The following is a 144179-nucleotide window of genomic DNA, read 5'->3' as shown; positions in this document are numbered from 1 at the left end:
TAATATTTTGGCTCACTCTGAAGATACTAATTATATTCATCTAAGAGTCTTCTGTTTATTTTCTAAAATACTGGGATTAACTTCTTGTCAAATTGATGACTTCTGTTAATAAACCATATTTTCCTCACATTTTGGTGATTTTATTTTGCTAGATTCTCATATTTTTTATTATTTCTGCTTGCCTGGATGCGGATGTATGTTCTGACATCAGAGCTGGCCTCAGGAGATAGTGCGGAAAAAAAACTGCTGGTAGATTGTGCCAGAAATTTCTGTCTGATTATGTCTGGCTTCAGTGATCTAGGCACTCTCCCTCGCAATGTTACTCTGAGAGCAAATGAAGCGGATGCACAGGGAAGGAAAGAACTCTGTCCACCTATTCCACAGGCACTCATCCAAAAAATCCTTTCTGTGGGGCTCTCCCCAACTGTTTGTCTGTGTTGACTCTGGGCTTGAAGCATCCTTTGGTACCATTCCACATCTGTCTCAGAATCCTCTTCAGTATATCTTTTTGGCTGTGGTTTAGATGAAACTTTTTTCTCTGTTTTCTGTATTTAGTGAATTTCTCAAATTACAAGGTTAATAGATAAAATAGATATTCTAGGTTTTCAGTACCACTTGAGATTTATTATTTTGTAAAATATATATGGCCATTTCAAAGAGAATTTGCACTGGAGAGGATGACAATGTTTTCAGCCAGACAACTTTATCCAGTATCCACGTTTGGCACATTCTATGATAATTTGATTTGTAGCCTGTATTTTACTCTGACCTGTATTATCTGAGTAGATTTCTCTTTTCTAGAAATTTGAGCATTTATTTGTTTAAGAGGCATTTTTTGCAAGGGACACTTTCCCTTGCAGAATGTTTTCTCCATATGTGCTTAAGGAAGGAAACAGATTCTAAAAGTTGTAATAGTAGAAAAAAAATGGTTTAGTTATAGCTGACACATTAAAATACAATAATCCGCGGTACAAAGATCAGAATAATATCATTACATATTTTGTTATCTAATGATACTAATTGAAATTAGTTAAAAAAACTTGTGGATTAGTTTATGTGGAGGTTAAATGCTTATATTTTTAAAACCTGTGTTTTTCATCTTTGTGGCAGTCATCATCATAAAATGGAAATAATGGGGTGCAGACAGAGCACAAATTAATCTATGCAAAAATGTAAGTATTTGCACTCAGCTAAATTACTCTAACATTCTGTGTTTTATGTCTGTTTTTCTTGAAATATTAGGGGGATCTATCAACAACATGAAAACTCATATTAAAACTTGGAGCTATATGAATGTAAGTAAACATGCAATTATAATCAAAAAATGCCAAAACCATCATTTTACAAAAATGACTCTAGCTCGAGTATGTATTTTGTTATTTGAGTCTGGAGAAAGCTAGAAAATTGTAAATTTTATATAGGCATATAGAAATTGCCACATATAAAATTTCTGGGAAGAGTCTTATGATTTTAATATTTCATCTTCATATTAATTTTTTATGACTTTTCTCAGGCTTTCTGGGATTTACAAAAGTGTTAAACTAGGATAATGGATAGCTGTATTTACCAAAGGGCCTCTGAAAAACAGGATTTAGATTAACAATTTATCACAGATTGTTTGTCCTGAAAAGTGTCTTTGTCACTGTTTTCTCCACGATTTCTTTTTATCTTCAAAAATAAACATTTTGAACGAGATTAGCATGGCCTTGAGGCACTCACTGTGTGTACTTTCCTTTTAATTCAGTAATTTCTAAGAGATAAGTGCTTTACCTCCTAATTCAGTGTCCTGAAAAATAGTTATAAACTAGTCTTCAAAAAGTGAAATAAAATTCCTGTAAGGTTATGCCATATATCCTTTCCTTGGCCCTCTGTGCCTTCTCAACAGTCTCCTTTGACCTACTTTCTACCAGAAGAGGCTGATATGTATAGATCTCCTCACTGCTACCCCATACCCTCTGGCTTTTTTTTTTTTTAATTTTAAGTTCCGGGGTACATGTGCAGATTTGTTATGTAGGTAAACTCATGTCACAGGAGTTTGTTGTACAGATTATTTTGTTACACAAGTACCAAGCCTATAATCCATTAGTTGTTTTTTTCTGATCCTCTTTCTCCTCCCACCCTCCATCCGCAGGTAGGCCTCAGTGTCTATTTCCTTCTATGTGTCCATGTATTCTGATCATTTAGCTTCCATTTATGAGTGGGAACATGCAGTATTTGATTTTCTGTTCCTGTGTTAAATTGCTAAGGATAGTGGCCGCCAGCTCCATCCATATTGCTGCAAAGGACATGATCACATTTTTTATGGCTGCATAGTATTCCGCTGTGTATATGTATCGTATTTTCTTTATCCAGTCTACCACTGATGGGCATTTAGGCTGATTCCATGACTTTGCTATTGCAAATAGTGCAGCAATGAACATACACCTGCATGTGTCTTTATGATAGAATGATTTATATTCCTTTGGGTATACACCCAGTAATGGGATTGCTGGGTCAAATGGTAGTTCTGCTTTTAAGTCTTTGAGAAATAGCCACAGTACTTTACACAATGATTGAACTACTTTACACTCCCACCAACAGTGTATAAGCATCCCTTTTTCTCCACAACATAGCCAGCATCCATTATTTTTTGACTTTTTAATAATAGCCATTCTGACTAGTGTGAGATGGTATCTCATTGTGGTTTTGATTTGCATTTCTCTAATGATCAGTGACATTGAGCTTTCTTTCATATGCTTATTGGATGCATATATATCTTCTTTTGAAAAGTATCTGTTTATGTTCTTCACCCACATTTTAATTGGGTTGTTTTATTCTTGTAAATCTGTTTAAGTTCCTTATAGATGCTGGATATTAGACCTTTATCAGATGCACAGTTAGCAAAAATCTCCCATTCTGTAGGTTGTCTGTTTACTCTGTTGATAGTTTCTTTTGCTGTGCAGAACCTTTTTAGTTTAGATTCCATTTGTCAATTTTTGCTTTTGTTGCAATTGCTTTTGGTGTCTTCATCATGAATTCTTTGCCTGTTCCTATGTCCAGAATGGTTTGCCTAGGTTGTCTCCCAGGATTTTTATAGTTTTGAGTTTTACATTTAAGTCTTTGATTCATCTTCAGTTGATTTTTGTATATGGTGTAAGCAAGGTGTCCGGTTCCAATCTTCTGCATATGACCAGCCAGTTATCCCAGCACCATTTATTGAATAGAGAGTCCTTTCTTCATTACTTGTTTTTGTTAGCCTTGTCAAAGATCAGACAGTTGTAGGTGTGCAGTTTTATTTCTGGGCTTTCTATTCTGTTCCTTTGTTTTATGTGTCTGCTTTTGTACCCCTACTATGCTGATTTGGATATTGTAGTCCCATAGTATAATTTGAAGTCTGGTAGTTTGATGCCTCCAGCTTTATTCTTTTTGCTTAGGATTGCCTTAGATATTCAGGCGCTTTTTGGTTCCGTAAGAATTTTAAAATAGTTTTTTCTAGTTCTGTAAAGAATGTCATTGGTAGTTTGATAGGCATAGCATTGAATCTGTAAATTGTTTTGGGCAGTATGGCCATTTTAACGGTATTGATTCTTCTTATGTATAAGCATGGAATATTTTTCCATTAATTTGTGGCATCTCTGATTTCTTTGAACAGTGTTTTCTAGTTCTCATTGTAAAGATCTTTCACCTCCCTGGTTAGCTGTATTCCTAGGTGTTTTATTCTTTTTGTGGCCATTGTGAATGGGATTGCATTCCTGATTTGGCTCTTAGCTTGGCTGTTGTTGGTGTACAGGAATTCTAGTGATTTTTGTACGTTGGTTTTGTATCCTGAGATGTTGCTGAAGTTATTAATCAGTTTAAGGAGGTTTTGGGCCAAGACTCTTAGGTTTTCTACATATAGAATCACGTTGTCTGCAAACAAAGATAGTTTGATTTCCTCTCTTTCTATTTCAATGCCTTTTATTTCTTTCTCTTGCCTGATTGCTCTGGCCAGGACTTCCATTACCATGGTGAACAGGAGTGGTGAGAGAGGGAATCCTTGTCTTGTGCCAGTTTTCAAGGGGAATGCTTCCAGCTTTTGCCATTCAGTATGATGTTATCTGTGGGTTTGTATAGAATAGATGATTATTCTTATTTTGAGGTTTGCTCCTTCAATATCTAGTTTATTGAGAGTTTTTAACATAAAGGGTGTTAAAATTTGTCAAAAGCAGTTTTTTTGCATCTCTTAAGATAATTATGTGATTTTTGTCTCTAGTTCTGTTTATGTGATGAATCACATTTTTTGATGTGCATATGTCAAACCAACCTTATATCCCAGGGGTAAAGCTTACTTGACCATGGTGAATAAGCTTTTTGATGCACTGCTGGATACAGTTTGCCAGTATTTTTGTGAAGATTTTTGCATTGATATTCACCCAGGATATTGGCCTGAAGTTTTCTTTTTTTCTTGTATCTCTGCCAGGTTTCGGTATCAGGATGATGCTGGCCTCAGATAATGAGTTAGGGAGGAGTTCCTCCTCCACAATGTTTTGGAATAGTTTCTGTAGGAATGGTACCAGCTCTCCCTCATACATCTGATAGAATTCAGCTGTCAATCTGTCTGGTCCTGGGCTCTTTTTGGTTTGCAGGCTATTTATTACTGATTCAATTTCAGAACTTGTTATTGGTCTATACAAAGATTCGATTTCTTCCTTGTTCAGTCTTGGAAGAGTGTGTGTCTCCAGGAATTTACTCCTTTCTTCTAGATTTTCTAGTTTGTGTGCATAAAGCTCCTCATAATATTTTCTGATAGGTATTTGTACTTGTGTGGCATCAGTTGTAATATACCCTTTGTCATTTCTAATTGTGTTTATTTGGATTTTCTCTTTTTCTCTTTATTATTCTAGCTAGCAGTCTATCTATCTTATTAACTATTTCAAATAACCAACTCCTGAATTCACTGATCTTTTGAATGGTTTTTCATGTTTCAATCTCCTTCAGTTCAGCTCTGATTTTGGTTATTTCTTGTCTTCTGCTAGTTTTGTGGTTGGTTTGCTCTTTGTTCTCTAGTTTTCTTAGTTGTTTTGTTAGGTTGCTAAATTAAAATTTTTCTAACTTGTTGATGTGGGTGTTTAGTGCTATAAATTTTCCTCTTAATATTGCCTTAGTTGTGTCCCAGAGATTCTGGTATGTCGTATCCTTGTTCTCATTAGTTTTAAATAACTTCTTGATTTCTGCCTTTATTTCATTATTTACACAAAAGTCATTCAGGAGCAGATTATTTAATTTCCATGTAATTTTGTGGTTTTGAATGATTTTCTTAGTCTAGATTTCTAATTTTATTGTGCCATGGTCTGAGAGAGTGGTTGTCATGATTTCAATCCTTTTGCATTTGGTAAGCATTGTTTCATGTCTTAATGTGGTTGATGTTAGAGTATGTGCCATGTGGCAATGAGAAGAATGTATATCCTGTTGTGTTTGGATGAAGAGTTCTGTAGATGTCTATCAGATCCATTTGATCCAGTGTTGAGTTCATGTCTTGACTTTCTTTGTTAATTTTCTGCCTCAATGATCCGTCTAATACTGTCAGTGGGGTGTTGAAGTCTCCCACTATTATTGTGTGGGAGTCTAAGTCTCTTTGTAGGTTTCCAAGAACTTGATCTATAAATCTAGATGCTCCTGTGTTGGGTGCATATATATTAGAGATAGTTTGGTCTTCTTGTTGAATTGAATGTTTTACCATTGTGTAATCTCCTTCTATGTCTCTTTTGGTCTTTGATGATTTAAGGTTTTTTTATTTGTTTGCTTTGCTTTGTTTTGGAAATTAGGATTGCATCTCCTGCTTTTTTCTGTTTTCCATTTGCTTGGTAGATTCTTCTGCATTCCTTATGAGTCTATGGGTTTCACTGCATGTGAGATGGGTCTCTTGAAGACAGAAAACCATTGGTTCTTGGTTCTCTGTCTGGTTTGCTACTCTGCTTTTTAACTGGGGGCATTTAGCCCATGTACATTCAAGGTTAGTATTGATATGTGTGAATTTGATCCTGTCATCATGATGTTAGCTTACTGTTGTGCAGACTTGTTTGTGTGGTTGCTTTATAGTGTCACTGGTCTGCGTACTTAAGTGTGTTTTTGTAGTGGCTGGTAATGGTCTTTTCTTTCCATATTTAGTGGTTTATTCAGGAACTCTTGTAAGGCCAGTCTAGTGGTAACAAATTCCCTCGGCATTTGCTTGTCTGGAAAAAATCTTATTTCTCATTTGCCTAAGAAGCTTATTTTGGCTGGATATGAAATTCTTTGTTGAAATTTCCTTTCCTTTAAGAATGTTGAATATTGGCCCTCAATCTCTTCTGGCTTGTAGGGTTTCTGCTGAGAAGTCTACTGCTAGTCTGATGGGCTTCCCGTTGTAGGTGGCTTGACCTTTCTCTCTAGCTACCTGTAACATTTTTTCTTTCATTTCAGCCTTGGAGAATCTGATGGCTATGTGGCTGAGAGATGATTTTCTTGTGAAGTATTTTACTGATGTTCTCTGCATATCCTGAATTTGCATGCTGGTCTCTCTAGCTAGGTTGGGAAAGGTCTCAGGGATAATTTCCTGAAATGTGTTTTCCATGTTGCTTCCATTCTCCCCATCTCTTTCAAGGACACCAATGAGTCATAGATTTGGTCTGTTTGCATAATCCCATATTTTTCAGAGGTTTTATTCATTCCTTTTCATTTTGTTTGTCCATTGTCGTATGACTGTCTTATTTTAGAAAACCAGTCCTAAAGCTCTGAGAGTCTTTCCTCCACTTGGTCTATTCTGCCATTATTACTGTGATTGCATTATGAAATTCTTGTAGTATGTTTTTCAGCTCTGATTAGTTACATTCCTTTTTTATACTGGCAATTTTGTCCGTCAGTTTCCGTATCATTTTATTGTGATTCTTAGCTTCTTTGGATTGGGTTTCAATATACTCCTGCATTGCCATGATCCATGTTCCTATCCATTTTCTGAATTCTATTTCTGTCATTTTAGCCATTTCAGCCCAATTCAAAACCCTTGCTAGAGAGCTAGTGCCATTGTTTGAAGGAAAGAAGGCACTCTAGGTTTTTAAATTGTCAGCATTTTTGCACTGGTTGATTCTCATCTGTGTGCGCTGATGTTCCTGCAGTCTTTAAAGTTGCTGTCGTTTGGATTTTTTTTTTCTTTTATCCTATTTGATGACCTTGAGGGTTTGATTGTGGTATAAGGTAGGTTCAGTCAACTGGCTTTATTTCTGGAAGATTTTATGGGGCCAATGCTCAACTCACAATTCCTGGATTGTGTGCCCTAACTCTGGGGGACTGGTATCGGGCCCTGATTTTGTTCTCTGGCTCCTTGGGGTTAGGAACCCACTGCACTATGGAGGTTGAGTTGCTCTCAAACCACTGTTCATAGCACTCCAATAGGTGGTGCCAGCCAAAGTGTTTCACAGGGTGATGGCAGCAGGATCCATCCTCATTCACATGTGCCCACAGCAGCAACAGTGGCAGTGTGGCAGGATGCACAATCATCCACTGCAGTAGAGTGCCAGCAAGTGCCAGGGTGCCAGCCCTCCTGCAGGTGTTTGCAGCAGCAGCGGAGGCAGCACAGCTTGAGGAAGGTGGGTGCCCTGCTGGTGACTGTGAGCAGTCACACTGGTGATAGTTTTAGCATGTGGGGTGGGGTGCTGGTGGGCAGAGGACTGTGTGCACCCTCTGTGCATTCACACAGGTGGAGGTGGCCACTGAAGGTAGGGAGGGTTTGCTGTCCTCCATGCGTAATTTCACTGCAGTGGCAGTGTTGGCACAGTGGCAGGGCACTGGTGGCAGCAGAGCTGGTGGGCATACGGCCCACCAAGGCTCCAACTACAATGACAGTAAGATGTTGGGGCTGGTAGAGTACACTTTGCTGGCAGCAGTGGGAGGCCAGCTTTCATGCACACATGCACTGGTGGGGCAGGGAAGGAAAGATGCCCTCTGGCTTTTGATTGGCCTTGGCCAGGGAGGAACGTTGACAGTGTTACTGAGGGAGTATAGATGTGTAGGGTTTCCTGAGGCTGGCTATATCAGTATATTGAAGGCCACACACCTGCTCAAAGCCGTGCTCTCTATATGACTTTCTCCTTCTGAGATCTATAATCTGCTAGCTCTCCTTGCTATTAAGTGGTCCTACAGCTGACATATTGACATAGATGTTGACATAGACGGCATCAAGTCTCAAAATGGAAAGATTAATTTCACTAGTAAAGAAAAAGAGATGGCAATAGTTTCAATAGCAGGGTTCACATAATGTAGATAAGATCTATTTTTGGCTCATGGACAATAAGAACTTGCATTAATTATTTCAAGTGAAAGAAACTCATCAAATTTTCATAAGTAAAAATGGATTGACTCTTATAACTGGAAAGTCTAAAAGTAGATAACCGGATTCCAACAGATGGGGGGGTGCGGTTGTAACACTGCCTTTGGACACTTGTGCATATCCCTTCATTCTTATATTCCTCAGCCTCTTTTCTCCAACTTTTCCCTTTACTACTTCTTAGCTCTACTTTTGTTTTAAGGGATTTTATTCTCAGCAAGCTCTATGTTTATCATAGTTGAACTTACTTACAATCTTACAATATCTTAGTGTTTGGAAAGCCCAATGTAAGGAGAGCTTCTGTTTTTCCAGTTATTACAGCAAAATTCCCTATAGTTACCAAAGTAATTGGCTATGTGATTGTTTCTAAACATTAATTAGTGTGGCTGGGGTAATGGAATTTGTTAACTGACCAGGCTTGCAGCAAATGAATGCCTATGATCATGAGGATGGGGAGTGGTGTTACCCATCAAAATATTTATTCACTCAATCAATTAATATTACAGACTATATCCCTATCACTTAAGAGAGTGTCTATACCCTGTGACACTTTCCTAAGTGATAGGGATATAGTCTGTAATAAAATCTCTGTCAAAATGAAACTTACCTTCTAGTCACAATTATAAATGGTAAAAATAAATAAACTGGAAATATACAGTGTATTAGTCTGTTCTCATGGTGCAATGAAGAAATACCTGAGACTGAGTAAATTATAAGGAAAAGAGGTTTTATTGACTGGGTTCTGCATGGCTAAGGAGGCCTCAGGAAACTTACAATCATGGTGGAAGACACCTCTTCACGGGGCAGCAGAAGAGAGAATGAACGCCAGTGGGGAAAATGTCAGATGCTTATAAAACCATCAGCTCTTGTGAGAAATGACTATCATGAGAACACCATGGGGGAACTGCCCTCCTGATTCAGTAACCTCCCACTGGGTTCCTCCCATTACAATTCCAGATGAGATTTGGGTGGGAACACAGCCAAACCATAACATTCCACTCTGGCCCCTCCCAAATCTCATGTCCTCACACTTCGAAACATAATCATGCCTTCCCAACAGTCCCCCAAAGTCTTAATTCATTCCAGCATTAACCCAAAAGTCAACAGTTTAAAGTCTCATCTGAGATAAGACAAGTTTTCAAAACCAATCATGCCTTCCCAACCATCCCCCAAAGTCTTAACTTATTCCAGCATTAACTCAAAAGCCACATTCCAAAGTCTCATCCGAGACAAGGCAAGTCCCTTCCACCTATAAGCCTGTAAAATCAAAAGTGAATTAGTTACTTCTTAAATATAATGGTGGTATAGACATCGGGTAAATACACCCATTCCAAATGGGAAAAATTGGCCAAAGCAAAGGGGATACAGGCCCCATGCAAGTGCAAAATCCAGTGGGGCAGTCAAATCTTAAAGTTCTAAAATTATCTCCTTTGACTCCATGTCTCACATCCAGGTCACGCTGATCCAAGAGGTGGGCTCCCATGCCCTTGGGCAGCTCTGTCCCTGTGGCTTTGCAGAGTACAGCCCCCCTGAAGGCTGCTTTCACAGTTTGGCATTTAGTGCACATGGCTGTGCAAGTACCTATGGCATTGAGTGCCTGTAGCACAGTGCAAGCTGTTGGTGGATCTACCATTCTGGGGTCTGGAGGATGGTGGCCCTTTTCTCACACCTCTACTAGGCAGTACCCCGGTGGAGACTCTATGTGGGGGCTCTGACCCCACATTTCCCTTCCATACTGCCCCGGTGGAAGTTATCCATGAGGATTCTGCCCCTGTAGCAAACTTCTTCCTGGACCTCTAGGCATTTCCATACATCCTCGAAATCTAGGTAGAGGTTCCCAAACCTCAATTCTTGACTTCTGTGAACCTGTAGGTTCAAAACCACATTGGAGATACCAAGGTTTGGGGCTTGCACCCTCTGAAGCAATGGCCTGAGCTGTACGTTGGCTCCTTTTAGCCATGACTGGAGTGGATGAGAAGCAGGATGCCAAGTCCCCAGGCTGCATACAGCAGGGGGGCCCTGGGCACAGCCCAGGAAACTATTTTTTCCTACTAGACCTCTGGGTCTGTGATGGGAGGGGCTGCCAGGAAAGTCTCTGACATGCCTTGGAGACATTTTCCCTATTGTCTTGGTGATTAGCTTTTGGCTCCTTATTACTTATGAAAATTTCCGCAGCCCACTTGAATTTCTTCCCAAAAAATAGGATTTTCTTTTCTACTGCATAGTCAGGCTGCAAATTTTCCAAACTTTTATGCTCTGTCACCTCTTGAGTGTTTGATGCTTAGGAATTTTTACACCGCCTTCGTAAAATTATGACTGAAACAGTGAAAGAGATCTAACTTAACCGATTCCATCTTGTTCTAACCTCCAAGCTGTCTTTGTTTATTCCTGGGCATAGGCTAAACTAACTTTGGGAGAAACTTAGTTTGTTGTTTTTAGTTTAAACAAAGATGGTAATAGCCCTTTCCCAAAGCAGACCTCCTTCTTGCCTGGTGACTAGACTAACTTTAGCCACAGGATTAGAAATTATGGTTTAGGAGTTGAACAAGCGAAGCCGCTCACGCCTGTAATCCCAGCACTTCGGGAGGCTGAGGTGGGTGGATCACAAGGTCAGGAATTCGAGACCAACTTGGCCAATATTGTGAAACCCCATCTCTACTAAAAATACAAACAAATTATTAGCTGGGCATGATGGTACACACCTGTAGTCCCAGCTGTGTGGGAGGCTAAGGCAGGATAATCGTTTGAACCCAGGAGGTGGAGGTTGCAGTGAGCTGAGATCGCACCACTGCACTCCAGCCTGGGTGACAGAGCGAGACTCCATCTCAAAAAAAAAAAAAAAAAGGAGTCATGCAACTGGAGGTTATAACATTCTGACCCTCCCTAAACTGCTCCTAAGATCAGTGCTTGAGATATTTTGCAGACCCTGCACTTGATGGATCTGCTGGCACCACCCAGATAGATAAACTGGCTCCTTTGATCTTGTGGCCCCCACTCAGGAACTGACTCAGTGCAAGAAGACAGCTTCTACTCCCTGTGATTTCATCTCTGACCAATGAGCACTCCTGGCTCACTGGCTTCCCCGCCACCCGCCAAGTTATCCTTAAAAACTGTGCCCCCTGAATGCTCAGGGAGACTGATTTGAGTAATAGTAAAACTCCAGTCTCCCACACAGCCGGCTCTGCGTGAATTACTCTTTCTCTATTGCGATTCCTGTCTTGATGAATCCGCTCTGTCTAGGCCGTGGGCAAGGTGAACTCCTTGGGCGGTTACAATTTCTTTTGCCAGATACCCTAAATCATCTCTCTCAAGTTCAAAGTTCCACAGATCTCTAGGGCAGGGACAAAATGCTACCAGTCTCTTTGCATAGCGAGTGACCTTTACTCCAGTTCATCATCTCCATCTGTGACCACCTCAGCCTGGACTTTATTGTCCATATCACTATCAGCATTTTGGTCAAAGCCACTCAACAAGTCTGTAGGAAGATTGAGAGTTGGACATATCTTCTAGACATCAAGTGGAAATAGTTAATACACAGTTGAAAACACAAGTCTGGAATTTATGAAGAATACAAATTTGGGGTGTATACATCTAGAACTGAAGATATAAAATTGGGAAGTCATAAGCATATAAACTGCACTAAGAGTGGAAAGGGAGTGATTTACCAAAGGAATGTCAAGCTGTTGTTGGATAGTGGAAGGATGAGAAGTTAAGTACAGAACACTTAGGTGCTATACATTTATTTACTGTATTCTCCCACCTGGTACCAGTTTTTACTAAGTGCAAAGATTATTAGTGATTTTAGATGTCATATGCCTGTGAATTTCCTGATATTTGACTGAAAGGAGACTGTTATTTTACTGCCAGTAACAGAAAACCAAAAACTCAAACTGACTTAAAATAATAAGGAAATTTTCTAGTTCCTGTAAGTAGAAATTAAGAGACACATGAGATTTCAGGGTTAGTTCATATAAGGGCTTAACACTACCATGAAAGTTGCAGATTTTATTTTATTTTATTTTTAATTTACGTGACATTCTGTTCAGTCAACCACAGGATTGGTTTCATTTTAAGTTGGGCTCCCTTTTGGTTGTGGAATGGCTGCCAGGAATAATCGGATTACACATTTCCTCACACAGCATCAGGAAGAGGAGAGGCTGATTTCCCATATTTCTCCAGAGAGAAAGAAAAAAAAAAGTCTTAGAAATTCCAGAAAAAGTATTTCCTTACCTCTCTTTGGCCTGAATTTGTTACATGCTCATTTCTGAATCTGTAGCTATAGCAATGAAGACAGGATTTTTCTGCTCCAGGATAGACGGTTTGATATAAAGGGTATCTGGCCGAAATGGAAAGAAAAGAAGCATTTTTACTATGAGGGAAATTAAGGAGGAGACTGATCAAGATTAATATCATTAGTATTTGGATGTATAATATGGATAGAATTAGCAGATTATCTAGAAGTGGCAGAAAATTATTGATGGTCAGATATAAATAACAAGAAAAAAGGAATACATTTCTTTTTTAATATTTCCTTTCAGTCTAATAGACTTACAAGAGTCTATTAAGCAAACATGCCTCTATACTTAGGACTGGTTTACACCATCCTCATGTGAAAATAAGTAAGGTACCAAAGTACTTCTTTTTCTCCATCTGTTCTGTTCCTTTGGCTGTGCCAGACTCTGACGCCAAGTTCTGGGTTGAATATATCCTAATTAAACTGAAGTTTTTCAAATGTGATTGTATAGTAATCACTTCTATTCTGCTCTAATCATAGAAAAGATATCTTGGAGTAATTTTTTACTATTGAGAATTAGGTAAGAGGGACAACACAAATGAGATTTTATTATCTTATTAATACAGTAGCTGTAAACTTATCCTTGTAACAATATATAGTCTTTGATGGGCAAATTGTGGGGAGGAAAGGTAAACTCACATTTAGCTATAGAAAGTCTCAATATTATTGCACATAAGTGAAAAATAAATAAGCTATCCACAATTTTCATCAAGGAGACTATATATTGACTTTCCCATTTCCCATAGAAGTGTATGAATGTAATGAATAGAGGCAAATTTAATTTAAATTAATAAGAAGGTTCGGACAAAGTTACAAAATGTCTTTCTGTGTTAAAAGTGCATTTTCACCCTAAAACAAACGGTTCTCAATTACTTCAAATAAGCATAATGAATCTAAAAAACATGCAAACTCTTAATTAGCTTTCTATTATTTAAAACTATTCATTATAAAGTTTCTAAAATTGTGCCAATTTTTGATCATTCAAAAAACAAGAGGAAGACAAAGAAAAATATCAGGCTAACAAATTGCTGTCTGCTTCTGTGCTCTCCAGCTTACAGCTGGTCCATTATTTTCAAAACAAATTAACTATCAACGCTTTTTTAAAAATCTAAGATTATATAGAAAAGAGGCTGTAGATGTGGGCATTATTACAGATTTTCCCAGGACATATCTTCGTGATATAAAATGTAAGATATGTAAATGAAGGGGACATTAAATTCAAGACATAAACCCCTACTTCCACAGTGTAAAGGAGTTGAAAGATCCTCTTTGACTAGTCTACTTTCTGTCTATTAATTTCCAGCAATTTTTTTCTTTTTCTTTTCCTTCATGTGCCTTTTGTGTGTGCTGCCTCAATTAGAAACGCAGCAATCTGACATAAACCAAGCTCCTCACTGGTTTTCTCAAAAATTTCACTCATTCTTAAGCATTCTGTGAGCTCGATAACTTTTCTAAAGATTTTTTCTTTGGATTGAATGTGCGTACAGCATAGGCATCAAAGAGTGGCATCTCTTCTGGGAAACATACATACTTTCTTGGTTTTTCTGGTTCAGTTTATTTTCTTTTTCTCTTGCTTCCCCATCTTTACAGAGAAACCTGAAGAACCAATCATTTGTTAGGCAACATAGTTCTTCTCACACATAGGAACCTGGAGGGTCTTGGCTGTTACTATAAGCAGATTTGTCAAAGAATATGTTTCTGAATAAACACTCAGAATTATCACTCAAAATAATTTTCCTAAATGCAGTTTTTTTAAAAAAATTCAATAAATATCTTTCATGTAATTTAACCAAAACTTATCTCTGTTGAGATAGTCTATTTTAACCTTGTGCCTTTTACACACTGAGTCACCTAGGTGCCACATGGCATGGCTCAAAATTAGAAAATGACCCATTTCTCTCCCCTATGAAAATTTTGCCTCTCCTTGCTTAGTCTGTGCCTTGCTGCATATACTTCAATCCTCTGTTATGCTAATTTGACTTTGAGGCTTTTATTTTCTTTCCAGTCATTCATTTTTCCCTTAGTGCATGGCTTGTCTCAGCATTTCTCAGACAGTACTTTTCATCGTATTTGTTTTCATTCACTCTAAGTCATTACCCTATCAGATGTAGTGAGAAGGGAGCTTAAAAGTAACCCAACCTGATTAAAAAATATCCTCTGTTGCTGAGAGAAAAGATGGCATGAGGGATCTTAATCTCCAAAGAGTGCTGGAGATAGACCTCTTGTTTAAACATTCTAATTAAAAACTATCTAATTTAAAAATCACTTGCCTTTATTAGCCTATGTAAACTTACAAAATTTGAATCTTGACTAATGTATGACATTACATTACACTCAAAGTTTTTTCATTTTACTTGTAATTTATGAAATATGGTCTTTGAACCACTGGTAGGCCATACAGATTCTCCGTGTTATTCATGGAATAAAGATATACAATGCTCATGTTTATAATGTAGCTTCTCTACTTTTCTGGCATAAATAAGAAATTTGCCTGCTTTTCATCATCATAGACAACCTCACTGGTGTCGATCCAAAATCAGTCTTTCTTCATAGCAATCCTACCGATGATTTCCAAGCGTTGCTATATTGAAGTTAATGAAATGTGTTCTCCATTGGCCTGTGGACCACTGGAGAGAGAACTGGTTAGTGAATCATTAGGCATGGTGTCTTAACCATTCATAACTCAAGTATTTACTGCCTGCAAAACGAACAAAACAGGCTGAAATCCCTACTACTGTGGAGCTTACCTTTTAGTGTGGAACACAATTAAAAGGGTCAGTTTTACAGTATGTTAGAAGATGACTAGTGCTCTGGGGAAAAAGAAAAGAGTAGCAAAACTCTGGAGGGATGTGTGTGCAAATTTAAATACAGTAGTCAGTTTGGCTGCTTTGACAAGGTTATATTTGAGGAAAATTCCTGACGTAACGGGGGGAATTAGTAAGGGAAGAGTATTCTAGCATTCCACTCTAAGACTCCAGAAAAAGAGGAAGGAAGCCAGTCTGTCTCAAGTGAGTGAACATAAGGGGTAAATTCAGAAGGATAGCAGAGGGATTAGATCACTTAAAGGACTTTGACTTTGACCCTGACAGTCCTGCAGAACCCTTGTAGTTTTCTGAGCAGAGGAGCAAATGATCTGACCTGCTGTTCTTGATGAGAATGGAGCAATAATTGTGTGTGGGCAGGAAGTGAAGAGTAAGGAATCAGGGGGACCCTCTAAGATGCTATTGCAGAAATCCAGTCCAGAGGGTAGGGTGACTTGGATCACAGTGGTAGTGGTGGAGGTGATATGCATCGGTCTGATTCTGTACACATTTTAAGAAGAAAGCCAATAGAAATTCCTGAGTGTTATCTGTTAAAATGCTATTGGTTGCAAGTAACAGAAATTTAACAAAAACCAATAAATACTGGTGGAGTTCATAAGTATCACATGGCAGCTAGAGTTTTAACTCCTTTTGAGGAACATTGAACTCCTTTTGAAGAACTATGTCAAATATACTAAAGATACTAAGAACCCAGCAAACTACTCCGTCTTTTTCTCTGGGGTTGCATGGTGTCTGGTTTTGCTTCTCTGTATATATCTGATTCATCCTTCTTTGCAGTTTGTTTTTTTCTGCCTCTTCATGCTGTTATGGACAATGGTCACCCTAAACTCCTATTTGCCCTTGCAAATCAAGTGTCAAGGCCAACTCACTTGTACACAAATGACCAAAGTCATTTACTGGATTCTTTTTTATTTTATTTTTTTGAGACGGAGTCTCACTCTGCCGCCAGGCTGATTGCAGTGGTGCCATCTCGGCTCACTGCAACCTCTGCCTCCCAGCTTCAAGCGATTCTTCTGCCTCAGCCTCTTGAGTAACTGGGACTACAGGCATGCACCACCACGCCCAGCTAATTTTTGTATTTTTAGTAGAGACAGGGGTTTCACCGTGTTGGCCAGGATGGTCTTGATCTCTTGACCTCGTGATCCACCCACCTCGGCCTCCCAAAGTTCTGGGATTACAGGTGTGAGCCATTGCGCCTGGCCCAATTTACTGGGTTCTTAAGAGACAGATTCTAACTGGCTCCATCCAGGTAATAGATTGGCTGCCTCAGGAGTCAAGTGATCAGGTGATTATCTCGGTGCAGCCTATAGTCAGGATGGAACAGGATCAAGTGCATAATATCAACATGGCTACATATACAGACTTCTGTGTTTGGAAGGCAGCTGTTAGTGAAGTGTGAACTGCATAAACATGCAAAATGTTGTATATATGGTTATCAGATAATTTTACCACTAGAGGATGCTTAAATACGAGTCTTTCAAAAAACTTTTGGTTTAGTTATTTTTAGTCATGTGGCTAAGTGATAAAAGTAGTGAAAAAAACCTTTAATTAAAAAAAAAAGCAGCTAGTCATTTAAATTATTCATTCAACAATAACCAGTGTGAACATTTTATGAATATCATTTCAGATATCTCTGTATAATACATAGAATCAGAATTAAGCTACTGGCCAGAAAGACAGAATTAATTTAAAATAAAAGAATCATAGATGATAATTTAAATTAAAAGTATTAATTTAAATTTTATTTGAATTAATCAAAAGAGAAAACAGTTTAAGTAAAACTGAAGGGATGATTAAACTTTAGATAAATGATTTTTTTCCCCAACAAAACACATAAATTCTTATAAGAATCCTCTGATCTGGAAGAAAGCGAGCTGGAAGAAGAAAGTGCCCATTCGTGTTATAGCACTGAGATGAGCCATGGCCTTTTATTTATTCTCAGGAAACAGCCAACTCTGAGTCTTGAGGGTGCTCAGGCTGACTTTTAGCAGCAGAACATCTAATTCACTGACAAGCCTTGAAGGCTTACTCTGTACTTAGAAAGAGGTGAATATATATCTATAAAAATAAAATTATATGCCATAGATGAGAAAATTTAAAGAAAAAGATCCCTGTCTTTTCAGAATCACTAGAGAGATTACAGTGATTATACAGAGTCTTGAATTTTACAAATTGTTAGACAACTAAGGGAAAGAACATGGCATAGCCAAACACTTGTAAATATTACCGGAGCCATAGCTGTAATTTATTTCTAATCCAAATCAAGGCACAGAAAGAAAATAAAAAAGAAAACAGGACACATCTGAAGAAGGTTAATTACATGCCTAGAAAAGAGACCATCTGAGAGGCAAACATTCAGGGGAGATGGTGCCCTGACCACAAATGTGAACATCCACATATATTTCTCCAGTAGACTATGACATGAAACTCACATGACTTGATTATGTTAGGTTGTAGGATCATCCAAAAAATTTTCTATGTTGAAATTCCACGCTTTCCCAACAACCAAGTGTTTATAATTTGGTTCCTCATAAGTACTGATATTAAGATAATGCCACATTCCAGATATATAGCTAATAATTTAAAACATTTGGTTGGAATTTAATACATTTGTATTACCAGCTTTTTAAAAAAATATCAATGTGAGTTTGTTTAATGTGAGCCAGTTTCACCAGTCACACTCTATTTTTTTGTGTCTAATATCTGAGCACGATCACATAAAATCATTGCCTGTATGAGGGTTATATCTGTGGCAGTCTAGGGATAGCAAAAGAAGTGATGAGTTTCACCTGAAGAGCAAAATTAAGGCTGAATACAGGGTTTAGAGAGTATTTAAGAAAAAAATATATGTTTTGATTAGCCCATAGTTTTTTATGCTTGAAGCCATATATTTTTATAGGACTGAAATGTACTACAGGTAACTAAAATTTACCTTGATTATATTGCTGTATTTTCATCTCTGCTTAATTCTTACTTCTCAGGAAGACCTAATGTGACCTTTCTATCTAGGTCAGTTTCTTCCATTACATACTTTCCTAGTACCATGACTATTCTTTGTATCTCACATCATAATTGAAATTTTGCATTGGTTTATCTGAATTTTAAAAAGATATTCTGTCTCCCCTGCAAGATCCAAATCAGCCAGGGCCATGCCTGGTTGTGTTTAACTTATTGTTAGATGGCCCTGCTCAATTTCAGGTACTTGGTAAATGTTCCCTGAATATTCATTAAGTTTACATAATGCCTTTTTTTTAAACATATTAAAAACATGTTATCAGAAATGGTGGCTCACGTCTGTAATCCCAGCATTTCGGGAGGCCAAGGTGGGAGGGTCACTTGAACCCGAAGTTTGTGACCAGCCTGGGAAGCATAGTGAGACTTCACGTCTGCTAAAAATAATTAGTGGAGCACAGTGTTGCCTGCCTATAGTCCCAGCTACTCAAGAGGCTGAAGTGGGAGGATCGCTTGAGTCTGGGAGACTGAGGATACAGTGAGAGCTAGGATCTTCCCACTGTATGCCAGCCAGGGCAACAGAGTAAGACCCTGTCTCAAAAAAAAAAAAAAAAAAAAGAAAGAAAGAGAAAATGTTATACATGAGGTATATGAGGAAACATTTATATTTTTTGGGAAGTCATACATTTCTTATAGTCTTTCAACAAGAGAAAGTTCGTATTTGTAATTCATTCATATGGATCAATACAGTATAATATATTGACCTACTTATAGTTTATAATTAAAATTTGAATATAGGTTATTTTTTTCCTTGGACAATTCTTTTTTTTTTTTTTTTTTTTGAGACAGAATCTTGCTCTGTTGGCCAGGCTGGAGTGCAGTGGCACGATCTCGACTCACAGCAACCTCTGCCTCCCGGGCTCAACCAATTCTCCTGCCTCAGCCTCCAGAGTAGCTGGGATTACAGGGGTGTGCCACCAGGCCCGGCTAATTTTTTTCGTATTTTTAGTAGAGACGGGGATTCACCATGTTGGCCAGGCTGGTCTTGAACTCCTGACCTCAGGTAATCCACCCGCCTCGGTCTCCCAAAGTGCTGGGATTATAGGCAAGAGCCACCATACCTGGCCCAACAATTCTTAAAATGAGTAGCAATTGAAGGAAAGACAATTTTTTAACTGATGAGGATTTTTTTTTTTTTTTTGAGACGGAGTCTTGCACTGTTTCCCGGGCTGGAGTGCAATGGTGTGATCTCAGCTCACTGCAACCTCCACCCCCTGGTTCAAGTGATTGTCCTGTCTCAGCCTCTCGAGTAGCTGGGATTACAGGTGCCTGCCACCACACCTGGCTAATTTTTTGTATTTTCTGTAGAGACAGGTTTTCACTATGTTGGCCAGGTTGGTCTCGAACTCCTGATCTCATGATCTGCCTGGTTCAGCGTCCCAAAGTGCTGAGATTACAGGTGTGAGCCACTGTGCCTGGCCTAGGATATTTTAAATAATAAATTAAAAAGATTTATTATTAAAGTACAAAAGCTTTTGAGAGACCTCTTCAATGGATAATAATGTTTTCTCAATTTGTGGTACCTAATATTATGTTTTAAAAATATCTTTATTTTGCTTCCTAGTATGCACTGAATGATTACATGCTTCACCATTTAAATTTGTAACTTAAACATACATTTGAGAAAAAATTATGTTTGATTTATCTCCTGGCTCAGCTACATAACAATATAAAAATTTGATGCTTTATTGAAATAGGATTTTACAAATCCATTTAGATGTTCATTAGGATTGGGCAGAAAGAATATTAGACACAAGGAAATGAACTCCAACTAATGTAGCCTAGCTATTATTCCTAGAAAATCTCAGGAGTAAGAAGATGATATTGTCAGGCTCTAGAGATGCAACCTGATGATAACAGCTTGCAGGACAGATGGACTGCAAACAGGAATGGGTTAATCACCCCACAATTAATGCAAAGGAAATGAATTTGAAGTGCTGGACATGTTAGGCAATTCAATTTTACATGTAGACATTAAAAAGTAAATAGTAAAGGATAATATGAAAATGCTATGAGAGGGAAGATGTGTCAGAAATTTGCAGACTAATTTCTTTCACGTTTGATTTATTTATGATAACTATACTGAATCCTTATATTTATACATCACTTAAAAATTACCCATTCTGCTTTTGGTCTTCATTATTTATTAATGAAAATTTAATTTTAACTTTTCTTAAAATGAACATTTTTACATTGCAGATTTTATATAAAAACTTTTTTCATTGCACCTTTAAAAGTCATAACTTCTAATAACAATTACATTAATTGTTAGCCTTAGAGTAGCTTTTTTATGCTGCTTCAACAGGCATAGAACAATAGTAATGGGTTGTTTTGGCATTAATATGTCTTCATTGCCTTATTCAGTTTATTCAATCTCTTTTTTCCTCTCTTATTATCTTAAATTGTACTGTATATTCATGAGCAATTTTCTTCATTTGTGGAAATTAATTGCTAATGTGAGGGAAAGCATTACAGGCTCTGGAGCCTCTGCCACTAATTGGGAGATTATGCAGAAGAAATAAGATTGGAAGTTACTTGAACGTGTAGGAAGTGTTGTGTCCCACAGGAACTGAGAACAACCACTTTAACAAAATAAAAGGACTTACGTATACGACATCTTCATCACATTCTATAGAACATGGATACTTACAGGCTAAACAGATTATGAGAAATTTTAAAAGATTCAGTTGGTAGAAGGTAAGAGGAAAACTAGGACCATGTTGTAGCACAAAGAATGTTTTCAAAAATATGAGACTAAAAATGTCCTTTTGGGTTAGCAATAAAGAGTTCTTCAGTGGTTTTTCTAAGGGCAGTTTAAGTGTAATGGGGTGGTGGGGGGTAGGGGTGGGATGGAGGGGTGGAAGTCAGAAGTAAGATAAACAGTTTTCCTCAGCATTTGTTCATTCAACAAATATTTAGTACCCACAGAGGAGTGTGAGACTGATTGGGCAACATAGTGAGAACTCGTCTCCACAAATTTTTTTTAAAAAATTAGCCGGGTGTGGTGGCCTGTGCCTGTAGTCCCAGCTACTTAGAAGGCTGAGGCCAGAGGATAGCTTGAGCCCAGGAGTTCCAGGCTGCAGTGAGCTATGATCTCGCCACTGCACTTCAGCCTGGGCGACAGAGCAAGAGCCTGGGAGAATGTGTTTAAATGGTGAGGGGGAAGAATGAATAAAAGAAGGAAAGCTTAAAATACATTAAGAGAAAATATATTGATGATGATGGAAGGGAGATGAAATTGGTCAGGGTCCAAAGCCCATGTGGAGGGCTTCACATAAAAAGGAGGAATAGTATTTCTCAGCTGGATGCAGCCAGAGATGGAAGGAGGATAGCATCTAAACCTTCCCTATAGTTTTCCTCAAATGGACAGCTCCTGAGTTCATGCATTTGTCACCCCGGCTTCTGCGTGGGATATAACTACAGGGATGGGGAGGGGAAACAGGAGATGGGCTAATACTGAATGCTTCCTGTTGATTAAAAAGGCACTTCAAACATAGCTAGCTGGGCGCGGTGGCTCATGTCTGTAATCCCAGCACTTTGGGTGGCCAAGGTGGGCGGATCACAAGGTCAGGAGTTCGAGACCAGCCTGGCCAAAATGGGAAACCCCGTCTCTACTAAACAAATACAAAAATTAGCCAGGCATGGTGGCCTGCGCCTGTAATCCCAGCTACTAGGGAGGCTGAGGCAGGAGAACTGCTTGAACCCGGGAGGTGGGGGTTGCAGTTAGCCGAGATCGCGCCATTGCACTCCAGCCTGGCGACAGAGTGAGATTCCGTCTCAAAAAAAAAAAAAAAAAAGTTAGCTATATCCTCCTGCAAATATGTATATAAAGAAGATATTTTAGTTCAAATTAGCCTTGGAAATATTCATGTAATTCTTTATTACATTTAGTTTCACACTAGGATGATTTCCTTAAATGACTGAAGGCATATATCTGAAATTAGCAGAGAATTCATGTTTAACAATTTATCATTATAAATGATAAATTATAATATTTATCAATTATAAGTTATAATAAATATTAAATAAACTATAATAAACCTATAAAATAATTTATAATAAATATTAATTATACCACAAAATCATGGCCCTATAAAACAATTACAAGGTTAATCAAATCTGTCTGTAAATAGCAAGACTCAATGGTGGCATTATGCCAATGCCCGAAATTACTATAAAAACTCCCAAATAACATTGTTATCCTTGTAAATGCTTCCTTGTAAAGACTGCAGTAGGTGCCTATTTCTTGGAGGAAGAGAACTGGACATTAAAAGAAAGGCTCTGCCTACAGGAGCTTCCAATCTACCAAAGGGAAGCTCAAATCCCGCCCAGCGGACCCGCCCGCTTCCCCTAAGCTTGCCTCCCGCCACGAAAGCTGGAAAGTCACTGGGGGCGGAGCTAAGGGGAGCTGCGAGAATTCCGGGGGATGTGACCGGACTGGGCGGGGCCTGTACCTTGGCCCTGCGCTCCCGTTGACGTCGCATCCTGTCAGTATTTCGCCAAACCTCCAGGCGCCATCAGTGTGTGAACCGTTACGCAGCTGGTCCACCGCGGGCGGAGAACAAGCGTCTATGCCCAGGGATCCTGCACGCATGCGTGGAGCTGAACCGTCAGCGTGCGTGTGACGTCACCTGCGCGCCCGCCTAAACTCTTCCTAGGGTTCTTTCTAGAGTACGGGTGAGTGAAATTTGTAAGGTTTGGTGTGTTCATTTGAGTGGGTGCCGGACGTAATGGGCCCGGGATTGAATTAGTTTAGATCAAAATTTGATGTAATTATCGCAGAGAAACGCTTTCTTACGAGTGTTTATCTCGAGCCTGCTGTGTTCAGCATCTTTCTTGGTGTTTTGGGAGAAGCAGACAGGAGTTAAGTCCAAGTCCCCGCCCTCACAGAGCTCAGGTGGCTTGGGGGAAGGTTGGTGCGCAAACATTAAAATTAGATATCGACACTAGTGAGTGTCCCCGTCAAGAGGTCTGTGAAATAAGGTTGAGCCTACGATGCAGAAGTTAATCTCCGTTCAGTAATTTTTGTTTCTTCGTTTATTTAGCGGGTGAAGGGAGGGGGCCACAGAAACATGTTGGAGTACGATGCTTTTGGTGCACAATTTGCCTATACAATATTACAGCTCCCGTGGGGGTTAAAAAAAAAACACGATTTTTCAGCCTCCCTCTTCCCCAATAAATTTTACATTTTAAAGCACAATGTTAAAGGCGTTTGTTAGTGACGTTACAGATCTTAAAACTGGCTTTTTGGAGGTACTTTACGCAGCTAAGTAGAAAATGGTTAAGTTTCAGTTCCTTGGAAGAATGTTTTGTATTGATCTTTGCAATAAAAATGTAAAATAATCCATCCTCCTGTCACCCCCCAACCGCGAACCGTGTTAACTATAATAAGGAAAAGCATAACTAAGTCAAAGAGACTTAAAGCAAATTATTGACTTCATTTTGGGTAAAACACTGGTTTTGTATCTTCAGCAGCAAGTTGTCAAATTCCCTAGTTGAATTTGCTTTGGACATCAGTGTGAAGCAGAACTGATATGCCACTTGAATTAATAAAGGAAGTCAATGGGGTGCCTGAAGTTCAGCCGCTGAGTAAATTACATAAAGTAGATTTCGGATCCCTACAGCCAGGTTACAATTATAGCAAGAAATATATTCAGGTAAGAATTTCTATAACTCAGAATGCTTTTTCCTACTAAAAGGAATGCAGTTTTTAAATGTTGAGTTTATTTATGAGAACTGGTTTAGGTATGGTTTTTATCTTTGTCATAACATTTGAGATTGAATATTTCAATAAGTTATTCAGTACTTATTTAGCAAACAATTATCAAATTCGTGTGTGAAACATTGCAGTAAGTTTCTGAGGTACAAAGATGAATAAATATAGTCCCGGAACTAAAGATAATCACATTTCTGTGGGGTCTGACAGATCAATCACCTGATCTCCAATTAAAATTAATAGCATTGTGATGTGTGAACATGAGAGAGCTTTTGGTTCTGACAGATCATGAAAGTTGAGCTGGAACTTACAGGATAACAGACTGTGCTGTACCTTCCTTTGAGGTAAAAAGCAGTCCTTATGTGCATGTTGAGGAATTTGGATATTACTCTAAAAGCTATGGGAAGTCTTTAGTAGGTTTTAGCAGGAGAAAGACATAATTTACTTTGAGTTCAAAAAACTTTGCTTCTAGGTAGACAATATATTGGCGAATGCAAGATTAGAGGAAAGATGTTTAGTTAAGAGGCAATTACAGTAATTTAGGTGAGAGTTGATGATGATCTGGGCCAGTGGCAGAGGGGATGATGGGAAGGATATTGAAAAAAGATAGTAATAATAATAACTAAAGTAAACATTCATTGCATTTTTTTCCATGCGTTAGGTAGTTTTTACGTATATTATTTAATCATCACAAAGACCTATGACATAGGTACTGTTATTAAAGACACTGTGTTTCAGAAAGGTTAATCAATTTGCCTGAGATCATATTGATGATATGTAGTAGAGCAGGAATTTGAATATAGATGATTTCCTTTAGACTTGACAGGATAAAGAAGCAGAATCAGTAGGTCTTAGAGAACAATTAGACTAGAGTGGCAAAGAGAAATTCAGGAAACTTCTGTTTCTAATTCCTAGCCAACAAGGAGAAGAAAATAGGGGGTACATACTTAGGGAGAAACATGATGAGTTCAATTTTGGTCATATTTGAAAGGTCTTTAGAGGTATATAAACAGTAGTGTGCAGTAGGCAAGTGGATTGGGGAGTTTGAAGCCCAAAGGGACTCTCATTTAGATGGGTTTGAGCCAAAGCATAGAAGAGAAGAGAACCACGTTGAAGGAGTCAGTGAAAGAAAGTAGTATGAATAAGTAGCAGAGATGGTCTAGAGAAGGAGGAAGAAACTCAGGAGTCTTTGATACGTAAGAATGCAAATTTCAGTAACACTTGTATAGATTGTTGTCTAGTAGGCACTCTCCTAAATGCTTTGTATATGTAATCTCTTTGTATATGTTCTCTCCTAAGAACTCTAAGTATTATTCTCATTTTATACCTGGAAAACAAACACAGGTTAAGTGATTTATTCAAGGTCTAATAGCCAGTAAGTAGCTGAGCAGTGATTTGCATTCCCATTGTCTTTGCTACTAAACAGAGCATTATGTTGCTATTAGATGCTCAAAGGTCTGAAAAGTACCTGTTCATTCTAATAACCAAGAAATTATTGATCACTTGGAAAGATTAGTTTTGCTTAAACACTAAGAGCAAATTCATTTTTCAGTAGTTTGAAGATTGAATGTCAGGTGAAAAAATGAAAGCAGAAAATGTCTTTCAAGAAATGAGTTGTGATACTTTTGATAATTTAAACAAAATTTTTAAAATTTATTTTGTAAATAGGTGTGGGAAACAAGTGCAGTTTTGCTATGTTGATATATAGCACTGTGGTAAAGTAAGGGCCTTCAGTGCATCTGTCACTGGAGCAATGCAGCTTGTACCCACCAAGCAACCTCCCATCATCCACCCCACTCCTAATCCCCTACCCCTCCAAGTTTCCATTGTCCATCTCTGTACACTCTGCTTCTGTGTGTACACATTATTTAGCTCACATTTTTGAGTGAGAACATGCAGTATTTCTCTTTCTGTGTCTCAGTTGTTTCATTTAAGATAATGGTCTCCATTTCTATCCATGTTGCTGCAAAAGACATAATTTCATTCTTTTTAATGTCTAAATAGTATTGTGTACATATATGACTTTTTAAATCCAGTCCTCCATCGATGTACACTTTGGTTGATTGCATATCTTTGTGATTTTGAATACTGCTGTGGTATACATATGAGTGCAGGTCTCTTTTTTATTTAATGATTTCTTTTCCTTTGGGTACATACCCAGTAGTGGGATTGCTGGATCAAATGGTAGTTCTATTTTTAGTTATTCGAAAACTCATTATACTGTTTTCCATAGAGGTTGTACTAATGTACATTCTCACCGACAGTGTATAACAATTCCTTTTCCTTGCACCCCAATGTCTGTTTTTTCTTTGTCTTTTTAATACCCATTCTGATTGGTGTAAGGTGATATTTCATTGTGGTTTTAATCTGCATTTTACTGATGATTAGTTATATTGAACATTTTATCATGTGCTTGTTGGCTATTTGTTTATCTTCTTCTGACAAATGTTCATGTCCTTAGCCCACTTTTTAATGGGCTTATTTGGGGGTTTTTTGGTTGAGTCCCTTGTAAATTCTGGATATTAGTCCTCTGTTGAATGTATAGTTTGCAAATATTTTCTCTCATTCCTGAGATTGTTCATTCTGTTATTTCTTTTATAGCACAGAAGCTTTTTAGCTTAATTAAGTTTCATTTGTCTATTTGTGTTTTTATTGCCTGTGCTTTTGAGGTCTTAGTCATGAATTGTTTGCCTAAACCAATATCTAGAAGAGTTTTTCCTAGGTTTTCTTCTAGTATTTTTATAGTTTTGGGCTTACATTCAAATCTTTAATCCGTCTTAAGTTTGTTTTCGTGTATGGTGACATATACGTTCCAGTTTCACTCTTCTGCATGTGGCAATCCCGTTTTCCCAGCACCATTAATTGAAAAGTGTGTCTTCTCCCCAGTGTAGTGTTATTGCCATCTTTGTCATAGATCAGTTGGCTGTAAGTATTTGACTTTATTTCTGGTTTCTCTATTTTGTTCCATTTATCTGTGTGTCTATTTTTATACTAGTACCATGCTATTTTGGTTGCTGTAGCCTTGTAATACATTTTGAAGTGAGGCAACGTGTACCTCCAGCATTGTTCTTTTTGATTAGGATTGCTTTGGCAATTTGGGTTCTTTTTTGGTTCCATATGAACTTTAGAATTGTTTTTTTCTAATTCTGTGAAGAATGACATCAGTAATTTGATAAGGATTGCATTGAATCTGTAGCTTTGGGAAGTATGTTCATTTTAATAATATTAATTCTTCTGATCCACGAGCATGGGATGTTTTTCCATTTTTTTATGTTGTTTACAATTCCTTTCATCCGTCCTTTGTAGTTTTCCTTGCAGAGATCTTTCACCTTGTTAGTTAAATATATTCCTAGGCATTTTATTTTATTTTTGTAGCTGTTGTAAATGGGATTGCATTCTTGATTTGGTACTCAGCTAGATTTTTATTGATGTATAGAAACATTACTGATTTTTGTACATTGATTTTGTATCCTGAAGCTTTACTTAATTTACCAACCTAAGAGATTTTTGGTGGAGTCTTGAGGGCTTTCTGTATACAAGATCATATCATTAGCCAACTATGATAATTTGCTACTTCTTTCCCAATTTGGATGCCTTTTGTTTTTTTCTCTTGCCTCATTGTTCTGGCTAGGACTTGCAGTACTATATTGAGTAAGAGTGGTGAAAGTGGGTATCCTTATCTTGTTCCAATTCTTAGAGGGAATCTTTTCAACTTTTCCCCAATTCAGTATTATGTTGGCTGTGGATTTGTCATACATGACCTTTATTATGTTGAGGGATGTTCCTTCTCTGTCTAGTTTGTTGAGGATTTTTGTCATGAATGGAAGATGAATTTTATCAAATGCTTTTTCTTCATCTGTTGGGATGATCATCTGGTTTTTGTCCTTAGTTCTGTTTATGTGATGTATAACACTTACTGATTTGCGTATGTTGAACTATTCTTGCGTCCCTGAGATAAATCTCACTTGATCATGGTGTATAATCTTTTTGACATGCTGTTGGATTCAATTTGCTAGTATTTTGTTAATAATTTTGCATCGATGTCATCAGAGATACTAGTCTGTAGTTTTTGTTTTTGTGTTCTTTGTCTGGTTTTGATATCAGGGTGATACCTTGTAGAATGAGTTAGGGAGAATTCCCTCCTCAGTAGTTTTGGAATAGTTTCAGGTGGATTGGTGTTAGTTCTTTTTGTGTTTTGTACATCTAGGCTGTGAATCCATCTGGTCCTGGACTTTCTTTTATTGGGATTTTTTTATTACTGATACAGTCTTGCTGTCATCATTGATCTGTTCAGGAATTCTCTTTTCTTCCTGGGTCAGTCTTGGGAGGCTGTATGTTTCCAGCAATTTATCCATTTTCTCTTGGTTTTCTAGTTTATGGGCATATAGTTATACATAGTAGTCTCTGATTACCTTTAGAATTTCTGTGGTATCAGTTGTAATGTCTCCTTTTTCCTCTCTGATTTTATTTGGATCTTTTCTCTCCTTTTCTTGGTTAGTCTAGCTGGTAGTTCATCAATTTTGTTTCTCTCTTTAAATAACCAACTTTTTTTTTTCATTGATCCTTTGGGCTTTTTTTTTTTTTTTTGGATTCTTGTTCATTTAGTTCTGCTCTGATCTTTTTTATTTCTTTGCTTCTGCTAACTCTGACTTTCGTTTGTTCTTGTTTTTCTGGTTTCATTGAGGTGTGATGCTAGTGTGTTAATTTGTGATCTTTCTACTTTTTTTCACTACTGAGTCCCGCATTGTTTGCTTATCTGGGAAATTTTTTATAGCTCTTTTATTTATTAAGCTTATTCTGGCAGGATATAAAATTTTGGCTTACAGTTTTGTTTGTTTGTTTGTTTGTTTGAGCACTTGGAAAATGTTATTCTTTCTCTTCTGGCCTGTAAGATTTCTGCTGAAAAGTCCAGTTAGTTTTATAATGTTTTCTTTATAGGTGACTAGATAGATGCTTTTCTCTTGGTAATTTTAAGATTTTTTTTTTTAACTTTGACTTTACACATTCTGAATATAATGTGTATGATGAAGTCCTTTTTGCAGTGTATTTTCCTGGGGATAGCTGGGCCTCCTGTATCTGGATGTCTGACGCTCTTGCTAGACTTAGAAAGTTTTCATTGATTATTTCCTTAAATAGGTTTTTTTAACTTTCTAATCTCTCTTCCCCCTTAGGAATACTGATAATTCATATGTTTGTTTGCTTTATGTAGTCCTGGACATCTCAAATGGCTTTGCTCATTCCTTTTTATACTTTTTCCTATTTTTGCCTGACCGCATTATTTCAAAATTTCGTTCTGTCTTCAGGTTCTGAGATTCTTTCTTTTGCTTGATCTAATCTGTTATTGAATCTTTTGAATATATTTTGTATTTTCTTCAATTTTTTAATTCATGGTTTCCGTTTTCTTTTCTTTTTTTAAAGATGTCTGTCTCATTGGTAAATCTCTCATTCATAACCAGAATTCATTTTCTGATTTCTTTGTATTGGTTTTCAGATTTCTCTTGAATCTCATTAAACTTCTTTAAAATCACTATTTTGAATTCTTTGTCTGGCATTTCGAGGATTTTTTTTTAATTGATATATATTGCTAGATAATTGTTGTGGTCTTTTGGTGATATCATATTTCCCTGCTTTTTCATGTTTCCTGTGCCCTTCCTTTGATATCTGTGCATCTAGTGTAGCAATTGCTTGTTCCATTTTTTTTGAAATTGCATTTGTAGCAAAGAAATGTTTTCTGAAGATGTATGTATGTTGTTGGTTAAGATACTTTGGCTTTGATTTTGGGTGCCTGTGGTAGTGTGGCCCTTATATTAAGAGTGTATGAACATTTCCTTTCTTTTTCAACTTACTTATGGTTTAGTATTTTAAGTATCTCTTAGCATATAATGGGATCATGCTTTTTTGATCCAGTCTGACAGTCTCACTATTTAATCAGCATAGTCAATTTATGTAAAATAATTATTGATATGGTTTTGTTTGTCTGTCAAACAATTTGAGTTCCCTTTGTTTTGCCTGTTTTTTGTTCTCCTTCCTGAGTTCTTTTGGGTTAAATATTTTTTATTCTATTTTATTTTCACCATTGGCTTTGAGCAACACCCGTTTTGTTCCTTTAGTGGTTATGCTAGTACTAACAATATACATCCTTACTAAGGTATACTTACAGCTACTATTGTACCACTCCACATGTTACAGTTGTTATTTCTTATGTCCTGCTTTTTCTTCCCCCTTGACAAATGTAAGAATCTTATAATAGTGAAATTCCATTTACTCACTCCCCTGTTCATTGAACTGTTATAATCTTTTACATGTACATGTATTATAAACTCTATGTTATATTACTGCTTTTGTTTAAACAATGAGTCGTCTTTTAAGGAAATTAAAAGAAGGAAAAAGTATAGTCTTTATATTTACTGACATATTTACCATTTCTGGTGTTCTTCATTTTTACCTGTAGATCCATTTTTATCTGGGCATTGTTTCCCTTCATTGTGAAAAACATCTACCATTTCATATATTTCAGCTGGGGATAACTTCTCTTAGCTTTCATTCATTTGAAAATGCCTTTATTTCATGTTTGTTTTCAAGGATATATTTATTGGATATAGAATTCTGTGTTGACTTTTTTTTTCTTTTAGGACTATAGAGATGCCGGTCCACTGCTTTCTGGATTCTGTTGTTTCGTATGTGATTTGCATTTTTTTTCCCGCCACCTTTCTGTTTTATCTTTTAGTTTCAGCAGTTGGACTGGCATGTGCTTAAGTAAGCTTTTTCTTTGAATTTCTCCTCTGTGGGTAACTGAGCTTCTTGGATTCATTCAGTGTTTTTCATCAAATTTGGGAAATTATTGTATAATATTTCTTGAAATATTTTTTTTTCCTGCCACATTATTACCCTTTTCTCTTTTTTGGGATGCCAATTACGTGTGTATGTTCATGTGTTAGGCTATTTGATACTGTAACACGGATCTCTGAGATTCTGTTCCTTTCTCCTTTATTTTATTGTGTTTTATTTGTGTGGCAGAGAGGATTTTCAGTTGAGTAATTTCTGTTGCTCTCTCTTTGAGTTCACTGAACCTTTTGTCTGCCATATCCAATATTCTGGATGCATTTTTAGTGAGTTTTTAAATTTTAGTTGAGGGGGTGAGGGACAAAATGCATCTGATAATAGAGAGAAATCTACATTTCAGTTTTGCTTGTCTATATTCTTCATATAGACATTTGTTTGTTACACATTTTACTCACCTATTTATTTCTTTTTAAGTTTTATTTCTATTTATTTTCCTGGAATTTTCTTTCTTATTAAATAAGGTTTTATGAATTACAGTTGGTCTTTTCTACTTAATTGCATTTAAATGATTATCAGATGCTTGTTAGCATTCTCAACTTATTTTACATTTGGTCAGTTAGTGTGATATTTCTTGTATACTTGTATTTATTAATAAAGTGCTATGATTTGATTTTTTTGACATATCATTAATACTGATTATTTCCGAGCTGCATCTAGTTTTGACGTACTTTTATTGTTTTGTGTGCTTGATATAGAAATGTTAAATACTATGACAGTTTGCTAAGTTCTTATTTTATTTTTGTTCCTACTTATATTAGTGAAATATTTTTTCAGTTTCAACATTTTCTTATTTGTTTGCTTAAGAGATGGATCTTGCTCTGTCACCCAGGCTAGAGTGCTGGGGTATGATTGTAGCTCATTGTAACCTCAAACTCCTGGGCTCAAAGAATCCTCCTGCCTCAGCCTCCCAAGTAGCTGGGATTATAGGCACATGCCACCACGCCCAGCTAATTAAAAAAAAATTTTTTTTATAGTGGCAGGATCTTTCTGTGTTGCCCAGGCTGGTCTCAAACTCCCAGCCTCAAGCAATCCTCCCACCTTGACCTCTCAAAGTGCTGGGATTACAGGCATGAGCATTGCCCCTGTCCAATTTTAACATTTTTATTAATGAATTCTTTTAGCTATAAGTGAACACATTAGTATCTAGTAGGGTTAAAACTAGGAAATAGCTTTTATGTATTTTTCATGGTTAACAGATTGTTATGTAGAATGCTCACTTTTTTTAAAAAAAGATTGAAGTATTTGTGTTCTTTTACATATCTGAATAATTTTTCAGCTCTCTATTGTGTACTTACATACCCTTTTCTAACCTGCAGATATCTATGTTTTTTGAATTTTATTAAATGGATTTTAGTGCTACATTCTGTTTTTTGCATACACTTCTGTGAGTTTTGACGAATACATGCAAATGTGTATGTAACCACAATCACAATCAATTCGTTCATCACCTTCCAAAATTTTATAGTTAGCTGTTTTGCCAACTCTAACCACTCATGACCGCTTACCAATTTCCTGACACTGTTTTTTTGTTTTTCAAGAATGTCATATAAATGGCATTATACAGCATGTAGCCTTTTGCATCTGGCTTCTTTCACTTACTATGATACGTATAACATTCTTTCAGGTTGTTTTTTTCTTTAGTATTTCTTTCTTTTGGTGATTAGAATTTTGTTGCAGCCTATTTATCCATTGCCCAGTGTAGGAATATTTGGATTCTTTCCAGTTTTTGTGATGGTGAATAATGCAACTGTAAATATATATGTACAGATTTTTATCTGAACATAGGTTTTTATTTCATTTGAGTAAAGGTCAAATGTTCAAATAGTTCCTAAGCAATAGTATGTGATATAGCTCATAGGTTGGCATGCTACACTTCTCTAGATTCAGCTGTTAAGGAGGCAAGGCACCCAAATAGATTTAGGTAGTATATTACTTATTGGCACAGCAGGGAACATGAACTTTATGTTTGCACTGGTTCTTCTTTCCTCCCCAAGTCCCATGGGGGCAGGGCCAGGTACATAACGTGCACACGGAGTTTGTAGCACATCTGAGGGGCACTGAGCTTAGAAAATCCCCAGTTTTTAAAGAGGGTATATTAGTTTGTCAGGTCAGCCATAACAAAGTACCACAGATTGGGTGGCTTAAACATTTATTTTCTCATAGTTCTGAAGGCTAGAAGATCAGTATCAAAGTGACTGCGGGGTTGGTTTCTTCTGAGGTCTCTCTCCTTCGCTTGCAGATGCTCACCTTCTCGCTGTGTCTTCACCTGGCGTTTTCTCTGTGCGTGCCTGAGACTCTGTTGTGTTTCTGTGTGTCCCATTGTCTTTTGGGGATACCAGTCAGACTGGTGGCACAAAAGAGGCACATTCTAATGGCCTCTTTTTAACCAAGCTACCTATTTAATGGCCCTGTCTCCAAATACAGTCAAATTCAGAGTTGTTGAGGGTTAGAGCTTCAACCTGTAATTTGGGAGAACACAATTAAGTCCATAACAGGATGTGTTACATTTTTTATATCTATACTAATTCATTTTTGTCCTAAAAGCAAACAGGATTTCTAGAATACAGGCAGACTCTTATTACAGTTATGCACCATATACAACATCTCAGTCAACACTGCACTGCGTATATATGATGGTGGTCCATCCCATAACATCATAGTATTGTGTTTTTACTCTACCTTTTCTAGGTTTTTATATGTTTAGATACATACATACTTACCATTGTCTTATAATTGCCTACAGTATTCAATACCGTATATGTTGTACAGGTTTATAGCTTAAAAGCAATAAGCTATATTGTATAGCCTCGGTGTATAGTAGGCTGTACAATCTAAGTTGGTTTAGGCATATTCTGATGTTCACACAAAGACGAAATTGCCTGACAACACATTTTTCAGAATGTATCCCTGTTGCTAAGCACCACATAATTATATTATTCTCAGCAATAACTCCCTGCCCATCCTCCCCATTCAGAGTGATGCAGTGAGGGCCAGATGTCTTCCTGCTGTGTGAAGGGGATTTCTTGTACTCTCAGAGAGGAAGGCTAAAATGATGCATCTAGGAGTTTATATATGGCAGCTATTCAGCTTTACCCCTCCCGAGAGAGGGAGAGAAACCTCATTTCCTTAATGTAAATACGTCATTTGGAATTTAAGGGAATAGCTATAGATTTCATCTGTTGAATTGTAAACATGTAATTCTGGGACATCAGTCTCTCTGGAAGTCTCTCAGTGTCCTTTAATTTTCAAAGCTTGTCTTTTAACTCAGGTTCCAGTTTTCTTTGCTCACTTCAACAAGGGCAGGGACAAATTTCCTACCACCTTTCTAATGGAATAACTTCCATTGTAGGTAAAACTGTTGACATAATGTATAACATGATCACCCAAAAAGGTCGTTTACTGAAGACTTGAATGTTTCTTATGTTTCTTATTACTACCCCTAGGTGCAAGTCACACTGTTTATTTGGTTAGTTTCTGCCTTTCACACAAGAAACGCAGTCCCAGTGGCACACATGCTACCCCTGAAAACAAACAGTTTATAATTGTTGGTCCCCCCTCTAGGAAGTGTGTATTAATAGATAGGCAGGCAGCATGGGTTGACAGTGCCTCTTGTATTGTTAGTTAGCTAGTAGTCTCCTAAGGCCCCTAGTTTAGTCCCGGTAATTTAGTTTGGTCTGGTTTTCAGAGAGACTGCCTCAGGGCAGCTGGTTAAATTTGTCTTAATTTACTAATCCATTTGTCCTAGTTATGGATGGCATTTGGAAGTAATCAGCATCCAAGCTGCAGGAGCTGGGCCATGCCCTGCTGGCTCATGGTTAGAGCAGTTGGGTGAGACTTGGTAGGCAGGCTTAGCAGTTGATTTACTTTCAAATTTCCCAGTAGTTTCTGAGAGTAGCACCAGAACATTTTTCCTTGGGAAAGGAGGTTCCTGGAGTTCTGAAAGACAAAGATGATTAATGCCTCCCCTCCCCTACACCTCCTGGGACCTAAGGGATTCCCTTTCCAAGTTCTAGAGTTTTCTTCTCCAGGTGCTAGGGCCCCTTCGCAGGTGCTAGGAGTGTCTTCCTACATGCTTAGGTGCTTTTTGCTCTCTTTTCATTGTTCTAAAACCAGTGTGGCCCATTCCAATAACTATAACTTTATATTTTTTCTGATTATCCCCTCTACTCTGAGACTTTTCTTCTAGTTGGATCACATACAAGTGGAGCAAAAGCACCTGCTTTGAGTTTAATTTGATTAATGTCATTTAATCTAATTGATTGTGGTTCTCTTGATTGCTTTGCGTTTTTTCTTGCCTCTTTTGTATGCCTCATATGTTGTTATTGTTCAAAGCTATACGTCTTGTGTAGGACAGTGGAAACTGGGGTAGTTTTTATTTCTGGGCGTGTGTAGGTCTTTCTTTGTGCTAGGCCTTTAGTTTGGTGCATTGAGTTAATCTAGTCGGGTTAGAGTTAGGTTTGGGATTTGTTGTTGTTTTTGGTGCTTCAATGCACTAGAGGCTTCATATTCCTCCAGAGTTACTTTGTATGTAGGATCGGAGATGGTTGACGACAGGATTTTTCTCTTGTCTTCCCCATCCTTAGTTTTAGGTCTTTCCTTTGTGCTTTGCCTCAAATAAGATCTCCTCCCTGCTCAAGGGCTTCTCTTCCGGTAGTAGACCATGTTACTTTTTACTAGGTACTGGTTAGCCTTTAATAGGTAGATGTTCTCTGTTCTGATGAAGCCTGTCTTGGTAGCAGTAGGTCCTGGGTCTTGTGAGTGGGGCCTTCTCAATGATCCTGCTTTGCCTCTAGCTGTATAGGTCTGGGCCTTACACCTATGTACCCGTTCCTGCCCATCCCTAACAGGGATAGAAGGTGTTTTTTTCTGTTCTTGCCTTCCAGCTGCAGTGGGTTTTCACCAATGGTCTTGGATTGACATGTTTTTTTGCCCTTCTCCCAGCATTTTAAGTCCTTTGTTCTGAAAGAAAGATAGAGGAGAAAGAGCCAAGCAGAGTTTCCAGCCTTTCGTGCAGTAACTGCTGCTGCCATTGCCCTACTTCTGTCCTGAACCTTGTCAGGTCTGTAGAGAAGCGCATGTAAATGAATGAATTCCCCTGTGTTTGCAGCTTGGGGGCTCCATGTGTTTTCATTGCACCATACTTGGCCTCTAGCAATTCATTAAAGTGTTAGATGAATTTTTCTTACAGATGTCTGGGAACATTTGTCATTTACCTTAGGTAAGCAAGTTGCTATAAAAATTTTATTTGTATCTTGGTGTGATTATAAACTTTGGCTCTTCTTTGTAACTATTTTTTTCTCATTTCAGGGAAATCTTTCACTTATCTCTTCTTTAACTTATCATAGAAATAAAACAATTGTTTTATTCTCATTAGAAGTAATGAGAATTACTTGCTTTCCTCAGATTTCTGCTTAGTTGGTTGCCCTGTGACCTCAACTCTCTGATGGGTCAAGAAAGGTTCTGAGATTTACAGATTAACTTTTTATTGTTGACACTTTTTTCAGCTTTCTATCTTCTAAGTGTAACTACTTTTACTTTTGACTATGAATCATGCATTGTTGATAACCATATTTTTATTTATGTTCCTATAAGTAAAATTGATGTATAAGTAAAATTGAGTCCTATTTTATAAGTAAAATTGATCTATTTTTTATTAGCTATATCAAAGTCTGGAATATTAGCCTGGGAGGCTAATAGGATCTATTTTTAAATTTTATTTACAAAAACCATCCAGATTAAAAACTTTATTTTATCTGAGACTCTAAGTAACTTTCTTTAAACTGACAGAGCTGGTTAGTTACAGAAACGGAACAAAGACTAAACTGTACTTGTGTCTTAATCTGTTGATTTGTCCACACTATATGAGATTTCTGTTTTGCATTTCTAAATCTTTATTAAGTTTTCATTTCTTTCTAGGAGCAAACATCATTTTATTGTTTTGTAGAGAACAATATTATAGATTAAAACAAAGCTAGGGAAAGTTGATCTAGTTATCTGCAAAATAAGGAACTGATAGTACTTAACTAATAGGATTACTTAGGAAATTATATTATAAACCTTGAAGTATTTGTAGATCTGATTTTTCTCTAGAAAAACAAATTCAGCAGTTTCTTGTCTTAAAATAGTTACTTGAACACAGTACTTTGACTTCTTGAAAGAAAACTGTTGCTATAGAAAATTCTAATTTTTATTTCTATCTTGGTTTTATTATAAACTCCTTTGACTCCTCTTTGTAACTATTTTTTTTTTCTCATTTCAGGGAAAACTTTCACTTATCTCTTCTTTAACTTATCGTGGAAATAAAACAGCTGTTTTGCAGATTGGACTACAAGGTATATAGTATAAGCAAACTATTTCTACTTATCTTTTTCCCTGTAATATATAAATATGTGACTTCATATATATATATGTGTGTATGTACATACATACACACACATACATATAAATGATTTCTGACAGGTAGTACATTAATAGTAGTACGAAAATCTATAGAATGAAAAATCAGTCTTTCCTCTAGCAAAGTTTTTCCCAAATATCCCTTCCCTTTCCCTCCCATTTCTTCTATTCTACTTCATAGCCCTTTACTCTCATATCTAGACCATTGCAGTAGCTAACTGCTTCTAGTTTCACTTATGTGACTTAAACATCTTAGCAGCTTAACTGTCTTAAAACTTGGCTTTTAACATGTTACATAGATGTACTTGTTACATAGCTGTATTTGTTACCTAGGTGTTGTTCTTACATAGGGAGAATTCTTTCTCCATATAGCCCTCAAGTAATCATGGTAAGCTAGGAAGGGCTACTTTGTAACACTTAGGGACAAAAGTAGATCTCATCTGAAGCCTGTGGTTGGTTAGAACAGTCTGGAGCAGTAAATGGGAAACAAACTACAAAATTCTACAACTACTGACTACTAAGTATATATCAGACACTGTTCTAGGTACTGGGGTTATAAGCTGTGAACAAAACTTAGTTCTTGCCTTATTGAATTTACATTTTAGGGGAATGAGGAAATGCAGTGAATAATTACATAAAGTAATATGAGGTAGAAATGTGGTCTGGAGAAAAAGCAAGTTAAGGTGGTAGAGCATAAGGGGAGTTATGAGAAATAAATTAATTTTCTGAATAAATTAAATATAAATACATTTATTAAGTAACAGATACTTGTAGAAAATTGAGTTACAATTGTTTCTCTGTATATGCATGAGATTAGTTCCAGGAGCCCCCTATGGATATAAAAATTTGTGGATGCTCAAGTCTTATATAAAATGAAAAATATTTGCATATAACCCATGTGTATTCTCCCTACCATTGACATTAAGTCATCTCTAGATTATTTATAATGCCTAATGCAATGTCCATGCTATCTAAATAGCTAGACTGTGTATTTTTAAATTTGTATTATTATTTATTGTTGTAGTATAATTTTTTTAAAAACTTTTTTTCTGAATATTTTGCAGTCTGAATTGGTTGAATTTGCAGATGCAAAACTTGCAGATACAGGGCTAACTATATGTCAGAAGAAGGGCTTTTATTCTTTTTTCTTTTTTTGGTACTTTCTGTGGTTAGTGCCTTGTACATAGTAGAAACTTGTGTAGAAAGACTTGATATGTTAAGCCGTCAATACTACCTAAAATGAGCTACAGATTCAAGACAGTCCCCATCAGAATTATAAAACTTTGCTGCAGAAATGTAAAGACCAATCCCCAAATTTGTATGGAATTTCAAGGGGCTTCAAATTGCGAAAACAACCTTAAAAAAGAACAACAAAGTCAGTACTCAGGCTTCCCAGTTTCAAAACTTATCACAGAGCTACAGTAATCAAAACAGTGGTACTGGCATAAGGATAGACAGAGATCAATGGAGTACAATTGAGTCCAGAAATAAACCCATACTCTTTTTTTTTTTTTTTTTTTTTCTGAGACAGAGTCTCGTTCTGTCACCCAGGCTGGAATGCAGTGGCAGGATCTTGGCTCACTGCAACCTCTACCTCCTGGGTTCAAGCAGTTCTCCTGCCTCAGCCTCCCGAGTAGCTGGGACTACAGACGCGTGCCACCATGTCTTGCTAATTTTTTGTATTTTTAGTAGAGACGGGGTTTCACCGTGTTAGCCAGGATGGTCTTGATCTCCTGACCTCGTGATCCACCCACCTCGGCCTCCCAAAGTGCTGGGATTACAGAAAACCCATACTTCTATGGCTAAGTAATTTTTTGACAAGGATCACATGTTCAGTCAATTGCAAAAACAGTTAAATAAGGAGAAGAAATAAAAGACATTCAAATTAGAAGGGAAGGAGTAAAACTATCTCCATTTAAGAATGACCATTTGTCTTTTCAACAAATAATAATGAGACAACTGGATTTCCACATACAAAAGAATGAAATTAGATTCTTACCTTACATTATATACAAAATTTAACTAAAATGGATTAAGCGGCTATATATAAGAGCTAAATCCATAAAATCCTTCAGAGATACAGAGGCAAATCTTCATGAGCTTGGACTTGGCAATGGATTGTTAGATATGTTACGAAAGGGATGAGCAATGAAGGAAAAATTGATAAATTAAGCTTCATAAAAATGTAAAAATTTTATGCATCAAAGGACATTATCATGAACATGAAAAGACAGTGTATAGAGTGGGAGAAAATATTTGCAAATCATATATCTAATGAGGATTTGCTATCCAGGATTATGTAAAGGACTTCTTAAATTCAACAACAAAAAGATAAGCAATTCAATTAAAAAAATAGGTGATTTGATTTAGTGTATCCTCAAAGAAGAAATACAATACTGATGGTTGTTGATATGGTTTGGCTGTGTCCCCACCCACATCTCATCTTGAATTGTAACTCCCACAATTCCCATGTGTCATGGGAGGAACCTGGTGGGAGGTGATTGAATTATGGAGGCGGGTCTTTCCTTGGCTGTTCTCATGATAGTGAAGGAGTTTCACGGGATCAGATGATTTTAAAAACGAGAGTTTTTCTGCACAAGCTCTCACTTTGCCTACTGCCATCCACATGAGATGTGACTTGCTCTTCCTTGCCTTCCGCCTTGATTATGAGGCCTCCCCAGCTATGTGGAACTGTGAGGCCAATAAACCTCTTTCTTTTGTAAATTGCCCAGTGTCAGGTATGTCTTAGCAGCTTGAAAATGGACTAATACAGTGGTCCTGGCATTCTGGGGAGTATCTTATCTTTTGAGGCTGTGGCCATCTGTTGGCTTTCTGGAACTGGAGCCTCTGCAGTATACCTTGCTAGTCTTTTGTATTTGAAATATTACTCTGAATACATCTGTGCTTCCTAAAGGAAATAAGAGAATTTGCATGTATTCATTAAGCCATTCACACATTTATTAAACAATATATTGAATACCTATGAGGAGCCAGGCCCTATTCCTAGACACCGATGAGCCAAACAAAGTTGTCCTTATGCAGCATACGTTCTAAGGAAGAAAGACAATAAACCAAAAAAAGTAAATATATACCTTTTCTAGTTGGAAACAGTGCTATGGAGAATGTAAGGCAGAACTGTAAACGTGAGAAGGGGAGGGAAGGTATATATTTATCTGGTGGTGAAGAAAAGACTGTCAAGTAACATTTGATAAGAGACTTCAAAGAAGTGATGTGAAGTGATCCTTCAGATATTTAAAGTAAGAGTGTTCTAGAACAGTCTTAGCAAGTACAAAGGTTCTGCAGTGTGAGTATATGTTTCATTTATGGCAAGGGGAGGCTCAGGGTATCTAAAACCCAGCAGGTGTGACTTGGAGTAAAACCCTTAATTCCACTGAGTTTTTTTTTTCCCCCAATTTTAAAGATGGAGGTAATGATATCTGCTTTTCTGGATTGTTGAAAGAACTCAAGACAGAATATAGCCACTACTAGCACATAGTGGGAACTCAGTACATAGCAACTATTATTATTGTCATTACTATTATTGTAATTAGATACAGCCTCAGTGAGGAAGAAGAGAGTAGAGGGAGGACATCTGAACCCTGAGCCCAGTAGTTTAGCTTCTAATCTCTGCTTTTCTTCAGTTAATTATTGGCCCTTGAGTAACATTGAATGTTGCCAGATTCAAATTTAATCAAATATAAAGTAAGGGTTTTGGATTAGCTGAGAATTCTGAATAGCTATGACATACAGTAGTTGCAGAAATTGTGGTGGTTTAAATAATTCAGTGCCCTTGAGAAATGGTACCATTTTTGTAAAACCTGTGGGGTCTGGAATAAAGATCCATTTCAAGCAAGCTGTTAGAACATCTGCTTTTATTTCCTTGTTACAAGAATTTTGTGATACGTTGTCAAACTCAGATTTTATCTTTTTTGCTCAAGTTGCTGTGAAGAACTGTTAAATCAGTTAATTTTTTTCTCACTTCTACTTTGAACAAAGAAAAGGAAAATCAGTGTCGTGTTAGTTTTCCATGCGCAATGCTGTTACTAATCAGCGGTATATCTTAAAATCTTGCTTTAGAATTTAGGGAAGTAATGCATTTGCCATACAGTTCATGTCCTAAAGCTCATAGAACAAATCATCGGACCATTTCTCTGAGATTGATTGCTGATAAAATTTTTAAAATATTGATTGAAATATAGTTCTAATCTAGTCGATGTGGCACAAAAATTCTAGAGACAAATATACTACAAAGAAGACTCTTGACAGTCATCAGGGAAGGATACTAGGAAATAAAATAGAAAAAAGCGTGAGTGCATATACACACAATCATGCCTGCTTGAGGCGATGTCAGATAGGAATTAATTGCTCCAAATGAATCCCTTTGTAAATATCTATTTTGATAAGGTGCTTTTATTAGTTGGTGGCCCCAGTAAAGGTCTGCTGTCATTACTGTTATTTGTATTATTCTTCCTCTTGAAGGCAAGACTTTATTTCAGCTTAGTTAAAATTATTAATATTTGAGATGACATTTCTAAATTATTAAGAATTCAGTGTTGGTATCTTATAAAAATTTTGCATTTATGAATGTTAAATAAATGTCGGGTGCTAATATGAATACAAAATCTCATTCACTAAAGAATTTTTGAAACATTTGTTTTAACATAATACAGAAAATAGTGTTGGGGTAAATGTAGGTAGAGTTGCTCTGAGAGAGGTGTGTGTACATTATATTTGTATGAATACATTTAAAAATGTATTTGAGTGTATCAATGTGTTATGCTTTTTCTCATTACTCTTAGGGTGTGTCTGATTGTGTACCTGTCTGTGTTACACACCTATGTGTGTTTATGTTTGTTGGGAATTCATAACTTAAAGGGTTTTTCTAGTTAACATTTTAGGTGTTTTGAGGTATGATGTAAAGAGATGCAAATTCTAATTTCTTGTGAGGTAAGGAGATTAAAGAACTTATTTTTCTGTTTCTTTTCCTATCCTTTGTTTATTTTACATAGTTCAGTAGCAAATAAGGTCTATATTTAAAGAGCCATTAGATAGTAAAAACCACTGTTTCTTTTTCAAACGTTTATTATAGCCAATTTTTAACATTTAACCAGTTTTTTTCAGAATTAAAATTTTACTAATAATATTATATTTGTATGAAATGTTACAGATTGCAAAGTGTCTTCGTATATGTTTTTCATTTAAGTATTAACTGTTAGCCCTCTGTGATGATGGTGATAAGCACTTTTATTATGAAGATAACCCTCTAAGGCTAACATTTGTTAAAGGACTTAGAATAAGTAGAGAAACCACTCTATCTCCACACCTTTTTTTTCTTACCTCATGGTAGTATTATGGACTTGACAATCTTGCAAATATTTGTCTGAGAAGATTTTGTTGTTTTTGTGTAGCCATGATTTAAAAACATTCAGACAGTATGGCAGGCTATAAACTGAAAAGCAAAAGTTCCCTCATTCCCACTGAATCCCCTGCCATTTCCTAGTCCCATTCTTCAGGTAAAAAACACTGCTATGCTTTTTTTAGTACCCTTCCAGGTTTTTTATATGTGTGTATATATATGTGCACATGCTTTTGTGTGTGTCTGTGGGCGTGGATAAGCCTGTATGTGCATATTTTTCACCAAGTAACTATCTGTTTTTTGCAAGTTTGCTTTATTTTTACCTAATATATCTTGGATATTTTAGAGATGTGTTTTAAAAATAAATACATGCTATCAAATATCAGAGATCAATTTGTTTATATTTTAAATATATTTCACCTTTATCCTTTAAGATTTTTATATTAAATGTTTATTTGAGAAACAGTATAAAAGGGTTATGATATGAATTAACAAAACATGTATAGTACATCTACAAAACATGTACATTACATTAAGTATTAGTGTTTTACCTGTCATGTGAAGTGTTTTCTGCTATTGAAATACATTTTAAATAGGTATTCATTAAAATAGAATAGAACTACACTAGTTAATTAGTACCTGTCAGATAACAGAGGTTGTTAATAATGGTGAGTCAAGGTTTCTTGCTTTTAAAATATAATGATGTGAAGACCGAGGTCACATTTACTTTAAATTATTTCTGGATTTAAAACCCAGAAATGCTGATTATTTGAGGGTCTAATATACCCATTTATTAAAGTATCAAGGTTGAAGATTGTTCCAACCCAAAGGTAAAACTTTTTGCTTAAAGGAATGAGTTTTCTCCAATTTGATTCTTAAACCCTTCTTTGCCATTTGCTTGTTTGCTTAAGGGTAGCGTTGTATTTGAATACAATAATCCTAAAACACTAAAATGAATTTTAACAAGATTTTAATCCTTGCTTTGGTAGACTAATGTGATATATTTTGCAGAAATACACATGCTGTAATTAAGCCTTCCTCTGTATGAGACATTTTTTGTTTTAGTTTTCATATTTTAAAGTCAGTTTTAACATTTAATATGTGGACATGAAATATGAGGAAAGACTTTTCCAGAGTATTCTGAAAGTTAAAAAAAATTACCCCAAAACTGTCAAAAATAAAGACACTTATTAATACCTTTTTTCTCCCCGTATCCCTGTTAAGAGTTAGTTCTGAAAGAGGAATTAGAGTGGTGCCTGTCTTGAAAGTCAGGAGATTTGGCTTCTTGTCTTGGTTCATAGCTAATTAACTGTATGTGACCTTAGATCATTTATTTATTCTCCCTGGCCCTTATTTTCTTATCTGAAAAATGAAGATGTTTGATTACATGGTCTCTAAGGTCCTTTTAAGTTCTAAAATGCTAACAGTCTATGAAGTAAGTTTTGTAGTAGTTGTACAGTTTATTTTAAGATTCGTGAAGGTATACTATCTACATATGTATGAATATTAATATCTTTGATTATTTATTTAGTTGTCCAAACATGTGTTAAATGTTTTTGTATTCTATGATAGATGTTGGAGATATAGCAGTGAATAAGACCGTCATGGACCTTGCCCTCATAGAGCATAGTGTCCCCTGGAGAATAATTAAACAATTATTACATAATTATTTTATCCAGATATGATATGTAACTATCAATATTGAATAGTAGAATGAGAAGAGTAATGGAAAAATGATCACAGGGATACTTGGGTTATAGATTACAAAGAGAGAATAGCATATACAGAGGCCTTGAGCAAGCATCTTGGAATATTTAATGAATTTTGAGAAGACAGAATACCAGAGTGAGTCACACAATATGTGGCTGATGTGGCTGATGAGATGGGTAGGGGTCAAATCATACAGTGATTTGTAGGCAATTTAAGAATTTTGGTTTTTAATGCTAACATTATTCACATACATTACTTCCAATTATGACCTTGGTATTACTCAACCCAGTACATGCAAATGCTCATGAAATACATTTTTATAGAGAAACATTTTCTGTCAATCACTACACTATCAATGCCGTCAGGTCCCTGGTTTCTGCCTGTACCCTTACTCTTGAAAAATGTTTTAAAATATGGTAACCTAACAAGATTTGTAAGGTCAATATAGGAAAATTATTTAATGCTTGTTAAAGTCAAATAAGTGTTTTTCATTTTGGATTATTGTTATTTTATATTTTCAATGCCCTTTTCTTGCCCACTAAGTGTAATAACTTGAGAATTTCTGAGGTATTATTTGTTAAAAATTAGCAAACTAATACACGAGTCTTGTAGTTTATGCTATTATTTGCCTGTTGATTTGCTTATTTCACCACTGACTGTTTCCTTTATTAGGAGGTACTAACATATAAAAACCATATTTGTTAATATGCAAATAAATAATCTGATATACTTTTTAAAATACATGTTTAAAGCTTTGGTTTTTTAAAAAATACTTTTTAAAAGAAGTTTTAAGTTCACAGCAAAATTGAGAGAAAGTTAGAGAGATTTCCCTCACAGTCTCTACCTGCAGTTATGCATAGCCTCTTCTGCTATCAGTGTTCCCTCACCAGAGTGGTATTACAGTTGGTGAACCTGCAATGACATCATTATCACTCAGAGTCCATGGTTTACATTAGGGTTTACTCTTGGTGTTGTACATTCTATGAGTTTTGAAAAATGTATTTTGACATATATCTATCATTATAGTACCTTATAGAGTATTTTCCACTGCCCTAAAAATCCTCTGTGCTCTGCCTATTCATCCTTCCCTTTCCCTAACTTCTGGCAACCTCCAGTCTTTTAGGTAGAATCATACAGTATGTGGCCTTAATTTTGTGGGGGGTGAAGCAGTTAAGTTAATTGTTGATTTTTTGAAGAACACTTCTTGTTGTTAAGAAGACCTTTACTGACTTCATTTTTCTTCTCTGAGACTGGTTTGCAGTAAATATTCTATTTGGCTATACTAAACAGGGAATTGTTTAATGACAAGGGAGCTCACTCTTTGTAAGGCAATGTGACAGGGATGACAGGTAGTACAGACACAAAAGGGAAATGACCCATTTGCTAATATTGAAGTATCTTAAATTAGTTTAAAGATTTCAGTGATTCCAAATGTGTTTTTAGTTTTATAACTCGTATATGCATTGATAAAGCCTTCTCACTTTTTGTAGCATAGTATTTTTTCTCCAGGCTGGTCTCCTAACTTTCTTCACCCAATTGAGTTAAACATCTGCGGTATGTCAGAATATACTCTTGGCACAGATCTAGGTAATTCCAATTCTTGTTTGAATGGCTTCAGTATGCTCTTCTCAGAAGCTTAGAACACCCCATATAAAATCTCATTTTCAATTCGATCTAATGAGTGTTTATACAAACTACTATTACCTGTTATATATTTTTCTTATCCTCTGTGTACTTGAATGTTTTAAAAGCCATTATGATTCGTAAATTCATGGAAACTGGATCCTAAGAGCCATTTATTTTTTCCCTCTTTGTTTAGTTCTGTACTTCAGTTTTTGCCAGTGTTAATTCATTAATTCACCAGATATTTGTTGAACACTATGAACAGAAGCCTCTGGCAGCCATTTATATGAAATATACACATGAATAAGACATTATTTTATTTTATTTTTTATTTTTTATTATACTTTTAAGTTCTAGGGTACATGTGCACACCGTGCAGTTTTGTTACATATGTATACATGTGCCACGTTGGTGTGCTGCACCCATTAACTTGTCATTTACATTAGGTATTTCTCCTAATGCTATCCCTCCCCCCTCCCCCCACCCTACGACAGGCCCCGGTGTGTGATGTTCCCCACCCTGTGTCCAAGTGTTCTCATTGTTCAGTTCCCACCTATGGGTGAGAACATGTGGTGATTGGTTTTCTGTCCTTGCAATAGTTTCCTCAGAATGATGGTTTCCAGCTTCATCCATGTCCTTAGAAAGGATATGAACTTACCATTTTTTATGGTTGCATAGTATTCCATGGTGTATATGTGCCACATTTTCTTAATCCAGTCTATCATTGTTGGACATTTGGGTTGCTTCCAAGTCTTTGCTATGGTGAATAGTGGCGCACTAAACATATGTGTGCATGTGTCTTTATAGTAGCATGATTTATAATCCTTTGGCTATATACCCAGTAATGGGATGGCTGGGTCAAATGGTGTTTTCTAGTTCTAGATCTTTGAGGAATCACGACAGTGTCTTCCACAATGGTTGAACTAGTTTACAGTCCCACCAACAGTGTAAAAGTGTTCCTATTTCTCCACATCCTCTCCAGCACCTGTTGTTTCCTGGCTTTTTAATGATTGCCATTCTAACTGGTGTGAGATGGTATCTCATTGTAGTTTTGATTTGCATTTCTCTGATGGCCAGTGATAATGAGCATTTCTTCATGTGTCTGTTGGCTGCATAAATGTCTTCTTTTGACAAATGTCAGTTCATATCCTTCACCCACTTTATGATGGGGTTGTTTGATTTTTTTCTTGTAAATTTGTTTAAGTTCCATGTAGATTCTGGATATTAGCCCTTTGTCAGATGAGTAGATTGCAAAAATATTCTCCCATTCTGTAGGTTGCCTGTTGACTCTGATGGTAGTTTCTTTTGCTGTGCAGAAGCTCTTTAGTTTAATTAGATCCCATTTGTCAATTTTGTCTTTTGTTGCCATTGCTTTTGGTGTTTTAGTCATGAAGTTCTTGCCCATGCCTGTGTCCTGAATCATATTGCCTAGGTTTTCTTCTAGGGTTTTTTTTTTTATGGTTTTAGGTCTAACGTTTAAGTCTTTAATCCATCTTGAATTAATTTTTGTATAAGGTGTAAGGAAGGGATCCAGTTTCTGCTTTCTACACATGGCTAGCCAGTTTTCCCAGCACCATTTATTGAATAGGGAATCCTTTCTCCATTTCTTGTTATTGTCAGGTTTGTCAAAGATCAGATGGTTGTAGATGTGTGGTATTATTTCTGAGGGCTCTGTTCTGTTCCATTGGTCTATATCTCTGTTTTGGTACCAGTACCATGCTGTTTTGGTTACTGTAGCCTTGTAGTATAGTTTGGAGTCAGGTAGTGTGATGCGTTCAGCTTTGTTCTTTTGGCTTAGGATTGTCTTGGCAATGAGGGCTCTTTTTTGGTTCCATATGAACTTCCAATTCTGTGAAGAAAGTCATTGGTAGCTTGATGGGGATGGCATTGAATCTATAAATTACCTTGGGCAGTATGGCCATTTTCATGATACTGATTCTTTCTATCCATGAGCGTGGAGTGTTCTTCCAGTTGTTTGTGCCCTCTTTTATTTCATTGAGCAGTGGTTTGTAGTTCTCCTTGAAGAGGTCCTTCACATCCCTTGTAAGTTGGATTCCTACGTATTTTATTCTCTTTGAAGCAATTGTGAATGGGAGTTCACTCATGATTTGGCTGTTTGTCTGTTATTGGTATATAGGAATGCTTGTGATTTTTGCACATTGATTTTGTATCCGGAGACTTTGCTGAAGTTGCTTATTAGCTTAAGGAGATTTTGAGCTGAGACGATGGGGTTTTCTAAACATACAATCATGTCATCTGCAAACAGGGACAATTTGACTTCCTGTTTTTCTACTTGAATACCCTTTATTTCTTTCTCCTGCCTGATTGCCCTGGCCAGAACTTCCAACACTATGTTGACTGGGAGTGGTGAGAGAGGGCATCCCTGTCTTATGCCAGTTTTCAAAGAGAATGCTTCCAGTTTTTGCCCATTCAGTATGATATTGGCTGTGGGTTTGTCATAAATAGCTCTTATTATTTTGAGATACATCCCATCAATACCTAGTTTATTGAGAGTTTTTAGCATGAAGGGCTGTCGAATTTTGTTGAAGGCCTTTTCTGCATCTATTGAGATAATCATGTGGTTTTTGTCTTTGTTTCTGTTTATATGATGGATTACGTTTATTGATTTGTGTATGTTGAACCAGCCTTGGATCCCAGGGATGAAGCCAACTTGATTCTGCTGCTGGATTTGGTTTGCCAGTATTTTATTGAGGATTTTAGCACTGATGTTCATCAGGGATATTGGTCTAAAATTCTCTTTTTTTGTTGTGTCTCTGCCAGGCTTTGTTACAACGATAATGCTGACCTCATAAAATAAGTTAGGGAGGATTCCCTCTTTTTCTGTTGATTGGAATAGTTTCAGAAGGAATGGTACCAGCTCCTCTTTGTACCTCTGGTAGAATTCGGCTGTGGATCCATCTGGTCCTGGACTTTTTTTGGTTGTTAGGCTATTAATTATTGCCTTAATTTCAGTACCTGTTATTGGTCTATTCAGGGATTCAACTTCTTCCTGGTTTAGTCTTGGGAGGGTGTGTGTCTAGTAATTTATCCATTTCTTCTAGAGTTTCTAGTTTATTTGCGTAGAAGTGTTCATAGTATTCTCTGATGGCAGTTTGTATTTCTGTGGAATCAGTGGTGATATCCCCTTTATCATTTTTTATTGCATTTGTTTGATTCTTTTCTTCTTTGTTAGTCTTGCTAGCAGTCTATCAATTTTGTTGATCTTTTCAAAAAACTAGCTCCTGGATTCATTGATTTTTTGAAGGGTTTTTTGTGTCTCTATCTCCTTCAGTTCTGCTCTGATCTTAGTTTTTTCTTGCCTTCTGCTAGCTTTTGAATTTGTTTGCTCTTGCTTCTCCAGTTCTTTTAATTGTGATGTTAGGGTGTCCATTTTAGATCTTTCTTGCTTTCTCTTGTGGGTATTTAGTGCTATAAATTTCCCTCTACACACTGCTTTAAATGTGTCCCAGAGATTCTGGTATGTTGTGTGTTTGTTCTCATTGGTTTCAAAGAACATCTTTATTTCTGCCTTCATTTTGTTATGTACCCAGTAGTCCATTCAGGAGCAGGTTGTTCAGTTTCCATGTAGTTGTGCAGTTTTGAGCAAGTTTCTTAATCCTGAGTTCTAATTTGATTACACTGTGGTCTGAAAGACAGTTTGTTATAATTTCTGTTCTTTTATATTTGCTGAGGAGTGCTTTACTTCCAACTATGGTCAATTTTGGAATAAGTGCGATGTGGTGCTGAGAAGAATGTATATTCTGTTGATTTGGAGTGGAGAGTTCTGTAGATGTCTATTAGGCCCGCTTGGTGCAGAGCTGAGTTCAAGTCCTGGATATCCTTGTTAACTTTCTATCTCTTTGATCTGTCTAATGTTGACAGTGGGGTGTTAAAGTCTCCCATTATTATTGTGTGGGAGTCTAAGTCTCTTTGTAGGTCTCTAAGGACTTGCCTTATGAATCTCGGCATTCCTGTATTGGGTGCATATATATTTAGGATAGTTAGCTCTTCTTGTGGAATTGATCCCTTTACCATTACTTAATGGCCTTCTGTGTCTCTTCTGATCTTTGTTGGTTTAAAGTCTGTTGTATCAGAGACTAGGATTGCAACTCCTGCTTTTTTTTTGTTTCCATTTGCTTGGTAGATCTTCCTCCATCCCTTTAATTTGAGCCTATGTGTGTCTCTGCGTGTGAGATGGGTCTCCTGAACACAACACACTGAGGGGTCTTGACAATTTATCCAATTTGCCAGTCTGTGTCTTTTAATTGGAGCATTTAGCCCATTTACATTTAAGGTTAATATTGTTATATGTGAATTTGATCCTGCCATTATGATGTTAGCTGGTTATTTTGCTCATTAGTTGATGCAGTTTCTTCCTAGCCTCAATGGTCTTTACAATTTGGCATGTTTTTGCATTGGCTGGTACCAATTGTTCCTTTCCATGTTTAGTGCTTCCTTCGGGAGCTCTTGTAAGGCAGGTCTGGTGGTGACAAAATCTTTCAGCATTTGCTTGTCTGTAAAGGATTTTATTTCTCCTTCACTTATGAAGCTTAGTTTTGCTGGATATGAAATTCTGGGTTGAAAATTCTTTTTTTAAGAATGTTGAATATTGGCCCCAACTCTCTTCTGGCTTGTAGAGTTTCTCCTGAGAGATCCACTATTAGTCTGATGGGCTTCCCTTTGTGGGTAACCTGACCTTTTTCTCTGGCTGCCCTTAACATTTTTTCCTTCATTTCAGCCTTGGTGAATCTGACAATTATGTGTCTTTAGGTTGCTCTTCTCGAGGAGCATCTTTGTGGCGTTCTCTGTATTTCCTGAATTTCAATGTTGGCCTGCCTTGCTAGATTGGAGAAGTTCTCCTGGATAATATCCTGGAGAGTGTTTTCCAATTTGGATCTATTCTCCCCATCACTTTTAGGTACACCAATCAAATGTAGATTTGGTCTTTTCTCATAGTCCCATATTTCTTGGAGGCTTTGTTCATTTCTTTTTACTCTTTTTTCTGTAAACTTCTCTTCTCAGTTCATTTCATTCATTTGATCTTCAGTCACTGATACCCTTTCTTCCACTTGATCCAATCAACTACTGAAGCTTGTGCATGCATCATGTAATTCTTGTGCCATGGTTTTCCACTTCATCAGGTCATTTAAGGTCTTCTCTATTTATTCTAGTTAGCCATTCGTCTAATCTGTTTTCAAGGTTTTTAGCTTATGTGCGATGGGTTCAAACATCCTCCTTTAACTTAGAGAAGTTTATTATTACTGATCTTCTGAAGCCTACTTCTGCCAACTCATCAAAGTTATTCTCTGTCCAGCTTTGTTCCATTGCTGGCGAGGAGCTGTGATCCTTTGGAGGAGAAGAGGTGCTCTGATTTTTAGAATTTTCAGCTTTTCTGCTCTGGTTTCTCCTGACCTTTGTGGTTTTATCTACCTTTGGTCTTTGATGATGGTGACCTACAGATGGGTTTTTGGTGTGGATGTCCTTTTTGTTGATGTTGATGCTATTCCTTTCTGTTTGTTAGTTTTCCTTCTTACAGTCAGGACCCTCGGCTGCAGGTCTGTTGGAGTTTGCTGCAGGTCAACTCCAGACCCTGTTTGCCTGGGTATCACCAGCAGAGGCTGCAGAACAGCAAATATTGCAGAACAGCAAATGTTGCTGCCTGATCCTTCCTCTGGAAGCTTCGTCTCAGAGGGGCACCCAGCTGTGTGAGGTGTCAGTTGGCCCCTACTGGAAGGTGTCTCCCAGTTAGTCTACTCAGGGGTCAGGGACCCACTTGAGGAGGCAATCTGTCCATTCTCAGATCTCAAACTCCATGCTGGGAGAACCACTGCTCTCTTCAAAGCTGTCAGATGGGGACGTTTAAGTCTGCAGAAGTTTCTGCTGCCTTTTGTTCAGCTATGCCCTGCCCCCAGAGGTGGAATCTACAGAGGCAGGCAGGCATCCTTGAGCTGCAGTGGGCTCCACACAGTTCAAGCTTCCCAGCCGCTTTGTTTACCTAGTCAAGCCTCAGCAATGGTGGAAGCCCCTCCCCCAGCCTCGCTGCAGCCTCACAGTTCAATCTCAGACTGCTGTGCCAGCAATGAGCAAAACTCTGTGGGCATGGGACCTGATGAGCCAGGCATGGGATATAATCTCCTGGTGTGCAGTTTGCTAAGACCATTGGAAAAGCACAGTATTATGGCAGGAGTGTCCCGATATTCCAGGTACCGACCGTCATGGCTTCCCTTGGCTAGGAAAGGGAATTCCCCGACCCCTTGCGCTTCCCCAGTGAGGCGATGCCCTGCCCTGCTTCAGCTCACACTCCGTGGGCTGCACCCACTGTCCAACAAGTCCTAATGAGATGACCCCAGTACCTCAGATGGAAATATAGAAATCACCTGTCTTCTGCGTGGCTCACACTGGGAGCTGTAGAGTGGAGCTGTTCCTATTCGGCCATCTTGGAATGATCTCCATTACTTTCAGTCCAAGGAACTTACAGGACTTTAAGGGCTTTAAAGGCATTAAGAAAAGTTTGTAAATAACATACAAAGTGAAAAATGCTAAAACGCTGTATAGGAGAGTTTAGAGGAAGGTAGAATTACTTGTTTCTGAGAGAGAATCTGTGATAGATTCTACCAGGAAGAAGAAGGCTAGACTTTGAAATATAGATTAGGTCAGATATGTACAGATGGGAAACATGTCATTTATTTGTAGCAGTGGCTCAAAATAAATAAAGAATATATGTGGAAAAGCACTATACTTATAAGAGGATCCAATTTGTCTAATATTGAATGGGAAGTATGTGGAAATAAAACAGGCAGAGTTGCTTGGGATGAGATCACTGAAGGGCCTTCAATGCAGTTTTTATATGTATATTCAAATATAAATCCATGTTTATGAATATAGTAAATGCATTTTAATTAAAAAAGACTGTGATTGTTATTTCCATGCTGTTGAATATATGCCAGAGGAAGGGTTGTAACTTTTTACTGAATTGTGTGTAGCTACTGTTAAATTCAGAAAAATTTTTCTTATGAATGCTGATGTCCAGCTTTTAGTCATTTATTCTTTTCAAAATTTTTCTTCATGATAAAAGAAATACATACATAGTCTTTTTAAAAAGTTTAGAATCTACAGGAAAATAGAAAAAAAAATGGTCATCTGTACTCCAACATTTGCATTTGGTGTATAATATTTACTTTTGAAAACATTTTTAAGTGGAACAGAGGATAACAAGAGGTAGGTTTTTTTTCTACTTGGATAATTTAGAACTGATAAACTGTTGGCTTCCCTACTTCTGTTTATCTTCCGGTGTTAGTTTGATAAACAACTTTAAATCTTTGACTAAAATCTCAAGTTTTCATTTAATCAGAATGTATTGGTTTGAGGTCACTTGAAAACAGAGTGTATACTTCAGTTTGTAAAACTGAAAAAAGGTAACTCAGTTGTTATTTTTATTCCAGAAACATGTTCATTTTATTTTTTTAAACTGCATAAAAGGTTTCAGAGAGATATAAAATCTTCAGTAAGAAGAAAAATTTTCTCCCATTTAACTATGAAGAGTTGTGATAATTTGGCATTATCAGCATACACTCAGTTATGTTTGCAATCTCATGTGAAGGAAAAAACGCAGGAATTGCAGAACTACAACACCTGGTTAGGGCAAGAGATTTTTAGAAAAGGCAACATAAGGTCTTTCGTTTGATTCATAGACAGTTTGTTTTGGGAGGGCCTGCTTTGTGCCAAGTCCTGTAAATACAGAGCAGAATTAGAAATGACAACTATCTTCAATATGCTCTCAGTCCAATTGTTAAATCTGAATAGAGGATTGTGGGAATCGACACCAGGCCCTTGTATGTGCAGAGCACACTGTGGTAATGCAGAAGACTTCCACTTGATAGAGTTTTAAATTATTGAAGGAAGATGACCAAAAGCCCAGACATTTTGGTGTATGTTAAGGTTTCGTTGTTAAAATTAAGGGAGTAAGACAATGAAAAATATATATGCAGCAAGGCAAAACTCTTTTAGTATTTCTGTTTTAGTATTTGGAAAATAAGAAAAGGAAATTTAAAGAATGAGAGAGGAAGGGATAAATGGAGAATGGCTTCTTACTACTGTTACAAACCTAAGTAGAAAGAAAATATCTTTGTTCTTATTAGTATATAAATGGAAATTTCTTATTATGTCCATGCCCTGTATTTGTATGCACATATATTAGTTTTGTAATATGTGGAGTTTTTGCACTGTCATGCCTTTCTCAATGTAGTTTCTCAACTTTGAGATTTAGTTTCATTTAAATTCCATCCTTATTACTATTGGAACGTCTGAGTTTCACTACATAAAACTTTCTTAGTGATTTAGCATTTTCCTGGTCCATGAAGTGGGACGTTATTGTCATCTGTGGCTATATTGTAGCTGTAGATGTTGAAGATGTTTTAGAGGAAGTGGTAGTCTAAATAATGTATTCGGCAAGTGTTAAACAAGTTTAGGTTAACCAGTTTTCTACTTTATAGAGGTAATTTTTATTCTAAACATAATATAAGTAAGGATTTATATGACATTCCAAATTATACGTATTTTGGTGATTGATTCAAAAACTTTTTTTTTTCTATGTAGGACACCATTGCAGTGGCTAGATTTATTGTTTTTTTAGCTTCTTCATCTACAAGCAGAGATGGTAAACCTTGCATATTTTTGAAAGCATTTGAAGACCTCAAATCAACTGTTTATGTAAGTATGTAGCTTTTATTCTCTAATTATATTGCAGATTTAATGAGCTAAAGTGATGGGATTGAAAGTATTTCTGTAAATCTGCAGATAAACTACTTGGTCTGACTAAATTATTTTAATTGAATATTTTAAGTTTAAAAAATAGAAGTTTTTTTTTCTTGGTTTTATTTTTCGAATGACAAGATAGAAAAGGGAATTCCTTTATATTTAATAAATACTTATTAATGAAACTTACAAAACCGCACAGACATTCTAGACTGGATATTCTTTGTGATTATACCATCAGGCACTTTGTTCTACGTGATTTCACTTTAAATTAATCAACTACCCCTCTTTAGGTAAAACTGATTTTTTCCTTCTCCTACTTTATTGGTTGTGAAGATGGCCTTCCTCTCCTTTCCTCTTTTAACACCCTACCTTCCACACACACACTTGAAAACTGCCTTTTTAGTCAAGGCTATTAGGTAGAATTGGGCTAAGCCAAAAGCTTGCAGGCCAACATCTGCCTGTTTTTTTCTAGTATGCACAAAGGTACTATAAGCACTGGTGGTGGCTCTGCTTGATATTAAAATTAATGAATTAGGCTGGAGATGGGTAAAATTTGCAGTTAGAGTGATCACTGAAGCACTTCCTTATTTATTTTTTTCTTTCTGAAATCATCTAAGGTTCTATGCAGGAAAAATTTTATCAGCTCTGATTTTCCACTTCTATTGGACTGATAGGAGTTTGCATTCTTTTACATTCTATCCTGAGAACTGAATATTGCTGTGCTTCAGATTTAATCTGTAAGAACACTAATATTTTAATAAAGTACATTTTCATTTGACCTTATATCTTTGCCTTTTTTTTTTAAGTTTCTGTAGCTTAGACAACTTTGCACATTTCACTTTTAATTTGTAAGCCATAACTTTATGTCATCCTAGTGAATTTGAATATTTTACAAGTAAGTGTGTACTTTTACTACAACTAAAAGCATGTAATCACATTGGAGGTTATCTGTATACAAATAAGTTCTTTCTTTTTTTCCTTCAGGTTTATGTCAAATCTTTAAGAGATTTTTCTACAGAATCAATGTCTTTGGTAAGATGATATTCAGTTTAATTTAGAGTATTACACCTATACCTGTATATGCCACACACATAGATACATGTGTATGTATATTCAGTCCACTTTGTAGTCTGATATTGATATATTATCAATACACTGGAAAAACATAATCTTTACTTTTTTATAGCTGATAATGTTATATTAGAGTTATATATTTTACCTAGTAATCAATATCTGAATATTCTGTTGTCTGGAATATCTGCTGATATTTTGTGTAAGCTATACATACACAAGAAAAATAAAATAAGTTTTTACTGTATGAAGATCCTTAAATTTTTGTTTTAAACCATAGGCAAATTCATTTCTTTTTACATTAGCTTGTATTTAACCAGACAATTATGTGCTGAATTATATAATTGAACAAATTATATAATTTTAAGTAGTTTTCTTATACTTATGATACATTTCTTTTTAACCATTTTTTCCCACTATTTTATAGCATAGATATAGCTATAGGTTCCTTATAGCAATAGGAAGATGCCCATTCCCATTTTTACAGATAGTCTACTTGTAGCCGAGTGAAACTGGAAAGAAGGTGTTAATAATTTATTGGTATAGTTTAATATGATGTTTATGTTCTACTTATGTTTTTGAACCTTTAGTTTCAAATGGACAGAATTCAGGAACTGTTTCTAGTTGACAATGACTGTAGGACACAGTTACTAAATTCTGAGTATTAGTATAATTAATATTTTTGGGGGAACTGTTACCAATAAAAGAACTGATGTACTTTTTGAAAAGTGTGAGTTAGCTCTGGTATTAGTATTTCCCAAAATTGTTATAAATTGTTTAATTTAAAATATTTGATATATCTGCGAACCTGTAAATAAGGCGGGAATAAATGAAAAAGCCACTGAACTTTGCAAAAATATTTTTTCACAAAGCCTAGGTATTGTAAGTTAAATCAGGCATAGATCTATTTGACTTTATTTTCCTGACTCATCAAAAGATGCTCGTTTTTACATTTCTACATTTTTAAACTGAGCATGGATCTTGCAGTTGATATCAAGAAAACGGAGTTACTGTTTTTGAGTTTCTTGTTTTCCTGAAAAAGTGTATTTTTTCGAGAATATAGTATTAAAAGTGTAGTCTGTGAGGACCAGGGTGTTTTTAGAATTTAGAAAATAGAGTATTTGTTTTTCAGTGGTAGAAAGTTTGCTTTTCAAGTGACTCAGGGTAATCATTTGATCTTGTATTGTCTTCAGGATTTAAAAGCTTTACTAGCCCACTTATGTGATCTGAAGGCCCAATATAAACGATCCCCTATATTTTTATTCAACCTAATCTTGTCATTACCTTTGACCAGTACACTCCAGCCATCCAAACCTCCTGGATTTTCAAATATACTGAATGTGTTTTCTCTGCTTGGAACACTGTTGCTTATCTCATTCCCAACTTCTGTACTTCATTTAATTAGTTCTTTCTTTAAATATCTTTTCAAATAGACCTTCTAAGACAATTCTAAGACATCTCTCCGCTTTTATGGTTTGTTCTTCCATTGGTGCAGGGTCTATTTGTGTTTTGTTCACACTTATTTTTAGTGCCCCGTATAGTACATAGCCCATCAATGAATGAATGAAGGAAGGACAGAAATAAATAAAGGAATGAATGAATCGAATTATGCTGCTAGGTGTCTTTCTCTCTTCAGGCTTTTATTGTCTGCTGTGCTTGATTTTTGTCCGCTAGTTAACTTTCTGCATATGCTGTAAATTGCATCTCATTTAACCCAGTGCTCACATTTTCATGACTGATTGATTCCATAATGGGCTGCCCCTTAAGCAGTCAAAAAAAAAAATTGTTCATGTCTGTGTGAAATGTGGATCAAGTGATGTACTTAATGATAATGCTATCAAGTTATCTTTAGTATATCATGAGCCGATGGTTTTCTCATGGACATGTGCCTGTGCTGTGCGATAATGAGCAACTAGCTGTGTGTGGCTATTAAAAATTCAGTTCATGATTTGCACTAGTCATATTTAAATTCCTGAGTAGCCACAATATTGATATAGAATATTTTCATTATCATAGAAGATTTTCTTGGATAGTACTGTTCTAGATTATTTAGTGAGCAATAAAAATCCTCAACAAGTATTTTTGTAAGTGCTAGTTTTATTAACCTAGGAGTTGTTAGGATGTCATAAATATTATATGCCTGTTGCTTTAGATATTAGCCATGTGCCTTTTGCACCAGCAGTGTGAAACTATTTTCAGATCCCTGATTACATAATGCTAGTATGTCCTATCATTTCTCCTTGTTACTTGTCCTTCAAAATTTAGATTTTGTTGCCACCTTCAGAAAGCCTTTGCTTACCATTCTCCTACTAACTACACTATTTCTCCCGCTAACACATTTGTTCACACTGATTTGGATGTCCCTCTACAGTCCTTTTTTGTGGAATACAATACTTTATTGTGTCAGCAAGGGAGGCAAATTGGCTACTAAGATAGGGCTTATTGGGAATCATGTAAATTTAATTACCTTGTTGAAGTGTGAGCTTACTCAATGGTACATTAACCAAACTTGTAAGAATATTAACCCAACTCATTAGAGAATGATTAAGAAGCAAAAAATATCAATTTATGAATTTATAATGAGGTTTATATCTTAGCTGTTGTACACATAAATACTTGCTGATTTGCATGGAAAGCCAAACAAGAAGTTGTTTATTGGTAATGAATTAACAAATGGCGGTTACTTGGTTGATTATAATGGTTAGTGTCATTGAGTTTTGCTGGCCTTTCCCATTCTTCTCTCCATGAGATGTTAAGATAGAATATTGAGTGTAAGCTAAGCACATGTTTTCTCCCTACTGTTCAGTATGCTTCTCTTCCATTATTTCTCTTTCCATTCCATTATTCCATCATTCTTTTTTTAATCATTGATGAGCTAGCTTTCTTTATATTGAAGTTTGATTAGATTAGCAAATTCTACTCTTTTGTTTAAACTGAGAAGCCTCCTTGGAAAAACTAATTTTTTAATTTGAATTTTAAAATTTTAACTCTCAGAAGTGATAGGTATCCTTATTTCCATTTGATGTTGGGGCCACTTATATAAAGCCCTTTAAGGCTTTATTTAGTATCACTGTTAATATGCAAACATGTCCTTGTAAACCACTTTCCCTTTTCTTTCCCAACTTATTCCCAGTTATTTCAAAAAATAATCTTTTGGTTCTCTTATTATTATAGAACAAAAGGAGCTCGCTACCTGATGTGTTATAAGCCAATACTGTGAAATCAAATTTTTGAGAAAAGAAAAGCTGAAAGTCAACACCTAAGGAGACACGAGCTGAGCTCAAATATGTCTCCCTGTGCTGTCTTTAAGGCAGTAATTTTATTAGAAAAGTTTTAGAGAGTAGATACTGGGATTAGTAAGTCATTAGTTGGATGAAAGGGGAAGCTTGGAAAGTCCTTGGGCATGCATAGTTATTTCTTCACATTAATGCATGGGTTGCATGTGCAAATTCAGGTGGAGTTAGTATGATGAATGTGATGGAAATTCATACTGTGATATCAGCAAACTCGTTGTCAAATTCCAGTCAGCCATCTTGGTTTCAACTGATTTCAGATAGTTTTTTCCTGCTCTCAAAATCAGTAGGAGTTTCAGTAGTATCTCAGCAAGTTGTTTCTTTTCTTATCTGATATTCTGCAAGCTCAAGAATTTTTGTTAGTTGCTGATTTCAACTTCTCAATAAGTTTTCATTTCTTATCTACTATACTGTAAGCCCAAGAATTTAGGCATTGTTAGTTTCAATTCTTTGGGGTAGGGTTTCATTATTAGCATTTTAAATCTTTTTATACCATTTATGACTCAAAACCTGGCTTGAGTTATGAGTCAAAATTTAGGCCTACGGAAAATCTCTATAATAGCATGGGGGTAAGGGGAAGAGAGAAATTGTACCACAAGTTTCAAAGAGATATTAGTTAAAAAATAGAACGAAAATCTCTTAAATTGCATTTTTTAGAATTTGTTCTCTGTTAACAGTTTGATTTATTGTCCCCCAGCTACAGTTTCTTGACCAAATAAGCTAGGGATATACTAACTTAAAGATAGCTAGGATGATTTAATTACTAAAAGATTCCTTGAGAGTGTCCTTAAAAAAAAAAAGTTTTCTAAACTTACAAGAGACGTAACTTGTATTGTTAAGACTAGTGTTCTAGTTGCATTTTCAGGGCTTCTAAAAATATCTCTTTATGCCCAGTCATTTACCTTTAATAAAACTCTCTTTTCTTAGACCTTTTACATTGAAGATGTACATATTTTAAAAAAGTATTTTCTTGTTTTGTGTTATTGCTTCAGTTTTGACATGTATTGCTGTTTTTCACTACAGATGCTCCTTGATTTACAATGAAGTTACATCCAGTGTACCCATCATAAGTCAAAAATTTCATTAATACAAAATGTATTAAATTGCCTAATAGACCCATTCTAAAGTCAGAAGATTGTAAGTTGAACCATCATAAGTCAGGGACTATATGTATATACTGTTTGCTATGTTTTTATTGAAGAAGTATAATGTTTTAATTAGATTATAGGTTATGCCTTTATGAGCTAGTGTGCAAATTGTACCATTTATAAACAAAGTTCTAAGGAAAACTAGTTGGATAAGCTAAGCTGTGTGCATTGCCTTATTTCAGGTTATAACTTCTTTTAGACACTTAAAAGGATAAAATAGTTACATGGATTTGCTGCTAATATGATTATAACATGATTCTACAATGTAAATACTTTCTATAAATGTATTCACTGTCTTCTCTTTCTTTAGGTTCCAGCAACAAATTATATATATACACCCCTGAATCAACTTAAGGGTGGTACAATTGTCAATGTCTATGGTGTTGTGAAGTTCTTTAAGCCCCCATATCTAAGCAAAGGAACTGGTAGGTATTAAAACTGGTGGAGTTTTTTGGAGTGGAAATGCATTATTGATTTAGGAACACGGTTCCATCTGTACCCTAAGTCCTAGAATAGAAGCTCAGTTCTGACCTATAATTGCCAAACAACACTGATGCATATTCTTTGGCTAGTTTAATTTGTAAAATAAATGTGATCTTTAGATTCTAGAGTCTAGTTAAAGACAGTAAGGACAAAGAATGAAGCAAAGGATGCCAAACAGCAACGTGAAACCATATGAAAATATAAAATTCACTGGAAAAGGTAAATATATAAACAAATGCAGAATACTGCAATTCTGTAACATTGATGCATAAATCACATTTAATTCTGTTATAGAAGTTGAAAGGCAAATATATAAAAGCTATAACTATAGAAATATGTTAATGGATACATAGTATAAAAAGATGCAAATTATGACTTCAGTAACATGAAGTGTGGTAGGGGGTAGAAGTAAAAGTGTAGAGTTTTTGTATGCAATTGAAGTTAAATTGTCAAGTTAAAGTAGATTGCTATAAATATAAGGTACTTTATGTAAACTCCATGGTAACCACAAAGAAAATACCTATAAAAGATACACAAAAGAAAATGAGAAGGGAATCAAAGCATGTCATTACAAAATAATGAAACACAAAGGAAGATAGCAAGAGAAGAAAATAGGGAATTGAGTGTCACAAGACAGATAGAAAACAGTGAATTAAATGGCAATCGTAAGACCTTCCTAATGAATAACTACTATTATTATAAATGAATTAAATTACCTAATAAAAAATCATAGAGTAGCTGAGTGCATTAAAAAAAACGAGATACAACTATATGCTGTCTACAAAAACTCACTTTAGATTTAAGGACACACATAGGCTAAATGAAAGTGAAGGAATGGAGAAAGATACTTCTTGCAAATGGTAACCAAAAGAGGAGAAGTGGCCATACTTACATCAGACAAAAGAGTCTTTAAGTCAAAAACTGTCACAACAGGCAGTTTTTGGATATCACATAATGATAAAAGGGTTAATTCACCAAGAAAATATAACAATTATGTATGCTGCTAACATCAGAGCGCTTAATCCATGAAGCAGACATTTCAGAAGTGAAGGGAGAAATAGACAGCAACACAATTATAGTAGGAGGTTTCATTTCACCACTTCCAATAATGGGGGAGACCATCCAGACAGAGATCAATAAGGAAACAGAAAACTTGAACAACACCGTAGACCAAATGGACCTAACAGACATATCAGACATATGCAGAATATTCTACCCAGCTAGAGCAGAGTATACATTTTTCTTAAGTGCACATGGAACATTCTCCAGTATACATAACTCGTTAGGTCACAAAACAAGTGAATACATTTAAGATAGCAAGATCTTTTCTGACTTCAATAAAATCCAACTAGAAATCAATAGCAGGAGGAAAATTATAAAATTTAGATGTGTGGATATTAAACAATACACTCTTGAACAATTAAGGAAACTCCATGCTGTTTTTTATAGTGGTTGTACTAGTTTACATTTAAAAATGTATGCACCTTGATGATAAATACAGTATTGCTAAAAAATGCTAAGGATAAGTTGAGCCTTCAGCGAGTTATCATCGTTTTGCTGGTGGAGATGATAGGTTTATTGGTCAGGATGGTGTTTTCTGAAGACTGGTGTGGCTGTGACAGTTTATTAAAATAAGACAATACTGAAGTTTCTCATATCAATTGACTCTTCCTTTTACAAAAGATTTCTTTGTAACATGAGATGCTGTTTGATAGTATTTTATTCACAGTAGAACTTATTTCAAAATTTTAGTCCTTGTCAACCCTGCTGCTGCATTATCAACTAAGTTTATGGAATATTCTAAGTCTTTTGTTGTCATATCAAAAATATTCATAACACCTTTACCAGAAGTAGATTACTTCTTAAGAAACTATCTTTCCTCATCCATAAGAAGCAACTCTTCATCTGTTGAAGTTTTATTATGAGATTGCACCAATTCAGTCACAACTTCAGGCTCCATTTATAATTCTAGTTTTCTTACTGTTTCCACCACATCTGCAGTGACTTAATTCCACCAAAGTCTTGAACCCCTCAAAGTCATCTGTGAGGGTTGGAATTAACTTTTTCCAAACCCCTGTTGATGTTGGATTTTGACCTCACATGAATCATGCATGTTCTTGATGTCATCTAGAATAAATACTTTCTAGGTTTTTAATTTACTTTGCCCCAGTCCATCAGAAGGATTGCTATCTATGGTGGGTATAGCCTTATAAAAGGTATTTTTTTTAAATAATGACACTTAAAAGTAAAAATTATTACTTGATTTGTGGGCTGCAGAATGGATATTGTATTAGCAGGCATGAAAATAACATTGATCTTGAACATCTCCATCAGAGCTCTTGTGTGACTAGGTGCACTGTCAATGAGCAGTAATATTTTGAAAAGAATCTTTTTTGCTGAGCAGTATGTCTCAACGTTGGGCTTAAAGTATTCAGAAAGCCATGCTGTGAGCAATGTCATCCAGACTTTGTTGTTTCATTAAAGAGCACAGGCAGAGTTGGTTTTGCCTAATTTTGAAAGGCCCTAGGATTTTGAGACTAAGTGAGTATTGGCTTCAGCTGAAAGTCATCAACTGCATTGGACTCTCACAAGAGAGTGAACCTGTTTTTTGAAGCTTTGAAGGCAGGCATTGATTTCTCCATAGTTGTGAAGGTCCTAGATGGCACCTTGTTCCAAGAGAAGACTGTTTTGTTTACATTGAAAATGTGTTGGTTTGTGTAGCCACCTTCGTTGATGATCTTAGGTCTTCTGGATAACTTGCTCCATCTTCTTCATCAGCACTTGCTACTTGCTGTTTCACCTTGTACTTTATCTTATGAAGATGGCTTCTTTTCTGAAATGCCATGAACCAATGTGATAGCTTCAGATTTGTCTTCTCTAGCCTTCCCACCTCTCTTGGCCTTTAAAGAATTGAAGAGAGTTAGTGCCTCATTCTACTTTAGGCTTTGGCTTAAGGGAATGTTGTACTGGTTTGATCATCTATGCAGACGACTAAAATTTTCTGTGTATCAGCCATAAGGCTCTTTGACTTTCTTCTCATTCATGTGTTCACTAAAGTAGCACCTTTAATTTCCTTCAGGAGCTTTTTCTTTGTATTCACAACTTGGCTAACTGGGCACAAGAGTCCTAGCTTTCAGTGTTTCTCAGCTTTGGATATATGCCTTCCTAAGCTTCATCATTTGTAACTTTTGATTTAAAGTGAGAGACATGTGACTCTCTCACTTGAACACTTGTAGGCCATTATAGGGTTATCAAGTCATCTAATTTCAATATTGTTGTGTTTCAGAGAATAAGGAGCCTCAGGAGAGGGAGAGAGGGGAATGACAGGTTGATGGGGGAGTTAGAATACACATATTTATTGGTTAAGTACACTGTCTTATATGGGTGTGATTTGTGCTACCCCAAAACAATTATAATAGTAATGCCAAAGATCACTGATCACAGATCACCATAACAGATACAATGAAAATGGGAAAGTCTGAAGTATTGTGAGGATTACCAAAATGTAACATAGACGCACATACTGTTGCAAAAATGGTGACAGTAGACTTGCTCAATGCAGAGTTGCCACAACCTTTAATTTATAAAATTGCAGTATTACAAAGTACAACAAAGTAAAGTACAATTACATGAGTTATGCCTTTATTAACATGGTCGTAGTACTCAGTCATCTCAGATTCAATGTATTCCCTATCAAAATCCAAGTAGCATTTTTTATAGAAAAATAAAAATCAATCTTCAAATTCATATGGAAACACAAAGGACCCTGAATAGCCAAAAGAATCCTGAGAAAGATCAAACCTGGAGGCTTCTCTCTTTCTAATTTCAAAATACTTAAAAAGTAACAGTATTGCGACAGTATGGTACTGCCATGAAGCCAGACATACTGATTAATGGAATTGAATAGAGCGCCTAGAAATAAGCCCACACGTTTATTATGGTCAACTGATTTTCGACAAGGGTGCAAGAATATATAATGGGGAAAGTGTAGTCTCTTCACCAAATGGGGCTGGGAAAACCGTATATCCACATGCAAAGAATGAAATTGGATCCTTAGATCATACACAAAAAATCAATTCAATGTGTATTAAAGACTTAAGAGTATGACCTGAAACTGAATGTTCTGGAATAAAACATAGGGGAAAGGTTTCCTGGCATTGGCCCTGGCCATGATTTTATATAAATATATACATATATATGAACTGATACAGAGATGTATATATATTTGGATAGTTTTAAAAGTAAAGTAAAAATGTATAACCTATTAATTGCTATATGATAATGTAAGGTTTTAACAAACATGTAAATGAAAACATCAAAAGCCATGAATTTCAGTTTATTGTGAGGTAATAAAGTGAACAGAAACACACACTTCACCTGTGTTTAGTTTAATTTTACTAAATTTAACATTGTTTATTGTATTTCATCTATTCTAAAACACTACTATCTGTAAAAGGCTTTATCATTTTATGTATCATTCAGAAGGGAAAAATGCTAATTAAACTATGGTTAAGTGTCAATTTTAAGATAGAGCCATATTTCAGAGATGTTAAATAGTGAAACATGGATGTTGTTGATGAAATGTAGACTTTATCTCCTGCATGCCAGGAGTTGTGATCATGTTGCAAACACAAAGATGTTCTCATTGACTTCATATTACAAAACCATTTTTAAAATAAAGATATACAAATTTTATTGTTGAGGAATGAACTAGAAATCTACTCTTTGGTCAGGTGGATGTGGGAAAATCTTTTTCTTGTGGTCAGCATATTTTATTAACGTATAATATAAAAAAAACTAGTCTGTGTGTAAATGAACATTGCGAAGACTATTAAATACGGAGATAAGTTTTAAATAGACCTCATACTAAGCCTGAAGACTGCAAAGAATGTTTTGTGGAAAATCCTTTTAATATCTGTTGTTTTAGAGGAAAGGGGAACATTAAAGTTGAAGTAGAGAAATTTGTGCTTGAAGACCTGTTTTTCAAATATTCTCATTTCAGCTTATTCCCAGAGTCTTCATTTCCCCACCCCATCATACTGTTCAACATAAACTCACATACTTTTCCCTTAGTAGTTTCCTCTCCCCATCAATTTTCTTCAAATGTTACATGTGCTGCCCCTTCTGGGAGTTAGCCATAAAGATGTAATCACTATGATCCCCTTCAAATTTGAAGTTTTACTTGGTTGAATTTAATTGGCCCACCAAACTTAGGAATAAGCTACATTGTTGCTAATAATGTCTATCTATAGAAGATATAATTCAAAAAGTTTTTTTAACAAATTGATCTGCAAATATATCATTTTAAAAAACAACTTAAAATATGATAATATAGACTAAAATGATAGCTCTGTTAAAACATTGATGACAACATTAATTTTCAGTTGTTATTAGAAAAATCATGTTTTCTCATGATAATGTTATTAAATCTTGCATATAAAATGAAAGCCATGGGGAACAAGAATATGTATTATATTTGCATATGTATCTTATATCTCTATCAGATATGTTTACTTCAATCACTGCAGTCCCGTAGTAAAAAATTCATGGCTAGTAATGAGCCATCTGTTATTACCAAGATAATATGTTTGTTTCTTCTAAGATACTAAATTAAAATGAATGTCATCAATTTTATCTGAACCTGGTCATTGAAGCTTTTAAATAAATCTTAAGACATAGCAAGATGTCTTGACTACTAGCCAGACAATAAAGTTTTAAAACTCTCTCTAATAACTTCAGTTACAGTTATATTAGAGAAATAGCACTGATATTTGTGTTCAGGAAAAGATCACCTTCATTAGTATTACCACAGAGAAGTACAAGAATAGATGTACAGGAACAGTCCACAGCTGTGCCTTTTAAAATATTACCTAAAGCAGTACTTTTTCACAAATACAGGGCTACAATCTAAATAACATCCAGATGTGTATAGCTAGTTATGTGGTGGAAAATTCCCTTTATGCAATTCACATTTAGGTAGATGGAAAAAGTGTATTCTGTTACATATCATTAGCTAGAATTTTTCGTGAAAATTCATCTTATAAATGTTAAATTCAGTGTGATAGAAGCAATTAGCAATTTGGCATCTTTACTCCTTGACAGAAATTTTTCTTTGCTCTTATCCTGAATAAAGATTACATATGACCTGTAGCATGCTATCTTATTTCTGGTAGAAATCCTATTCTGGTAGAAATGCTTCTATTCCTAAGTTCATATTCACCTTTGGAGTAAAGTTTTAATTTTTACATAGAGTCTATCAGAACTATCAGAGTTAAAACAACATATAATGCTATAGATACTAACATTCCTATTCAGTTTTGATAAGATTAATGATGAAAACTGAGAAAGAATTCCTCACATATTTTAGAAGCAACATATATTGAAATGTCCTTTTATCATCAAATTTTATTTTATATGATTTTATTTATTTTTATTTTTATTTATTTATTTATTTTTGAGACGGAGTCTTGCTCTGTCACCCAGGCTGGAGTGCAGTGGCATGACCTTGGCTCACTGCAAGCTCCGCCTCCTGGGTTCACGCCATTCTCCTGCCTCAGCCTCCTGAGTAGCTGGGACTACAGGCACCAGCCACCACGCCTGGCTAATTTTTTGTATTTTCAGTAGAGACAGGGTTTCACTGTGTTAGCCAGGATGGTCTCAATCTCCTGACCTCGTGATCCGCGCACCTTGGCCTCCCAAAGTGCTGGGATTACAGGCTTGAGCCACCACGCCCGGCCTATTTTTTTAAGAGAGACAGGGTCTTGCTCTGTTGACTAGGCTGCAGTGCACTGCCGAGATCATAGCTCACCTCAGCCTCGACTCCTGGGCTCAAGCAATCCTCCCACCTCAGCCTCCCTAGTAGCTGGAATTAGCAGCATGTGCCACCATGTCCAACTAATTAAAAAACTTTTTTTTTTTTTTTTTTTGGAGAGATGGAGGTCTCGCATTGTTGCCCAGCCTGGCCTAAAACTCCTGGTCTCAAGCAGTCCTTCTGCCTCAGCCTCCCAAAGTGCTGGGATTAGCGGTGTGAGCCACCATACCAAGCCCAAAATTGATTTTGATAATGACTCATCAATGATACATACTGTGCCTCTTTCATATAGGAAAACAAAGTCATTGCCTTCTTTAAGACTAGAGATTTTATAGCAATAATTTTCTCTGAAAACCTTATATATACTTTTGCTTTGGAAGCTGGCTAGATAGTATTAGGTATGCAGTTTTTGCCGTGGACACATACCATTCATCATATTTTCTTAGATAACACATATAAGGGAATTTAATTTTAGCTGTGTTTCAGTTTTTTAGAAATAGCTATTTTTTAAACTTGAGACACATTTACTCTGTTTTTATTATCTGCTCTTACAAAATAAAACAAATGTATTCATACCATAAAACATTTCCAGACTTGTTAATAGTGTATGGCTCATCCTTGCTTGATCAATATCATAATTCCTACTCACAATGTGAGCAAATAGGAAAAATAGAGGGAACCTTGTTTGTGCTTAATCTCCTAATATTTGAATTTAGAGGAAGGGAGAGGCAAAATATTTATTGTTCAACTCTCCTTCTTTTTGTTCTTTCCTCAAATTTTGAGTCCCTTCTTTCTTTTATTTGCTAGAGATCTCTCATCCTTTTTGTGCCACATAATGTGGTACATCACCTGTGGGCTCACTACCTTACCTCAGGAATGGTCTGTTTCAAAATTACTTGTTTCTCTTACCCTACCTCCCATTAAAACTCATTTTAGAAAAGTAGTTTGTTTAGCAGTCTTGGATGTTACAGTGTTTCTAGAAGCAGATCTTTCTCTCTTCCTGTTCACTGTCTTACAAGGACACCTTCTGTTTTAGCTACTTACTGAGCAGTATAATCAAATTTCTCAGAGTAGCATCCAAAACATTGGATTCTGAGAGCCTCTGTCAGTTTTGTTTGCTTTTAGATTTTGGGATAGGATGCTAGGATATGGGGCCCTAACATTTTTTTCTTTTCCTGTTCTATAAAAACATCCCAGCTAACTCTAGAATGCTGTTTTTTGTTATGTAATATTGATTATTTTCACATCTGAGAAGGACATGTCATGTACATGTAGTGTCATGTAGCATAATTGTTTTAATATTTTGGTTTTGTGTTAGCAATACTGGTTGCATATTAAATGAATATATATTTTGTGTTTTAACTTTTAAAAGTATAACAATGTACTTCCACATATCCGGAATTGACATAGTTGAAAATGTCAACTATGTATTATTGATACACATATTGATATTAATGTATTAATTACTGAGTAATTAATCACTCATTGTTACTTCATAAGACCTAGGAGCCTTCTGATTTATCAAAGAGAGATGAAAGAATCTAGTATGATGTAAAATTATATGTAATAATTATTTAATCTATTTTTCAATTTTTTTAATTGAAAATGCACCTTTGGCATTTTAAAACAAAAAAGCCTTTTGCAGTCATACACATGTGATGACAAGTTATAGAACCTATCCTAGAAAAATATACAACACATACAAGTATACCGACTTATGCATATATCTATGGTTCATGCTTCTCCCACTTTGAACTCCATGTTGTTAACTCATGACCTGTGATATGTTCATATTCACTTACCTGAATATTTAGATAATATTAAAACTGTAAGGTTGTCCTCTTTGTTTAATGTATGGCGCATAAAATAAATAAATATATAGTTTTGTATTTTGGGTCACTCATTTGTTTGTTCAGCAAACTGCTTATTTATTTTCTATATGCCAGATAATATGACATGGGAAATTCAAAGGTATATATGTCATTGTTTCTGACAAGGGATTAAATTTTGTGAAGACAGATAAATTAATGAATAATTACAATACAATTACTATAACTATTAGTTATATAAACTTTTTTTTAGTCTTTCCCCAATTGGTAAAACTCTACTTTTCTGTTTTTTGGCTATGTAAGATAGAATCTTCATTTGTGAAAGATACCATGCTTTTTGAATATATATTTTCAAATTGAATGATGAGTTACCTGTTACAATGAATGGAGTTGGTGGATCAGACAGACACTGAGTTTTCCATTTCTCAGGAGCCAAAAAATAAATATGTCTAGGTGAGTGAGGGGAGACTCTTCCCAGGTGCTTAACTGCCTTTCAGAAATGGACTCATTCAGGTCATGGCAGGTTATCACTTACCTCTTTAAAGATTTGGGTAGTTGAGACAAGCCTCCCCTCTTCAGCTTACTTATACTGTTTTCCAGCTATTCTATCAATTTTCATCTAAAGAATGGAGATGGAGAAAAGACACTTTCCTCTCCCTATCACTTCACTTTGTATTTATTTTTTGCTATTTCTCATTTTCAGGAATGACTTTTTGATGAGACTTCAGGCTTCCATCTGACTTCTATGAGACGAGCACTAGCTTGTCTTTCATGACTTTTTCCCAAATTATTAGCATACTAATTTAGAGAATTATCCCTGTCTTCATTAGAGTTTGAATTGTTTTAATGAATCATAAAATTTAGTACTTTTTTTTAATTCTTAAAACTTGTGGTACAGTCTTTTACTCATTCAGTTAAAAGACTTTTTCTCTAGTCTTATGTATAGTGTAAAACATGGAAGTAAAACTCCACCAGAATAACGTTTATGAACGCATGCAATGTCTAACATCTATCTAATCTGTGTCACTGTATATATCATAATATTTATTATGTCATAACATATATTCTTTCTTCTTTCATCTTCCATGCTGTCATGCTCTTGCAATAGAATGAAAGCACAAGTGGAAATTATGTAAGCTCACACCAGAAAAATAAAGAGTGCTCTTATTTTTGTATTGTACAGTAAGTTTCCTTGTAAAAGAAGTAAGATGACAGCACATAATGTAGCTTGATTCAGTGATTTGCCTTCATAGGTATTACTTGAATGTTTTAATGATATACTTTTCTACCATGGAATAGTGTTGCTCAAATACTGATTGGTTTAAAAACAGCATTGTTTTAGTAGATAAAAAGGAGATGAAGCAACTTTCATGGAAGAACTTTTTCTGGATTGTGTAATTTATGCATGCATGCTTCTTTGATTAAAAACCTTGCTAAGATGAACTACCAGCTCTCCCTTATAATAAAACTCCAAGGCAATTTACACTTAATCATACTGAGTAAATTCGGTGAATTGCTCAAGATTGCAAAATAGAAAACTTAATTTATCATTTGTTATCTTTTCCAGATTTATATCAAGCTATGTGAATTATTACCAAAGTGTTAAACTAGTTAAGTACTTTGTCAGCAGTTTAAATATGAAGTATTACTAAAGCATTAAAGACAACACTTTATCAATGGTTTAAAGATATACATTATAAGTACTGTGTACTATTTATTTAAAGTACGAATGCTGATTTATTAAAGGATTTTCTACTCTTTCCACTTTCCCTGTTAATGTTAGCTAACAAGAAGATAGACTTTTAAATTACCTTTAGCTTTGTACCTTCGTTTGGGAAAGAGCAAAAAATAAGGCATGGGGAAAATATTTTTCTTTGTGAAGTCATTATTGAAGGATATTTTTGCGTGTGTATTTGGTAAAACACTTCACTTCCTTGGAGCAGTTAAATAAGACATACTTTAGCAGTTTGCATTGTTACTATTTGTTAAAACAAGTAGTGTGGTTCCCTTCATGCCATAAATCTAATGCTAATTGAGGGAACCTGAAAGGTGTTTAACATTTCTTTTAGCTTGCTATTTTTTTCTTATTGTTCTTGAGAGATTATTGAATAGATTTTTTTAAATGCCACTTGTTCTCTTAACCTGAATTTTGTTTCTTTTAATAAATATGTACTTATTTAAATTAAAAATAAAGTACAGTCATGTGCCACATAACATTTTGATCAACAGTGGACTGCATGTATGACAGTGGTCTCTTAAGATTATAATGGAGCATGTGTAGAAACCTGATACATAGCACTTAATATTGGCATAACAGATCAGTTAGGGGAAATGACTGATGTGTAGTAATGATGCTGGGACATTGTGTTTTTTCATATGAAAATATATATATAAATTTAAAAATAAACATCATCTGGGCTTGTGTAAGTACACTCGGTGATCGCACAACAATGAAATCGCCTAACTACACATCTCTTAGAACATATCCCCATCATTAAGCAATACATGACTGTATATTGAAAGAGTATTTTATTTTGAAACTGCTCATTATTTTATAGATAACCTTAGGAGATTCTAAGAACATGCTAACGTGTAGTTAAGTCATTTTAGAGAGCTTGCATTGTAGCAAGTACATGATATTTTGGAAGTATTGCTACTGTAAGTATATCTGAGCCTACAATTCAGTGATTTAATAGAATTGTGTGTGTGTGTGTAGCCAAGGCTGCTGCTCTCTTGGACTGAGTCACGTTCCTCTGTAAAATTGTTTAGGTTTTTGCAGTACTTTTATTTGAGAAAGGAGAGTCTTTTTCTAACTTGCACAAAGATTCTGCAAAAGCAAGAGGTGGCCTTGTAAAGATCTCGATAGTGGGTCTACAATAATGTTTCTCAAAGTGTTACCTAGAGTCTTTTGCAGTCTGTTAGGTCATCTTTTGGAAAATTGACATTTTCATAGAAAAAATGTGAAACAATTTTCAGTATTTTAAAATTTAGATTAAATCTAAATTTTTACAAAAATCTCAATAGTTTTCTGTAGTCATTACATTCTTCAATATTATGTAAGTGCTACAGGGACTGAGCTTTGTCAGTTCATCTTGGCTAACATTAGACTATTTAAATTAAACATTAAGTTAAACTAACATTAACATGAAATTAAACTATTTAGTATTATTTATGCCTAGTTAAATTCACAGTTTTTTTCTTGTATTGGTCTTATATTCACAGTTTACGAAAGTAGATCAATTTGGAGCATTTAAAGTGAGAGGCGTAATACAGAATTACTGCAGCTTAAAATCTGAATTGGATTTTGTCAGACTAGTGATCTCTTTGCCCTTGTGTTTATCACGAAATTTTAAGAAACTTCAAACCTTCAAAATAGTTGTGTTTTATGCAAAGTACATTGTGTGTTTTTTTAATTGGCAAACCAATCATTTGTTTCACTGTGAAATTGCTTAATTATGTCACATTTGTGGGGAAAAGGGGGATCAAAACTATACAGGCATTATTCACAGTTCTACTTACAGCATAAACAGGTTCAAGTGACACTATTGGGAATATGCTTATGAATCCAGCTGCAAAGTTAATAGCCAGTATAGTGTTTGGGGAAACACTATAAGCTATTACCAAAAAATCCTCTGTGAGAGGGTGTTAGTTGGATGTCACATAACATAAATGATGTACTGTGTGGAAGAACAGTTGTTGTATTGTGTATTGTGGGATTTGTTTTTAGATGAAACCGTTAATGTACGTAGTAGGAATTAACTTTTACATAGGTGAAGTACAAATAGAGAAGTGATAGTGATTTTTTTCTCTTTATCACTAAAATCTTATATTGCTAAAGAATGAATTGTCCCTCCCAGAAAACACTACATTATCCTAATTTCTTTACTTTTTAATCTTGCTATTCAACAGAAAAATATCCTATTTCATTCTTCTTTTCCAAGTATGTCTTAAATAACGGTAGCCCCCTGCTCTTCCATTTTAACTTTAGAGTCAGCATGTCATTTGCCATTAACAAAAACCAAAACAAAACAAAAACTAAAGAAAACCAAACTAAGAGGATATCTACAGAAATTTCATTGACTGTATTAATGCCAGTTACTCCACAAACTGGCCTATTATTATTTTTCCCTCATTTCCAAACCATGGCACAGACAGGCAGATTTTCTTCATGATTCCCTATGCTAGCAGGTGGATTTTTTTTCCCTAGCTTCCGTTTTTTAAGGTCACTGATTTCTGCTGATAGCTCACTTTCAGCTTCTACCTTGCAATAGACCAAGATGTAGTTTCTTTTCTCAGACTTGGTATATAATTTCCAAAACTCTAGATTTCTAGTGAGAGCCCTTTCAGATGTGTTTTAGCTTTTGAATTTGCCTCCCACCTTTGTTCACCTCCTGGATTATTTGTTTTTATCCTGGGATTAACTTATGATTGGAGAAATGATTTTTTAGAAGTGTTACCATGTGGTTGTAATTTATCAAACAATTAGTATTTTCGGAGGAAGAGTTTAGATTATATAAGTGTTTTATACTATGGAAAATATAATTCCTTTTAAATTTTTATTTTTTTCTTATTGATTCTCTTTAACTTTAAATAATATATTTGTCTTTCATTTCTTATTCGTCAACTTTATTCAGTGTTGTTGTTTACTTTCTTCTCTAGTCTTCTGTCAGGTATACCTTTACTTATCTTTTGTCATAATTATGAGCATTTATATTCTCTTCTGTAACCATACATATTTCTTCCATTCTTTGGCTATCTCTATGCTACATTTTAGTTTTCTTCATATTTGGATCAGATATTCCTGTATAGCCTTTTATATTTTGTGGGATTTTTAATGCCTTTTCTTTTTTGTTGCTATTGTTATTAATAATAAAACTGCGCCTTCACTATGCCCTTAAGTTTATATAAATATGTAGTTGTGTATGGGATTATTTATTGTTTTAATTTAAATTTTTATTTTAAATTGGCAAACATACATATTGTGGGGGACAATGTGATGTTTAGATATGTGTATACATTGTGGAATGATTATATAAAGCTAATTAACATATCCATTACATCACATACTTATTTTTTATAGTGAGAACATTTAAAATCTATTAGCAATTTTGAAATATGCAATACGTCATTATTAAGTATGGTCACCATACTGTGCAAATCTTGAAAATTTATTCCTCCTGTTGAACTGAAAGTTTGTATATCCTTTGGTGAGCTTCTTCCCCCCACCCCCTGCTTTTTTTGAGACAGAGTTGCTCTGTCACCCAGGCTAGAGTGCAGTGGCGTGATCTCAGCTTACTGCAACCTCTGCCTCCTGGGTTCAAGTGATTCTTGTGCCTCAGCCTCCTGAATAGCTGGGATTACAGGCACGCACCACCACACCTGGTTAATTTTTTATATTTTTAGTAGAGATGAGATTTCGCCATGTTGGCCAGGCTAGTCTCAAACTCCTGGCCTCTAGTGATCCACCCACCTTGGCCTCCTAAAGTGCTGGGATTACAGGCATGAGCCACCGTGCCTGGCCAGCATCTCCCCATTTCTCACCACTGCCACCCTCTAGGCATTGATAATCACTTTCTACTTCTGTAAGTTTGACTTTTTTAGATTCCATGTATAAATGAAATTATGTGGAAAAAAGAAGGAAGCTCCGTCACTTGAAACAACATGAAGGAATCTGGAGAACATTATGCTAAGTGATCACTCTTTTTTTTTTTTGAGATGGAATCTCTCTGTCGCCCAGGCTGGAGTGCTGGAATGCAGTGGCTCCATCTCAGCTCACTGCAAGCTCTGCCTCCCGGGTTCACGCCACTCTCCTGCCTCAGCCTCCCAAGTAGCTGGGACTACAGGCGCCCACCACCATGCCTGGCTAAATTTTTGTATTTTTTAGTAGAGATAGGGTTTCACTGTGTTAGCCAGGATGGTCTCGATCTCCTGACCTCGTGATCTGCCCACCTCGACCTAAGTGGTGGGATTACAGGCATGAGCCCCCGCGACCGGTCGATTACTCTTTTTCTTTAATGGACCTCTCCTTTCTTATCAGCTCCCTTTCTTCTGCTCCAATCTAGAGTAGTTGTTTGCTAGGCCTGCTCTCTATCTATCTATCTGGGAGATCCATTACTATTGTCCGTACTCTGCTTTTTTCTGTTTTATGGTTTTTCCCATTGTATTGCTGGAGAATTACCTAAGAAAGATGCTGTGGAGGTAAAATACCTGATTGGCCAAAATCTGGAAATGTTCTTCATCTGTCTTTATGCTTGATTGATAGCTTTGTCAGGTTTTATAAAGTTGAAGTATCAAAATTATTCCTTAGACTTTTGAAGCCATTGATTTGTTGTCTTTTTAGTAACCCCAGTCATGTTGATAGAAAAGTCTGATGTTAATCTGCTTCTCAGTCTCGCATTGGTAACTTGTTTTATTCTCTACAGAAGTTTTCAGAATTTTAAAAAATATTTGGTGTTCCCTAATTTCACAATTATGTGACTTGGTGTGATCATTTATCCTGTTTGCCTTCAATGGGCCCTTTTAATTGGAAGACTGCATCTTCATTTCTAGTAAATGTTCTTCCTCTATTCTTGAACAATTTACTTTTGGGGCTTCTCTTGGTCAGATATTGTACTAAGGTTGATTTTATGGAATAAGATTGTTAGCTGTTCTTTGGTTCTGACTTTTTTGCCTGGGGTACAGAATTTAACAGAAACAAAGTCTATGTAGAGTAGAACAGTCAGTAGAATATTTTTGTATGGCTTTTCTTTTGCTCCTGTATTTTTTACAGAATATGTATTTGCTGTGGAATGTTCCACAAAAGTGCACAAGTGCTGCAGTTGAGAACAAGGGTCCATTCTTGCCATATGAATTTCCTTTAATATGTATGTTCCAGAAAAATTTACAGAAACAGTCTGTATACTTCAGTAATGGTACATATGTTCAGTGCCCCTGAGTTTTGAACCAAATTGCGTAAGTGAGGATATAACCTCATTGTGGGGAAGCAGGTGCACCATATCCAGATATCCATAAAGAGGATCTCTTTCTCAGAAGGCAGAGTTCAGAAGGCCCAATTCTTTGAGTTTGCTGTCTCACTCATTTTTTTCCCTCTATTTTCTGTCCTTTTGTCATTCTTTTTCCTTTTGCTTTAAGGTCTAGGAGATATCAGTTTTTTGACACCTAAGCATAATAGGAAAAACAATCATTATCTTTTACTATATGAGTCCAAACCTTTTAAAGTTTTTGAATGTTTAAGTCATTTTTCAAATATTATACAGCAGTGCGAATAAAGAGGTAATAAAGTCATTAAAGATTATAAAAAGGACATAAACATAGCAAAGTCATTTTTATTTCATAATCCCATATTTTCCTAGTTTTAAAGATATACAAACAAATGGTTCTAGCTTATTACTGCTTTTGGTTTTTCTTCTTGCACTTGCATCATCAAAATACTTTTGAAAACTTTGTCGACTCAAAAATTTTTTTGGAGAGAGCAGCTGTTTTTGCTCCATAATTACAAAACAGTTTCTATTTTAGATTTCTGAACATCAATTCAAATGATTAAAGATTGATCTTTCATTTTGATATCACCTATTCTTTCCACTACCTTTATTTATACATTTGCCTACTGCATATCCACTTCCATGCCATTTTATGTAAATTTTGGTATGTAAATATCATGTAAGATGAAAGAATGCCATCACAAGTCATTTTAGCAAAATGGAATGGTCCTCAGTCATGTCCCAGAATAACGTATGGTGAAATCATTTTTGTTGAATGACTTACTGGATAAGAATACCATATTTCCTCTCTGTTTTTAGAAATATTTTGTATTTTCTCCCTATTTTTAGAAACATATTTTCATGCATCAATTTTTGAGCTTGAGAAACTTTATATAGGATATCATCTGGAGATAAATAGCCTGAGATTTCACTTATGTGATCAATTTTATCATCATTAGCTAAAGTGCTGCTGTTTTGCATTTAGCTTCTGATTCATGTAATAATGGTGAAATGACTTCCTCCATCAATGTTCTCACTGACCATGGGCACAAATTTTAAAATTCTGAATTTTTAACCATGTTTAAATAAAGCTAAAGAAGAAACTCAAAAGATGGTGTCTCCAGACTTCTCTTATGTCTTGCAGTACAAAAACTGAAGAATGATATAATAGTGATTATTTATTTCATTCTTGTATCATCCTTTAGACAATTGCCTCATTTCACATTTTAAAAATTAGTCTTTTTAAGTGTACATAGAAATAATTAATGCATAGTGATGAAATAATTACTCAGATAATGAATATCTATATTTCAAGATATAGGAAAAAAGATCCCATAATGTATCTCAGATATATAAAAGGGTACAATAGAGCCATATGGTAATTGCAAGTAAGAATGTGTTCTCTATTTTGAAAAATAAATAAAATTTATCTTTGGTCTTTGGAAGACCACTAGCAAAGAAAAAATGTCATGAAGTATCAGTCCTTACTAATAGTAAGAAATATTGACAAAGGAAACTTAAAACCTAAAACTGGAGCCAATGGGTCCTCAAGGGATGAGAATATAATATATTTTTACTCTTTCTGGAAGTGCTTATTAAAGGTTTTTCATTTTTAGGGTTTTTTTTTTTTTGTTCCAAGTTATTTCACCCTTCTCACAAATTCAGATTTCTCTTTTTCTACCCTCCTTTCTTTCTCATCTCCCTTTCCCTTCCCATTCCTCTCTCCCTTTCCTCCCTTCTTTCTCCCCTTTACTCTCTCTCTCCTTTTTTTCCTCCCCCTCACTCCCTTCTCTCCTTTGTCTTCCTAACCTCATTTTCTTTCTGTCTTCCTTTTTTTTTTTTTTTGAGGCAGATCTCACGCTATCATCCAGACTGGAGTGCAGTGGCATGATCTCGGCTCACTGCAACCTCCACTTCCCAGGCTCAAGCGATTCTCCTGACTCGGCCTCCCAAGTAGCTGGGATTACAGGAGAGCACCACTACCACCCAGCTAATTTTTGTCATTTTTAGTAGAGGTGGGGTTTCACCACGTTGGCCAGGCTGGTCTTGAACTGCTGACCTCAAATGATCCACCCACTCGGCCTCCCAAAGTGCTAGGATTACAGTGTCTTCCATTTTTATTCTAATGTCTGGTAATTTTCTGCTGTCTTTTTATATTTAAGAATGTAGGTATAGTTTATTTTAGGTTTTATATACCTTTCTCCTTTGCTTTGTATGTAAGTAGTTTGTTTCTCTAATACACCCTCCCCTTGAGTGGGAAACTTGATAGTGACTAATAGTACTTGTTAGGGCATATTGATTGAAATTTTCAGCCTAGGGTGGGTGGGATGAGAACTTCCAACTAGGCTGTAGGTTCCCTAATGTGATGGTGAGGAGGAATTTATTCTAGTTGTTAACACCAACATGAGAAGTCTTACCACTTCCCAGTTAATGAGTGCAGCCCCCTTGGAAAAGAGCCTTTGTTCCTAGAATTTTTCAAAATGGAAAGGTTGTTAAATACAAAGATGCTGCCTGAAGTCATTTTCAGGGAAGCGGAGAATAAGGATGGGTAGTCATTGAAACACTTGTTCTGTGTGTAAACTTCTAATTGATCCCCTGATTTCAGCCCTACTTTTTACTCTCACCCTTAATCCCAGTGGCTCCCATCTTCACTGTAGCCACCTTGTAGTATCTTCTGGATTTTGGCCTCCTCTGTTTATTTTATCCCTTAACCACTTACTTTCCATTTTCCTGAAATATGTTGATATTTTCTTCCACTCTCCTTTCCTTCACTGTTTCGGGGTTTGTTCCTTTCAATCTCTATACCTTCATTACTAGGGGACTAGGAAGGACAGAAAGTCAATGCATTTTCTGAATCATGTATATAGGCAGCATCAAATTGTATCAAACATTCGATGGAGAACTAACACCAATTCTTCTCAGCCTCTTCCAAAAATGGAAGAGAAGGGAATGTTTCCAAACTCATTTCACAAGGCCAGCATCACTCTGATACTGAAGACAGACAAAGACACAATAAAAACTAACAAGCAAAAAAACTACAGGCCAATACAGATGCAAAAATCCTCAACAGAATACTAGCAAACCAAATTCAACAGCACATTAAAGAGACTATTCACCATGATCAAGTAGGATTTATTCCAGGTATTCAAGGGTGGTTCCACATATGCAAATCAAAATGTTTATTAGCAGAATGGAGCACAAAAATTATATGATCATTTTAATAAATGCAGAAAAAGTTGAAAGCTTTTTCTCTAAGATCTGTATCAAGACAGATGCCCACTCTATTCAATGTAGTACTATGAACCTACTAGAAGAAAACATAGGGGAAGAGCTCCATGACATTGATCTCACCAAAGATTCTTTGGAAAGGACCTCAAAAGCTCAGGCAGTGAAAGCAAGAATAGACAAATGGGATTGTATCAAACTTAAAAACCTTCTGCACAGCCAACATTAACAGAGTAAAGAATGAGAGAAAATATTTGCAAACTGTGTATCTGATAATGGGTTAATATCTAAAGTATATGAGGAACTCAACTAGATGGTTAGAAAACAACCCAATTTAAACATGGGCAAAGGACCTGAATAGACATTTCTTTAAAAATGACATACAAATGGCAGACAGGTATGCGAAAAGATGTTCAACATCACTAATCATTAAAACCACAACAAGATATCACTTCACACCTATTAGGATAGCTGTTATCAAAAAGAAGACTAGTATCGAGAGGGTGTGAAGAAAAGATAACATTTGCACGTTGTAGGTGGCAATGTAAATTAGCACAGGTATTGTGGAAAACATATAAATGTTCTTCCAAAAATTAGAACTACCATGGGATCCCATAATCTCACTACTGGGTACAGTACTTTTCCTTTGTCCAAAGGGGATATGCTCCAAGACCCCCAGCAGCTGCCCAAAACCATGGATGGTACTGAACCCTGTGTATACTGTTTTTTCCTAAATATACATATCTGTGATAAAGTTTAAGCACTTATCACTTTGCCTTAGCACTTTGGGGCAATTATTAAGTAAAATAAGGGTCACATGATCACAAGCACTGCGATACCTCGACAGTTGATATGATAGCCGAAACAGCTACTAAGTGACAAACAGGCAGGGAGCGTGGACAGTGTGGATACCCTGCATGAAGAGACGATTCACATTGTTTATTTCTGTAATTTTCCATTAAATATTTATAGATCACAGTTGACTGCAGGAAACTGAAACTGTGGAAAGAGACACTTCAGATAGGGAGTACTACTATGTATATCAAAAGTAAATAATCAGTATGTTGAAGAGATATCTGCACTCCCATGTTCATTGCAGGCTTATTCACAATAGGCATAGAATAAACCTAAGCGTCCATTAATGGATGAATAAAGAAAATGTGGTCTGTATACACAGTGGAATACTATTTAGACATACAAAGGAAATTCTGTCATTTACAACAACATGGATGAACCTGGAGGACATTCTTAAGTAAAATAAGCCAGGCACGGAATCTTAAAAAATTGATCTCATAGAAGTAGAGAGTAGAATGGTTGTTGCCAGGGGTCTGTGTGGCTATGGGAAGGTTTTGGGGAGATGTTGGTCAAAGGATACAATATTTCAGTTAGGAAGAATAAGTTCAGGGGTTCTATTGTATAACATAGTGACTATAGTGAAAAATATGTTGCATTCTTGAAAAATGCTAAGAAAATGGATGTTAAGTGTTCTCGCTGCAAAAATAACTGTGAGGTAATGTGTGTATTTTCATTAGCTAGATTTGGTGATTTCACAATGTATGTGTACTTCAAAACCATGTATAGCACACCATAAATACATACAATCTTTTATATGTTAATTACAAAAAAAAATTTAAAGGCAGGATCTATTACAGTTTTTACTACCACCAGTGTTTGAAGTTACCGTTTTATAGCAACCCAAATATTAAATTTTTCTACCAGTTTAAATTTTATAAAATACCTCTCTTTTGTTATAATGTATAATTTTTTATACGTGACTAGCAAGAATTACCATTTTCTCTTTTGAGTTTTTGTTATGACATAGTTTTCTATGTATTGTTTATTCATTTGTACGACATATTTACTGTATCATCCTGATTTTTGTAACAGTTTTCATAAATTCTTTATGCATTATGGATGCAACTCTTCATATCTGCTGTAAATATCTTAGCCTTTGTTTTCATTCTAAATTTAGTTATGTTTATTTTATAAATTGCATTTTTCTTATTTGACTACATTTATGTTTCATGATTTGTAAACCTTGAAGCAATAGAAAAGGTTATTTTCTCTCCAGACAATTTACACTGAATGAGATTTTTATTTTTGTTTTACTAAACTTTCTAAAATTAGTATTTATAGAACACTTGTGCAAAATAATTTTGCAGTGTGTATTGAAAGCCAAGAAAATGTCTCTGTTTTAATCCTCTTAGAAGACTTAATTAAAAGGAAGAATAAGGTTTGGTGTTTTGAAGTAAGCATATTCTTATTTTATCAAATGCTTTAAAATATTGAAAGTCAGGTAAAATATTTTTGTGTTTTCCAGATTATTGCTCAGTTGTAACAATTGTGGACCAGACAAATGTAAAACTAACTTGCCTGCTCTTTAGTGGAAACTATGAAGCCCTTCCAATAATTTATAAAAATGGAGATATTGTTCGCTTTCACAGGCTGAAGGTATAATTCATATTGTCTAGAACTTATATTTATTTGAAGAGAACTCTGTATTGTTCACTGAAACTAGTTAGCACTAATTATATAGTTGCTTTGTTAGAACATGACAGCAAGCTTTTCAGGAGATAAGAAGTAATGTAAATATTATCAGACTTCAAATAATTTACAATAAGAAACATCTTCATTTGAACAAACCACTGCTTTCATTCCCCAGAAATGTATTACATGCCATGATTAAAACTGGTTCCATTCTGTCTTCTGTTTCTAAATACAGACTAATGCTATAGAATTTTTATCTGTAGATTTTGATAAAGAACATTTATTTTTTAATGTTTTAAAAAACAGCTTTAGGTCAACAAGAAAAAATGTATACAAAGATTAGGTGATTATATTATTCTTTCCCATTTCTTGTGTTAATTCAAGTTCAATGAAAACATTGAGATACTAAGTATAAAATCAAATTAAGTTGGTTTTCATTTATAAGAAATAAGATATGAACAGGAACTTTAAAAATTATGCCTGTAGTTAAATAACTAAATGTAAGAAAGCCTTTAATATAAGGGTAGAGTTATTAAATAGCACAATTAAAAAAATTTAGAACTTACAAATACAAAGGAGTATTATTTTCTCAAAATTATTATCTTTATTGCTATAATATTTATTTAATTGAGCTTTTTTGTTCAATGCACTTTTGGAATTTTTCTTTGGAAATTACTACATGATGCTTTGGACAGCTTTTAAATATTTTGTATGTATTCAGTCCCTTAGATTTTAAATATTTCTGTTTCTTCATCTTTTCCTCTGTTACATGGGTTTCCATGTAACCTCTTCATCATCTTGGTTGTCTTTTTCTTCTAATGCTTGAGTTTAATTCTGTCCTTCATGGTCAGTCTGCTGCTCATAAACGAGGACAGTGTTCAGCTGTGTTCTACTCTTAGGCACTTTTTATGACCTATTAATGCTGTTTCCTTGAGAATAGGAGGATAATAGATAATGTTTGTGTAAAGATAAAAAGAAATAGAAATATTATCATAGCCAGGCGTGGTGGCTCACACCTGTAATCCCAGCACTTTGGGAGGTTGATGCTGGCGGATCACCTGAGGTCAGGAGTTCAAGACCAGCCTGACCAACATGGAGAAACCCTGTCCCTACTAAAAATACAAAATCAGCCGGGCGTGGTGGTAATGCTTGTAATCCCAGCTATTCAGGAGGCTGCTGCAGGAGAATCACTTGAACCTGGAGGGCGGAGGTTGTGGTGAGCCAAGATTGTGCTACTGCACTCCTGTCTGGGCAACAAGAGAAAACTCTGACTCAAAAAAATATATATAAATAGAAATATTATCATCATAGAAATGTCAAACATATTTAAACGTCAAAAAATTGCTTACTTTTCACAGTATTGTTTCCTGTATACTGTATTCAAACAATACACTCTTCATAAAAATATTTAGTTGTTGTTATTGTTTATGGAAGTTACTATTTAATAGCAAATAGATAAACATCTCATCATTCACAATATAAGCATACTCATATAGCTAACACTCTAGAAACTTCCTTCATAACCCCCTCCAGTAAGGTCATTATTCTGTCTCCTGCTACAGGAGTAAAGAGTCTCATGACCTCTAACAGCATATACTTACCCCTTCAACAACACAGGTTTGAACTACACGGGTACACTTATATGCAGACTTTTTTAAATAAGTATTTTGGAAAATTTTTTGGAGATTTTCAACAATTTGTATACATAAACACTAACAGACCATACATGGCTCCATTCACAGTCTAGAGAAATGTGAATGAATGTAAAGATGCGGTATTATCTCTGTATAAAATTAACTGTAACACAGCAGACCTGCAGCTGAGGGTCCTGTCTGTTAGAAGGAAAACTAACAAACAGAAAGGACATCCACACCAAAAACCCATCTGTACATCACCATCATCAAAGACCAAAAGTAGATAAAACCACAAAGATGGGGAAAAAACAGAACAGAAAAACTGGAAACTCTAAAACGCAGAGCGCCTCTCCTCCTCCAAAGGAACGCAGTTCCTCACCAGCAACAGAACAAAGCTGGATGGAGAATGACTTTGACGAGCTGAGAGAAGAAGGCTTCAGATGATCAAATTACTCTGAGCTACGGGAGGACATTCAAACCAAAGGCAAAGAAGTTGAAAACTTTGAAAAAATTTAGAAGAATGTATAAGTAGAATAACCAATACAGAGAAGTGCTTAAAGGAACTGATGGAGCTGAAAACCAAGGCTCAAGAACTACGTGAAGAATGCAGAAGCCTCAGGAGCCGATGCAATCAACTGGAAGAAAGGGTATCAGCGATGGAAGATGAAATGAATGAAATGAAGCGAGAAGGGAAGTTTAGAGAAAAAAGAATAAAAAGAAATGAGCAAAGCCTCCAAGAAATATGGGACTATGTGAAAAGACCAAATCTACGTCTGATCGGTGTACCTGAAAGTGATGGGGAGAATGGAACCAAGTTGGAAAACACTCTGAAGGATATTATCCAGGAGAACTTCCCCAATCTAGCAAGGCAGGCCAACGTTCAGATTCAGGAAATACAGAGAACGCCACAAAGATACTCCTTGAGAAGAGCAACTCCAAGACACATAATTGTCAGATTCACCAAAGTTGAAATGAAGGAAAAAATGTTAAGGGCAGCCAGAGAGAAAGGTTGGGTTACCCTCAAAGGGAAGCCCATCAGACTAACAGCGGATCTCTCGGCAGAAACCCTACAAGCCAGAAGAGAGTGGGGGCCAATATTCAACATTCTTAAAGAAAAGAATTTGCCACCCAGAATTTCACATCCAGCCAAACTAAGCTTCATCAGTGAAGGAGAAATAAAATACTTTACAGACAAGCAAATGCTGAGAGATTTTGTCACCACCAGGCCTGCCCTAAAAGAGCTCCTGAAGGAAGCGCTAAACATGGAAAGGAACAACCGGTGCCTGCTGCTCCAAAATCATGCCAAAATGTAAAGACCTTCGAGACTAGGAAAAAACTGCATCAACTAACGAGCAAAATCACCAGCTAACATCATAATGACAGGATCAAATTCACACATAACAATATTAACTTTAAATGTAAATGGACTAAATGCTCCAATTAAAAGACACAGACTGGCAAATTGGATAAAGAGTCAAGACCCATCAGTGTGCTGTATTCAGGAAACCCATCTCACGGGCAGAGACACACATAGGCTCAAAATAAAAGGATGGAGGAAGATCTACCAAGCAAATGGAAAACAATAAAAGGCAGGGGTTGCAATCCTAGTCTCTGATGAAACAGACTTTAAACCAACAAAGATCAAAAGAGACAAAGAAGGCCATTACATAATGGTAAAGGGATCAATTCAACAAGAAGAGCTAACTATCCTAAATATATATGCACCCAATACAGGAGCACCCAGATTCATAAAGCAAGTCCTGAGTGACCTACAAAGAGACTTAGACTCACACACATTAATAATGGGAGACTTTAACACCCCACTGTCAACATTAGACAGATCAACGAGACAGAAAGTCAACAAGGATACCCAGGAATTGAACTCAGCTCTGCACCAAGCGGACCTAATAGACATCTACAGAACTCTCCACCCCAAATCAACAGAATATACATTTTTTTCAGCATCACACCACACCTATCCCAAAATTGACCACATACTTGGAAGTGAAGCTCTCCTCAGCAAATGTGAAAGAACAGAGATTATAACAAACTATCTCTCAGACCACAGTGCAATCAAACTAGAACACAGGATTAAGAATCCCACTCAAAACCGCTCAACTACATGGAAACTGAACAACCTGCTCCTGAATGACTACTGGATACATAACGAAATGAAGGCAGAAATCAAGATGTTCTTTGAAACCAACAAGAACAAAGACACAACATACCAGAATCTCTGGGACGCACTCAAAGCAGTGTGTAGAGGGAAATTTATAGCACTAAATGCCCACAAGAGAAAGCAGGAAAGATCCAAAATTGACACCCTAACATCACAATTAAAAGAACTAGAAAAGCAAGAGCAAACACATTCAAAAGCTAGCAGAAGGCAAGAAATAACTAAAATCAGAGCAGAACTGAAGGAAATAGAGACACAAAAAACCCTTCAAAAAATTAATGAATCCAGGAGCTGGTTTTTTGAAAGGATCAACAAAATTGATAGACCGCTAGCAAGACTAATAAGGAAAAAGAGAGAAGAATCAAATAGACACAATAAAAAATGATAAAGGGGATATCACCACCGATGCCACAGAAATACAAACTACCATCAGAGAATGCTACAAACACCTCTACGCAAATAAACTAGAAAATCTAGTAGAAATGGATAAATTCCTCGACACATACACTCTCCCAAGACTAAACCAGGAAGAAGTTGAATCTCTGAATAGACCAATAACAGGAGCTGAAATTGTGGCAATAATCAATAGTTTACCAACCAAAAAGAGTCCAGGACCAGATGGATTCACAGCCGAATTCTACCAGAGGTACAAGGAGGAACTGGTGCCATTCCTTCTGAAACTATTCCAATCAATAGAAAAAGAGGGAAACCTCCCTCACTCATTTTATGAGGCCAGCATCATTCTGATACCAAAGCCGGGCAGAGACACAACCAAAAAAGAGAATTTTAGACCAATATCCTTGATGAACATTGATGCAAAAATCCTCAATAAAATACTGGCAAAACAAATCCAGCAGCACATCAAAAAGCTTATCCACCATGATCAAGTGGGCTTCATCCCCAGGATGCAAGGCTGGTTCAATATATGCAAATCAATAAATGTAATCCAGCATATAAACAGAGCCAAAGACAAAAACCACATGATTATCTCAATAGATGCAGAAAAAGCCTTTGACAAAATTCAACAACCCTTCATGCTAAAAACTCTCAATAAATTGGGTATTGATGGGACGTATTTCAAAATAATAAGAGCTATCTATGACAAACCCACAGCCAATATCATACTGAATGGGCAAAAACTGGAAGCATTCCCTTTGAAAACTGGCACAAGACAGGGATGCCCGCTCTCACCACTCCTATTCAACATAGTGTTGGAAGTTCTGGCCAGGGCAATTAGGCAGGAGAAGGAAATAAAGGGTATTCAATTAGGAAAAGAGGAAGTCAGATTGTCCCTGTTTGCAGACGACATGATTGTATATCTAGAAAACCCCATTGTCTCAGCCCAAAATCTCCTTAAGCTGATAAGCAACTTCAGCAAAGTCTCAGGATACAAAATCAATGTACAAAAATCACAAGCATTCATATACACCAACAACAGACAAACAGAGAGCCAAATCATGAGTGAACTCCCATTCACAACTGCTTCAAAGAGAATAAAATACCTAGGAATCCAACTTACAAGGGATGTGAAGGACCTCTTCAAGGAGAACTACAAACCACTGCTCAAGGAAATAAAAGAGGATACAAACAAATGGAAGAACATTCCGTGCTCATGGGTAGGAAGAATCAATATCGTGAAAACGGCCATACTGCCCAAGGTAATTTACAGATTCAATGCTATCCCCATCAAGCTACCAATGACTTTCTTCACAGAATTGGAAAAAACTACTTTAAAGTTCATATGGAACCAAAAAAGAGCCCGCATCACCAAGTCAATCCTAAACCAAAAGAACAAAGCTGGAGGCATCACACTACCTGACTTCAAACTATACTACAAGGCTACAGTAACCAAAACAGCATGGTACTGGTACTAAAACAGAGATATAGATCAATGGAACAGAACAGAGCCCTCAGAAATAACACCTCTTATCTACAACTATCTGATCTTTGACAAACCTGAGAAAAATAAGCAATGGAGAAAGGATTCCCTATTTAATAAATGGTGCTGGGAAAACTGGCTAGCCATGTGTAGAAAGCAGAAACTGGATCCCTTCCTTACACCTTATACAAAAATCAATTCAAGATGGATTAAAGACTTAAACGTTAGACCTAAAACCATAAAAACCCTAGAAGAAAACCTGGGCATTACCATTCAGGACATAGGCATGGGCAAGGACTTCATGTCCAAAACACCAAAAGCAATGGCAACAAAAGACAAAATTGACAAATGGGATCTAATTAAACTAAAGAGCTTCTGCACAGCAAAAGAAACTACCATCAGAGTGAACAGGCAGCCTACAAAATGAGGGAAAATTTTCGCAATCTACTCATCTGACAAAGGGCTAATATCCAGAATCTACAATGAACTCCAACAAATTTACAAGAAAAAAACAAACAACCCCATCAAAAAGTGGGCGAAGGGCATGAACAGACACTTCTCAAAAGAAGACATTTATGCAGCCAAAAAACACATGAAAAAATGCTCATCATCACTGGCCATCAGAGAAATGCAAATCAAAACCACAATGAGATACCATGTCACACCAGTTAGAATGGCAATCATTAAAAAGTCAGGAAACAACAGGTGCTGGAGAGGATGTGGAGAAACAGGAAGACTTTTACACTGTTGGTGGGACTGTAAACTAGTTCAACCATTGTGGAAGTCAGTGTGGCGATTCCTCAGGGATCTAGAGCTAGAAATACCATTTGACCCAGCCATCCCATTCCTGGGTATATACCCAAAGGACTATAAATCTTGCTTCTATAAAGACACATGCACACGTATGTTTATTGTGGCATTATTCACAATAGCAAAGACTTGGAATCAACCCAAATGTCCAACAATGATAGACTGGATTAAGAAAATGTGGCATATATACACCATGGAATACTATGCAGCCATAAAAAATGATGAGTTCATGTCCTTTGTAGGGACATGGATGAAATTGGAAATCATCATTCTCAGTAAACTATCGCAAGAACAAAAAACCAAACACTGCATATTCTCACTCATAGGTGGGAATTGAACAATGAGATCACGTGGACACAGGAAGGGGAATATCACACTCTGGGGACTGTGGTGGGGTGGGGGGAGGGGGGAGGGATAGCATTGGGAGATATACCTAATGCTAGATGACGAATTAGTGGGTGCAGCGCACCAGCATGGCACATGTATATATATGTAACTAACCTGCACAATATGCACACATACCCTAAAACTTAAAGTATGATTAAATAAATAAATAAATAAATAAATAAATAAAATAAATAAATAAAATAAAATTAACTGTACTACTATAATAATTCAGCCTCCTCTTTTGTAATATATTCATTTATGACTATAAATTTTTTAAGTACTGCCCTAGTTGTATCCAGCAGTTTTTAATTTGTCATAACTTCATTACCATTCAGTTCAATATATAATTGAATTTTTACATTGATCATAGATTTCATCTCTGATCTGTAAGTTTATAAATAATTCTTAAATAATCCATAAGTCAGAGAGGAAATCAATATGAAAATTCAAAAAAAATTGAATTATCATTGAATATATATTGAATTATTATTGAATTATATTGAACATATATTTATATATTGAATTATATTTGAATTATATTCAAATAATCCAAATAATATATATATTGAATTATATTCAATCCAATTCCTTAGGATTATTACTTTTTTATATTTATTTAAATCATTTAATAGTTACCTTTTTTTCCTATTGTTTATTGTGGTGGTCAGAAAACATACTCTGAAATGTTTAGTATTTTGAAATTTGTGGATGCTTACTTTATATTCTAACATATGGTCAATATAATTTTTTATTTCTTATCTATTTTATCAACTATTGAAAACTGTTTTAAAGGCTACTATGATAGAGGATTTGCCTGTTTCCTTTAGCTCTATCGATTTTGCTTAATAATTTTAAGGCAATGTTAATGGGATTTAAGCCTTCTTATTTAATTTTATGTTTTATATATTGTGAGGCTGCTGTATAGATTTAGCGTTACCATATTTTTCTGTAAAGTTGTTTCTCTGTTTTCATGAAATGTTCATATTTACAGCTAGTAGTGCTTCCTTACACCTTTATGTTGACAGTTCCACTAGCTTTGAATCGCCCTGTTGTCTTTGGTTGAGCAAGGTCATTCTAAGTACAGACATGTTTTAGATACCAGAATTTATTTTTTCTTGTTTTTCTTATTGCAATTTGAAGATCATAGTTCATAGCAAAAATATACATTAAAACAAGAGTCAAGATCTACTCTTCTTTTTTCCAGCAAATATTTATTTATTTATTTATTTATTTATTGTATAGGCATCTGTTTTAATGCAAAGAAGCAGACAGTGTGAAAGTAAGCATATAAATCAAAGTAATTTCAAGTAGTGATAGCTACTATAAAGAAAATAAAGTGACCGGGCGTGGTGGCTCACGCCTGTAATCCCAGCACTTTGGGAGGTCTAGGCGGGAAGATTTCAAGGTTAGGAGTTCGAGACCAGCCTGGCCAGTATGGTGAAACCCCGTCTCTCCTAAAAATACAAATATTAGCCAGGTGTGGTGGTGGGTGCTTGTAGTCACAGCTTACTCAAGAGGCTGAAGCAGGAGAATTGCTTGAACCCGGGAGGCAGAGGTTGCAGTGAGCCGAGATCGCACCACTGCACTCCAGCCTGGGCGACAGAGCGAGACTCCATCTCAAAAAAAAAAAAAAATAATAATAAATAAATAAATAAATAAAAATAATAAAGCAAAATCAGGAAAGGCCTTTCTAATGAGGAGACATAAGAATTGAGACCCAAATGATGATAATGAGAAGTCCTGCTGAGATTTGAGGGAAAATGTTTTCCACCAGATGACACTGTAGGTGCCAAGGCCCTGTGATAGGAATGAGCATGGTATTGGAGAAACAGAAATAAGACCAGCATGAGCAGCCATGGGGGAGGTGTTACAAGATGAAATTGTGGTAGTTAAGTTATTTAGATTTTACTCTAGGTATAATGAGAAGTCATTAGAGGGTTTTAAATGTGAACATGAAATTATTGGTTCAAATTTTGAAAAAATCTCTCTTACTAACATGTGGATAACAGATGGGTTGTTGAAGAACAAGCATGAAGGCAAAGATATTCTTTAGAAGGCTATTTCAGTTTTACAGACATGAAATGAGGATGCCTTAGACTACAGTGGTGGTGGAAATAGAAGTAGACTAATTAAGGTATATTTTGAATCTCAAGCAAAAAGGACCTGCTCATAAATGATATGTGAAAGCTACCAACACACCTGAGCTGGAAGATTGTTCTGGTTTACTATGTTAATCAGCAGAGGCAAGCTTTAGTCAACAGTATACACTAGTGAGCATGGAATTGGTGATAAAAATGATGATCACAGAACCAAGAATCAATCAGACATTGGAGTATAAAAGAGAAGCAGCATATACATCAAGTAGAACCCATTTAAAAGTTAGGTAATCGATCAGTTGTAGGCAAGTATAGTTAGAATCTGCAGAGCGAACTTCTGTGTTACGAAAAATTAACTGGTACTAGACTAGCCCTACTGCCACGAAGACCCATAAAACGTTATGAGGCAACTGTTTTTTAGGCATCGGACAATGGGTAGGTATGATCAGAGAGTGAAGAGAAACTTATAAAGTGAGCCCCATGATGACCACATCCCTGCCTATAGACATTTTCTCAGCCACTGCACAGTAAGCTGAAGTTCAAGCTGTGGTCCTGCCATAGCTAAAGTCAAAGTTCAAGGCAGCTGAAAGCTGGAATTTTCACAACAAGAAACCAGAGAGGAAGGAGTTATACAGAAGGGGATGTCTAAAAGTCCACCAGGGTTGGGGTGGGCTTGAATACTTGGTTGAAAGCCAGGCTGCACAGAGCAGGGTAGAACTACTTAAAGATTACAAAAGCTGCTGTGTGGTTGAACTGTGGTTGAACATTGTGGTTGAACATGAAACGGATACTGGAGGTCTAGTAATGGGGTGCTGGAAGTCCAAGATAGTCAGGGACAAATAACCTTATTAATACCTCCTTAACAGCTTGGATATTCAGCTGAGGCAGCACAAAGGTTTCACCCCCCAAAAGTAGCTCACCTCACAAAGGACCACATCTTATAGTAAGGCCTATTCTACACATGTTTTATCAAAGCCTGAAACAAGTTCTACGGAGAAGACTTCGCAGAGAGTTTGCAGGGTGAGTCCCATCAAGGTAGAAGACTTTGAGAAACATCATGGGCTTTCCACATATCACCCTAACAAAGCATAAAAGCAAGTATTCATGAGTTTAAGATGACCAGACAACAACTCAGTGGCCAACAAGAACAAAAATCAGTGTTTGTCAGAAGCCAACATAATTCAGAGTCTTTACAGTATAGCATCTACGATGTCTAGTAAAGAAAAAAAGATATATTCGACATGAAAACAAGAAAGTGTTACCCTTAGTCAAGAAAAAAGAAAAAAACATACACATTCCAAACCAACTCCATGGTAGCCCAAATGTTGTCTTTATTAAACAAAAACTTTAAAGCACAGATTATATAGACTTTCAAAGAATTAAGTGGAGGTGAGAAGATCCCTTGAGCCCGGGAGGTCAAGGTTGCAGTGAAATATTACACCACTGCATTCCAGCCTGAGTGACAGAACGAGATCCTTCTCAAAATAATAATAATAATAATAATGAATAAAATAACTTAAAGGAATTAAGTAAAAATAGATTCAGTGAATTAGAGGAAGATGTTAAATGAATGAAAAGATAAATTTCATCAGAGAAGTGGAAACTATTAAAAAAATAGAAATTCAGGAACTGAAAAGAACAAATGAAAAATCTAATGGATGGGCTAAATAGATCAGATATAAGTTAAATTGATGACAAATCATTAGAAGCTACCTAATCTGAAGAACAAGGATTAAATAAAAATTAATAGACCCTAAGGACCTATGGAACAATATCAAGTGTTACATGTAATTTAGGATGCAAGAGGAGAGAGGGTGAAGGGAAATAAAATATTTATAGAAATAAGGACCAGAATTTCCCCAAATTTGATGAAAAACAAAGACTTAAATGTACTTTATGCAGGGTATGTTAAAAGAAACACACATCCGGACAAAACTTTCTCAATGTGAAACCATTGAGAAAGAGAAAAATCTTGAAATCAACTGGAGAAAAAAATGATGCATTGTTGGAGAACAATGATACCAGTCATCTTTCACTTCTTACCAGAGACAGTGACACCCAGAGAACAAATAAATAAGTTTTATATGGTGATAGAAAAAAATTTATTCACACAGAATTTTATATCCAGCAAATACATTCTTCAGGAATGAGAGTAAAATAAAAACATTTTATATAAAGGAAAAATGAGATAGTCCATGGCAGCATATCTGCATAGCATTAATGCTAAAGAATGATATTCAGGCCAAAGAGGAATGCTAGCAACTAGAAGCTGGATAGTTAAGAAGTGACAAAAATACAAGAAATGATGGAAAAAAATAGCAAATATGTAAACACAATGTTTTTCTTTCCGTAATTTGATTAAAAGAGAAATGTCTATTTAAAGCAAAACCAATAATATTACATGGTGGAGATTATAAAATATGTAGAAAAAATACTACAACAGTAACACAAAGGATGAGTGGGATGAGTAAATGGAATTCTACCATTGAAAAGATGTTTGTGAAGTAGAACGCGTAAAATATGAAGTGGCAAGTACGAAATGGAAAGTAGAAAGTACATAGTGGAACAATATTGATTCCAAGTGAACATTAAGAAGTTAAAGATTTATTCATAGCTAAGAAGAACAAAATGGAGCACTAATAAGAATTCCAAAAGGAAAACAAGAAAGGAACAATAGGAAAAAAAAAAATGGTTTTAAAAAAGCAAAGAAGCAAAAAAGCAAGAAGTATGAAAAAAAGGAAAACAAATAAGATAGTAGACTCAAATATGGCCATGTTAATAACTGCATTTCTGTGAATGGACTAATTTCCAATTGCAAGGAAAAGATTGACTGAACAAAAATAATCAGGAATCAAATATATGCTACCTATGAGAAATGCACTTTAAATATGAAGACCTAAACAAGTTAGAACTAAAACTGTAGGAAAAAAAATGTGCAAAGTAAACATAAGGGAAATGAAGTAACGATATTACTATGAGAGAGTTTTGGAAGGAGCATTTCATAAGGACAAAGGGGTCACTTCATGAAGATGTAACAATATAAATGTATGTGCCTCTGATAACAGCCCCCAAATTCAGAAAGCAAAAGAGCTTATGGCATATCTCAGTGCTCTCAGTCACTCTGATTAAACTCTAGCCTGAGCTTCATTTTGTTCACTTTATATTCTCATATTTCAAGTGTTCTAGTCTTTTCTATAATATTCATAAGTCACTGTCATTTATGGTCCTTTTTCCTTGTATAAATTACACCTTAATAAAAAAAACTAATAAATGTAAAACTGCAAGCTTGATAGGATTAGGGAGACTACCACCTAGCTCTTTAAAAAATGTAAGTGAATTTTGCATGGAGGTTCACAGTTTCCATGATACTTCTGTATCTTGGTGTAGCACCAGCACTTGAGTGTAGAATTTACATGCTAATTAAATGAAATATAGTTTTTAAAAAATGCCCTCTCTTAATTATGCTGGCAAAATTGATAATCTTTCCAATTTCTTTGGTTCGTAGGTTGTGCATCAGTAAGCTATTTTATTTGTATCTGTTTTCTACTTTGCCCTACTTTCTTAGATTCAAGTATATAAAAAGGAGACTCAGGGTATCACCAGCTCTGGCTTTGCATCTTTGACGTTTGAGGGAACTTTGGGAGCCCCTATCATACCTCGCACTTCAAGCAAGTATTTTAACTTCACTACTGAGGACCACAAAATGGTAGAAGCCTTACGTGTTTGGGCATCTACTCATATGTCACCGTCTTGGACATTACTAAAATTGTGTGATGTTCAGCCAATGCAGTATTTTGACCTGACTTGTCAGCTCTTGGGCAAAGCAGAAGTGGACGGAGCATCATTTCTTCTAAAGGTACATATTTTTTAATACTGGGAATTATAAGTTAGCACCACTTACATGTCTGCAATGAGCTTGTGTTTCAGCATTCTGATGAGATAAAGCATGCTGTGTATTATACTAGGAACTTAAATTTTAACTATTTTTGACGAGCCTCAATATTCATGCAGCTCTACTCTTGTACCTCTCTAAAATTTTACACTTTCCTTCCAGAGAAATACAGTGTTATCAGATCTACATGTTAAATATAGTATGACTGATGCATTTTTTTAATTTTAGTAGTAATAAGATGTAGACTTGTTTTCTATTATTTCATAGTTTGTAGTCCTATACATGAATATTTCTGTTTCCCTGTCAAGGTCACCTTCCCTCTCATTTATTTACTTTTTTGTCCCGTTGATGTTGGGTTCTCTTCTTAGGTCTTTCACTGCCTACTTCATAGTCATACCGTGGACAATTTTGAAGCATTTTGCATTACTGTGTTTTGCTTTTAAATCAGCAAGATAAAAAAATAACTTAAGACCCATCAAATCTCTGTATATACCTATCCCAGTTTAGAGAGTAACTTCTGGAGAAGCTGGATGTCTGATGTTTTTCTTGCCTGGACATCCTATGGAGGATACATTTGAACAAATGCCTCTTCAGGCCTGCTCCTATGGTTATTTCTCTCTATACTGTCTTTGGAATAATAGGGCAAGAAATGGAGTGCAGTGGCACTTGGACAAGTCTTGGAGTTTAGCATTATTATGATTTACACCTTGCCCATATTAAAAAACAGAGAAGTTAGAAATCATTGAATAAAATACAAAGTTCTAGCAGTTGAAAATAGCACATATACACATATGGAATACTCATATACACATATACACATGGAATATTATGAGAAAGTCGTAAATACATGCCCTGCAGAAAGTTAAATAAGTCAAATATGATAAAGCTGAAGCTAAAGCAATATAAAATCAAACAAACTTAGAGCGAATCTTAGGTCAGCCAGTCATACTCTGGCAAAAGTGACATTCTTAACAAATGAGCATTTGCTAACAACTGAACACTTCCTGTGACAAGGACTCTACTACTATGCACTGAGGCATATTCTATCTTTTGACTATGTTTTTAGAAAATTCTTAAATTCTAAGATAAAATGTGCCAACTTTTAGCTGAAATAGTTGAGTCTACATTTTCTCTCTGCAGAAATACAGCATATACCTGCATCCCATTGTAACAGATAACTTTTTTGGACAAGTGAAAGCCACTGTCATGTAACTGTTAGTTTAAAATACAATATTGAAAAGTCAAAAAAGAGCCCATATAGCCAAGACAATCCTAAGCAAAAAGAACAAAGCTAGAGGCATCATGCTACCTGACTTCAACCTATACTACAAGGCTACAGTAACCAAAAAAGCATTGTACTGCTACCAAAGCAGATATATGGACCAGTGGAACAGAACAGAGGCCTCAGAAATAACGCCACACATCTACAATCGTCTGATCTTTGACAAACCTGACAAAAACAAGCAATGGGGAAAGGATTCCCTATTTAATAAGTGGTGTTGGGAAAACTGGCTAGCCATATGCAGTAAACTGAAACTAGACCCCTTCCTTACACCTTATACAAAAATTAATTCAAGATGGATTAAAGACTTAAACATAAGCCCTAAAACCATAAAAACCCTAGAAGAAAACCTAGGCAATACCATTCAGGACATAGGCATGGGCAAAGACTTTATGACTAAAACAACAAAAGCAATGGCAACAAAAGCCAAAATTGACAAATGGGATCTAATTAAGTTAAAGAGCTTCTGCACAGCAAGAGAAACTATCATCAGAGTGAACAGGCAACCTACAGAATGGGAGAGAACTTTTGCAATCTGTCCATCTGACAAAGGGCTAATATCCAGAATCTACAAGGAACTTAAACTAATTTACAAGAAAAAAACAACCCCATTAAAATGTGGGCAAAGGATATGAACAGACACTTCTCAAAAGAAGACATTTATGCGGCTAACAGACATATGAAAAGAAGTTCGTAATCACTGGTCATTACAGAAATGCAAATCAAAACCACAATGAGATACCATGTCACACCAGTTAGAATGGCAATCATTAAAAAGTCAGGAAACAACATGCTGGAGAGGATGTGGAGAAAAAGGAGCGCTTTTACACTGTTGGTGGGAGTGTAAATTAGTTCAGCCATTGTGGAAGACAGTGTGGCGATTCCTGAAGGATCTAGAACCAGAAATACCATTTAACACTGCAATCCCATTACTGGGTATATACCCAAAGGATTATAAATCATTCTCCTATAAAGACACATGCACACGTATGTTTATTGCAGCACTATTCACATTAGCAAAGACTGGGAACCAACCCAAATGCCCACGAATGGTAGACTGAATTAAGAAGATGTGGCACATATACACCATGGAATACTATGCAGCCAAAGAAAGGATGAGTTCATATCCTTTGCAAGGACATGGACGAAGCTAGAAACCATCATTCTCAGCCAACTAACACAAGAACGGAAAACCAAACACCGCATGTTCTCACTCATAAGTGAGAGTTGAACAATGAGAACACATGGAGACAGGGAGGGGAACATCACACACTGGGGCCTGTTGTGGGGTCGGGGGCTAGGGGAGAGATAGCGTTAGGAGATATACCTAACGCAGATGATGGGTTGATGGGTACAGCAAACCACTATGGCACGTGTATACCTATGTAACAAACCTGCACATTCTGCACATGTGTCCCAAAACTTCAAGCAAAATTTAAAGAAAAGAATTAGTAAAAGCCTTTCTTACAACAGTTTAAGAATAAGCCTCAAAAGTCTTTTTGTACCATTCAACTCAGCAATTTTATTTTCATTATCTTAAGGAAATAATTTAAAATATCTACAAAGATGCATTTAAAAGAATATATTTATCTTTCTTACAGTATAAAAATGAGAATACAGTAGAAAAATTAGAAAAAAAACAAATACTAACAATAGAGAATTGTGTACACTATTTATGTAGGATGACCATAAAATAACATTGTAAATGTCACCATAAAATACTTTGTATCCATAAAATGACATTATAGACATACACTTGTTGAGATAGAATTTCATGATAGTCTATTTAGTGATTACTGTAGTTTCATTTACACAGTAAAAATGTATATGTACATAGCAAAAATATATTTGGAGGCCTATAAAGCAACATTTTACTGTTTTCAACTCTGGGAAATATGAGTGATTTTTTTTTTCCGGACAGTGATTTTCTTATGTATCAGAAATAATTTTTAAATTGTATTTTTTAATAACAGAGGAGCTAGACATTACTCGATATAACGTCTGGTTACATACAAAATAGTATAATCATTTTCCATCTCAACCTGGGCACAATATTAATATTGGTACCTTTTTTACTAACCACAGTGCATTTATTTTAATTTTTCAGTAGCCGTGGTATACCAATCATTTGCATTAAATATCATTTAATAAATTTGTTGATCTGACATCATTCCATATTTTTCTCTATTCTGTTAATATTATATGTTTTTTTTTTCTGAGCAATACTCTCAAATTGAGTTTTCTCTAAGTGTATATATTCTATTTGTTTTAATATCTACAGTATTGGTGCAGCCTTATCTTTTGTGTGTTTTGTTTTATGGTTTTTTTTTTTATATATATAAATAACCAGGCGTCATTTATAGCCAGAGCTGGTGGGTAATTTGTATGTCTCATCTGTAATACGGTTTGGAGAACAAAAAGCATAATGTGAACCAGAAAATCATCATATAAAGGAAATTATTCAAATTTGCAACATTTACTTCTTTGTATGGAAACATCAGAATAATGCTTTACAACTAATTTAAGAATGAGACTGAATCTCATAAAAATAATTTGATTAATGTCAAAGAAATGTATTACTATTATAATTTTTAGAGCATTCGTAATTTTACTAGTTGTATTTATGTGCAAAAATATTTTAATACATATGAGTGTTTTTCAAGATCATTTTGGTTTGTTTTTATTGTATAAAGCACTTGACTCAGGAATATTTAGTCTGAGCTTATGGCAGTGTGACTCTTTCTCCTTTACATTCTTCTACATTTTCCACATTACCCATATTTCATATATAGTTCTTTAACAATCAGAAAATAATGTCAAATTTAAAATAGTGCCAATATTCAGAGGCCTAAGTTTAATTACTTTTAAATACTGTTTCCAGGAAAAAACTTTTTAGCACAAGCATTTTTTCAAAAGGATCATAAAACTACTCTACTCTCTTATGGCAGGTATGGGATGGCACCAGAACACCATTTCCATCTTGGAGAGTCTTAATACAAGACCTTGTTCTTGAAGGTGATTTAAGTCACATCCATCGGCTACAAAATCTGACAATAGACATTTTAGTCTACGATAACCATGTTCATGTGGCAAGATCTCTGAAGGTGATGTTGAGTAGGAAAAAATGTTATTTTATGTTTTTATAAATTATAGTGATTTTTGCTCATGTAAATTTTTTATATATGGTTACATGTATAGGTGATACAGTCTAGAAATTATATTTATTTCTTTGATTTTTAAGTTGTAAAATGTATGTTACAATAAATTATTAAAAGATAAACTTAATGGGTTAGAGCAATTTTTAAAATAATCTTTCTTAAATGTCTTAAAGGTATACATAATTTTACTGTGAAAATAGTATAGAAAAATTTTGTTGTATGAGAATACTGCTTTAGAATGAAAAAGGCTATATAAAATATTGCTAACTTAAATGCTAAGCTTGGTAAACTGGTTTGATAGAATGTAGCTGATAACTTTGTGTTCATTAGTTTAACAAATTGTTAAATTACAATTTGTTATAATTGTAATATTTATATTACAAGTTTATATTATAAGTTTATAATATTATAAATTGGGTGTGTGTATACTGCGTAATTTATAGAATTTGCATACTGTCTTCTGAAATACATTAAGGTGCACAGTTTAGATATGGCAGTACTTAACTATTAACAAAAATTGTAGGGAATTTCTTTTCTCTATTATATCTTTTATTTGAAAGTACTTTTTGTAGTAAAGAATGGTATGATAAATAATAATGCAATAAATAATAAGAGTAACCTTTGCTAGGCACTTCATATGCATTTGGTACTCTCCTATAAGATAGGTGATGGTAGTCATCTCATTCTACAAATGTGAAATGAGGCACTCAGAGGTTAAATCAGTGGTTCAAGATTCCACAGCTAGTTGGATTGAAGCAGGGTATTTCCCTTACCCCTTCACGGGCAGGAACTGGAGTGCACGGGTGCTGGAACTAGCCAGCCGCTTCAGTGCTGGCAGGGGAGAGCTCCACTCACTCAGACCACAGGAGTGGGAGCATGCAGGTGAGCAGGTGCAGGAGCCAGGGCAAAGGCTTTTGGGCACGGGCAGAAGCAAACTCTGTACTGGCCCCACAGCAGCATCTGAGAGGGTGCCGGTGACCCCTGAAGCCCCAGAGGAAGTGTTACAGTAGTGTTTTAGCTCTGTCATCCATGGACAGCTTAAGTGTTAACAGCTCAGTGGAGGGTAGCCGTGACTGACTCACACCACACTTGTGGCACCCGAGCTCTTGTGTAGCATCCAGGAGGAATGAGGTCTCAAGAATAAATTGAAGATGGTAAATGCAGGGGATTTCATTACTGATGAAAGTGGCTCAGTGGGAAGGGGAAGTGAAAAGAGGGTGGAGCAGGAAGGTAGTCTTACCTTGAAGTCTGGCCCTCTCTGGCCAGATTCTTCTCCCAGGTTACACCATCAAGCTGTCCCTCTGAAGTCAAGCTGCTTCTCTCTGACATCCAGCCATAGTGTCTGATGGCCAGCTGCCTCTCTTCCCTCTGCCGGCTGAGCCTGGGGTTTTTATGGGCACAGGATGGCAGGTGGGGTGGGCCATGGGTGGTTTTAGAAAAGACAGCATTTGAGCAGGAAAACAGGGATGTAAGTTCTCACTTTGGGCCGTGGTATCAGGCTTTTCAGCTTGAGAGCAGGGTCCTTGCTGGGGACCTGCCCTCTTCTGCATAGAATTTCCCTGCCTCCTGTCCCTATCTGGATGAAGCCAGTGTTTGAATCCACAATGTCTCTTTGCAGAGCTAATCTTTTAAAGCATTAAATGGAAGTGATCTCCATCACAAATATCTTCTAGCCTACTTATAGGAAGTTAAAAGAAAACAGTAAGAGTGAAGATCTGAATTTCAATGCCCAATTTCCCTTTATAAATCAGTGGCCATGGAGTAGCAAATATATCCATTCTACATTCTACTTATTACAAATAAGTTCACCATCAATACTGTTCTGGGTTACAGAAAAAATAGTAATTAGAAAACAAAACAACAACAAACCAAGTAAGTTTACCCAACTCAAATCAATAAATTAGATTAAATCCAGGGTCCAGGAAGATAGTGACTGTACTTTTTTGTCCTCTGTGTGTATATATGCATGCACATACATCTGTGACATATCAGAAAACACTGACTGTTGAAGATATATTTTTGACATTATTTCCCTGAAAGATATTATCTACATTGATTAGTTTATTTCAAAATTAAATATAATGATAAGTTCAGTTCTGGAGGTTTTTTCATAGAGTTCTTTCATAAATAAAATGAATTTACATTTTAGATTCACCTCAGTTCCACACTCTGCATACCTTCCTTTGCCATTTTATTCTCTTCTCTTTCCCTATACTGCTTCCAAACAGGTCTTCCAACATAGGTCTTTCTGTTTCCGCTTGTCCTGCTTTTCTTGTCTTAGTCCTGAACAGCACCTATCACAGTGCTTTCCCTGTAGTGAGGATGAAGTAAGTAATAGCTGCTGCTGAATGAATGAATCAGTGAATGCTGTGGATTTTTTTTCCAGATTCTTTTCTCCTTTTTTATGTTCTGCTTTATTTTGCCCACTAGAGGGTGATATGAGCACACATAATTAAGAAAATGTATGGCACTGTGTTTTCTGTGAAGATATCATAGCATTATATTATTTGTCTGCAATGCATATGAAAATGATTTTTCTCTGTGTAAGTAATATAACTTTAGATTTTTATTTAATACACACTGACATCACATTTATTTGTTTTCTGACAACCTCTGTAACATTTCTTCTTAATTTAGGAACTCTTCACTCACGTGACATTGATATAAATGAATTCTTCTTGGTACTTTCAAGACAACTGTTTAAAATTACGTTTTTGTGTCAAAATACCTGGAACCAGTATGAAAGACTTTTGTTGTATAGGAACAGGAAAAAATGTGTTTTTATTTTAATAAAGAGGACAGTATAATGCAATTATAGAATATAATATAATCAACATCTACAAGCAATGTATTTTAGAGCCCGAATTGCCCTTAACTATTTTCTGAATCTCACTTTTTGTTATATCATTCCCTTAAACATTTTACACAGACCCAGTCACATAAACTGAGATTTCAAATCTTTTGTCTGGAAACTAAAGCTTTACTTTCTAAATCCCTACTCTTATCCAGACACAATTGTTAATTATAAAATATACATGGTCATAATTATGTTTTGGCCTTCAATAGTTCAACAACTGTGATTTGGTTGGCTATTTTGAGACATATTCAGGGAATTAAAAATGATAAACCTACAGAGAAATTCTTGACCGTTTATGACGAATCGTTTGATTATTTCTAAAGGGATAGTCATTTCTCACTAGCCATATTTACTTTGCTTTTTTTTTTTTAGTGTTTCCAGTTTTTTTTTAGTATTTAAATAGACTTCTATAGTTGTTTTTTAAACTGTATTTTTATAATTTTTTGGTTGATGTTTCATTTGTATTTTTGGAATCTTAATACTGACAAGATTAACCAATACTTGTTTTTTTATAATAGAGCATCTGGCACATTTCATAGTATTTTTAGTCAAGCTTTTGAAAAAATACAATGCTGCCTCCCTAAGGAATTTTTGATAATAACAACTTATCTTTATGTGAATAACTTATATCTTGGCCTCGAAATTTTGTTACGTTAAAAAATACTGTAGTAGACAAGATAGTATAATAAACACCCGTGTGTTCACCTTATTTTTTAAATGTTTTGCCACATTTATTTCAGACACTTTTATATTTTAGGAAATAAAACTGTACACATTGAACCTTCTTTGAGCCCCTGCCTGCTCTGGTTTTTTTTTTTTTTTTTTTTTTTGCTCTCCTCTCTGTGTCTCCATATGTAGGTTTGTACGTATACCTATGTTTATTATCCTTTTTCTTTATGTATTTTTTGATAGGGTAAAGCCCCCCTCTCATATTCTTTAAAATTGATTTGACTGTTCTCTTTCGTATAAGTTTTTGGATTAGCTTTTCAGATTCCATGAAAGCTTCTGGGAATTTTGATTGAATTGCATAGAATTTAAAGTTTAATTCGGAGGAAATTATCATTTTTGTAATATCAAAGCTTTTTGTATGTGAATATCTTTCTCCATGTGTTTAGGCCTTCTTTCAAATCTTTTGTAGATCATACATACATGTGCTGTACTAATATATTTATGTATACATATACACACACATATTTTAAAAGAATCACAAAATAATCCAGTCAAAAAGAATGAGATAAAACTAGAAAATTTTATGTTTTTTCCAATGTCTTACTTTGAAGACTATGAGGAAAATTATTTTTTTCTTTTTTCTTTTTGTGCTTTTCTTCTTTAACTTTCTTTATACTACTCCCTGGCTATGATATAGATGTAAGTGAAAGAGGTCAAAGGAAAGGCTTGTATTTTGTCTGCTCCTTATAAAACCCTTGATTGGTTGGGAAAAAAGATCCTTGGGAATGAAGGAGTAGCACCTGGGAGCGTGGGTTTTCTCCTTACCTCCTTTGCTTATATCCTCCATCAGAAATAAAGAGTAATGAGTGGAAATATAATTAAGAGAAGCTACAATAAGCAGAACTGGAAAGTTGATTTGCTACTCATCTTTTTTTTTTTTAAATGTTTCCTTTTATAGGATTGAGCCTCCGTAATCTAAAAGTCCAGAATTCTCCTAAATGCAAATCTTTTTGAGTGCCAGTATGAGAGTGACCCCTTTGCTTTCCAATTATTCAGTGTACAAAAATTTTGTGTCATGCACAAAATTATTGAAAATATTATAGAAAATTACTTTCAGGTGATGTGTATAACATATATGTGAAACATAAATGAATTTCGTGTTTAGACTTGGGTCTTATCTCTAAGATAGCTCATTATATATATGCAGATATTCCAAAATCTGTAAATATCTGAAATCTGAAACACTTCTGTTTTCAAGTATTTCAGATAAAGAATATTTAACCTATATAGCTTTTTTGTTATGTAAGATGTCTGTTATTCAATCCTGAACTTGTAGGGGAAAAAAAGTGGTATCCCTATAGTCATCCAGTAGTCAGGAGTGCTATATTTATACAAATGAATTAAATTTCCTTGTTTGTAACTCCTTTTGCTTCTAAATCTTTCTTCATAAATATAAATGTGATTTAGGTTATATAGCTTCTTTTAGGTAGGTGTCAATATCTTTGAATAGCATTCTGCATCTCTCTCATTTGAAATCTCCATTAAAAGAAAAATCTCAGTGGTCTATAATTAAAGACATTTGTAGACTAAGTTTAGCAAAACATCTGAGATTAACTGTAGAACATTTAATTCAAAACTCTAATTAGTTAACTCTTACGTTTGAACTCAAAGAGTGTTTCACACTGTGGTGGTGCAGGCACAAATGCAGAAGTTTTCTTTCCGTAGAACTTGTAAGATGGAAGATGTTTATTATTTTTCGGTAGTACCATATTTAAAATTTCTTCTTAGCATTCTTGTAATGACAGTATCTTCGGGATCATATTTAATTAATCCTTAAACTAGTTAAAGCAAGTCATTTTCAGAAACCTTAGTCAAACAGAGGGCTTGAATTCCGTTTAGGTAATGGGTTTCTTAGCCATTATATTTTATTGATGCTAAGACACAATATTTTTTCACATTTTAATAGATCTGAAATGGAAATATCTCTTACAGTTGAATGTGTGTGTATATGTATGTGTGTGCACACACGCATATGCATGCACATGTCCATATATTTAGTTTTGATGTAGTGTCCATGCAGCTGATACTCAACCACACTCGTATAGCATACTTTGCAGATACTTTAGTATATTTCCTGACTGGTCAGTGCCCTCATTGACCCCATATTGGTTATTAAAGTTTTAAATATCAGAAGTATTTTAATTTTTCCCCACTTTCTAAATAAAAAATGTTCTATTTTTTAGGTTGGAAGCTTTCTTAGAATCTATAGCCTTCATACCAAACTTCAATCAATGAATTCAGAGAATCAGACAATGTTAAGTTTAGAGTTTCATCTTCATGGAGGTACCAGTTACGGTCGGGGAATCAGGGTCTTGCCAGAAAGTAACTCTGATGTGGATCAACTGAAAAAGTAAGCTTTTAGTATTTAGAAAATGTAAATAAGGTATCGATTAAGCCGATTTCTAAGATAATATTGTTCCTGGGGCTTCTGATAGTTCCCTAGCCTTTTGTGCCATTTGCCATGTTTTTAAATAGATGAGCCAAATGAAACAAATCAAATGATTATAGGCTCATATAGCTAAGTAGTAGCAGAGCCAGGGTTATAGTTGAAGTTTTCCAACAGTTTGAATCTGGCTTTTACACTCATGCTTCTCTTCTATCATTTACCACACTCTCCAAGTACAGCAACAAACAGTGGAAACTAGACCTTAGCTAAAGTTTGGAAAATTTGATACATATCTAAGATTCCAAAAATATTTAATTCTCTCATGAAAAAAATGTATTTCTGAAGTGCCACTGATTAAATAGATAACACATGTTTTGGTGTATCACTCTCTTTTAAACTTTTTTAAATTTTTACATGTGCCAGAAAGTAAATAGTATCTTAGACCTGCTATATATTTAGATCTGCTTTTCCCAAGGTATTCCTAGTGAGTACTGTGTGCAGAAGCATTTTGGTCAATATTCTAGAAATTTTAAAAATCTTCATATCTTCAAAGAGAAAACATACTGTTCATTAAATTTAAATAACTTTTGTCTACATTTTAATTCATTGGAATTAGTGTGACATTAAATTAGCTTCTGTTTTATTACTTTTATATCAATTTCACTGATTTTTAATATTTAGCTTCTTGAATCTAGAGTTAGATTGTTCTGACTCAGAATGCCATCCATTAAATTCCCAGTTTATTTTTGTTTGTATTATTTCATCATTCTGCTGTTTCACTTGTATCTTTCTAAACTCAGATTTTTTATTTGAACCCCCAGAAAATCTGATGAAAGCAATAGATCCTTTACTGAAGAATGCATATACATACAAAATTTTATATACAATTTCAATGAATTTCTGGATTTTGTGGGTAGAGCTAAATTTACTATATTGACTTTGTTTTATGCAATTTGAAATTGTATTATTTCAATTATAGGGATTTAGAATCTGCAAATTTGACAGCCAATCAGCATTCAGATGTTATCTGTCAATCAGAACCCGACGACAGCTTTCCAAGTAAGGATAATCTTTAACATTGACAGTTTAGTTCTTGCTAAATAAAATAGTTTTATCAACATGATTCTTTGTAATGTCTTCTCTTTGTCTCTCTTATTAAAAATTTCATGTAGTAGAGGAACATACTAAAATCTTTATCTGTGGCCTATGCCAAAAAGTAAACATGGTTTCTTCCTAAATTATATAATTACGTTTTCAAATTGGGTGGTAGTGATTACTTGATTATGATATATACATATCGTATGTGTGTATTCACAAGAAAATCTGTATTGATTTCATAGACTATTTTGCTTGTCAGTTTTTAAAGGGAACAAAGATTGTTTTTGCCACTTATTTCGCATAACCCAAATACTTTTTGCTCATAGTTACGTTAGATGTATACATAGTTTCTAGTCTTTATTGAATTAATCAGGTATCTAAATACAAAATATTAACAAACAGTGGGATATGTCCTTCTAATATTGTCTGCTTGAATAAGTGACTAGTCAAATCTGAACTTGAACGCTTTCAATGTGCATTGTTTTTTCCTTTACCACTTTGTCTTAATTTCTGGGTTTTTGTTTGTTTAAGAGACAGTGTCTTGCTCTGGCGACCAGGCTGGAATGCAGTGATAGGACCATAGCTCATTGTGGCTTCAAACTCCTGGGCTCAAGCGATATCCTCCCTCCTCAGCCTCCTGAGTAGCAAGGACTTGTAGTCCTGCACATGCCGACATGCCTGGCTTTTTTTACTCTTAATTTTTTAATTTTTTATTTTTTGGTAGAAACAGGATCTCACTATATGTTGCCCAGACTGGTCTCGACCTCCTGGTCTCCTGGTCTCAAGCAATCCTCCTGCCTTAGCCTCCCAAAATTCTGGGATTACAGGCTTGAGCTACCACACCTGGCCTGTCTTAATTTCTACTTCTGCATTTTGGGACCTAGAATCTAGGTCATGTTTCTCTGTTGTTGTTGTTGTTGTTTTTTTCTACCTAACTCCTACCCTGCTATGATCCAAAGAATCATTTTATGAGATTTATTCTCTTTCCATCCCAATAATAAGCATGAAAATTAACATACATTTCTTGGTAGGCGTGTAAGTGCCTGCAGGCATTATTATTTAATTCTTTTTTTGTTTGTTTTTTTGTTTTGTTTTTTTTTGAGACAGAGTCTTGCTCTGTCTCCCAGGCTGGAGTGTGGCTGGCGCGATCTCTGCTCACTGCAAGCTCCGCCTCCCGGGTTCAGGGCATTCTCCTGCCTCAGCCTCCCACTAGCTGGGACTACAGGCACCCGCCACCACACCCAGCTAATTTTTTTTTGTATATTTTTAGTAGAGACGGGGTTTCACTGTGTTAGCCAGTATGGTCTCCATCTCCTGACCTCATGATCCACCCGCCTCGGGCTCCCAAAGTGCTGGCATTACAGGCATGGGCCACTGCGCCCGTCCGCATTATTATTTAATTCTAACAACACTCCTATGAGATGACTTATTCTGTCTCCTTTTAACAATGGGAAACTGAGGCTTTGATGGATGAATATCATATAATTTGTCCATAGTTACTTAGCTGTTAACTGATGACAAAGCAAGACACATTCAAGTGCAGGCTTTTTGAGTTTTTGTACATAATTTACATTTATTTTCTTCATTCTCTCTGTTTTAAAACTCTCCTTATTTTAAAATGCTAACAACTTCGTGATAACGTTTTGGCCTGGTGTATGATTACTTGAACTACTATTAGGAAACCAATTTAGTTCAAATGACAAATCACTTGGAGACAGTATAATTTGTAATTGTACTTTATACTTTTTACAATCTCTTTTTCCTTTTAAAATGATTCATTATTTTTAAAGTACACTGTAATATGTGTTACAATATCTAGTTGAATAGCTTTCACTATACCTTTATTCCCTACTCCCTGAGGTAAGATTTAACAGTTTAGTGTGATTCCTTCAATGACTTCATCTTTATACAAGCATATATACCTATATATAAGCAATATGACTCTTCTCTTTCTCTTAAATTTTTACCAAAATGAAATCACACTATAATAAATAGTTGCTTTCTTCAACAATATATTATAGATCTTTTTTTCTGGGCTAATTCATATGACTCAAATTCATTATAGTTGCATAATAATAATGTTATGCTTTTTTCATTTTTCATTTAATAGATGTTGAGATCGTTACCAGTATTTTGCTCTTACAAATAATACTTTAATAAACATCGTTGAATATATGTACTTCCATGTTTTTACTTCTCCACAATAAACTCCTAAAAGTGAGGTCGATGTATCTAAGGTTATGCACATTTTTAAATAGATGCTGCCAGATTATTTACCAAAGGTCATAGAAATTTATATCCAAATAGCAGTGTAGGAGAATATACTTCACTCACACCTTCACAGTATTGGAAGTTAACACTATATGTAATTTTTGACAGTTCAGCAGGTGAAAGGTGTTTTCTTACTTAATTTTCCTGACTACTTGGAAACTTGAAAATCTTACTGTATATTTACGAACGTTTTTAATTCCCTCTTCCTCAGATTTTCTGCTCTTACCCTTTATCTGATTTTCTGTTGAATTATATTTTTGTCAGTTTGTGGGCAACCATGTATGTTTTACACATTTTCTTATTTGACCACTTTTATGGTTTCTGCCATTATTTCCATCTCATGTTGTAATGGCCAATATTAATTACTAAATTAGATTTATTGAAATTATACCATGCCAGCTTGAGATGTCCATTCAAGTCCTTTTGACTTGGATTTTTTTTTTAATACACTTCAAATATTTTATTTATTTATTTATTTATTTATTTATTTCATGAATTAAATGATATTTATTTATTTATTTTTTATTATACTTTAAGTTTTAGGGTACATGTGCACATTGTGCAGTTTAGTTACATATGTATACATGTGCCATGCTGGTGCGCTGCACCCACTAACTCGTCATCTAGCATTAGGTATATCTCCCAATGCTATCCCTCCCCCCTCCCCCCACCCCACCACAGTCCCCAGAGTGTGATATTCCCCTTCCTGTGTCCATGTGATCTCATTGTTCAATTCCCACCTATGAGTGAGAATATGCAGTGTTTGGTTTTTTGTTCTTGCGATAGTTTGCTGAGAATGATGATTTCCAATTTCATCCATGTCCCTACAAAGGACATGAACTCATCATTTTTTATGGCTGCATAGTATTCCATGGTGTATATATGCCACATTTTCTTAATCCAGTCTATCATTGTTGGACATTTGGGTTGATTCCAAGTCTTTGCTATTGTGAATAATGCCACAATAAACATACGTGTGCATGTGTCTTTATAGAAGCAAGATTTATAGTCCTTTGGGTATATACCCAGGAATGGGATGGCTGGGTCAAATGGTATTTCTATTTCTAGATCCCTGAGGAATCGCCACACTGACTTCCACAATGGTTGAACTAGTTTACAGTCCCACCAACAGTGTAAAAGTGTTCCTGTTTCTCCACATCCTCTCCAGCACCTGCTGTTTCCTGACTTTTTAATGATTGCCATTCTAACTGGTGTGACATGGTATCTCATTGTGGTTTTGATTTGCATTTCTCTGATGGCCAGTGATGATGAGCATTTTTTCATGTGTTTTTTGGCTGCATAAATGTCTTCTTTTGAGAAGTGTCTGTTCATGCCCTTCGCCCACTTTTTGATGGGGTTGTTTGTTTTTTTCTTATAAATTTGTTTGAGTTCATTGTAGATTCTGGATATTAGCCCTTTGTCAGATGAGTAGGTTGCGAAAATTTTCTCCCATTTTGTAGGCTGCCTGTTCACTCTGATGGTAGTTTCTTTTGCTGTGCAGAAGCTCTTTACTTTAATTAGATCCCATTTGTCAATTTTGTCTTTTGTTGCCATTGCTTTTGGTGTTTTGGACATGAAGTCCTTGCCCATGCCTATGTCCTGAATGGTGATGCCTAGGTTTTCTTCTAGGGTTTTTATGGTTTTAGGTCTAACGTTTAAATCTTTAATCCATCTTGAATTGATTTTTGTATAAGGTGTAAGGAAGGGATCCAGTTTCAGCTTCCTACATATGGCTAGCCAGTTTTCCCAGCACCATTTATTAAATAGGGAATCCTTTCCCCATTGCTTGTTTTTCTCAGGTTTGTCAAAGATCAGATAGTTGTAGATATGCAGTATTATTTCTGAGGGCTCTGTTCTGTTCCATTGATCTGTATCTCTGTTTTGGTACCAGTACCATGCTGTTTTGGTTACTGTAGCCTTGTAGTATAGTTTGAAGTCAGGTAGTGTGATGCCTCCAGCTTTGTTCTTTTGGCTTAGGATTGCCTTGGCGATGTGGGCTCTCTTTTGGTTCCATATGAACTTTAAAGTAGTTTTTTCCAATTCTGTGAAGAAAGTCATTGGTAGCTTGATCGGGATGGCATTGAATCTGTAAATTACCTTGAGCAGTATGGCCGTTTTCACGATATTGATTCTTCCTACCCATGAGCACGGAATGTTCTTCCATTTGTTTGTATCCTCTTTTATTTCCTTGAACAGTGGTTTGTAGTTCTCCTTGAAGAGGTCCTTCACATCCCTTGTAAGTTGGATTCCTAGGTATTTTATTCTCTTTGAAGCAGTTGTGAATGGGAGTTCACTCATGATTTGGCTCTCTGTTTGTCTGTTATTGGTGTATAAGAATGCTTGTGATTTTTGTACATTGATTTTGTATCCTGAGACTTTGCTGAAGTTGCTTATCAGCTTAAGGAGATTTTGGGCTGAGACAATGGGGTTTTCTAGATATACAATCATGTCGTCTGCAAACAGGGTCAATTTGACTTCCTCTTTTCCTAATTGAATACCCTTTATTTCCTTCTCCTGCCTAATTGCCCTGGCCAGAACTTCCAACACTATGTTGAATAGGAGTGGTGAGAGCGGGCATCCCTGTCTTGTGCCAGTTCTCAAAGGGAATGCTTCCAGTTTTTGCCCATTCAGTATGATATTGGCTGTGGGTTTGTCATAGATAGCTCTTATTATTTTGAAATACATCCCATCAATACCTAATTTATTGAGAGTTTTTAGCATGAAGGGTTGTTGAATTTTGTCAAAGGCTTTTTCTGCATCTATTGAGATAATCATGTGGTTTTTGTCTTTGGCTCTGTTTATATGCTGGATTAGATTTATTGATTTGCATATATTGAACCAGCCTTGCATCCCGGGGATGAAGCCCACTTGATCATGGTGGATAAGCTTTTTGATGTGCTGCTGGATTTGTTTTGCCAGTATTTTATTGAGGATTTTTGCATCAATGTTCATCAAGGATATTGGTCTAAAATTCTCTTTTTTGGTTATGTCTCTGCCCGGCTTTGGTATCAGAATGATGCTGGCCTCATAAAATGAGTGAGGGAGGATTCCCTCTTTTTCTATTGATTGGAATAGTTTTAGAAGGAGTGGTACCAGTTCCTCCTTGTACCTCTGGTAGAATTCGGCTGTGAATCCATCTGGTCCTGGACTCTTTTTGGTTGGTAAACTATTGATTATTGCCACAATTTCAGCTCCTGTTATTGGTCCATTCAGAGATTCAACTTCTTCCTGGTTTAGTCTTGGGAGAGTGTATGTGTCGAGGAATTTATCCATTTCTACTAGATTTTCTAGTTTATTTGCATAGAGGTGTTTGTAGTATTCTCTGATGGTAGTTTGTATTTCTGTGGGATCGGTGGTGATATCCCCTTTATCATTTTTTATTGTGTCTGTTTGATTCTTCTCTCTTTTTTTCTTTATTAGTCTTGCTAGTGGTCTATCAATTTTGTTGATCCTTTCAAAAAACCAGCTCCTGGATTCATTAATTTTTTGAAGGGTTTTTTGTGTCCCTATTTCCTTCAGTTCTGCTCTGATTTTAGTTATTTCTTGCCTTCTGCTAGCTTTTGAATGTGTTTGCTCTTGCTTTTCTAGTTCTTTTAATTGTGATGTTAGGGTGTCAATTTTGGATCTTTCCTGCTTTCTCTTGTGGGCATTTAGTGCTATAAATTTCCCTCTACACACTGCTTTGAGTGCGTCCCAGAGATTCTGGTATGTTGTGTCTTTGTTCTTGTTGGTTTCAAAGAACATCTTGATTTCTGCCTTCATTTCGTTATGTATCCAGTAGTCATTCAGGAGCAGGTTGTTCAGTTTCCATGTAGTTGAGCGGTTTTGAGTGGGATTCTTAATCCTGAGTTCTAGTTTGATGGCACTGTGGTCTGAGAGATAGTTTGTTATAATCTCTGTTCTTTCACGTTTGCTGAGGAGAGCTTCACTTCCAAGTATGTGGTCAATTTTGGGATAGGTGTGGTGTGATGCTGAAAAAAATGTATATTCTGTTGATTTGGGATGGAGAGTTCTGTAGATGTCTATTAGGTCCGCTTGGTGCAGAGCTGAGTTCAATTCCTGGGTATCCTTGTTGACTTTCTGTCTCGTTGATCTGTCTAATGTTGACAGTGGGGTGTTAAAGTCTCCCATTATTAATGTGTGTGAGTCTAAGTCTCTTTGTAGGTCACTCAGGACTTGCTTTATGAATCTGGGTGCTCCTGTATTGGGTGCATATATATTTAGGATAGTTAGCTCTTCTTGTTGAATTGATCCCTTTACCATTATGTAATGGCCTTCTTTGTCTCTTTTGATCTTTGTTGGTTTAAAGTCTGTTTCATCAGAGACTAGGATTGCAACCCCTGCCTTTTATTGTTTTCCATTTGCTTGGTAGATCTTCCTCCATCCTTTTATTTTGAGCCTATGTGTGTCTCTGCCCGTGAGATGGGTTTCCTGAATACAGCACACTGATGGGTCTTGACTCTTTATCCAATTTGCCAGTCTGTGTCTTTTAATTGGAGCATTTAGTCCATTTACATTTAAAGTTAATATTGTTATGTGTGAATTTGATCCTGTCATTATGATGTTAGCTGGTGATTTTGCTCGTTAGTTGATGCAGTTTTTTCCTAGTCTTGATGGTCTTTACATTTTGGCATGATTTTGCAGCAGCAGGTACCGGTTGTTCCTTTCCATGTTTAGCGCTTCCTTCAGGAGCTCTTTTAGGGCAGGCCTGGTGGTGACAAAATCTCTCAGCATTTGCTTGTCTGTAAAGTATTTTATTTCTCCTTCACTTAATGAAGCTTAGTTTGGCTGGATGTGAAATTCTGGGTTGCAAATTCTTTTCTTTAAGAATGTTGAATATTGGCCCCCACTCTCTTCTGGCTTGTAGGGTTTCTGCCAAGAGATCCGCTGTTAGTCTGATGGGCTTCCCTTTGAGGGTAACCCGACCTTTCTCTCTGGCTGCCCTTAACATTTTTTCCTTCATTTCAACTTTGGTGAATCTGACAATTATGTGTCTTGGAGTTGCTCTTCTCAAGGAGTATCTTTGTGGCGTTCTCTGTATTTCCTGAATCTGAACGTTGGCCTGCCTTGCTAGATTGGGGAAGTTCTCCTGGATAATATCCTTCAGAGTGTTTTCCAACTTGGTTCCATTCTCCCCATCACTTTCAGGTACACCGATCAGACGTAGATTTGGTCTTTTCACATAGTCCCATATTTCTTGGAGGCTTTGCTCATTTCTTTTTATTCTTTTTTCTCTAAACTTCCCTTCTCGCTTCATTTCATTCATTTCATCTTCCATCGCTGATACCCTTTCTTCCAGTTGATCGCATCGGCTCCTGAGGCTTCTGCATTCTTCACGTAGTTCTCGAGCCTTGGTTTTCAGCTCCATCAGCTCCTTTAAGCACTTCTCTGTATTGGTTATTCTACTTATACATTCTTCTAAATTTTTTTCAAAGTTTTCAACTTCTTTGCTTTTGGTTTGAATGTCCTCCCGTAGCTCAGAGTAATTTGATCGTCTGAAGCCTTCTTCTCTCAGCTCGTCAAAGTCATTCTCCATCCAGCTTTGTTCCGTTGCTGGTGAGGAACTGCATTCCTCTGGAGGAGGAGAGGCGCTCTGCGTTTTAGAGTTTCCAGTTTTTCTGTTCTGTTTTTTTCCCATCTTTGTGGTTTTATCTACTTTTGGTCTTTGATGATGGTGATGTACAGATGGGTTTTTGGTGTGGATGTCCTTTCTGTTTGTTAGTTTTCCTTCTAACAGACAGGACCCTCAGCTGCAGGTCTGTTGGGAGTACCCTGCCGTGTGAGGTGTCAGTGTGCCCCTGCTGGGGGGTGCCTCCCAGTTAGGCTGCTCAGGGGTCAGGGGTCAGGGACCCATTTGAGGAGGCAGTCTGCCCGTTCTCAGATCTCCAGCTGCGTGCTGGGAGAACCACTGGTCTCTTCAAAGCTGTCAGACAGGGACATTTAAGTCTGCAGAGGTTACTGCTGTCTTTTTGTTTGTTTGTGCCCTGCCCCCAGAGGTGGAGCCCACAGAGGCAGGCAGGCCTCCTTGAGCTGTGGTGGGCTCCACCCAGTTCGAGCTTCCCGGCTGCTTTGTTTACCTAAGCAAGCCTGGGCAATGGCGGGCGCCCCTCCCCCAGCCTGGCTGCTGCCTTGCAGTTTGATCTCAGACTGCTGTGCTAGCAATCAGTGAGACTCCGTGGGCGTAGGACCCTCCGAGCCAGGTGCGGGATATAATCTCATGGTGCGACGTTTTTTAAGCTGGTCCGAAAAGCGCAATATTCGGGTGGGAGTGACCCGATTTTCCAGGTGCGTCCATCACCCCTTTCTTTGACTAGGAAAGGGAACTCCCTGACCCCTTGCGCTTCCCAAGTGAGGCAATGCCTCGCCCTTCTTCGGCTCACACACGGTGCACGCACCCACTGACCTGCGCCCACTGTCTGGCACTCCCTAGTGAGATGAACCCGGTACCTCAGATGGAAATGCAGAAATCACCGGTCTTCTGTGTCGCTCACGCTGGGAGCTGTAGACAGGAGCTGTTCCTATTTGGCCATCTTGGCTCCTCCCCTTCAAATCTTGACTTGGATTTTTATACCACTTATTAGCAATATTGAAGATATGTTTGTGTATGATGCTTTATAAAATAAATTATAAAAACATAATGTACTGTTATTTATAATAGAATGTAAGCTAAAGTGATTATAAAATACACATTTTTAAAGTCTTAAGTTCTTCTTTTTAGAAAGCATTTTGTAACCTTAATGCTATGACTACTACTTTTGCTTTCTTGTTAGAGTAAAATCCTATTTTTGATGTTCATTTGGTCATTCTATTAAATTTCATAAGTTTACTATTTTATTCATCTCCGCTTTTATTTCCTCTACACTGTATTTTTTCAACATGATAAAAACTTTCATACATGGTAGAGTTAAAACAGTTGTACAATGAATACTCAAATAACTACCAGCTAGACTCTCCAATAACTATTTTACTTTGTTTGCTTTGTCACTTGTATTTATTTCTACATATCTCTTTTTTTTTTTTTTTTCTTTTGAGATGGAGTCTCGCTTCGTCCTCCAGGCTGGAGTTCAGTGGCACGGTCTCGGCTCATTGCAACCTCCACCTCCTGAGTTCAAGCTTCTCCTTCCTCAGCCTCCCATGTAGCTGGGATTACAGGTGCCCACCACCACGCCCAGCTAATTTTTGTATTTTTAGTAGAGACATGGTTTCACCATGTTGGCCAGGCTGGTCTCAAACTCCTGACCTTAGATAATCTGCCCCCCTCGGCCTCCTAAAGTGCTGGGATTACAGGTGCGAGCCACCGTGCCTGGCCTATGTGCCTCTTCATTCATTAATTTATATTTTTTATCATTTCAAAGTAAGTTGCAGACATAAGTACATTTTCTAAACACTGTGGTATGAACATAATTAGCTAGAGTTTAGTAGTTATTTAGAGTTTTTTATTTTTGACATAAAATTAGCAGTGAAATGGACAACTTTCCATTTTATGAACCACTCCATGAGTTTTGACTAATACATAAACGTGTAAGCCAAATCCCTCTAGATTTGCTGTTCTAGAACTTTGAAAAAATTGAATCATATGTACTCTTTTTGTATATACTATATGTTTTTGAGAGTTAATCACATTGTTGCATATATCATTAGTTTGTTTCCTTTTTAATGCCTAGTCACATGATATGCGGTAGACATTTTTTCTTTAGATAGGAATTTCTAGTTGTTATGACATCATTTGTTTCCTTTTTCCTATTAGATGGCTTCAATGTCTTTGTCAAAAATCAAGCGAGTATAAATGTGGGCTTATGTCTAGGCTTCCCATTCAATGCTTACTAGTATAGTGTGAAGTATGCATTTTCCCCACACTAAATTTTCAGTTATTGCAGCACCATTTGCATTCTCCTTGCATTGCTTTGCTGCTTTAGTAAAAAATCAAAATACAATGTAAATGTGGGTTTATTTCCAGGCTCTCTATTTAATTTAATTCAGTTGATCTATTTTTCAATCCTGATGCCAGTACCGTGTTGTCTTAAATTACTGTAAGTTTATAGTAAGTCTTGAAGTCACGTACATTGTTCTCCAACTTTGTTATTTTATAAAATGTTATTTAATATTCTAGATTTTCTGCACTTCCACATAAGTGATAGCATCTGCTTTGCAATCTCTATAATAAAGCCTCTGCTATTTGTTTGTTTGCTGTTGTTTTGAGGCAGAGTCTCGTTCTGTTGCCCAGGCTGGAGTGCAATGGCACAATCTCAGCTCACTGCAGCCTCCGCCTCCTGGGTTCAAGTGATTCTCATGCCTCAGCCTCCTGAGTAGCTGGGATTACAGGCATCTGCACCACACTTGGCTAATTTTTGTATTTGTAGTAGAGATGGGGTTTCACCATTTTGGCCAGGCTGGTCTCTAACTCCTGACCTCAAGTGATCTGCCCACCTCAGTCTCCCGAAGTGTTGGGATTATAGGCGTGAGCCACTGTGCCCACCCCAGCCTCTGCTATTTTCGAAGGATTATGCTGAATTTACAGATTAATTTGGAGAGAATTGATATCTTAACAATACCGAGCCTTCTAAATCATGAATGTGGCATATCTCACCATTTATTTATATTTTCTTCAGTTTCTCTCAGCAACGCTCCATTGTTTTCAGTTCTACATTGAAGTTGTAATGGACTTAATTTTTTTGCCTTTTCCTTTTTATAGGCTCTGGATCAGTATCATTATACGAGGTAGAAAGATGTCAACAGCTATCTGCTACAAGTAAGACTATGTATCGTTTTTGAGATGGGCACAGTAATGAGCATAATAAAGTCTGCCTCTACACTTACCAGCTAATCCATTTCTTTCTAATAGTAGAACACATATCCTTTAAAGCTAAAATATGTCCATATTTAACTTTCTTCTTCTACCGTGTCTTGTTGGCATAAAATGGAACCCATAAAGATAACGTGTCTTTACATTGCATATTTTAAGTCATCTATCTCTAACAGACTTAATGTTTAAAACAGATATGTTTTAAACATTAAATACATGATGTATTTGAAATCATGTATCTCTGTTAGAGTTACATGACTTAAAATGCGCAATGTAAAGACACGTATCTTTAAACTATTACATGAAGAGTTATCCTGTCACATGATGCATTTAACAGTGTACCATAAAGGAGCTCCTTGCAATATGCCTCAAAATTTTAATTTAATGTTAGTAATGATGGTGTGTCTATCAAGTACCCTCCTTCTGTTACATCAGCTAAGATTAAAAAAAATTTTTCAGAAAAATATTTTTAACCACAAATTTATTAAATGTGCTATTGTAAAAATTTTAATTTCTCAAATTGGAGAAGGAAGATAACAAATATGAATGGGAGAAGGATTGATGAAAGCTTTTAATTTTGTGTTGTAATTGGAGGTACCATTATGTACTCATGTTTTCTAGGTAAATACAGAAGTCGATGTAGCCGTGTGTATGTATGATACACATGTATTCACACGTATACACATTTGTTTATATTATAGGGGTGTGTGTGTGTGTGTGTGTGTGTGTGTGTCAGTATGAATGTGTGTTCATATGTACCCTATCTCTCTCTCCATGAAAAGGCATAGAGGCAGCAGCACTCCAGTTGCCATAAGCACACCTGGTGCTCAGATCTTGGTTTATAAATAATATTTCTCTCTAAAGGAATCAGAGCTCCTTGGTGAAACAGCAGATTTCAGAACTAGAACAAGGGAATTACAAGATTAGTATGGAGTAACCTTGTAGTACTAGAAAGTAAGGGGGTTCTCAGTTAATGATGAAACTCGTCAAATGGCTTAGGATAGAACATGTCTAGGAACATTTGAGCATCAAAACAAATAATATTAATACTAATTGAGTAAAGCAGGAATGCATGAGCCCATGTTGATGATGATAAAGGAAAAATAAAATATATGGGGTTAAGTGGAAATATCTTTCTTAAAGTAAAATAACAAATATAAAAGGGATAATGAAATTAGAAAAAAAAAGCTACCATTTTGTAACCATGATAGTCATTGTTGAGTTAGTTGTGAATCTGTGGATTCTAAACTATCAGGATATTTGATGAAAAATAAGATATTTACATTTTCTCTAGTATATTCTTGTTAAATACAAGGGGGAAACAGTAAGTTTTTAGTAGAGAAGTGACTGGACACTACCTTTACCAGCTGAATAAAGTTTAGGTCTACAGTAATAGAAACACTCACTTTGTATGCCCCTTGATGTGATGCACTGAGAAGCATACAGTATCACTTACGCATTATTCCTGCCAAAAATGCATAAGCTAAATCTGAGCCTGAGGAAGAACCAGACAACACCCAAATTGGTGTTTATTCTACAGAATAAATGGCTGTACTCTTCAAATATATCAGTGTTGTGAAAGATAAAGAAAAGCCAAGGACTTATTTTACATTAAAGAAGTCTAAAGAGACATGAGAATTAAATGTAATACATGGTCCAGAATTGGATCTTAGACTTGAAAATAAAATGAATGCTAAGAAGAACGTGTTGAGGACAATTGTAGAAATTTGAGTAATGTTTGTTAATTCGATTATGGTAATAAATCAGTTAAATGTTCTAATGTTGAAAATTGCCTGTAATTATGTCAATAAAATGTCTTCTTTTGAAATACATACTGGAGGATTTAGAGGAAAGGAGGCATAATGTCTGGTAGTTATTCTCAAATGATTCAATAATATTTATGTGGTGAGAGACAGATGAAGACAGGCACAGTGACAATGATAAATGTGCAAAAATGTTAACAATTGGTGAATCTTGGTGAATATTATACAGAAGGTCTTTGTATTGTTTTTGCAATTTTCCTTAAGTTTGAAAGCATTTTAAAATGAAAAGTTAAAAACTTTAGGTTAAAATATGAGTTTGAAGCAATTGCTCTTATCACTGTGTAGCAATTTACACTAAATTGATCAGGTCTGCCAATGGCCTTTTTTTTTTTTTTTTTTTTGAGGCGGAGTCTCGCTCTGTCGCCCAGGCTGGAGTGCAGTGGCACTATCTTGGCTCACTGCAAGCTCTGCCTCCCGGGTTCACGCCATTCTTCTGCCTCAGCCTCCCGAGTAACTGGGACTACAGGTGCCCGCCACCACACCGGCTAATTTTTTGTATTTTTAGTAGAGACGGGGTTTCACCGTGTTAGCCAGGATGGTCTCGCTCTCTTGACCTCGTGATCCACCCGCCTCGGCCTCCCAAAGTGCTGGGATTACAGGCGTGAGCCACCGCGTCCGGTGCCAATGGCCTTTTTAAAAGCATCACCAGCTGAGTGCAGTGGCTCACGCCCGTAATCCCAGCACTTTGGGAGGCCGAGGCGGGCAGATCACCTGAGGATGGGAGTTCGAAGCCAGCCTGACCAACATGGAGAAATCCCGTTTCTACTAGAAGTACAAAAATTAGCTGGGCGTGGTGGCGTATGCCTGTAATCCCAGCTACTTAGGAGGCTGAGGCAGGAGAATCGCTTGAACCTGGGAGGTAGAGGTTGTGGTGAGCAGAGATTGCACCATTGCACTTCAGCCTGGGCAACAAGAGGGAAACTCCGTCTCCGAAAAAAAAAAAAAAAACCACAATCGCCACCACAACAAAATGTTCCACGGTAATAAATGTTCCACTCTGATGTAATAAATGTTCCACTCTGATAAAGGCAAGTGAGAAATAATAAATGATGAATATATTTGGGCAGACTCATTTGTCATAGAAGTATCTTCTTAAATATAAACTTTATTAACTGAAATATTTGAAAAGAGTTGTAATTACTTGAAATATCTAATTAAGTGATACAGAGAGCCTTGTTGGTAAACTTCTGTCCTTCTTGGCCATTTGCTCCTTGAAGGAAAACTAATTCAACAAGAATTTCATTGGATTAAAGCTCAGTACTGAAAGGAATTGTCTTCGCCATTGAGGTTAATAAGATTTGTACATCATTTCCCTTTTCTAAAACACATGAAAGTGTTAAGCTAGAATGTATAGCAAGCTGTTGCCTTAAGCTAAGGGTCACCAGCAATTTTATACTTTTTCCCAGTAAAAACTGATCACTACAATCCCAGGCCATCTTTCCACAAGTAGCTGAGGAGACCTATTGTACCTATTTCCCAGGCAATTGCTCCTAATGCTTTTGTCTGAGTTTTTTTTGCAGTTTGACTCAACTTCCTCTTATTTTTCCTCTCCCTCCTCCTCCACTCTCTCCTTCCAACTCCCCAAACTTCCTCTTCGCCACTACTACACCACTCCTGTGACAGTTAGATCACCCTTAATGTCCCTTCCTATTCTTAATCTGATTTTATAAATGATGGTTCTGTAAAAAGTAACTGATTTGTAACATCCAAGAGCCTGCAAATAATATTTTGCAAGTGTGTTTTGTTACATTCTTTTGTGGCAGACACCAGTTAGAACTTAAACGGTTGCCTAGCGTAATATTTTCTTAGCTAAATAAACCTTGCTTTTTTGAATGCTTACTAGGCAATTAAGTTACTTATTTCTTCCCCCAAATTATCCAGTGTTTATTTAGTACACATTTGTTGAGTACCTACTGTGCCTGGCACTATGCTAGTGGGCCTTGGGTATACATCAGGGAATAAAGACATAACCCTTGCTTTCATGGAGTGACACTTAATAGAGCTTAAATTAATTAGATTTTATAGTATATATTTGGTTCAGGATGATGCATGTCATAAATATGATTCTTGTTATTCTGATTGAATATAAAAATTCTTTACAGTACTTACAGATCATCAGTATTTGGAGAGGACACCACTATGTGCCATTTTGAAACAAAAAGCTCCTCAACAATACCGCATCCGAGCAAAATTGAGGTCATATAAGCCCAGAAGACTATTTCAGTCTGTTAAACTTCATTGCCCTAAATGTCATTTACTGTGAGTATTTTCCATAATAAAACAAACGTTTTCATATTATTTGTGTGTATATGTGCACAGATGTATAATTTTGTGTCTTAGGAATAAGTAAATTGTTAATATATATATTATATTTTGCAAGAATGGTAAATTTTTTAGGTAAAATGCTAAATTCTTAGAGAATAAATTATTCTGATAGTAATAAAAGTGGGTGCTATTTTCAGATCTAAAATTTAGCTTAGTCACTCTGATAAAGGCAAATGAGAAATAATAAATGATGAATATATTTGGGCAGACTCATTTGTCATAGAAGTATCTTCTGAAATATAAACCTTTATTAACTGAAATTTTTGAAAGGAGTTGTAATTACTTGAAATATCTAATTAAGTGATAAAGAGAGCCTTGTTGGTAAACTTCTGTCCTGCTTAATAACTAGAATATAATAAATATAATTTAAATTTTCTTTAGTAATTGAGAATTTCTCAATGCCTTTACTCTGAACATCAGTGATTATATAAATATGCAATAAATGTATATAACTGTTTTGTAATCCTTTTACTACATAATCGGCTCAAGACATTCTGAAAATCATTTTTAAAAGCTCCTCATCTTTTTGCAATTTGCCTACTTTTCCTCTGAATATCTAAAATGATGTTTTGGAAAATGTAGATAATTGATGGTTATATGCATTTGGATGCCCTAAATTGAGTTTTCACTAAAATGTGCTACAATGTGTAAATATCTATGTACATCGCCATGTATTTGTGTGCTTATAAATTGTGAGTATCTGTGTTCATTAATATACATATATTTTCCAATCCAAAATTTGGGTTTGTTTGAAGAAATTTTTTATTTTAAAATCTCTTTAAATAAAATGTGAGGGAACTGTTTTTACCCATTTGAGCTTGAAATGGTGGTTGGGGTTAAAATGTATATATAAGGATTTTAGATAATTCTTCAAGTATTATCAAACTTTGGTTTATTGAATTTTGTAAAATCATACAGCTTTGTAAAATAAAACCACTCTCTGCGATCATTTTTTAAACAAATAAGGATATTATCTCAGAAATTAACGGAAACTATCTAAAGTTACACAGTTAATTGGCAACAGTACCAGAAGAAAGCCATACACCTTTTGATTCCAAATGATGCCATTTCTGCTACATGATACTTAACCATATGACTTCTTAAAATTATTAATTATTAAACAGAATTGGAAATATTATTAGTTTAGAAGTGCCCTTTTCCCTAAGTGTGGTAAGTGGATATTTAACTGGAGTGAAGACAGGGCCACTGCATTTTTTTCTCCTACTGGGAAATTTAGCATTCTTTACAGAGGAGAAAAAAATTGATGCTAGAAATAATTATGAGTAACTTTGTAGCACAAAACCAGGCATAGAAATCACTGGTAATTAATGTAAGTATGATTTGGATATACTTACCCACAAAATATCAAATATTTATCTATTGAAAAAAAGTTATTTGTTCTGCAAAGTGAATTATCTCCATAATTTACATAATTTAAGAAAAAGTAACTGACTCATCTACATGTAAGAATGATACTTTTTAATTTGATAACTTGTTAAATGGAAATCTTCACGCTTATACCAAAATCGATTTCTATCATTTCATTGTCAATAATTTTAGGCAAGAAGTTCCACATGAGGGCGATTTGGATATAATTTTTCAGGATGGTGCAACTAAAACCCCAGATGTCAAGCTACAAAATACACCATTATATGATTCAAAAATCTGGACCACTAAAAATCAAAAAGGACGAAAAGTAGCAGTTCATTTTGTGAAAAATAATGGTATTCTCCCACTTTCAAATGAATGTCTACTTTTGATAGAAGGTAAGATATTTAAGTCACTGTTTTGTTAGAATACTCCTTTTGCATATTTTTCCTAATGAATTATTGTTTAATACATTTTACAGACAACCTAGTACATATAAAGTAAAAATAGTATTTAAATTTTACAAAATTGAATATATATGTTAACTAGGTTCAAATATATATAAGCACACGTTCATAAATTTATCTTAATTACATTTGAAATTGTACTTCAGACTCAAGTGTTAACATTTAACTATATTGTTGGATTGCATTTTATTTTGTCAGTGCTAAGCTGATTGTCTAGTTAAGTAATAATAAAGAGGCTGATTGCTTATGTACCATTGCTGTTTTCTTGGCCTCTGGATGTCACTGTTGTTTCATAGAAATAGGGTGAAAGTCGTCTATTGTATCAAAACCAAAGAAGAGACCATTGAAACAAGTAAAGATAACTTGACAAGTTTTAAATGAAATTTATCATGTTTGGTTTTTCATTTTCTTCTCATTTTCGTCTAATTTTTATCTCATTTATCTAAAATATGTACTGTGAATTTTTTTTCATGGCAAATTTAGAGTTTTTCTTAAGGCTTCTCTTCCCTTGTAACCTTTTCATTGTTTTTCTTAAGGCTTTCCTTCCCTTGAAACCTTTTCATTGTTTTTCTTAAGGCTTTCCTTCCCTTGAAACCGTTTCATTGTTTTTCTTAAGGCTTTTCTTCCCTTGAAACCTTTTGTAATAGAAGAAAAATACCTTCTTTAATTTGCATTAGAGTAATATTTAACTTTATTTTTAATAAATGAGGGAATTATATGTAAATTATAGACTTTGGGTGATTATGTGTCAGTATAGGTTCATTTTGAACCACTCTGGTAGAGGATGTTGATACTGGAGGAGGCTAGCATGTATGATAGAAGGGGATACGGAAAATCTCTGTACCTTCCTCTTAATTTTGCTGTGAACCTAAAACTGCTCCTTAAAAAAAAAAAAAAAAAAAATGAAGTCTTAAAAAGAAAACATAGAATGTACAACACTGAGAGTAAACCCTAATATAGACTGGACTTTGAGTGATAATGGTTTTTTAAAATAGGTTTCTTGATTGACTAAATTTACCACTCTGGTGCAAGATGTTGATGATGGGGAAGAGGCTAGGGGACATAGGGAAACTTTGTACCTTTTGCTTAATTTTGCAGTGAACCTAAAACTGCTTTTTAAAAAAGGCTTATTTAAAAAAATAATGAGAATGTATGTAAAAGCACTTTGAAATGTAAAAGGAATATAAGAAATGTGAGCTATTTTTATTTTATGTTTCTAAGTATTATAACCTGGACCAAGGGCTAGGATCTTACTGCAGTATGGCACTGCTCTGGTTAGGAAGTAACAAAATCAAAAACTGACCTGGACTTAGAGATGAACCAAAGAAAACGATATAAATACAAAGTCATTCTTAGACTTTAAGGACCTGCAGCAGTATTCACTGATATTCATGCCAAGTTAATGCAGTTGACACTATTTTATTGTGACCATAGTTTACATTAGGGTTCAGTCGTTCTGCTTTACAGTTCTTTATGTTTTGACAAATGCAGAATACCATGTACCCACCATTAGAGTCTCATACAAAACAGTATCAGTTAATTTCTGTAAAAGCTCTAAGATCTGTGTCCAGATTTTTTTTTTGCATGCCGATGTCCAGTTTTCCAGTACCATTTCTTAAAAAGACTGTTCCTTCTCCATTGAATTGCCTTTGCTTCTTTGTCAAACCAGTTTATTTGTGTGAATTTGCTTCTGTGTTCTCTATTCTGTTTTAATCTATTTGTCTGTTATTTTCCTAATATCACACCATCCTTATTTCTAAAGCTATATAGTAATTCTTGAAATTGTGTAGTGTTGGTCCTGCAACTTTCTTCTTTTTCTTGAGTATTGTGTTGGCTATTGTAAATCTTTTGCATTTCCATGTAAACTTTATAATCAGTTTGTCAATATCCAAAAATAACTTGCTGGGATTTTTATTAAGATTGCCAGCTGGGCGCGGTGGCTCACTCTGGTAATCTTAGCACTTTGGGAGGCCGAGGCAGGCAGATCACCTGAAGTCGGGAGTTCGAGACCAGCCTGACCAACATGGAGAAACCCTGTCTCTACTAAAAATACAAAATTAGCCAGGCGTGGTGGTGTATACCTGTAATCCCAACTACTCGGGAGGCTGAGGCAGTAGAATGGCTTGAACCCGGGAGGCGGAGGTTGCAGTGAGCCGAGATCGCGCCATTGCACTCCAGCCTGGGCAACAAGAGTGAAACTTCATCTCAAAAAAAAAAAAAAAAGATTGCCATAATCTATAAGTCACGGTGGAGACGGAGAACTAACATCTTGATGTTATTGACGATGAACATGGACTATCTTTCTATGTAGATCTTCTTAGATCTCTTTAACTAGGGTTTTATAGTTTTACTCAGATAAACCTTGTAAACCCAACAAAATATAGATCACATTTTGTTAGCTTTATATCTAAGTATTTTCTTTTTTGGTGCTAATTATTTAATGTTAAATTCAAACTTTGATTATTTATTGCTTATGTATAGGGAAGCAATTGTTTTTTTTTAATTAACCTTGTATCCTCTACCGTTGCTATAATTGCTTGTTATTTCAGGAATTTTTTTGTTGTGATTTCCTGTAAACAAAGACAATTTATTTCTTCCTTCCTAATATGTATACCTTTTGTTTCCTTTTCTTACTGCATTAGATAGGGCTTCCAATACAATATTGAATAGGAGCAATGAGAGGGAATGTTCTTGCTTTTATCCCAGTCTTAGGTGGAAAGTGTCACCATTAAATGTAATTTTAGCTGTGGCTATTTTATCGATGTTCTTTATCAAGTTGAAGAAGTTCCCCAATATTCCTAGTTTGCTGAGAATTTTTATTATTAATGATGTTGGATTTTATCAAATGCTTTTTCTATTGCATCTATTAATATGATCATACAATTTTTCTTCTTTAGCCTATTAATGTGATAAATTACATTAATTGATTTTGAGGTGTTTAACCAGCCTTGCCTACCTAAAATAAATCTCATTTGGTCATGGTGAATAATTATTTTCTTTTTTGATTCAATTTTTAAATACTTTTTGAGTATTTTTTTATGTGTTTTCATAAGAGAAGTTGATCTGTAGGTCTTCATTCTTGTAATGTATTTGGTTATGTATTAGAATATTGCTGGCCTCATAAGAGTTAGGAAACATTCCCTCTACTTCCATTTTCTGGAATACATAGTGGAGAATTAGTGTCATTTCAGTGTTTGGGTAGACTTATCTATTGAAACAATCTGAGCCTGGTGACTTTTTTCAAGATTATTATTATTGATTTAATTTCTGTATAGACATAGACCTATTCAGATTATCTATTTCTCCTTGTGTGAGTTTTGATAGATTATGCCTTTCAAGAAATGGAACCATTTTATCTAAGGTGTCAAACTTGTGGGTTCGAATTGTTTATAATATTTATTTATTATTAACACTATATTTTAAACTGCATAATATTTAACTTCCTCTGAAATATTTTGTATTGTTTCCAATTGAATTGAATCCAATTTGTATGGAACTCTAATGTCACTGAATCATTTTATCATAATATTTATTATTAATACCTATAATTTACTGAATAGACTATGTGTCAGGCACTGTACTAGTTTAGTATTTTATCTTTAACTCTCATAACAGTTCTTCTGTAAGCTGGATGTATCCCCTTTGTAAACAGAAGAGGAAACTGAGACCAAGAGAAAATGGTGAAGTACTCAAGGTTAAAGACCTAATAAATGTCAGAAAAAAATTCAAACTTAGGCTTTTCTGTCTCCATAGTCCATGTTAAATATTTCTACTGATTGCAAATAAATTGCTCTCAGTTAGGATGTCTCCAGATACAAACCTTGAGAAATATAGTATGCACATATATACATGTAAATGTCTTTCTTTGTACTTATTCATTTGTTTAGCACATGTTTATTGAATGCCTACTGTGTGCCAGACACTGATTTAGGCATTAGTGGTAATGTAGCAAACACAACAAAGTACTTCCTTTCATGGACTTTACATTAAGAGGAAATCACTAAAATATTGATAGTAATAGTCACTCATGGCTCTAAGTGCTTTACAAATATTAACTCATTTAATCTTTATAATGATCTTACAGAGTAACATTATTCTCAGTTTTACAAATGGGGAAACTGTTATACCAGAGTTTAAGTAACTTGACCAAGGTTGTCCAGGTTATGTGCCAGAGCCAAACTCGTGTGACTGGCCAGTGTGAATGACTAGATGAGCTCTCACCAGATTCTTTGAAATAGTATTTTTGGGGAGGAACTCATAGAGAAAAGAGTTAGTGAATGGTCACCTATTGCAGTTTTGAACAGTAGGCAGGAGTCTCTTCAGCAGGGCTAGGTATCCATCTCCAAAAGATAGACTAACTTTTGGGCTGTGAAACTTTTAAGTAGCATGCTTAGGGAATATTGTTTTGAGTTTTTAAGCATGCATAATGAGAGTTTCTATCTAGCTGCAATATGATATAGCAGAACTCTGGCTTCCAGTAACAAGGAGCTCGGGGGAAGGAGGATGGGAACAGGGCAAGTTAAAATGCCACAGAGCTCACCGTTCTTGCCAAGATTCAGCCCTTTTTCTGGAGCAAACACTCCTTGGATTGTTGAAGGCCTCTGGTAATTTCCAGAATTCTAAAAAAGGTTTTACAGTTTTTGCCAATATTCTTACTGCTGTTATAGTCAAGTGTGTCTTTGGATGTCCTCACTCTGCTATACCAGAATGCTTCTCCTTTATAATTGAATGTTGACATTACAAATTGTACCCAAATTTTAGGAAATACACAGAGGTATTTTTTAAATCCTTTTCGTTTTGCCTGGAGAGAGGAAGCATTATTAGCTAAGTAAAAAGGACACTGTCTTCTAATAATGGCATGCCATTGGTCAATACTTCTCAGCCAGCTTGGTCATTTGAATGCTTACTTTGTCATAGAATTAACTGTGATAATTTTCCCAGGAAAAATGAACAAATTTTATATGTGAATTCATATTACATGAACTACTCATATCTATATTTAAATGAAATATTGACCTGAAAATTGAGATTTAAACTCTAAATTTGCCCAGATATTAATTAGTATATAGCAAATTAGTGAGAATCTGATCATAACTTAGCTTTTAATTTATATTCCCTCTTTTGGTTATTTGAACCAAAGTGTTCCTGAAATAAAGAGCAATTTGTTTAAATTTAAGAAGTTGGTTAAAATTTCACAAGCTTTATATTTTACCAAAGTCTCAGCATTTTTGTGCATTGATTTTTTTAATCAATGTATAGGATTGTACATTTACAAATTAATATTTTTTACATACATTCATTGTCTTTTTCTGTCAATTCCTTTAGTCTTTTATTATACCTCACACATTATTTAATAGGACTGTACTTTGTCTACATTTTATTTGCACTACTTGAAGGATTTATTTATTCTCTTAACAGGAGGTACACTCAGTGAAATTTGCAAACTCTCGAACAAGTTTAATAGTGTAATTCCTGTGAGATCTGGCCACGAAGACCTGGAACTTTTGGACCTTTCAGCACCATTTCTTATACAAGGAACAATACATCACTATGGGTATTTTGTTTTGTTTTGTTTATTATACTTTTAAGTTCTGGGGTCATGTGCAGAACATGGAGGTTTGTTACGTAGGTATACACGTGCTATGGTGGTTTGCTGCACCCATCAACCCGTCACCTGCATTAGGCATTTCTCCTAATGCTGTTCTTCCCCTAGCCTCCCACCCCCTGACAGGCCCTGGTGTGTGATGTTCCCCTCCCTGTCTCCATGTCTTCTCATTGTTCAACTCCCACTTATGAGTGAGAACATGCAGTGTTTGGTTTTCTGTTCTGGTGTTAGTTTGCTGAGAATGATGGTTTCCGGCTTTATCCATATGCCTGGCAAGGACATGAACCCATCCTTTTTTTGGCTGCATAGTATTCCATGGTGTGTATGTGCCACATTTTCTTAATCCAGTCTATCACTGATGGACATTTGGTATAGTTCCAGGTCTTTGCTATTGTGAATAGTGCTGCAATAAATGTACGTGTGCATGTGTCTTTATAGTAGAATGATTTATAATCCTTTGGGTATATACCCAGTTATGGGATTGCTGGATCAAATGGCATTTCTAGTTCTAGATCCTTGAGGAATTGCCATACCGTGTTCCACAAAGATTGAACTAATTTACACTCCCACCAACAGTGTAAAAGCATTCCTGTTTCTTCACATTGTCTCAAGCATCTGTTGTTTCCTGACTTTTTAATGATTGCCATTCTAAGTGGCGTGAGATGGTATCTCATTGTGGTTTTGATTTGCATTTCTCTAATGATCCGTGACATTGAGCTTTCTTTCATATGTTTGTTGGCTGTGTAAATGTCTCCTTTTAAGAACTGTCTGTTCATATCCTTCGCCCACTTTTTGATGGGGTTGTTTTTTTCTTTTAAATTTAAGTTCTTTATAGAGTCTAGATATTAGACCTTTGTCAGATGGATTGCAAAAATTTCCTCCCATTCTGTAGGTTGCCTGTTTACTCTGATGATAGTTTCTTTTGCTGTGCAGAAGCTCTTTAGTTTAATTAGGTCCCATTTGTCAATTTTGGCTTATTGTCATTGCTTTTGGTGTTTTAGACATGAAGTCTTTGCCCATGCCTATGTCCTGAATGGTATTGCCCAGGTTTCCTTCTAGGATTTTTATGGTTTTAGGTCTTACATTTAAGTCTTTAACCCATCTTGAGTTGATTTTTATATAAGGTGTAAGGGGGTCCAGTTTCAGTTTTCTGCATATGGCTAGCCAGTTTTCCCAACATTTATTAAATAGGGAATCCTTTCCCCATTGCTTGTTTTTGTCAGGTTTGTCAAAGATCAGATGGTTGCAGATGTGTGGTGGTGTTTTCAACTGAGAAAACTTTTGCAATTAAAAACTGTTGAAGAGTAATTTTTATTAGTTTATTTCATTGGTTACTATATGTTCAGCATAAACTTACAGTGTATCAACTTATATGTACTAGGTTTTTCTGGCATATATCTGTTCTTTTGATAAGCATATATAGTGAGAGTACACACAATGTGTGAGGCATAAGGCTGCTATCTTTTGATTCCTCAACCAGAGGCTGGTACTCACTTGTTTTCTTTAACAGTGAGGATTTAGATTCCAGTTACAGAGAAAAATTCAGAGCTGCAAACCTAGTAAAAATTAAGTGATTCAATTTCAGAATTTCTGAGCCACTAAATTACAAATTTGCTGCCACTGAAAATTGGAATATAAAAGAATTCATTAGGAGCTATAAACAGATTTCTACATTTAGAAGGAGGGGGTAGGGATAAAATCTCCTCTACTGCTTGATGAAACAATCACCCTGGACACATTCTGATTTGAGAAACCTTGGATTATAACATATGTTTTACCATCCTATTCCTCTTTCTTTCCGACTTCTACATTTGTAGCAATTAGTAGTCATTGTCATAATGTGTAAATCCTGATTGAAAAATTATATACTGGTTGAAAAATATTATACTGTAAGCATGATACCTCCCTAATTGTGTGGTAAAGTCACTGTTAGGCATTGCCCTCTGTCCTTCCAACATATCATAAAATTTTAGCCATAAAGTGAAAGTGTATGCCACTGACTTAAATCTCTGTGTTATAGCTGTTTTTACTCTGATATACTCAGTGTCTAATTCTCCCTCTCATTAGACTCATGATCTGAGAGTCCATCTTTTTTTAAAATAAAATGATTTTTAATTAAGCCAATTAATTAAAAAATTAAAACTCATAAAATTCTGTTTTTCTTGTATAATAAGTCACTGAACTTTCTCTTTTTGCATGCTCATCCTCGCTCACTTGCTTTTGTTCTTTCCCCTTTCTCTCTATTTTGCCTTGCCAGTACTGGGCACCATGACGAGTCTAAGCCAGGAAAGGAAATATTCATATTCATTTTAAACTCTGAAATACTACTTCTTCTTTTACTAGAAGTCTCAAAAAAATTACCTTAAGGCCCCCATTTTTTTTTTTTTTTTTTTTTTGAGATGAAGTCTTGCTCTATTGCCCAGGCAGGAGTGCAGTGGCATGATCTCAGCTCACTGCAACCTCTGCCTCCCCGGTTCAAGCGATTCTCCTGTCTCAACCTCCCCGAGTAGCTGGGACTACAGGCATGCACCACTAACACCCGGCTGATTGTTTCGTATTGTTATTAGAAACGAGGTTTCACCATGTTGGCCAGGCTGGTTTTGACCTCCTGACCTTAGGTGATCTGCCCACCTCGGCCTCCCAAAGTGCTGGGATTACAGGTGTGAGCCACCGTGCCCAACCAAGGCTGTTGACCTTTTACTAGTTGCTTCAAAACTAAGGCAAATGCTGTTCACACTCCAGATTTTAAGACATTTTTACATTTTTTATTACTTGAGTTTCATCATCAGAAGCCAGTATATCTTTTAATTGATTCTTCTTTTTATTTTTGGGTTATGAAATAATTTTAACTTATAGAAAAATAAAAGAAGTAACATCACAACAATTATGTATCCACCATTTAGATTTAACAAATCTTAACGTTTTGACATTATTTCAGACTCTTTGTTTTTTTTTTTTTTTTTGGAGACAGTGTCATTCTGACACCCAGGCTGAAGTGGCATGATTTCAGCTCATTGTAGCCTTGACATCCTGGGCTCAAGCAATCCTACTATCTCAGCCTCCCGACTAGCTGGGACTACAGGTGCACACCACCACACCTAGCTAATTTTTGTAGGGATGGGGTTTTGCCACGTTGCCCAGGCTGGTCTTGAACTCTGGAGTTCAAGCAATCTGCCTACCTTGACCTCCAAACTTTTATTTTTAAGAAATTAAATGTTACAGAGAAGTAGTATAACGCCGTATCAATCCCTTCTCTAACTCTTTTTTCTCAGAGGTAGCTACTTTTCCAAACTTGGATTAAATCCTTCTCATCAATGTTTTTATGCCTTCATTATATGTGTGAACTCTTAAGCAGTATGGCGTATTTTTCATTTTTTAAATTTATATAAACTGTTTCGTACTATGCCAAGCCTTTTACAGCTTGCTTTTTTTGATTCATTAAAATTTTCAAGATTTACCACTATTGATGCATGTAGATTTAGATTATTTAACATCTATGGAGTATGTTATGAAATATCAGAATTTATTAGCCTATTTTACTATTAATGGATATGTGTTATTTTTTGTTTCATTTACAGACCATAATGAAGTCACGTTATATGTTTTCTTGTCTATTTCCCTTGTCATAAAATGAGTTCAGTGGGTCATAAACAGTTTTTTTTTTAATTATATGATGTGGTTGTAGTAAAAAATGGAATGAGAGGGAATGGATAATAGAGAACATTTTACACAGTAAGGGTCAGTGTTGTTTCCTAAACTTTCATTTCAATTGTATGTGTATGTATGTATTACTAAGATATGATATTAAATGAATTTCTTACTGTGAGTCCTTAACAAAAATGTTTGAAAGTTACTCCTAAGGTGTTTACCTGAAATTAGAATTACTGGATTATAAGGTATATATAAGTTTTGCTTTATGGGAAGAAATACCAAATTGTTCTTCCTATGGTTTTAACAATATATGGTCCCATCAGTAATGTATAAAATTTTAGTTTCTACCAAGTTCACTCCAACACTTGGTATTAGTCTATTTCTGTCTGATACTTGGCATTAATTTTGTAATTTTGTCAGGCCAGTGAGCATCAGATGGTATCCATGATGTTTTTATTTGTATTTCCTAGATGTCTGGTGTGTTTAAGCAGCCCCCGTGTTTATCAGCTACATAGGTTTCCTACTGTACGAATTCCATGTTCACATCTTTTGCCTGTTTTTCTATGTGGTTACTGATTTCTTTTTTGGTTCATGTGTGAGCGCACATACATGTAATTGATCGTAAGGTTTCTTTCCGTGTTAGAGATACTAATCTTTGTCAGTTTCATCCATACTTCTAGTGTATTCCATGCCTTTTTAACTTTATGGTTTCTTGTGTTTTATAGGTTTTTTTAAAATTTTTGTTTGGTAATTGCTTTATAGGTTACTCTCATCCCTTTGCTTTCAAGTTTCTGGCATTCTATTTTGTATGTCACTCATAAATAAAAGCTTATGGCTAAATTTTAGTTTTAATAGTTGAGTTTAAATATGTTCTTAAGTTATTGATATATTTAGTTTATATTTCTAATTTTTTCTGTTTCCCCTTTCACTGCTTTGGAAGTAAGTAGTTCTGTATTTAATTTTGACTTAATATCCTTAATTTTTAATTTTTATACTATACTTACTTTAATAATGTCTAATGCTAATCAATATCGTAGTCTTTTTCTTAGGCAATAATATTCTTTTGTTAAATTGACATCTTTTATTAGAAAAGAAACACCTATATATTTAATAAATAAAAGGGTATAAGATGTAATGTGGTTACCCTCTTGTTTTCCTCAAAGTGCAAATGAAAACAAATTGCATGGACCTTTCGAACTTTTATTTTTATTCAAGTATATCTTTTCAAGTATATTTTCTTATCAACATCTCATAAACATGATGATGCATAATAAAAAATAAATTACTCATAGTTAAAATATGTTGGTATTCAAGTAAAGCAAAATAACTGTACTACACAATGCACAACTTTAGTGTATTGTGTAGTCTTAGATTTGTATACATTTCAAAAGTTAACTATGGAATTAGGCATCATAAACTACAAACCTCTGGATGTGTGCTTACTAAAAATATTATCTAGAATCTTGCATGTTCTGACTGTTTAGTAATTTTTCTCTATTGGCCATATTTATTAACACTTTGAATTTAGTAAGATATTACTTACAGAGGCCAGGTATGGTGGCTCACACCTGTAATCCCAGTACTTTGGGAGGCCAAGGCAGGCAGTTGGCTTGAGCTCAGGAGTTGAGACCAGCCTGGGCATTGTGGCAAGACCCTGTCTCTACAAAATTACAAAAATCACCCAGGCATGGTGGTGTGCTACTGTGGTTCTAGCTACTTGGAAGGCTGAGGTGGGAGGCTCACTTGAGCCCACGAGGCAGAGGTGACAGTGCCTGGGTGACAGAGTGAGACCTTGTCTTAAAAAATATATATATCTATATATAGATAGATAGATATAGATATAGATCATAGAATCAGAGAATTCTTAGAGATGATCATTTTCTTCAACTTTTCATTTTAACAAATAAGGAAATTGAGAGCAAAATTAATTAATGACCTGGAACCGAGCACCCTGTTCTCAATTTAGAGTTGTTTATTCTCAATCTTATACTGTCTTTTTTATTGCCTTTATGTAATAAGCTTACTCTTTCATAATTCTCTTGTGAAACAAGCAAGCACATTACAATATAGGGGATGCAGTATTCTTCTGTTTAATAATTTATATTTTAAAACTACACATGTTTGAGCAGTAAAAAGTTAAAACAAACAAGCTAAATTATTTTTAAATATTTATGGTTCTTTCTTTTAAAATTTCAGATGTAAACAGTGTTCTAGTTTGAGATCCATACAAAATCTAAATTCCCTGGTTGATAAAACATCGTGGATTCCTTCTTCTGTGGCAGAAGGTTAGCTAAATTTCCATGCCCTGCAATTTTAACTGTTTGTATACAAGGTTATTTCACCTACTTATATTTCAGTATACCTGAAAGTATACCTGTTCCTTCTTTGTATACTTATTCCTTCTTCTGTAAGATAAACAGACTTTGTAAATTTAAAGATATCTGCCAAGCCTTCCTTTAGTCTGTATTTCTTCAAGCAGGCACCGTCACATACTTTCCCTTATGCCTTACTATTTTGTTTTTCCTCCTCAGTAAGCATTCCACTTTACCAGTGCTTTTCTCAGAATTTGGCATTCAGAGCTGGACATTGTGCTGCAGATGTTGTTTGGCCAATTCAGAATAGAGTGAAATTATTATTTACCTGAAACTGGACACTCAGCTTCTACTAGCCTGAAATGTCATTGTATAGCTATTTATTTGTACACTTGGTTTTGTTTTCTTTCCTTTTTAATACAGCCATCTCATGTTTTATTTGTGGTCCAGTGAAATCCTAGGTTCCTGTCCATGAACTTCTTGAACTTGGTCTCCTCATTCTATTCTTAATGTAATTTTTTTTTCTGTCACATGAACTTCTTGAACTTGGTCTCTTTGTTCTATTCTTAATGTAATATTTTTGTTTTTATGGTTCCTGGGAGTAGGTGCTAAGTTCATCTTTCTTAGTTTTAGTTCACAGTTTTAACCTATTGAGACCTTTTGAAGCCTAAAATTCAGTTCCCCTGTATTAATGTCTGTTGTATGCCCTAGTTCATGTCTGTATGTCCTAATTTATTCTTACTTGCCCTGTTAATTAGTCCTACTGTTTAAATATGGGTTCCACAGATAAAAGCTAATAAAACATTCTATAAATTGAGTATCTTCCATTTCCAAACAAGAAGATATTTATCTTAACCTGTGAATTTTCGTTTTACCCAGTATCTCTAATTTCTTATTTATTCCTTATCTTACCAAATTATTAAATCTCAGATTCTGACATTCTTGTCCATTCAACCAGATGATATCCCTTTTTTCTTTTTTAAAGTTATAAATTATTCCCCTAGCTTATAATAGAAAGGAGAGAGGCATGCTAAAACGGTATTTAACTGCATGCTATTGTTTAGAATATTCTGTATTTTAATTTTATCTTTCATAAAACTAACATGCAATGAGTTACATTTCATGAATCACCTTTTGTGGTTTCTATGGAGGCTATCAACTGTTTTATTTATTTATTTATTTTTATTTATTTATTTTGAGACAGAGTCTTACTCTGTCGCCCAGGCTGGAGTGCAGTGGTGCAATCTCGACTCACTGCAACCTCTGCCTCCCAGGTTCAATCAATTCTCATGCCTCAGCCTCCAGAGGAGCTGGGATTACAGGTGTATGTTACCAAGCCTAGCTATTTTTTTTGGTATTTTTAGTAGAGACAGGGTTTCATCATGTTGGTCAGGCTGGTCTTGAACTCCTCAAGATCCGCCCAGGTGATCCGCCCACCTCAGCCTCCCAAAGTGCTGAGAATACAGGTGTGAGGGTGTCAACTTATTTTAAATATACTTTAATATTTAATCAAAAAGATTAAATTGCTTATCATAAGATATTCTCCCTATGTAGGTATAGTGAAATATTCCAAAATGAATCTGCTAAATGAGCTTAATTATAGGTTGAGTATCTGTGGAGTTAAAAACACAAACTGTCCTCTGCTCTGACACCACAGCAATCAGTGCAGAAGACTTATGTGACCAAATGCATAGGGGTTTTCACCCACACACCAAGCAGGCAGTCCCTCAGCAGACGCCAGCTGGGTGTCCTCCAATTCAATTCTGACACTATCTACCTGGAGATAATGCCAAGTTTTTCTTTGTATCTTGAGTTATTTTAGTAAATAAAATTTACAGGTCTATACTATCATAAAACAATTTTAACTTTACCTTGATAATAAGGAATAGCAGACTCATATGGTTTGATCTTTTTTTCCTTCACTAGTACTGGGTATTGTACCCCTCCAATATGTGTTTGTTATGACCTTTACACTTGATGATGGAACAGGAGTACTAGAAACCTATCTCATGGATTCTGTAAGTATCAGAGGTAATAAAGGTATTTTTAATTAAAAAATAATATTTAAAAAATTGAATACATTTATTCATACCTGCTTTGTTCCTAAAAGGACTTAAGGCAACTTAAAAATATAAGTAAAATATGAGCACATAAATCTTGAATCATCTGTGTATGTATCTCTTTTTTTATTTGACACTAAATCTTAACATTTGAATAGTGAAAAATTAAGGAACAGGGATTTAAAGAGTCATTCCCTATACCACGGCCAAAATGCAGAGATACGGCCACACTATGGAAGCATTATTTGTAGTCAACATTTTATCGTACTTTGTTTGTTTGTTTGTTTTTTGAGATGGAGTCTTGCTCTGTTGCCCAGGCTGGAGTGCAGTGGCACGATCTCGGCTCACTGCAACCTCCGCCTCCCGGGTTCAAGCAGTTCTCTGCCTCAGCCTCCCAAGTAGCTGGGATTACAGGTATGCACCACCACGCCCAGCTAATTTTTGTATTTTTGTAGAGACAGGGTTTCACCATCTTGGCCAGGCTGGTCTTGAACTCCTGACCTCATGATCCACCCACCCTTGTCCTCTCAAAGTGCTGAGATTACAGGCGTGAGCCACCGTGCCCAGCCTTGATCTTACTTTTTAAACCTCCACATTTCATATTAGAGGAATGAAGTTACTTTAACAGGGAAGATAGATATTATTGTATAAAGTTTTGAGGCAGTCTACAAAACCTTCCTCATTTCTGACACTAATTGCAATTGGAAGTCCCCAAGGCCACTCTTAGATTTGATAATTCACAAGACTCCTAGAACTCACTGAAAACTGTTATACCGACAGTTACAGATTATTACAGCTAAAGGATGTACATTAAAATCAGATAATGAAAGAGATGTATAGGACAGAGTCCAGGAAAGTTCCAGACATGGAACTTATAGTTGTCCTCTCCCCACAGAGTTGTGGACTGTTACTTTCCCTGCAACAGTGTATAGCAATATACATAATATATTGCCAGATAGGGAAGCTCTGCTAAAAGATTTTAGTGGGACTCTATCATGTAGGTATGGTTGACTGCCCATATGGCTGATCATAGTCTTCAGCCCCTCTTGAGATCAAGCTGATACCACATGCTCCAAACTTCCCACCCTACATCATATTGTTAAACTATTCATAGTGACCCAGGGCTTCCAGGCAAAAATACTTCTATCAAGTGTGACATAGAAAGGGCTTAGAGATTATGTTCCACAAGCTAAGGTCAAAGCCCAGACCTCTCTTAGGGTGAAGTTAAAATGTTTACTACATGGATTGGAAAAGATCTGAGGTATAGTTGAGAGGAGAATTTTTCTCCCACCTACACAATTCATTTAACCTTTCATTAAATATTTAATGAGCACCTGCTGTGTACTAGGTACTATCCTATGTGATGGAGACACAGCGGTGAACAAAGTAAACAAAATTCCTTCCTTCTTGAAACTTATAACATAGTAGGGAAGAGAAAAATTAAATAACTATATAATACATATACTATATGTTATATTCATTTAAGCTTAGCACAAGATTTTTTTTCTATGTACAAAGAGAATAGTCAGCCTCATTGTTTTTAAATCATTATTACCATCATCATTATTAAATCAGAGCAATTTACTTGATTATGTGTATCTCAAAGCTATTTTAAGATTAAAGAGTAAATAAGATTTTGGAGTTGAGACCAGCATTCTAGTTTATGAATTCTACAATCTTGATAGAGGGAAACTGTCTAGATTATCTTTTAATTGGACAATATTGAAATGTGTTAATAATAACATTAAAAAGGATTAATATTATTTCCTTTTTTTTTCTCTCATGAAACATTTTTAAGGACAAATTCTTCCAGATTCCAGCATCAGAAGTTCTAATGGATGATGACCTTCAGAAAAGTATGGATATGATCATGGATATGTTTTGTCCTCCAGGAATAAAAATTGGTAGGCAAGAATATTTTAACAATCCCACACTTCTTTTACTTGAGATAGCACTAACATATATGTACTCTGTGGACTTCTAGAAGTCTGAAAGCTTTGCTTCCAAATGATTTACTAAGTAGTGAGTGATTACTGTATGATCAACCTTTGATGAAGAGAGTGGCAGGGATAAAATAGTTATGAATCATATTTCCTGCAGTCAAAAGATTTTAAAAGTATTTTTAAATATAGGAAAGGGAGGTAGTTTTGATCACAAGCACATTTGACATTGTCATGCTACAAGCATTTTAGTTGAAATTAGACCAAAAGTGATGAATTGTTGGCAGTAAACATTCTCTGTAACAAACTCCAATTATCCAATTTAATTCATGGATTAATTTTTTTATTTATCGTTAACTAGTTTCAGATTTTACAAGCTTTTGTTTTACCAATTTTTTATGAGCTTTGTTTTCTGCATAAACATTTGATTAATAAACCAGATCTTCCTCATTTCAAATTGTACTGCATATACCTGCTGCCACTGAATTTTCCTTCTGTGACTATATTTGTACTTATGTTGAAACTTGCAGATCTAAGTCATATTAAGACAATTTGATTTTTCTAACAATTTTTTATCATAGGAAATTTTACCAGCTGCAGATTTAGCAGCTGGTTTAATTTTTATATATTATTTTTAATCAGGCTTTACTCTCCCTGGTCAATCTTTGCATCTTATAATAGTTACATAATGATAGGAATTTGTGTTGATCTCTAACCAAGTTTAACTTGAATACCTTTATGTGTTGTCAGTTTTAATTTGTGTTAGCTGTTTGGATTCTTTTGGATAGATTTCTAGAACTAAATCTTTATATGCAAAAGCATGGGCCTGGTAGACCCATTTTAACCACTATTTTAGATTTTTAAAATATATACCAACCATTTTGAAACCCAAGATGTAATCACTGTTACCTGCTTGTGGCAAAAAATTCAAATTAGTCACAATTGCTCCAAAACAATAACATGAATCTAATATGTATTTTGAAGAGAGAATAATGTTAAATTTGGAAGGGACGTTTACTTACTTTTCAAGCCAAAATAAATGTTAATTTTTCTAGCTCAGTGGTAAGCTTAGGTACCTATTTCAGAGTTATTTATTTTGTTTTAATGGTTCAATCGCTTTTTTTGTTTTTGTTTTTGTAGATGCATATCCGTGGTTGGAATGCTTCATCAAGTCATACAATGTCACAAATGGAACAGATAATCAAATTTGCTATCAGATTTTTGACACCACAGTTGCAGAAGATGTAATCTAATATTGCCATCCAATTTAGCATACATAAAATGTTGCCACTCACCTTCCCTGTTTGAGCTTCTTTTCCTGCCCTGAGTTTTGTATCAGCAATGTTGATGATGTTAGCATGGGTATGCGATTAGAAAATGTCCTTACCTTAAATCTCTTGGCTTTTACTGGGTGCAAGGTAAATAATGGCTATGGATTTTGTTTTGCTTTCTGTTTTGCTTTTGTACAAAGAGACCTGCTTAAACAAGTACTGCTGAGATAAGTGTTTGTCTGATCAAGCTACAGTGTACTTTAAGTAGAAATGGCGAAGTTGCTTTGTTGGGGTGCTGATACTGATGATTTTAGGATAAATTCATTTCTTTAAATTTGTAATACATGGTTTTATTGCTTGTTTCTCTCCAGGATAGTAGAGATTTCTCTATTTCACCTCAACCTAATAAAAGTGGTCAGATTTATAATGTTAATGACTTAATATTATCCTTTTCTAATAGTCTCATGTAAAATATGCCGCTATTACAACTTACAACTAATTGAATGAGATGTTAACTTAGTAAAATAGTTTGATTTTTACCTGACAGTGTTTGTCAAATTTAAAATCATGAATATTCAATTTTATACAAACATTTATATATATATATATAGATAGATTTGTGTATGTTATTTGCCAAAGACAGATATAAATTACCTGGTTTAATATTAGTGAAGAATAAATAAGTGCACACATTTCAACTGTTTCATTTATTTGCCCTAAGTTGAGCTGAAAAATGATATGAGGCAAAGAATCGAAATGGGTGTGGCAATGCAGCAGATGTTAGGGCTGTCTACATCCCAGGTACTGTGCTAAGCACTAAACATGTATTTGATCCTCACAGCAACCTATTTTTCTGATAAGAAATCTGAGGCTTGATTGATAAGCTGACTTGACTAAGTTCACACAGTTTGTAAATGCTGGAGTCTGTGCCTTAATTCACATAATCTCTGTTCAGAGCCTGTACTGTTAACCACTTAAGGATTCTGGAACAGAAGCTAACAGTTTTCTGCAACGAGTCTTTGACTTAAATATCTGAAATAACATTGGAAATAGATTATAAGAGGAGTCAGTGTGTTTTTCTATAGTTTCAAAATACTTTTAACATCTTATTGTCAAAAAGATTGGATAACTGACTTTCTTTGCTCATAATAACTCTAAATTCTAGTTCCTGAGTACATTAACACATCTTCTTTAGCTAACTACCAATGTCCCCCATCATCGACTTATCAGCTTGTTTGAGACAATGAGAAAGACTGATATTATTTTCAAGAATATAGACTCTTGGTTCAAAACATTTTCAGGAAAAATATTTTAAAACCCTACAGTTGAACAGGTGTGTTTCCGTATTGATGATGTGCTCAGGATACAAAGGTGAGATAAACATTTTTTCTGCCTTCAGGAAGCACTAAATCTAGAAGAGTAGAGGTCCAAAGGTGCCATAGGTTCACACTGTGAGCCTGCAAGATCTCCACTTTAACAAAGGAAAACTCTTCCTATGAATCTTCATGATGATAGGCCATGTCTCTTCTTATTTTTGTTTTAAATAAACATCCACATTATCATGATTTCTTTTGGTTTATTGTGGGGTTTTGTCCTTGTCTTTTTTAAAAAATTTTCAGTTTTTAGCAAGAATTATTCCATCAACATCTAGTATTTCTCTAGAGATGATGTATGCACTTTATGCTAATCAGGAACCCAGAGAGGAGAATTTTATTTCTGGAGCAACAACTAAATGGTAGTTCATTGTGCCCCAATTTGATCCCTGCCCCTTTCTGTAAACACTGATAGAATCTTCCTATCAGATTTTAAATTACACAAATTTAAGAAAGAAGTTTGTGTACAGACTCACCCTCAGTTTCCACTTTCTGCAGCATCCATTTTTTAAGACACTACTGGATTGACTCATGCTGTCCCTGTATTGTTCTTAGAATGTATGTCTTAGAAAAATCTGAGACAGTCCATTATTCTTTATCTGGATGTAGCAATGAGAAAAACACTACTTACAGGCTTTTTCTGTGGCCACCTTCAATTATACTGCTGTATTTGAGGGAACTATACATGCCAACATACAATGTTTCATTCCTCATTTCTTTTTACCCCTGCTTATGCTTTAAGTTGGAAATTGTTTCTAAATGATTATAGAAAGACTGATGTTGATAGTCTAGAAGAAGCTGACTATACATACTTCTGTCTACCTAAAAAAGCCATCTTCACCCATTAGGGTACTGGCTGCCCAGATTTAAAATTGGTGTAGATCCTGTGCCTTAGCTACTTGGAGGTAACAGAAAAGGACCAAAATCTTTTTCCTGCCTACTTCCCAGCTGACTATGCAGTCCTGTTTTAGATATCAAAGCATGAATTTGTCACTACGTGTGACTCTGAATCCAGACAATTTTCTTCTATACTTTCTAGATGCTTTTCTTGGGATCTGGAAAGGCTAAAAACTCTTTTGATTATTTTCAATGTTGTTTTAAATTTGACCGTATATTTCATCAAGTTTTGTTTTTATCTAGACTTTTTTTAATAAAAGTAAGAATTTGAAACAAATATAGGGTCTATAAACTTGAACTGATTCCTGCTCCAATTAGTACCCATGAAGAAACCACTTTTAACAATACAGTGTATAATTTTTCAGATTGTTCTTTCTAAGAACATGTGAGCATGCATATGTGTGTATGTATATACACACACATATATATTTTAGCATCATGTTAAATAGTTCTGCAACTTTCTTTTGTCACTTTATATAGACAACTGTATTTTTTCATGTTGATACAGGGAGAAACTCATTGCTTATAATTACTCAGCATAAGTAACTTTCAATGTGTAATTCTCTGATAATTTTACTATTTCTGTTGTGGTTTTTTGTGTAAGTATTCTGTTTTTTATTGTGCCAGTTTGGGATTTTATATGTTTACAAAAATGTATTCTTGTTATCTGCTTTGTTACCACATAGTTATTCATGATAATGTGTTTTACTTATTATTTTAGTCTGTATTTTGTCTGGTGTTATTTCCCCTTTAAATGCATCTGGAAGCCCAGAAACCTAGTTTCACTATGTCCTCGGGAGGTTTTTAGGTGATAAGAATTTTGGAGACCTATACAGACTTCCAATACAGGATTAGGACTCAGCCATGACATAGTTGCTTTAAATTATTATTTCATGCTTTGAAGAATTTATTGTGAAACGAATGTTAATGTAAGAAAAAAGAACACCTTCTGTAATGCTTTTCATTAGGAAATGCAGACTCTGTGAAGGCTATGATAAGTCACACTAAAGTTCTAGAACATTATTTTAGGGGAAATATAAATATCTCTTCCTTTCTTGGCCCCTCGGAATCTCTGGATAGTGTCAACCCTGCCCATTCCAGGAAAAAGGGACCTAGTCAGCTAGTAAAATCTGGGCATGATGACCTGTCTTCTCTCTGGTACTTGGAATGGGTATCTAAACTCACTAAGCAGGCACTCATAGGTGCTCTCAGGTATGTGAGATCCTATCTTCTTTTGGCAGTCGGGGAATTAGTAGTGCTATGTTTTTGTTTTTGTTTTGTTTTTTCACTATTGTGATTTAAGCTGTTAGGAAATTTGAGATCAGCTAGGGATTCTAAGTGATGATCGTCTTACATGGAGATAAATAAATGTCCCTTCCATCAGGACTGCATTTGATGGGTTGAAAATTATTGGGCATCAATTACAATGACAAAGATAATGTATCAGTGTATGTGG

General features: G+C 35.5%; 1 protein-coding gene across 6 annotated transcripts; it reads left to right on the top strand.

Moving 5' to 3' along the window:
• The first annotated feature begins 22855 nt into the window (after positions 1 to 22855).
• POT1 (protection of telomeres 1) lies at positions 22856 to 141146 on the top strand. 6 transcript variants are annotated; one of them, XM_003815460.6, is made up of 19 exons: positions 22856 to 23122; positions 23918 to 24102; positions 37264 to 37336; positions 54685 to 54798; positions 55831 to 55878; positions 60669 to 60783; positions 82007 to 82137; positions 94721 to 95011; positions 99278 to 99433; positions 105257 to 105423; positions 106439 to 106518; positions 117521 to 117577; positions 121557 to 121713; positions 123340 to 123545; positions 129033 to 129168; positions 135067 to 135155; positions 137109 to 137200; positions 139041 to 139146; positions 140323 to 141146. In XM_003815460.6, exons 5-19 carry the CDS (start codon positions 55870 to 55872, stop codon positions 140433 to 140435), a joined length of 1905 nt encoding a protein of 634 aa, XP_003815508.3. In that variant the 5' UTR covers positions 22856 to 23122; positions 23918 to 24102; positions 37264 to 37336; positions 54685 to 54798; positions 55831 to 55869; the 3' UTR covers positions 140436 to 141146. The 6 variants fall into 6 exon arrangements, with proteins under 6 accessions (XP_003815508.3, XP_054971337.1, XP_008966698.3 ...); XM_008968450.4 differs by having other exon boundaries at positions 22931 to 23122; positions 23921 to 24102; XM_055115360.2 differs by having other exon boundaries at positions 23114 to 23357.
• Positions 141147 to 144179: the final 3033 nt, after the last annotated feature.

The sequence above is a fragment of the Pan paniscus genome, chromosome 6 (genome assembly GCF_029289425.2).
Source record: "Pan paniscus chromosome 6, NHGRI_mPanPan1-v2.0_pri, whole genome shotgun sequence".
Lineage (NCBI taxonomy): Eukaryota > Metazoa > Chordata > Mammalia > Primates > Hominidae > Pan > Pan paniscus.
The sequence above is the reverse complement of the archived record's forward strand: the minus strand, read 5'-3'. Positions and strand labels throughout refer to the sequence as shown.

What these genes read in the sequence shown, in the direction of transcription:
- POT1 (XM_003815460.6), top strand. An exon ending in ATGTGGCAAGATCTCTGAAG is followed by an intron (nt 99,434 to 105,256) that starts GTGATGTTGAGT and finishes TCTATTTTTTAG; the next exon opens with GTTGGAAGCTTTCTTAGAAT. An exon ending in ATGTCTACTTTTGATAGAAG is followed by an intron (nt 123,546 to 129,032) that starts GTAAGATATTTA and finishes TTCTCTTAACAG; the next exon opens with GAGGTACACTCAGTGAAATT.